The sequence below is a fragment of the Nothoprocta perdicaria genome, unplaced genomic scaffold (assembly GCF_003342845.1).
Source record: "Nothoprocta perdicaria isolate Ctin4 unplaced genomic scaffold, notPer1 scaffold_0, whole genome shotgun sequence".
NCBI classification, from domain to species: domain Eukaryota; kingdom Metazoa; phylum Chordata; class Aves; order Tinamiformes; family Tinamidae; genus Nothoprocta; species Nothoprocta perdicaria.
Genome location: NW_020454092.1, coordinates 19,294,799 through 19,438,977, shown reverse-complemented (window position 1 = coordinate 19,438,977; position 144,179 = coordinate 19,294,799). Strand labels below are relative to the sequence as shown.

The 144,179-nt window shown below is 41.1% G+C and overlaps 4 protein-coding genes and 2 long non-coding RNA genes across 9 annotated transcripts; 4 read left to right on the top strand and 2 right to left on the bottom strand.

Moving 5' to 3' along the window:
• Positions 1-8,453: 8,453 nt before the first annotated feature.
• On the bottom strand, positions 8,454-40,697 carry LOC112943576. Its single transcript, XR_003248621.1, has 4 exons — positions 40,646-40,697; positions 32,462-32,568; positions 15,450-15,597; positions 8,454-10,467 (listed from the first exon to the last, which is right to left on the bottom strand). It is a non-coding gene; the product is annotated as an uncharacterized LOC112943576 (long non-coding RNA).
• On the bottom strand, positions 40,698-53,574 carry LOC112943568. Its single transcript, XR_003248620.1, has 2 exons — positions 53,381-53,574; positions 40,698-40,818 (listed from the first exon to the last, which is right to left on the bottom strand). It is a non-coding gene; the product is annotated as an uncharacterized LOC112943568 (long non-coding RNA).
• Positions 46,397-48,005, top strand: JUN (Jun proto-oncogene, AP-1 transcription factor subunit). Its single transcript, XM_026034772.1, has one exon. It carries the CDS (start codon positions 46,467-46,469, stop codon positions 47,409-47,411), a length of 945 nt encoding a protein of 314 aa, XP_025890557.1. The 5' UTR covers positions 46,397-46,466; the 3' UTR covers positions 47,412-48,005.
• Positions 53,575-71,656: 18,082 nt separating the features above from the next.
• Positions 71,657-88,921, top strand: MYSM1 (Myb like, SWIRM and MPN domains 1). Its single transcript, XM_026034760.1, has 20 exons — positions 71,657-71,730; positions 73,150-73,225; positions 73,412-73,482; positions 74,876-74,953; positions 75,092-75,118; positions 75,628-75,706; positions 76,415-76,513; positions 77,238-78,010; positions 79,183-79,313; positions 80,489-80,592; positions 81,534-81,611; positions 83,252-83,337; positions 83,656-83,710; positions 83,799-83,849; positions 84,519-84,593; positions 84,874-85,062; positions 85,328-85,460; positions 86,442-86,547; positions 86,674-86,731; positions 87,596-88,921. Exons 1-20 carry the CDS (start codon positions 71,657-71,659, stop codon positions 87,758-87,760), a joined length of 2,508 nt encoding a protein of 835 aa, XP_025890545.1. The 3' UTR covers positions 87,761-88,921.
• Positions 88,922-94,622: 5,701 nt separating this feature from the next.
• On the top strand, positions 94,623-95,652 carry TACSTD2 (tumor associated calcium signal transducer 2). Its single transcript, XM_026034557.1, has one exon. It carries the CDS (start codon positions 94,714-94,716, stop codon positions 95,647-95,649), a length of 936 nt encoding a protein of 311 aa, XP_025890342.1. The 5' UTR covers positions 94,623-94,713; the 3' UTR covers positions 95,650-95,652.
• A 6,853-nt stretch (positions 95,653-102,505) lies between these two features.
• OMA1 (OMA1 zinc metallopeptidase) lies at positions 102,506-117,545 on the top strand. 4 transcript variants are annotated; one of them, XM_026034696.1, is made up of 9 exons: positions 102,506-102,570; positions 103,148-103,677; positions 104,529-104,757; positions 105,887-106,060; positions 106,159-106,266; positions 106,482-106,610; positions 110,112-110,186; positions 111,204-111,353; positions 116,861-117,545. In XM_026034696.1, the coding sequence occupies exons 2-9, from the start codon at positions 103,169-103,171 to the stop codon at positions 117,080-117,082; spliced, it is 1,596 nt and encodes a 531-aa protein (XP_025890481.1). In that variant the 5' UTR covers positions 102,506-102,570; positions 103,148-103,168; the 3' UTR covers positions 117,083-117,545. The 4 variants fall into 4 exon arrangements, with proteins under 4 accessions (XP_025890481.1, XP_025890489.1, XP_025890473.1 ...); XM_026034704.1 differs by lacking the exon at positions 102,506-102,570 and adding an exon at positions 102,799-102,818; XM_026034688.1 differs by lacking the exon at positions 102,506-102,570 and adding an exon at positions 102,800-102,851.
• The last annotated feature ends 26,634 nt before the right edge of the window (positions 117,546-144,179 follow it).

Sequence of the window (144,179 nt, the reverse complement as noted above, 5' to 3'; positions counted from 1 at the left end):
GAGACCTCCAACACGAGCTGCCTCCAATCCCTACCGGATTTGATCTACCAAAATAATTAAATAAGGAATGAGGCAGACACCGGCTGCCACGGGGGGCTCATCCATCTGCAAGATCCAAGGCTGACTCTTCCCTCRTGTACTGGATTCACTCGAATTCACCAGGAAGCCACTGGGAAGGTTCCTGTTCGCTTCAGATCTCGATGTGGAAACTCAACAGCTAAAAGCAGCAGCAGAAATGAGAGATCTCATTGCACCGTGGCAGCAAACAGCCAAATGATGGGGAAAACCTGCCCTGAGTTCAACATTGCTCCRAGCAGGAAGAACTTTGGCTTTGCTTGCCATGCCCGTAGTGAAATGGTTAAAGCCAGCACCCCTGAGAAGCCAAGCCTGAAGGAATGTGTTATTTTGTGTCTGAGATATATTTAGATTAACACTGTTTACTATTAATCTTCTCTGCAAAGCTCTTTCTCTCTCAACAGAGGAAAAGTGACCAGTATCACGCCACCCTTTATATCACATGTTCGTTGGGAGATGACCTTTTCCCTGGCCCATCAGACAACAGGCACTGTAATTAAGGTGCTTATAATACAATCTAGTAAAAGCAGGAGCTGGGGCACAGTAGCATTTATGGCTGTGATTGAAAGCCTTAAAGGTTATGTGGAATTTACCAAGTAGTAATTTTATCTGTTTGGAGCTGGCAAAAAAAAAAAAGGATCTTTGTGCTCGTTTGAGAAGTCGGTCTGCCACTAATGAAGCTGAAATAAATAGAGTTGCTCTCCTGCTTCTCATGAATGCAGGCAATGAAGTAGTACCCCAGGCAGGTGTTTGCTCTTAAAAGAAAACACATATAAAGATTTAATTTTTTTTCCTTTGGCTTTTTTTTTTCCTATCTGAAATATGCCTAAAATAAACTCATGGGTTCACGTACCTCAGGGAGCTTTTGCTGGTGACTTCTGCTACCTCTAACGTGGCCCACATTAAATCCCAGCTGAGAGCATGGTGACCCTCATGTAGAGCACTCAGTCAGATTCATGCCAATGGATGATGGCTCGTACTTCCAAAGGAAAGTACTAGCACTGAGGTGCCTAAATAAAAATGCATTTCTTTCCTTACTGAGGCCACTTCATTGCACCTTTCTGCAACTCCTCCTGAGCTTCTGCAGCGAGGAAGGATTATTCTCTGAAATAGGACTGCACAAGCAGAACAAAATTGAGACATCTGGAGTTGTAGAGACATCCTCGGTATCAAGTCAGTCATATGAAATGTGTTGAGTTTACAAGTCAGAGGAGAATAAATTTAACAGCAAACCTCGGATCTGGAAGTCAGCCTGCATGTTGTCTGTTTTTTAACTACACCAGTATTGCAGACATTCAAGTACTCAGCCTATAGCTAAAGCAGCAAAGTGTAGCTGGTTCTGAACAGTTCTGTCTTTTCCCTCTCAACTGTCCAAAAGAAGGATAAGGAGGAAAAAATAYAGGCTTTTTTCCCTAGTATTCTTCTGTGAAGCCTCTTGATGGAAGATGTACTTTTAGGCGAGTTTAAATAAACAATTTCTTCTTGATAAATGTACCAAGAATTAACAACAAAAATCCTTGAATGTATTCTACTTTTTGAATTTCATTTACATTTTTAGATTAACACCTAAGTTAGAATACACAATTTAACAAAGTTTTTATTCCATATTCCTCAAGGAGAATCTTCACAACAGGAAGCTGATAATTGTTGAAGCAGTGTTGAACGCCACTGAGTTAAGGGTGAAGTTATTAAATTCTTGGACATAATTTTATATTAGCATCAATTCCTGTGGTGATTATTTAATATGGACGTTGCTCCATCTCCAATTCCCTTGGTCTCACAGCTACGMATTGTTRAAGCTGAAGTATATCATCCATAAATGAAGTGCATGGGGTCTCCAGCCTGCAGTGGYACCATCAGAAGAGTTTCTAAGCCCWGAGAGATATGGAGCACTGCTGCAAAGAAGGATAAACTTGCTCCTGGAAAACCCACTTACTGTTTCCTTATCRTTCATTTGGAAACCCAGGTTGTGTTGCTCAGCAGCAGTTTTCCCATTACAAACAGCAACTCAATTCCACGCTACAGCAGCTTATTCCGAGCACTGGGAGTGGGTGCACGAGGAAGGACAGATGGAGGCTGTGCCACCACCAACGTTCCCTCGGGCGTCTGTCCTCACCCCCTCCTCTGCCTTCTCATTCCTCCCGGGCTGTGCTGGGACCCCGGACACTTTCTTCCATGCTGTCTCCTTAGTTGTTTTTCAAGAGCTTTCTCGCTGCCCACATGTGTACCCTCCTCCTCTTGGACGCCGTGTTTTCTGCAGAAGCAACAGATTGCTGTGATGTTGTCCTTTTGCTCTAATGAGAAAAACTCCTACCACAATCGTGTGCACGTGTTTCTCTGCGTGCTCTTCAGCTGTGGAGCTGGGGAGCAGCTCCATGGCTTGCTTGGGACCCCGCTTTTCCTGGAGGTCCTATCCTCATTGCCACTGTCTCTTCAGTTTATTTTCTCCCCTGCCACCCTACACCCACGTGTGTTTCCTTTGGCTCTTGGTGTGCAGCCATCCAAGCCTACACACTTCACCTGCCCTCCTGCTGCTCCTGTTTTCCAAGGTGAAACCTCTCACACAGCAAGCGTAGAAGTGACCTTGGTCTCACTATTGATAACCTGATGTTTAGGGCTTACTAAGTTCTTCACCAGAGCACATTCATCCATGGCCTGAGCCTCACAAAGGGCTCTTTGAAGTGGCTCAGAAAAGCCTAGCCGACTTCAGAAGGAGCAGACGAGGTCCAAGGTCACTGCCAAAACATAGTACAACACTTGTCCCTTTTTTGTGCTATCCCACCTCTCATAATAGCTCACAGAGACAACAGGATCTCTTCATGGTCCGATTTACATGCAGATCAAGTTTCTTTCTCATTTTTGCTTGTGGTCGTTTCATGCCTCAAACATGGACCCAAAGAAGTATTTTGATACTGCTGATGCTCACTCCTACTGCTACAGCCTGCTAAGRTCTCAGGAAACTGTATTCATACACAAATAAACTCAGCATTTTTAATCATCCTGGAAAGATAAAAAATAACTGCTTATGTGTTCCTAARGACAGCGAGATAGTAACAGATCAGCCAGAAGACAAACCTGAGTATGTACGGGAAGAGAACCCTGCTCTGGAATTTGCTCCTGATCTAAATCACCTGGAGCCTCAGCTAACAAATCACCTGAACGTCTCTGGGCCATGGTTAATCTCAGGGTGAAAGGCAGCCCTGCTTGGCACAAAAGCTAATCCTCACTAGCTGGAGGGAAGGCTAAAATACATTTTCTTAGCAACTTTAATACTAGATATCTGTCCAAGGGAGCTTATCACAATGTGCAATACCCATTCCTTGTCTCTCATTTCCTTCAATAACGTAAGACATCTTGGGGTCTTTTTGTTTCTTTTTTTTTACAGAAAATACACTTTCAAACTTCCCATCTACTTTCTGATCATATTACTGGATAGCTTAGTATTTCTTTGGAAACTCCACTTCCCTCTTGAAGCTCCCAATTTCCTCCTCCAAGAAGAYTGAGGGCTCTCTCAGCACAGACCCCCTTTGCACTCCCTGAGATGCTTCAAGGTGGCTTTCGAGGAGCTGCTAGGTGTTAATTCCCTAAGGTTCCCCACAGACATGATGTTTAATGTACATTAGCACTGTGGCCCTCACTGGGCAGTTCAGGAGCAGAGGATCTGCCCTGAAAACATAAACATTTGAACTAACTGCACTGACTGTATGGCCCAGAGCAAAGAAAAAAAGAAAAAGAGCAAAGAAAAAAGAAGGAGCAAAGCATTTTTTTTTTGGCCCCTGTAGCTTGAATAAAGGCAAGCAAAACTGGGAGGACTTAGATGCACTGCACAAAACAAGTCTCACATGTATATCCACCTGTATTGTCAGGGTTTCCCTATTTCTTCTTGCATTAAGAGATCTTTTTGGTCATGACAAAGCAGGACTGTGAGCACCTATTCTAAATATACTACCTGAGAGCCCAAGCATGGATTAAAGCTGCTCCCATGCACTTCGTTAAAGTGGAAAGAACAAAGAGCAATGCTCCTGGAGCTCAGTTGGGTCAAATAAGGGGTTTCAATTGCCCATTTGCTTCATTTTGCCATCATCTGGAAGGCAAAAATAGGGAGTGAGAAGGCACCCGGAGAGAAAAGCTCAATAAATCATTCACTGTACTAGCAGGAGGCTAGATCGGCAAGCCTGGCTCATTTAGCTACCTTAAACCCCATCCAACCTGCTTATCCCCCAGCCGCAGGAGTAACAGACCACTTGAAAGGTAATATTTTTGCTATTAGTGAAGAAAGGAAAAAATGTGATCTTTGCTGTAGCTTGGGAATAATTTTTCCAGAGCTACACAGAATGAGCCTGAGTGAATACTGCTATTTTTGGCAGTAGCTCYCCTGCTTAGCTCACATCAATAATTTTAATGCTTTATTTGTGGTTTGGGCTGTAAGCAATGGTGAAAGCCTGGACAGAAAAAAAAAGTGGCAAAATTTGCTAAATAATTTTGGGTTCATGACATTCATAAAAATACACGAAAGTTTTCAGAATTCGTAGAGTCCATACATGCTCATAAAGCTGAGCTATGAAAGCTTTTTATTTTACATATGCAAACACCACTGAATTACTTTTTACGAGGCTTTAATTGGACCTTTAAGGTTTCAGTGGTTTCAATGATAGACTGTCAATCACGTTCCTGGGTTCCTGTTTCTTGTGATGCCACTAATGCAGAGGGAGCTCACGTTTGGTGCTCCCAGTGTTTTGCTCCGAAGTTTCTACTTTTTAGAAGGGAGCAGCACCCAGAAGTGCCAGTCAGAGASAGGGCTCCGGTGCTGTACAAAGACCTGAAGCCTCAAAAGCCCTTAAYGTCTGAGGAGCAGGTATCTCAGTACAGAGATCACGGCTTACGCTGTATCTTCTTCTTGGTAACTGCAGGGCGGTTTTGATCCCTCTGCAGGTGTGCGGCTTTCCAGAGTTCCCGGAACTCCCTCTGAAAATCCCATCTCCTCCTACACACCAGCACTTTTCCCCAGCCTGCACTTTGGAGACAATGCAGCACCACCAGATTACAGTCAGAATAAGATACACCATACATGGAGACCTGTCCAACCAAAGAAATTGTTGTCTCCCAAGCTCGCTATTTATTTAAGCAGAACAGGCTCGTTTCTGAGCTGGTGCAACTCAGCAAAGCTCACTGCATCTTTGCTCATTAACCTTGAACAGAGAGTTGGCTCCAGTCACGGCAATATCCACTGAGCACAACCATTTGACCAGAAGCATCACAGAAAACCAAAGAAAAACTGTAGGCACATCTGAAAACATAGAACTTAAAAGGAAAGGGCTGTTGCTCCTAAAAAATCTTCCCTTGTTCATGGAACATATCAAAAATATCTTTGATTTGTAAATAAATCAATAAAATAGAAAAAAAAATATATATAATTGACCATCTCAGTAGATATTGCATTCATGTATAAACATGAGTTTATCACAATAGCATCCACAAAAGCATAAAGATATTTCCAAGTTCTTTAATGGGCAAAAACAACACACAAGCATCAGTTTGGGCTGAGTAGATACAATCTGGGACTAGGACTGTTGCTAAGTGAGTAACTCAGGCTGGAGGAGAAATAATCTTTTTTACTACTCCATGGCAACTCTGGCTTTTCCTAAAAACAACATGGTTGAGTTTTGAGAATTCTGTAGCCAACGACAAGTTCAAAATCAAGACGTTAACCAAAGAAAAAGAGGATAAATTCCAGTGCCTGCCTCACTTGACAAATACACATTGGTTACGTCAGGCTGAGACTCACAAACACAGGGGTAAGTGACCAATGACTTTTTTTGCCTAAGCTGGACACTAACGGGGCAGTGAGGCATCTGCAGCAAGTTCACCGCACCGCGTACGGCTGCAATTAGCAGCTGTGGATTTGATCGTTAGTTCGCTGGTTTAAACACAAATGCATTGGCTGAGACACAGTCCTGCTGGGTTTAATAAAGCAATTGCAGAGCGCGTTATTTTGGTTCGTATTAATCCCATGAAGACTTGGGGGAAAACTGCTTGGCAGACAAATCCATCTTTTAAAGCCAGTCGAGCAAACAACCAACATGTCGGCTCCTTGCCCCTGAATAAAAACGTACCCAGAAAGGGCATCTAGAGCAGCCTCCCAAGCAGGCAGTCTGGGATCCTCTGCACTACAGCCCCAGTACCCCTCCTAGTTGAACCCCAGCCCAAAATGTAGTGATTAAGACAATTCCTGGGAGCATGGAAGGGAAAAGGGGACTAGAATTCAGTTCTCCTATGGCCTACACAAACATGCTCACTGTTAGACTTGCTATTTTTTAATTCTATAAATCTAATTACTGGCATTTGATAAATATGTTATGTGGTCAGCACAGAAGAAAGTTCTGTCCGCTGCTGGACATGCTCAAGTGGGAACTAACTGCGCTTCCGTATAAAAACTGGCCTTTCATATAAAAATACAGTTCTCCAGAAAAATAAGCAATAATGGAAAATCTAAACACAAAACCATCTGCTAAACCAAGGGAGCCTCCCCTTATACTCAAACCCAGCAGCTCTGCAATTCCATGAGACTTCTCAACTGGGAGAATTTCTGACTTTTTGCACCATCTCCGTTAAAGACAATGGGTTTTCTTCCACCATGCTGCAAAACATCCTGAACGCATCGATTATTTTTGACACAGGAAAACGAGCCTTTCAGGCCTCTCTTTAAAACTAAACGAGACATTTTGAAGTACTGTAGCTCTGCTGCATAACCTTCCAGCCTGAGCCAGCGCCTCAGGCACGTTTACTGTGAATCATTACATAGAAAAATATTACTCAGCGTAAGGCAACAAAAATACGTTAGAAAGAATATCAGTATATGGGTACTTAGAGCCTGACACACTGCACAGGCGCTCCAGTATAACCTGATGAGAATGAATGGATTTCCAATAGCATAAAGCTGGAATAACAGTGGTTGAAAGGAGCTAAATAGGAATCAGCCTCAACCTGATTAGGGACCGTAAAGGAACATGTGGCCTCAATCACGACAGTGCTGGGGCTCGAGAACAAAAGCTACTTCTCCCTTTCATAGTGACACTTCTTGAATTACCTCCTCCTTTGAGACTGCGACACGCAGACAACCACCAGCCCAGGCCACAGCTTTCCTTCTGCTCTGCGCTATGATGATTATCTTAAGCAGGATTTTAGAAATAAAAAGCACTATGTCCCAGTCCCTCATTGAAGTGCATTCTGCCAGTGAGGATATATTCCAGGGGCTGTGAGCCTCGCGCCAGATCTGCCCTCTGCCTTGGGTTCAACTAACATATGGCCGAGGGGTTCCGAGTTGTTATTTGATAATAGGGAAAGGTTTTGCAGTGTGTGGTCCCCCAAAGGCATTGCCCTTCAGCAAAGGAAGGTTTTCCCATGCTGGTATATTCAAGCCTGCCTATAATTTGAAAAGGATGATTTTTAGAGCTGGTTACAATTTAAACCTTACAACTCTGAGCAGCTTTTGGACTATAAYGTCAACGTACATTAGGGAGGGAAATATGAGAGAACTTACATTAGAATTTAGACAATTTTAGGCAACTGTGCTTGTTTTATCCCACCTCTGGGGGGGCTCAGCATCTCTGTGCRAGTGCTATCACACAAAGTAGATGCAACGGAATAAATTGTACCTCAAGCATGAATTGCACAACTTTATACGGAGGATCCAAGGTGTCACATCTCCTCACATGTCAGAAATTTATGTTTTAGCCTAATGTGCAAAAGCATTTTGTAAACGTATCTGTCCCCCCGCCCCGCCCTAATAACTTTTGAAGCCACTATCTGATTTCAAACAAATGGCACAGARCAAAAGAGACTTCTAGAATATTGAATTTCTAGGAATTGTATGAGAAGAGGTAGGGGGGTACCCCAGCAAAAGGTGATCAGTGCTGCCAGCAAGCGAAAGGCTGTTAGATGGGCTTGCCCTTAACTGGACATCACAGATTCTTTTCCACACTAGGACTGAAATCTATGAGGTTTTTCACACTGGTGAGATACTTCCTTGGAGTTTTGACCTTATGTTCACTGAAAAATCCAACATAGAAAAGCACAGTCCACGTATTACAGTATGTGTTCAGCCAAAACTTGTTTGGAAAACATGGGAATCAGGCAATTTTCTGGCAGCTAAATGGTTAAAATGTAGTGGTTGCTCTGCAGGTGAAAGTGAGTGTGCAGACAAGGAGAAGACAATAGCACCATTTTAATTAAAAAAAAAAAAAAAAAAGAAGGCGGGTGGGCAAAGCACCTGCTCCGTTTGATCAGATTTCCTCCCCTCAACCAGAACTGCAAATCTAAACAGATGGGGTGCCTCAGGTAAGAGATATCTGGCAGCACAGAAAAAAAAAAAAAAGAAAAAGAAAAAAATCTCTTCCCACTGGTAATGGAGAGATGGATCATATTATCTTAGTAAGGTAAATATATTTTTTGGCCAAAATATCCCTTTTAGTTCAGGCTTTTTTCTTCCATCTCTGAAGAGATCATGCTGGGTTCAAGGTGAAATCACTTGGCAAGTTGCTAGAGTAGATCTGTAGAAAATTATGGATAAAAACAAAATAAAACCCTCAACACCAAAYGACCCAATGCCACTGCTGTCACAAATGTGATTTGGGACATTCTTGAAGACTCAAACTTAGCATCTGCACCATGGAAAGGCCTCTTAAGGTAATTAATTCCTTTTAAAGAATTGTAAAGACAAGCAACGTTTACGAAGTTGAGCRTAGAGTTTCACCTTGTAGCCTGTGCAGGAGGGAGTCCAAGGCAGGACACAAAGGCTTCATTGAGGAAGCAGGAGGGCTCTCCTTGACAGGAACACTTTCCAAAAGAGCCGTAGCTGGATTTCTGGTGGAAGGTGTTGCACAGCTCTAAATATTTGTTTCTTTGCTTCCATGGGAACAACAGCACAGCAGTTTAATAATGAAACAACATCGATCCTTGGTGTTTGCGAGAGTCCCTTGATTTCCATCTTGAGCTAAAGATTTATTTTTCCTGTTGAGTTAAACATTCATTTTTCCATGGGTGTCTCCAGGGCCCCTCTTCCCAGCCACCATCAGGCTGTATAATTGAGTGCCCTTAATGCTTGGGCATTGGGAGGATCCAGAGTATTAAAGCTAATCCTTGTAAAACTCATACTGTTCTACTGCATATTATGAACTAAGTAAACATCCTCTGAGATGTCTGTATGTCTAAGGCTTCAGTTATTTCGTTTCAGATCCTTAACAGAGACAATTGTTCAATCACCTTCTCTCTGCATGATGAAAATTCAAGATAATGTTGTTAGAGGGTAGGGTATAGGGGCATAAAATATAAAATGCCACACATTTAAACTTCTATTCTAATGTAATCCAGGTCTTCTATACAGTCTGTAGGAAAAGGCAAACCCTTCCAGAAGGTTATTCAGAACACAAGTTTACTGGAAAGACTTCTGCAAAAGGGAACTCAGAGTCACCTCTCTCCTTTTACTATCCTGGGAGGCTAGAGACAGTGCCCTCTTATGTCAGGTAGCTAAATTAGTGCTTTAAGTCAGGCACAGTGGATATTCCTGAGGCACAGCAAGTGAGTTTGGCCAAGTTATTGTATCTAAAAGTCGTCGGCCTATTATCTAGAAACTGGAAATAGAATTACAACATTCACCTCATCAGTGGTTTTGAGACCGAAGGAATGATTTCCTAATGTGACAGCAATGTACGCACAAGCTATATTTCCAAACCCGATGTATGTATTTGCATAAGTACAATTCATATTAAAATAGTTGAGGCTCTTAAGTCATCAGCTGACAGTGGAGATTCTCAAAACACGTGGAGGATGTTCTCCTTGCCTCTCAGGGAGACGTGCAGACACCTTTGCTTCTGCTAATCATTAGTAGCACTAACAGAATAATAAACATGGGAGTTGTGGCCTCGGCAGCCTCTCTGCTAGAAGTGAGTCCTCTACGACAGAGCATGGGAGAGTATAAGGAGGCTCTCCCCACACTAGTAAATACTAGCCATGCCACTGACAAATTATTGCTGATGTAATCCCTGGGAGAGCGTCTAGACGAAGGGAGTTAAACCTACTGTCCGTAGGCTGAAGCTGGCTCCCTGGAGTCTTTCCACCAGCCTACAGCCTCTTGTGCAATATTCACTGCAATCCAACGACAGGCACCTGCTTGYTCGCAGGTCGACAGGCCAGAGAGGCTGGGGGGGATCCTGCTCCCMACAACTTCCTCGTCTCTCACTGCTGCTCCACCAGCCCCAAAATGTCCTTTTCTCTGCATCCCTTTGCCAGACAGGGCATCCYTTGCTGCAGAGCGTGTCTGGTTCTCGTGGCCTCCCCGGGTGCTTACGGGTTTCCAAGTGGYTGCTTTTCCACAGAGAGCCTCCCTTTTGTCTCCTGCCAAGGGAAAAGAGAGCAAAGACGCAAGGGATTTTTTTTTGTAAGTGGAGATGAAGAGAAGGGTACTGGAAGAAACCCAAGAGAGGGTCAGAAATGACTAACGTGGAGAGAAAGGCCCAGAACAATCAGGAACTGGAAAAAAAGCTGGAACAGAGATTCTTTGGGGAAGCAACTACCAAGAAGCTTAAGAAGTAAAGCAACACACAAAGAAATATTTCACCAAGGCCTTTTTCTTGTTTAGGCAAAAAAAAAAAAAAAAAAAAAAAAGCATTTTTTACTTCAAATGAAACCCATAACATTCAAAAATAAATAAATCTTTCAGCAGCGCGACAGGAGTGCAAAGTGTGTCTCTTCACTCATCACCCGCAGACTTGAACTGAAACGGTAATCTGGCCCTTGCCAAGGTGTACAAGCACTTAAATAGCTGGGCTGTAAATCAAAAGGTCTCCACAGTCGCCACACAGGCAAGAGTTTGAAGGTCACTAAGCATGATGCAACAGCCAGGCATGAAATATCTCTAAGCAGACCCAGTGCTTGCACCTTTATCATTAATACAGGAAAAAGAAAGAGTGTTCTACTACCCACCTGCGCTCCTTCACCTCTGTCAGGATGGGGCCAGCTAAGGCAAGGGGAAGCTAACACACTGCTGCAGCGTGCAGGCAGATACAGCCATCCTGCTACAACATACCAAAACCAGGCTCCATCAAGCACAGTGGAAATTTAACTTCTGTGAGATCTGGCAGATCAAAGAGCTGTGGGCAGTTTTGACATCTCCCTAGCATTTAAATCTCTCATCAGGCAGGTGACTTCACTCTTTACTCCAAATAAACACCTGACACTCGCTCACAGTAAGGAGCTTTTTCCTACTCATCTCTGCCACCRTTACCAACATCAAAAAGACAAAGAAACCTCCTCCCCATTCCCACCTCTGGCAACCAGCGCAGTGGTGGTAASTGACCCACCTCCCATTAGAGTTAATGGCTGTGAAGAGGACCAAGGCCCTAAGATCCAGTGCAAGTTCAGATGATTCAAAGCACCCCGAGGGAAACAAGTAATGCTGCACAAGGACAGGATGATGGATGGGCCAGGTCACCTCTGAAGGGCAGAACATGTCTTGCTCTCCTATCTTCTCAAAGGCAATCAGATCCTCTTATGCTTTGCCTCATATTTATGAAGAGCATGTGAGTTATTGTGTGGCCATCAGCCTGTGCCCACTGCTTTTTGGAGAGGTTCCACAGCAGAAACCCTGAGCTCACACGCGTGGGCTGCTAGACACAAGTCCCCAGCAGAAGCTGCCCAGCTCCGTGTRGCTGCTCGTGGCCGGGATGGGTGGCCATGTACTCTGCTGCGAGGGGACAAATGGCAGGCAAACAACTATCACTGCCAGTTTGATTAAATTACAGTTGCTTTAGAAGGCTTAAGCAAATTACCCAAACGAGCAGAGCAATCAAACTATCAAACACAAGACATCATTAGTCCTCCTTCAGCTCAGGAGGGAAGAGGCTCTGTGGTTAGTGTTAGGAGAAATGTGCTCAGCTACTAGAGAGAACTCAGATAGACCCAGTTCCCTTAGGGAAACGCAGGTCTAATTCTTAATGCTCCTTTTCAGTCAGTCTGGAGTTAAGTTCTRTAAGCACTTCACAACCTTTGTCTGAATCCCACCACCTATGTGCTATTTTCCCAGAAGAGGAAAAAACAGCTGCTGTTCCAAGGCCTCCAAAACCCCATGCAATATGTGACACCAGGGTAGGTAAGGCTGCAAAGCACGCGGGGAGCTCTCCTGACTCTTGGTGACATTACAATAAATCTGCAAAAACACTACAACATTTCTGCTATTCTTCAGTACAGTGCTTGTACTTGTAACAGTACTTGTGCTTTCCTTTAGTTGCTTCCATCTCTATGTTACTGAAGACTGAGACCAAGGAGAAAAATAAAGTACAGAAAGGGGAGAAAAATAACTCTGTCAAAATACAATTCCCCATGCCAGAACTACCCATTAGCAAGCTGCTCACTGAAAGCCAGTTCAAAGCCCTGTTTAAGGGGAAAAAGGCCAGTAAGGACCTTGTTCAACTCTTCCTCAGCCTTTGGGGACTGCTGCCTTCCTCTGGGGTGACTGTCCTCTCTGTAAAGGAAACCCCACCACATCCATTGAGGGCATCTTAAATAGACTTGTTCCTCCAACTTTAAGTAGAAGCCGTGAAGCTCCAACTTTTTGCTTTGAGATCTCCAGATGAAAGGGAATATTYAAGTGCCAAACACCACAGATTTCGAGTGGTCTCCAATATCCTGAAAATATGTTATTTTTAGTATGCGGTTGGCAGAGAAAGGAAATGTTAAATCTTGGACCGACATGAAATCCGACTGAAAATTAGCAGCTAGAAACATCCTCTTTGATTATTTATTCAACTCTGCCATATCCGAATAGCCCCAGGGGAACAGCCGTGATGACAGTCACCAGGAAAATACCTGATGACAGCCGGACACTGCCCGGCATYGGTCCTGCTTGCCACATGAAAGCCCCTCTGAGTGCCTTTCCTTGTGGCTTTCTGGCACAACGAGGCTGCTTGGTAGAAAAAGGTCCCGTGTTTAGTGGCAGCTCCTCCATTTAAACACTTGTGGAAGGGCAGGAGGAGACAGCCCTGACAATCCCCTTTCAGCTCCAGTGGTGGTGATGGGCTGGCCCAGTTCCTGGTGTGTCCAGATGCCAGTTGATATCAAATCACAACTCATGCCCCTTGAATGCAGTGCAAACAAAGCCTAGAAAGGGCCATTCCATCAGGACACAGCCCATGTCTTACCTCATGTATGCAACGCCAACCAGAACCCAGTTGCGAGCACCAGTGCTCCCTCACTGCGCAGCTCTGACCCTGCTCCCTGCTGCGTCCTGGTGCCGCGGGACGGCCTCGCTCCTGCACCCCCCAGGTCCCAGCTGGTCACAGTGTCGCGCTGTGGCTGCTCTGCACCGCTCCCCTGAACACAGGGGCTGAGGCCTGGCCGCGACCCAGGACTMGGCTGTCTCTGGAGCAGGGAGTCATGGAGCAGGAGAGCACCCGCAGCCCTGCCATGCAGCCAGCCTAGGCGTTTGCTCCCAACGTGCAGAATAGACAATAACATCCTTTTAAAGAGTTGTTTTCTTAACGGTAACCAGTGCAAAGCTACCAGGAAGCTTTTCCCCCAGAAAGTGCTGAGGCTCGGCCGCCATCTCCCCTCCATGACAGGATCAGCCGTGCTCGAACCAGCACCCTGCTTCAGGCAGCAGAGCTTGGCCTTCTCACTCGGATTTTGGTGGCCTTACTAAAGCAGAGATGAAGACGTGGCTCCAGCGAGCCTAGATCTGCCAYCAGCCTCCACTGCCCCACACAGCAGCACCGAAACCCTGATCCTCGTCCCCCCAGCACCTGCCTTGACCCTAGAGTGTCCTCRCGGGTCTCAAAGGGCGCATGTGTCCAGGAGGGCACCTCCGGCCATGGAGGACACAGAAGCCACCACGCGGCTTTCSACCCAAGGCAGGACATGGGCAGCTATAAAACGGGTGGCCAGCCTGCAGTGCCACTAGCTAATAAGGTCACTRCAAACCCCATCAGCTCCTTCAGGTCAGGAGGAATGACAAGCAGGACATGCCACAGAAGGCTGCACAGAGYCTTCACAGATGGACAGGCAATCTCAATTAAACTGTCCTCCCCTCCCCTTCTCCTCTGAATTACTGCTCTAAAACCCCTTAATTATCTAAACTCAATTAGTCTTAGAATATTTGAAGCTTCCTGTTCAGACTAATTTCTCTTTCTTTCCTCATTTGGAGTGTTTGACTTGCATTAAAGAACACTTACTGCCTGTGGTAAGGAGAACTTTGCAAAGGCAGGTCAGGACTTAGAAGGATAGAGGGGACATTGCGAGTGCCTCAAACATCCAACACTTTCACACACCCAGTCTCTGCTTATATCCATCCAGACAAAATTTCTGAGTGTCTGACACATGCTTTTTTTTTTTTTTTTTTAAATACCTTAAGCCAAACATTTTCATTGCTACTAGCAACTATCACCCATTGCAGCTATTCTCACTCCTAAAGATTTCCATATGCACTTTCCAAAACGATTGGCAAAGGAGTTATTTTCTATTACTGCTATTATTATTCCTGGGAACAAAAACYATGGTGTTAATTTCCACAAAAAGGAACACCAGTGACAGAGCAGACAGTAAGACAAGACAATTRGAGGAAGCAGCCAGGATTCCCTCTTTCAATGATGTGGCTTCTTTTGCAGACTCAACTTGAACGTTTTCACTCAAAGGGCTACAAAACAACACTGATTTTTGAAGCCTCCTACCTGATTAGCCTCTGCAATTATGAAAATGCTGAAGTATCTCTATTTCCTTCACTTTCTATTACATTCTTGTTAAAAAACCTCAATTATAAGGCTTCATGCTTTTCCTGACGTCTGCGTCTGACTTCCAAACTGATACAGAGTTTTTGGAGAAGTGGATCTCCATAGATAAAGGCTCCCACTAATGGAATTGTTGCTACAGCCACAACTCTGGGATTGCCTTTGCAGGGGCAAGGATCATTTCTGTCCCTCCAGACAAAGTTGAGAGAAACATCTTTTCCAGATTCAAAAACCACATACTCATAGACCCTTCAACTTCACTGTCTTGACTTGATCACATCTTTAGCTACACCTGCACTGAACACCGTAAATTGACCATTATCTGCTTTAGGTTAATTTAAAGCCTTTTCTAAATAGCTTAAGCTATTAAAATGATTCACTTGCTTAACAGGTTGTACTAAACTAATATCACATCTTAAAGCAGTTTGCTGATGGCTCATGCAGACAAACTCTCAGGATAGGAAGCTGAAGCACAGAGAGATTAAATAAATTGCCCGAGATTAAGTATGAAATCTTTGGACAAGCCAGAACTGGACCTAGGCTGAGTCCCGATTCAGCACAAATCACAGAGCTGTCTGCATTAGTGTTCTTATTACTTACATGACGGTTGCTGCTTCCCAGAGCTCTGCGGGGGAGCCAGACATCTCCTCCGAGGTGCAGCTGCAGGTTTTGCACTTTTCCTGTTTAAGARGAAACTTCTCTTTCCAGCATCCTCTGCAAATATATGTCTGTTCTGGTCTAGCACTGGCTGGAAAACAAGAATGCCATTTTACAAAGATTTTTGAGGTTTTGGTATTTAGTTTTATGCTTGTAGTGGGATAAAAACCTCAAGTTGAAAAATGGGACAGGAGAAAAAAAGAATATCACAAACGCCAAAGACAGAAATCAGGCAAAACTCAAKGCAGAGACCTGAATCTCTCACACATGCATAAGTGCCCTTACCGGGAATACCACTCATCTCCTGTGCTATCAGATCCTCATTTCCTGTCCTCTTTTTCCTCCAGAAGTTTTATCTCAAAATGAGGAAAGTTGCCAAGAGACCAGCTTCTTTTAAACTAATAAATTTCCTTTGAAAGTTCTGCTATTAGCAAGGCAAGAGMAAAAAAGTAGGAAAGAATATGCAACTCTTTCTTCATTATTACCTATGCTACTCAGTTCCTATTGGAGTAAAATTTCCTTTAGGTATGTAGCTCAKATGAGGCCTGGGTCTCAAAGATGCAGGTTATGGTATAGAGATTACAGTCTGCAGCTCACACTGGACTTGAGGCACGCTATTATAGAACGGCCCATTTATATTTTCAGGTACCTTCCTTTCTTTCCTTGCAGGTGTTGATACATAGAGAAACGGTTAAGCTTTTAAAGTTCTATAATATGTAGGCTGCAATGTAAAATGCACCCTTCATATAAACACGGCAATAGCATGACTTTCAGGGAAACATCAATTCACTGTTGTGCCTGGTTCACATTTCAAGAGGAATTTTTCAACAGACCTTGGAAGTGTGTAACTGGTTCATAGCACAAGGATGTCCTCACCTTCAAATACGCCTTTTGAGTTTCCATTGCTGCTGCTGAAAATGCCAGCTTATCATTTTATCACAGTAATTTCTTAGTGTTGAATGTGCAGAAAGTTAATACCTGGCTATACAGGTTCGAGAAACATTGACATTAACTAAAATGCTGTTATTCACACAAATGATAACAACCTCTGAAGAGTGATGATTTTAGCACCCAGAGATGGAAAGGTCTTTTAGCTTCTACTTGGATACATGTCTACTTCTTTTCCATGAATAAAGCCTTCTTGAAAAGACTAAAGTGAAACCAAAATTATTTAAAAACTAAGTTATTCTAATAGCTTGTAAAGACACATGAGAATCATTATATTATTTATACACATGAGAGTACTGGACTAGACCAGGATTAGGTGATTTACCCAAGATCAAACAGTGAGTCAGTGACAGTCTTTTGCTGTCCAGTGAAAACACAGATGTACAATAAGCTGAAAAGAATTCATTTTTTCCCCTATCAAAAGGATAAAGGAGAAAGTGTCCTTTTTATTATCTGAGCTAGTGGTTCCAATAARTGCTGATAGAACTGAACTTGGCAAGCAGGAAATTAGCTGCACTAGTCACATATGCAAAGCATTTGCTAAAAGCAGAAAACTTGAGTTACTCAATGAACAACAGTTTCACTTGCTAAAGTCACAGRTCCATCTAAAACAGTGGCCACTTACTTGCTGTTTTCTGGAGAAGTTTAAAGGACACAACCGACCCGGTGTCCAAGGCACAACACAATCAGTTGGGCTGTTGTGCAACACCGAGTGCTGCCTCATGCCTGAGTTAAATAGCACCAACCAAGTTACTTGGTTTCAGTCAAAACTAACTTAGACGCTGGGATTTTGCATTGCTCCTGGATCAGATTTTAGCGGGCTGATAGGATCAACACGAAGAAGGAACAATTCAGTTGAAGGCTCCTCACTCCTCAGAACACACTGAAGTGGGCCATATCCTGCCATAAATATTTGCACAAAAATCCTGCTGACCTCAGTGGTGGTTCTCAGTACAAAATGATGGCAGGATGTGGTCAGAGGGATCCTTCTAATAATAGGTTTTCCATTGAGATCAATGGACATTGGGCCTCATTCCTTTGCCAAAGCTGGGTTCTCAGCTCTAAAGAGAGACATTGTTTTCCTGCAGCAGGGAGCATACAACTGCCAAATTTACTTCTGGCAAACACGGGGTTTTATTTTTAACACTGGAAAACACCAAAAGTGTCTGATATTAATTAGGAGAGTGTCTTCCTTCTATATATCTCAAAAAAAATCTTCTAATGCTGCCGTTGGAAAGAAACACAGAACACATGAATATATCCACATTTGAAGTTGGATATAAAATAAGYCCTTTCCTGTTACCTGAACTTTACTTTTGAAGGTGCCTGCTTTCTACCAGAGGAATTATCAGGTGCTCAGCCCTTCTGAAAAGTCACCTCAGTTAACTGCAAGTGCTGAAGACCCCAACCACCACATAAGCTCCTCACAGGTGCCTTGCACGGTGTGTGGGCAGCACCTTCATGCCAYTCATCCCCAGCCAGTCCCTCCCTGGGTATTCATGGCAGCTTTGATGCCTGCATGTAGAAATTCCTGTCTCTAGGATGCTAAGGATGACTAAATGAGTTTTAAGTGCTTTACTCTTGTTCTCAGCTCAACTTTAACTGTGTTTTAATCTCGTGATGCTGCTGTAAAGATAAGAAACGTCTTGCTGGCGAAATAAGCACTTCACAGGTTAACAGCAGGACTTTCGAAAGAGGAAATAGGTTTGTTTTCTGCCTTATTTTCTGGAAAACGTTAAAACAATAAAACGAATGAGAAGCAGCGGAGTACAAGTTGTAAAGGAGCTAATTTCCTGCTCCCAGCGGCTCTGATAAATCTCAACGTGGGATGACAGGGGCTGCGGAGCGAGCGGGGAGGGGCCGCGCTCTTCCTGGAAAGCCAGACAGCAGAGGATTGATCCGAGACATCTTCATGGCCAGAGCAGCCGGGCTGGCTAATCGTCAGCAAACAGAGGCTGGACCCTACAGGAAACGGAGAGCGAGGAAAGCAGCTGAATCAAAGCGGCAGCTTCCAAGTGTACAAACGAACCAAATAATAAAAACACCACCCTCCTCGCGCACAAGCCTTCCTGGAGACCCACACATGCCAACGGAAGTGCCAGTGCCCTGACTAACAAAAGAATCCTGAAGCGCTGTGGGCGCCCGTGCCAGCGGTGGCGGAGCCGGCACCCAGCTACAAGTGGGTGGCTGCCTGACACGGCGGCTGCCGGATGGAGCGGCCAGCTCAGCATGAGTCACGGGGCAAAGGATTCCTCCAGTCTGGGACGAATTGGTACAATGCGAGGCTGCTTTTTTCTTCCTTAATTCCTGACTTTGCGAGGCGGCCGCTTCCTTCCTGGGGCGCCCCGTGGGCGGGCGGATGACTACGTGCTGGTGGCACCGGCTGCGCGAGGGAGGACGTGCGGCCACGTTCCCGGGATCGGAGGTCTCCCCGGGAGCCCCGCAGCCCCACAGCACAGCCCCATCCCTGCCCTCGCGAAGGGACGAGCGAAGCCAACAGCAGATTCCAGCCTTTGGGAATTTTTCCCTGGAAGCACAAAGCTCCGCATGTCCCTTGCCACAAGCCCGGACGCAGAGCAGGGGGAACARCTGCTTTCACCCCGGCAAAAGGCTACAGGTGCTCCCAAATTTGGTGTGCAGATAAAGCCGGCTTTGGCTTTAGCAGTTTCTCTTGCCACGGAACGGAGAAGGGAAACGCTGGTCTGAGCCTGCTGCGCTATCTTCCTTCTAATACACTCAGGAACTGCTTGAATTAAGTAGGGCTTAGTAGGGAACCATTTGAGCCAAATTTCTCCTGATGCTTATCCAGGCTTTGGTATCTACACAGCCCACACCACCAATTTGGCATGGAAAGGTTCATCCAGCAACAACCATCATCCTTATACGCTTTGAAACACAAAGCACAGATCCCACTACCCAAATGTGAGACCAGCAGTGGAAACTGCTAAATCCAGAGACGCACATTTGAGCTCTATTCCCAGCTATTATCTCTTGACACATTCTCGCAAGATACATTTTCATTTGTGTTTTTCATATCGTATCTCTCCCAAATGCATTAGAGCAAGCGAGTGAAAACACAGCCAAGGGAAAAGTGATCTCTAATCAGATATAACCTGATCCAATATACTGACATCAGCTAGAGTCTTTGCATGTGTTTTCAGTGGACTCAATATCTGCTCCATCGCCAAATGGCAGGTTGTGCTGAGAAGCAACTGCATCAAAAAGTAGTTTCTCATCTCCTTTGTACAAGGGCACAGAACTGCTGCTCCCCAAATACTTTTTTCCCCTTTTTTTTTTTTTTTTAATTGATCCTTCTTATAGTTTCCAGACTGGCAATGCATAACATGATCTTACTATTCTCCAGTAAGACTCCACTTTTACATCATGGAAACAAATGGCTATCTCCTTTTCCCTTTAGCTTCTCCAGTGATCCGCAAATCAACCCTGTCTTGTGTTCACTCATATTCTTTTCTTTTGTTCCTGTTTTTATTTTCCTTTCCTTATTGTGTTGTGCACATTTAAATTTCTACTAACTGAAAAGAGACCAAATCTATTTTTTCCTCCAGTTTTGCCCGCTCTAGTACTGCCCACTCTGTTTCCTCCATCTCCTACCTCTTCATTTCTAGGATCCCTGGGAACTGCTTGCAAGATCTGGAGTTCTCCTCCTCCAGGCTCACTGGAGACACTGTTGAATCTATTCCTGCTTCCTTCCTCCACTGAAATGGCTCTTGACAGGTTCAGACGGCATGTGCCAAAGCTTCAACCCAGCACTCTCATCTGTGCGTGGTCAGCCAACTTCAGCACTTCTAATCCAGCTCTTCTGGAAGTCTTCTCATCCCCTGGTTAGGAGAGTTCCTTCCTCTAAGGGTTCCCCTCATCTCCCTCCAAGGACTCTGCTCTAGGCAGGATCAGCTGTTGGTCTTCCAGGAGCTTTGCAGGTCCCTTCTCCTCTCTGCAGGCAGGGGATGCAGCGGAGAAATCTCACTCACAGCCACAAAAAGACTCAGCATCTCCATGCACGGAGACATCCTGCTCCACGACAGCCCTTTTCCCCTCTTTGTTCAAAATGAATATATAAAGGAAAGCACTAGAAAGGCATTACTTCAGGACAGCTTCAAGTTCCCTCAGATACAATCAAACAGCACCAGCAAGTTASAATTTGTCTTCAAAGGAATGGGAACAGGATGTTTAAAGGAGACAGCATATCACCAACTTGGAACCAGCTACGAACGTGCCCAGTGTTCAATCTGCAGCAGTTGAGATTCTACCTCTATAATTTTATAACTGAAATACTAATAGATGTAGTTTATGATGGTGACATAGGTGGACCCCATACAAATCATCTACCAAGCACTGTTACTGTAAATTACCAGCCTCAATAGAAATAAGCTGTCCCTGGCATCCAAGGGTGGCAGCAGGGGCCATTAMTGCCTGTCTCTACCCTCACTCTCGCCTTACTCCATCCCCTTAAGGAAACAGCTGACAAGTCACCCTGCTCTTTGTACTCGGGTTTATCATGACAATCAAGCMCTGCGACAGCAGCAAGTTAATATATTTACTTTGGGAAAGGCTGAAGGAACAAGGTCTGCTTATAGACTCCCACACGTGGTCAGGATCCTGCTCGTCTAATGAACTGTGACTACTGCTGAGCTTCCTGGTCTGGCCTCGTCACCCCTGTGCTGCTACGGCCCCCAGATCGATTCCATGGGGGTCGGCTGTGGGCAGGGAAACGTTCTTGGCAACTTGCTCTGGGTTAGCAGAAAAATAACTTGCAAATGAGTTGCTTTAATCCCAGAGAAGTGCGTCTCCAGTGCCTACAGTCTTTAATGGCTCTATTGTACTATGTTAACAGGTGTTTTGTTTCCACTTAGTAGCTTTGATTTTGTGGACAGTGGAATATGCTGTATCTTTTTGCAGCAACAATCTACTGTTATTTCCACCTACATTATTGCTTCTTCTGCCTAAATTATAAAAACATACTGATTGACTAAGATGCCATCAGTCACTTATCTATGAGAAAATCCTGATCTGGTAGGTTAAATGTGACCAACTAATCAAAGCAAATAGTTTTCTTTCATCTGTATTTCCATTGCATCCAAAAATGCACCAATTTTGACCTGTCTCCAGAGATAAGTCCTCATATAACAATATCACATAAACAATCTCAGCCTGTGTCTGCAACAGTATAGTACTCATATCCATGGAAGTATCACTTAATTTTATCTCTACAGCCTAAAAATATTCAGTCTTTGTGAAGATGGAAAAAAAAAAAAAGTAAAAAAGTTTTGATCTGGGCTCATGTGACATTTCCAAATTTCAGAGAAGAGTAGAAATAGAGTATTGGCATTTACAACAAAACCACAGGGCGGTGGTGGTTCCATATTCCCCTCCTCTGGCTACTCGCTCCCACTGGCCTTCAACAGACCACCACTTCCAACCTTAATCTTGCTTAAATTGGCTTACCAATTTGTTCCTCCTATCATGTGACAAGGTTTTGAAGCTCACGTGTAAGGACATTTGCTGCTGGTATGAAAAGAAAAGGGAAAAAAAGAAACATTTTAAGCAAGTAGAACATGAGGTTCTAATTGTCTGAAAAACAGAAACATCTGTTGGAGTCATGAGCAGTTGATTAGTGGAGTTCATTTCTAGGGTACGGTTTTTGGTAGATCAGCTCTTCTATCTCAGGATATATTTGCAGTCACTGGAAGCATTACAAAGAGTTACAAAAAATAGGCAGGAGAGATAGGAACAATTTGTCAGGGTGCTGGTATCCCTAAAAGCTGACAATAATGCTGTGGTCTGCTGAACTTAYTCACTGCTTTACATGATAGCAGCATGTGAAATTAATAGCTGTATTTAAACCTTGCTGTTATCCACAACAGCTAAACATCTGCCAGATTCGCAGTTAAAAACCTATACTACTTTTGCAGCTTATAACTAGAGACTGTAAAAATTCTTTCTAAAGATAAAACAGGATGTACAAGATGTCAGACGGAACACATTTCTTACACACAAAATACTCAAAGTAAGGTTCAACCTGCCAGTCGAGAGAATCACAAAAAAAAACATTCCTTGCTTCTTTAACATGCTGCTTGGATTTTAACCCAAAGCTTTTTCTGCTCATTACACTAACACAAGGATTAACACCTTGGAACATTTGTGCAAAAAGCAGAGGTTATTCAGAAATGCTAATTCAGCCCATGTGCACTGCATAGTTTTCAGTGGCATTAAGGGAATGCCCGTGTTGTATATATTATTTCCATTAAAGCTACTATTACAGAATTATGTTCACACCAGCACATGCCCTGGCATCTGGGACTATTAGGAGCCACCTTGGGGATGTCTTTAAAGTTAAGCCTTTCTTGCATAAGCTTGAAAATCTAGTCCAAGGTTGGCTAGGAATCTTAGACCTCGTTCTTAAACCAACAGGCTGACCTAACCTCAGAGCCTCCCGGTGCTCCGTCTGAATCCACCCATCGCCTCATGCTGATTCCTCCTATGTAAGTAAATAAATAAACCCTAGAACTTGGTAGCAAACAATTTCATTCCTGACTTTATCACTTTATCAACTGCTTTTTTAATAACAGAAATATAAAAAATAATTTGCAACATCAATGGTTTTTTTTTGTTTGGGTACATGGTTTGATTCATCATACTGTGCTACACAAGCMCCATTTGGGGAGGATTGTTTCATTACACAGAAACTGAAAGGCAGGCACCTCTCCTATCACAAAGGAGAAACTTTKAACGTGTTACAGTTACCTAAGAAAATGGCAGTTACTGAGGGATTTCCAGTCTGTTGAGCTGCTCCGAGTCTTCCTTAAGCAGAGGAACTTCTTCACACTTTTAAAAATCAAAACTGGATTTCCCTGTGGAATGTCACCAGGTCCCTTTTTCCATCCTTCAGAAGATACTCTTCACTCAGTTGCTGAACTCCTTTCCATAGCTTCCCATTCCACATCAAGCCTCCTCTTTGAAAATGCCTTCCACTAAAGACTATTGGCCTGTTTTCTCTTCTTTAAGCTCACAGACAGATGGGGAAATCACTGCTCTGTAGCTACTAGTGAAAGGGGAGATGACAATTGGCTCTAAACAGCAGATCTGATCATGCTTCCATAACTGGACATTTAATGGCCCGCCTGAATCTCTGTGACACAATGTGTGGCAGCCCCCGCATCATGAGCAAAATCCAAGCATCACCAGAAAGCATGTGAGCCTCTTTCCAGTGTGCCTTCCTGAGAAGGAAGGGTCCAACCGTCTGATCCACAGCCCCTCTGGTGACCTTGAGGTGTGCTCTGCATCTCACACACATCCTTCCCTGTAACCTCACCTGTAGCTCTGTTCACTGTTTCATCCTGGTGAAGCACATGAGAGAGAACATGCAAAAAGCAGAGGGACATCGGCTCCATGCATTTGTGAAAACCTGCTCTTAAAAAGCTAAAAATAAACTTTGTACAGAATACCCCATCTCAGCTTCCTTACAGCTCCAGCAGATTCTCGCTGCTGCATTAAGCCCTCCATGATGGTGCAGGATCCTGGCAGGTTCAAAGACATTCTACTGAACCAAACAGTTCTTTCATGCCAGCTTAGGCCCCATGAATTACACCAGGCCTTGGCCTAAAACAGACCTTTATGGTCAATATAAACTCATTTTGTCTCCCTTCTCATTGTGGTCTGAAACTTTCTACAAGACTTTTCCCCCTTTTGTCTCTTCCATAAGTCCTTTCATAAGGCTACAGACGCACTGTGTCCTTACAAACTAAACCAAGTTCAATGGACGAAAATTTTTTGGAACAAAAATAAATTAAAACCAAAACTAAAAAAAATCCTCAAAACTTCTATGCCCAAAAAGCTGATTGTTGACATAACGAAGTGAGACCCTTAGCAGGGGTTACTGGTTCAGGCAGAGAGCTACTTTGCACAAACACTTAAGGTCTGTAAGCTGCCTTGAAGAGCAAGTAGACAAAACCAAAGTCTGGCCACGAAAGAGCAAGTTCTCGTGCCCCAGGTCACTCCTGGAGAGCTTTGATATCTTGATTCCCTTGTGAACTTTCCTAGATAGCTACAACCTTTTGTCCAAAACTACATGCACTTCTGTGAATTGCCATTAAGATTTAACGATAGTTTGATGCTGCAAAGACATACAAAAATGTCATTGCATCACCTTCCTAATATCACAAAGTTAACTCAAATTTACATCAAGGACAGGACCCAAGATCCCCAAATTATTGCTGCTGCTACAAGAAAGAAGAAATAAGGCCTAGGAAGAAACAAGGCCTTGGATTAAAGATCTTTGGTGAGCCACAACATGACCAGAAACTTAGGGAACTCAGATGTTAGATTTCTCTGTGCCGTGATTTATGAGTAATCTAAACCTCTACACGATCCCATCTCCAGCCACCGAACTGTGATACAGCTCTGTTCACCTTTGCATCACAGATGGAAGAGGATGCACTTAATCAGTGGGCGAAGACACTGAAGTGGGAGGGAAACCACTGCCCCTTCTTCACACGATCCGCTGTGCACATTCACTGCCTTTCAAACAGCAAAATTCACACTACTAACACAGAGCCATTGCTAACACTGTTACAGAAATCCTGCGCAAGCCCAGGATGAATAGTAGGTTTGAGGATTTAATTTGAGTAGGCACAGAAARGGTTCCATCTTCCCCCGAGACATCATGGAAGCAGCTCCCATAGAGCAAGAGCCACTAAATAGCAATGAAGTGAAAGGGGTTATGTTCCTTGCTGCGCAGGAGCAGCTCCCAGGAGCCCAAGGCACAGAGAGCCCCGCTTGGGTATTTTGTCTCCGTTAGGACTGAGTCAGCAGTGCCCTGCTGAGAGGCCTGGAGAACGTGGGGTGCGGCAGCTCTTGAGCACACAGCCTACACAGCAGGTTTCCTCTGGGATGGGCAGGGACATGAGCAATGGCAGGAGGCTCCTGTGCCACCAAGACTGGCTCCAGCCTCTGCCAGAGCCGGGTGACTCACAAAAATAGAGGGGGAGGGGAAAAAAAGGGCAAGATTTGGCAATCCAGACAGTCTTGCACAGTAGAAGGTTTTGTTCTCCACAGGAGAGCCCAAGCCCGCGTGACACGTGGTCAAGTTCTTCAGTAAAGCACTGCAATCCATGTCACTCTGCTCATCTTCTCAGGATCAAGGGACCGCATTGCCCAACTCGCAGAGCTCAGAGCCATGACAGGCCCTGCAGCGTCCACGGAAGAGCAATGCAGATGGAACTGAGAGACTCCCACTTGTCCCCTCTCCAGGAGCTAGACCTGCCTGGCCCCACAGGCTGCCAGTATCCACCTGGGAGGGGACGCCACTCCCAGCCGGCCCGGAGAAGCCAGCACTGTGATTCATGAGCGGAACCACTTCCCTTGGGAGAGCCGGAATGGCTCCCATTTCCTGCTCTCTACCCTACCCAGTTTTTAAGGTTGCCCTGCTCACCGCAGGGATCAAGGAGCTTGTGCAACAGCTGCTGAACTGCTGCACTTGATGCCCTGGCACAGCGAGGTGAATGAGCACCGACGGCTGGTTAGTACCTCTAAGAGCTGGGCTGCAAATCGCAGTGGGGACAACTGAAGTTGAGACAACAGCAAGYTGCACCCACTTGTGCTCAGAGCACTCGAAAATACCATTTTCTTTTCAGTAAACTCAATGAGTATCAACCTCTGCTGCTCTTAGGGCCCATGAAAAAGCCCACATCCCCAATGTCCTTTGTAGTTACTAGGGTACCAATAATCGACTGAAAACATTTTGCAGAAACTGGCTGTGAATACAGAGGGACATTCTCCTTTCACGAGGCGTATTAAGCACCCTGACACTGTTTCAGCACTTCACTTTCTGCTGTGCAAATGGCACAAACTGTACAACCTGGAGAACTCGGTTCTTATGTCTGGAGCTGATATATTCTGCTGCCCTTCCCTGTCCTAGCAAATCCTGAAGCCACAACATTTTAAATGGGCCTAATAATACATAGTGATGAGATTTTGGTTGCTGAAATCAAGCGTCCCTACTGAGGCCTTTTTTAGAGGTGTATGACATGTATGTGGTCTAATTCCCACAACCTGCTGAGCACCCTGACCCACAGCCACAACGACCTGGTGTGCAGAAGGGCACACTTGGCCGAGTATCCCCTTTTCAAAGGGTGACACGACACCCGCTCACCGTTTCAGATCAGCGGGACCAACCACGGGATTGGAGTAGCAGCAGGAGACAGTGCTCAGCAAGCATTGTCTGAAAAGCAACCACCTCTACGGTATTCAGTGTAGGATATTCATAAAAAAGATACTAAAAGAATAAAAAATAAGTAAAAACCAAAAACACATATACAGAGGATTACAGAAAAATTCTGTTCATGCTAAAAAGGGCCCCAGAAGGTCATCTAGTCCAGTCTCCTGCTCAAAACAGGGTCAGCTGTCAGGTTAGACTAGGCTACAAAGGGTTTATCTACTTCATTTGCCTTTTGGGATAACTATTACCAGGAGTGTTTAAAAAAAAAATATATATATATATATAGTATATATAAAAAGGTGTATATATATATGTGTATACATAAAAAAGTATATATATGTATTAAAACAAAAGGATCTTGACTTAATGAAATGAATTAAAATGAATTAAAAGAAATTAAAATGAATTAAAAGAAATTGCAACTACTTTGAAAATATCAGCCAACACTATCCATGTGTTCCCAGAAGTCAATTAACAATAAATGTTTTCCCAGTACTAACTCCTGCTCTGATATTGTACATAATGTGTTAAAACAAATCAACTGAAGTGTGAGGGTTGATTCCGGATTGTATAAATTTCAGTTTCACAAGTGGCAATGAGACTGACAGCCTGGAATATATGGGCAGGTTCTGTTTACGTCCAAGCACTGATCAAATATACTAATGCTAAAATGTTAGTTTTATATAAACTACATACAAAGMCCATCCCTAGAAGTAATAAGCTATCAATTAAAGATTCCTTAGATTTTTTAGTGCCATTTCCTGATAAAAATCCCATTTATAAGSACAGATTACAAGTTAAATATGCATGGTTTTACCAACATTAGCTCGCTAAARCCATTTGTTCTAAAGTCTGCTTTATCCTGTGTTATCAGAACTGGAGCCAAATTCCTCCTRTGGTGAAAGGGCAAATTCAGATACCTTTAGTCACCTTGTTCCACAGCAAGTCTCACTGAATCAATTGGAGATTGATGAATAGGGAAAGAACAAAGAGCTGGGACTGTACACAGGGCTAAAGGGAGGGTGGGTTACTGTTAAGACATGGATCCTCAGAGCATCTGCACCACTGAAAGCACCCCAGGATTTCTAAATTTCACAGTCACAGTACTCAAACCTATTACTGTTTTAACAGTGTGGTTAAAGTAGCAAAAACTCCCAGAGTAAGGGGCCTTACATGGCCTGGAACATGCTTCCACACTGCTACTTAATTCACATACGGGAAGGGAAATAACTCCTAAGTATTATTATAATTATGCTAAAATTACGTTATCTGAAGGAAAAAAAAGGAGSAGAAACACCCCACACAACATCTTAATACTACTGAAAGTGATAGATTTACTTTGCTACAAATTTGCATATGAAAAAGCACTAGCGGAGTCCCCTTCAGAGCTGCTGTATTTTGGACTAAGGAAAACAACACAGCTACAAGTCAAGAATGGCATCGCCAAGAATGGATAGGGGGTGTTAATTCAGATTGCCTGCATTTAAATGTTTTGTGTATAGAAAAATTCTCTAAAATTAAATATAAATACATGCTTAAATTTCTATAAAATTTCTAGAACTTGGTAGTTTAGTCTGCCTGAATTACAGAAGACAGGTAATGCTGCTATGCAGTAAAGGTGCTTTTCACCTTAAATTTACACCGTGGGAACATTACTCAGCTTTGACTGCTCCACACCTTGATTGGCAAAGGCAGAAGCAACCACTTCCATCAGGATTTTGTGAAACAGCACTCTGCTATATTTAGTGCCCCAAACCTACGGCCATAAATCTTTGGTTTTCCCAAATTATCAAATTCCACAGCCACTAGTCAGACAGGACATCCCCAGCCTCATCTAACCAGGGCTGTTAACAATCACCTTCTTCCTTATTGTCCCAGGAACATTTCTCTCTAATCACCCTCTTCCTTCTTGTCCAATCCCTGTTTCTCTCTAAATACCTCATGTTAGCACCATTCAAACATGCAACATGACTTTTGATATGGTTTACGTGAAGGGCATACTTCAAGTACCAGCAGCTATAAAAACAATCCCAGTAAATATAATATACGCCGGATCTCACAGAACAATGTGCATTAAGTGAGGGCCTGGCATTCTCATTGCTTTTATCCTAACCCCACCTAGCTGATCCACAGGCACGAACCCAGCACTGGTACAAAAGCCTGTACAAATAGAAATGCGAGCTAGAAAACACCTTATGATCTCAGAAAAAGATGAGGATGCTCTGGCAGACCCACGAGAAGAGCYGTGTTTCATCTTTGGCTCTGGAAGCCACTTTTGTAATAACAGTTGTTTGTGCTGCTGACTTCCTTTCACACCTGTGACCCTGCTTGTCACRGCCTCCTGCCTGCTGGAAACTTGGCAGGAGACAAGAGAAGAGATATTAGGGAACCAATGCTACATCCTGAGAGAGGCCATAAAGTCCAAAGGTTGAACAGAATTGCCAGGAGCAGCCTGATAAACGAAGGAAGTACGTGGCTCCGACAAGACATGCCGCTGTGCTCGAGTACATTATGTTCAGGCCCCGAGAGCTGCACCCCAACGTCTCGCACGCAATACGGGCGGCGCTACCCGGGCGCCTCCTTTACCAGCCTTTCCCAAATAACCCCCTTGGAAAAGAATTATTTTAATGTTTGAAATCATTCTGCCACTGTTCTCTGTGCTGCAAGTGCCTGAATTTCACAGATCTTAAAACCCCCACTCATYATTATTTGTTCAAATTACGCTAAGAGGGCTTGTTAATTTAATTAAAAGAAAAAAAAAATCCAGAGTCAAATCCCTTCTGAATTAACATATTCAAGTCTTTCTAAAATCTGGCTCCTGTAAAGGATTTGTCCTTAAAAATCTATCAGACTGTAACTAAGCCTGAAACTTGGCATRAGAATAAATAAATCAATAGCCAGATCCTTCAAAAGCACTCAAACCATTAAAAATAGCTAGTAAAATATTCCTTCAGGAGGAGAGTAGCACAGCAAAGGTTTCCCATTAGGAAGAACAAGGGACATGATTAATTTCAAGTATTTCTGCCAGTCTCTATCCCAGGCTGTGGCCTGACACCGGCTCTGTACAACTAGCCCACGTTTTGGGAAGCTGCGCTCTAAAAGAGAGCAGAAAAATCTTTTGGGTTTCGGAAGAAATTCAACCAAAGTAAAAACACAGCGTGGCCTGATGCAGAACTAAGCAAACGTGAGCAGAGCGGCAGCTGAGGAGAGAAGAAAGAGGACACGAACTGCTTTGAGCTCCTGTTGCTGTGACCGCTTTGGGGCTTTCAACGCGGCAGCCCTGGGCGGGGGTTCACAGGGCTCGAGCCCAGCGCAGAGGCGCACGGGTGCGCAGAGGCTCGAGGCTCGGCCGCTGCTCCCGCCGAGCGCGTTCCCCACGGGGAGGAGAGGCCGGCAGGGCCGCCAAGCCGCTGGCTGCCCCGCGAAGCGGCATGGAGGCGGCCGGCAGCGCTGCCCTCCCTGGGGAGCGCGGCGGCGGGAAGCGCGAGCGGGGAACTGCCTTTTTAGGAGCGCGGCCGAGGCRAGCCGGGAAGCGCTGCCGCGGCGGCCACGCTCCGCAGGGACCTCGGAGGCCCTATAAGGAGAAAGGCAGGAATTTCCGGGCCCAGCAGGAGCAACACCAGCTGAGCGGCGAGGTGGAAGCCCAGGGCGGCCCCTCGGCCACCACAGCCCTCCCTGCGGCCTCCAGTCCGGCCTCGCCGGCCCCGAGCATCTCGACRGGGCCTTATTAGGAAGCCGAGAGGCTTAATTAATTACAAGATCCTTTTCAGATCTGCAAAGCCAGATGGTTTGTGGGTGAACCACACTTGATTTTCATGTGACGTTTTCAGGCAGTCAAGGCAACGTTTTGGAGAGCAAGTCTCTGATGTCAGGCATCATTTTAGCTACCCAAGTATAGGGGGACAGATATTTAGGAGTTTAGGACAGATATTTAGGAGTTTAGGACAGATATTTAGGGGAGGAACTGCCGCCCCAACGGCTTCAGCAGGCCTGGCAGGACACTCAGACACAGGTACAGGGGAAATGGGCCTGAGCAAGCTCCATATGATTAACCTACCTCCCCAGCTGCCCCCAAAACAGAGCCACTTGACAGGGGAACAAGAAGATTTCAGTTTCTTCCAGTTTGAATTAAATCCCTTTCAATGTATGTGTTCTTTTTGCTGGGGAACAAAACAAACTAATTCACTTGCAGTAAGACCTGTCTATATAGGATGAACATGTAAACACGTCCCATATTGTTGCTCTCTCTACTTTCCTGACTCTAGTTTTCACTTGGATGGAAGGAGGAGGTGAATAATAATAAAAAAAACTTTGGAAATTTGGGAGTTAAAAAAAATCCTCATGAATAAATAATTCTTAATTTGATTTTAAATCCTTATCTGAGAAAAAGTGACAGTAAAAATGGAGAAATCTTGAATACTTTTCTTTGGAGGGAAAAAAAACTCTTCACAACTTAACATCTCTTAACTCTTCATGACATCAGTATCAGACACTATCTTTCCATGAGTAAAGCAGCATTCCTGGTCTTTATATAAAGTGGTATATCTGTATTCAAGGAATTACCCAAACATTTTGCCATCTTGCTTTCTCAATGTTAATCCTTAAGCACTGCCTGCCCTGAGATGCTGTATAGTGCAGTCACAGAAGTCGTAAGTTTTAACCTGAAGATACAAGAATGGCTCGACAGGGGCAATTTGCATCTATTTTAAGCAGAGAGATGACAAAAGCCTGCTCCACATCACAGACCAGTGCCACCATTAGTGCCTTCAGGCAATAACTCCAGCAGGGGAGACCAGAACTTTGATTAATCTTCCCGCATCCCACTTGCAACACATTGGCAGGACAACATGGGCAAAGAACTAATTACCTATGGATAATCACAGGGAACCAAGTTTCCAGGAGGCCTATCATGAGAAAGCGGAACACAACCACCACAGACGGTTACATTAAACAGCTGAAAAATACCTAGGTGCACAATAAACTCACTCTGTGTGTGCTGAGATGTTGTGTAGGCCTTGCTCCAACTGTTGATTGAGCTGGGATTACATTTCTGCAGCTCCAAAGGAGCACCAGGGAAAGGCTACTTTCATAAAAGGAATAGAAGTTTGGACACCAGGTTTCATACTGTAAATTTCACCTTTAAAATAACTTGCTTGCCAAAGCGGTTCGGCTGCCAGAGGGAGAAAAGCAGGCAAAATGTTCCCCTAATAAGCTATGATTGTGCGATGCTGCTCAGGTACAGGAGTCATCACTCCAGAACTGGGGTATATTGGTTCATTAGGAGCAATTAAAAAAAAAAAAAAATCAGAAAAAAAAAGAAAAAGAAAACAACTTCCAAAAACAAAACACACCTATATGCCACATGCATTTGTTTATGCAGCTGCAATGAGTGATGAAATCCATTTATGAGCTGAAGTCACAAGATTCGAAGCAGGTCTTTGTTTAATCTCAGTAAGTCATGACATTTCCCTACTACTTATAATAATATCATTTGGATCAACCTTTTCCAACTTATGCACCTGGTTTTTAACAGCACTGACCAAATGCAGTTCTCATTTGCTTCACTGGAGCCTGAGCACAGTCTATTTCTGAACTGTTCCTTTGCCTAAGCATCCTAAACACAAATAAAGGAATCTTGTTTTGATTTAAAAGATGTACAAAGTTTTTGAATTTAGGAAATACTCTGCAACCCTTACTCAAGCTAAGGCTCTATCCAACCTTCAAAGTGTGTAAGTAAAAAACTGATGAGACCATTAATGGAATGAACACTTACCAAAGCAGCCCTCCTACCACCAAAAAGTCTTTCCAGATAGAGGCCTTTAGAAGACTTAAAAAGGTTTTCTGGAGACAATAGCTCTCCTTCCAGCATGATTCTGTGACCTGGGGAAATAAAATGAAGTAGAGAAACGCAGCATGAATACACCGAGTAACAAAAGAAAGACAGGGTATTTGCAGGAAAACAGATTAAACACAAGTAACTATCAAGACGTATTTATTTTGTGTGTTTATACAGTSCAGTAGGTTCTAGATGTATTATTGTAACTAAAATGGTCAGGAATCAGTAATACTGCATATAAGTCAACAACACATTTTTAGCTTTGATTTTAGGAAAAAACAGTATTTGCCACTATTGCTCATGCCATCGCACCACTTGTAGCTTCACAGGCACATCTGTTGTTTTTGTGAGGATCAGATCAAAACTAAATGAATCTAGGATCACTCTTAATATAGTGAGTGATTTTTTTAAACTGTTACTAGAACAAGAGGGTTTTAAAATAAATACCTAAAACATAAAGATAAAGACTTCTAACCAGAAGAAAAAGTGAATCTAACAGGACATCCTAGACAGGAAGCTGCTGCTTAACCTTAGCCACATCTGAATAAAGGTGTTGCTCTCTGCACACATTTCTCTGTTCTGTTTCCAATGTTCGGCTTATCCATCTGTTGCTCCTCAAAGTCCCAAAAAGGCAGGAATAGAGGTGGATTTTACAGCATGTCCTCAAAATAATCAAGTCAAGGTGGCAGGAGGAAAATGCAAAGATCTTTCACCTGGAACACTCTGCTCCAAGTTCTCTCTTGCTTATGCTGGAAAAGATCTGTTAGCTCAAACACATCAAGGTGTAGGACTCACTGCAGYACAGGACAACTTGGTCCAGCGGCAGCTCGGACCCAACCTCTAAAACGGCAAAAGCCAAAAACTTCATGCAGAATAATATAATGCATGATAATTACACTAAGGCAATTATCACCCAACTGGCACAAATAAGAGTATATTCCTCTACCCAGCATCTTTTATAATCTGCTTTCGTAGTAAAATAAGACACAGTCATCCTCCCCAATGTAAAAAAAAAAAAAAAAAAAAAAATCCTGAAATGAAGACAAACATGAGCCAGTCTGGGAAGCAATGACACTGCTGAGAGGGAAAGAAGCACTTTTTCTGTTGTTTTCAGATACATGCACATATTGGGCCTGTGCTTAGCTTAGGTACATGAGCATTACACTGACTTGTGAAGAGAGAGCACGTTCTCAGTAGGACTGCAGAAAGGCCTAATTGCCTTCCATTTTCTTAGGAAGGCTGCATCACCCAAATAAAAGTCCCACAAGGTCATAACAAATATCTATAATCTTACTATCACTTCAAATTACATAAAGCAGATATTCCCATGGAAAAATAAATTTAGATGCAACCTTCCTATCTAAATTCTAAGTGTCTGCTGGAGTTTATATCTCTCATTCTTCCAGCTCCAACATCCTGTCCACTTTCCTTTAGTTTCTTGGCATCTACTGTACCAGCATGTCAGAAAGAAACTGCAACTATCCAAGTCAAAGTAACAGCTGAAAACCATGTATCAGTAGAAGACATTATTTAAAATGCTAGTCCAGATGACCTAAAWCCAGCTGAAAAACAGCAGAAAGGGCACATTTAAAAAAATAACTGTGAGATTGTTAAGTAAACAGCTCCCTTACTGGATTTGCTAAAATCAACCAAAACCTTTTTCCCCTTTCCACATTAAAGGAGAGTCCTAAAACCACATTTTGCATATTTTATTAGTTCAAACTTTTTCTACCATGGTTCCCAGGACAGACCAAGACTAACAAACTTACAAACATAATTCTGACATTGTTCTGAAATAACACTATCAAAAATTGCTGGAGTGCCAACTCCCAGGACTATCAGTAACTGTCCTTATTGCCAGATCTTTTATGGAAACCTAAACAACTTTTAGCCTGTAGGAGTTACAATTTACTGAAGTTGAACTAGTCAAAGATTTAATAATCAATATTACCCATTTCATGCTAGTCCTTGACTAGTTTCATTCCAAAGAGTTACAGATTTGGAGAAAGAAAAATATTTTTGTGACTGTTAGGAAAGAAAAATGTAGCTGAAAGTTTCTTGAAAGGTCAGAAAATTAGGAGCTATCCTGTTAGAAACAGATTAGCAGCTAGAGAAAAGGCAAGGTGGTCAGAGGTGTGAGAAGCATAATCTATCAGATTGATGGCACCACTGTGTATATGGTACAATTATATCTTATCTTCCCAGCCCTGCAACCAAAATAAACCACAGCCAAGTCTTGGAGGCTGATGCTGTTGTCTTTAAGCACACACCCCTTGGGGTGGTGACCTAGGACACACCACACATCTTTTATTTCATGTAAGACAAAATCACAACAAATATAATCAGTGTTTTTCCTTTTAGGACTCTCACTGGGACTCTTTGATGTGTTTTCCCTATCTTCCCCCCCCCCCCCCCTTTTCAAACATCACACTCGGGGGTTTCTCTGAGATTATCATGTCCCGGTTTTAATGTAACCTCTTCCATGCAGGCGCATTCCCAAGCTCCCAACACGGCAACTGTTGTAACAGTACACAGCAACCCTACACCAAAGCATACCTTGTCCAAATGAAACCAAAAGGGAAATTTAGATGAGTACATTCTGCTTAGGTTGGAATTTTGGCTCAGGCACAAGAGTTAACACTCCTCGTCTTGCAAAAAAGAGCCTTGCAGGAGATACTGAAAATGAAAGCATCTCTAACTCAAATCTGTGACAATCTGGTCGCTTATATAGCATGTTCACACACCCTGGGAAATTTTACCCATACAGACCCACTCATGAASGGGAAATTCTTAGTTCTACTGGAGTTAACAAGGGTCTTGCCATTTACTGAGCATACCCAAGATTGCACTGGTATGATTTAGCCCCCTGGTGTAAAACTAATTAACTTTCTAATTTCTATCTGGCTGCTTACCAGTTTTCCTTTGTTTCAGGAGCAATTATTTACATTTACATTTTATCTCAGTTCTCTTTAGTAACATCCCTATTGACGCAGGGAATCCTTAAACAGATTACCACATCCTTTTCTAAATGTTACTTAAGAGATGCATTAGGGCACTATAGTCCTTAACTTTTTCAGACACACTAATAATAAAATGCCTAAACTTGAAATAGGCAATAAGCAAAACTTGTTTAACTGGAACGCCTATAAAATACCATGCAAACAGCTGCCCTACATTTATGTCGCCAGTAGATTCACAAGGTTCTAGAGTTTCCATTTATCAACTACGATTTGACAGCACCGGTATTTATTTCTGTTCTTCTCAGCTACCCTCCATCAAGTCACTTTGCACAGGGGAAGGCGGAGGTAGGAGGTAAGACAAGACCTGGAAACATCATCACATGGGAAGGTGTCACAGGAAGAAATTGCTTACTGAGCCTGACAGTGGCCATATAAACAGCATTAGAGGGAGTGCACACACATGTACCCTCCATACGGGGGAGGACAAGGTGGGTGAAAGTCAAAGCTATTATAAGACAAATACAAATATAAAACACYGTTTTTAATCTCCAGGATCCCAAAATATTTTTGAGAACTCCCAGTGTTCAGGGAAGCAGGGAGGGAGAGAAAGGGCGGGAAGAGGCTGTAAGTTCTGCTGAAGTGTTTCTTATGGTTTCTATCCTCTTTGGAGGAGGGAAAAAAAAGAAAATCTACTACAAGCAACAAAGGATTTTGAAACCTACAGAAAAAGTGCTTGCTTGACAAAAAAAATAAAAAAAGAGTTTGTCTTTTGCTAAACCTTCTATTACCCTTCAAAAGGCATACCCTGGAAATGCACATTTCATTTTGCAAATGAAATGCTGTTTGATTTAAAACTTGTGCATTTTTACCAGGATGGCTATTCCTGTCAGTTAACCCTTGACTACAGATCTGTGAAAAAACCAAAAAAGTCCAGGTTACATGGAAGATATAGGTGTAATTATTAAAGTTCACGGAATTTTCTACATTCCCCTCCTTACTCTGAAACCTTAACCCTTTTGTGAACATTGCCGTATGTACCCTCCTTTGTCTGGCTGCCTGGTGGGCCACCTGGAAAGCATCAGCCTTCCACGAAGGAAACTCCTCTATGCTAATGGAGCATTGCCTTAAAACAAAGCCTTGCCTTCCACTGTCAGTTCCCAGAAAGGTTTATTGTTCTATCAGCACCCCTATCGAGTTCGAGCGCGGAGAGAGAAGTGTTTACAGTACGTGCGGCAGCGCAGCGAGGCCGGGCTGTTGCAATCCGGCTGCAATCCCYGCCAAAGGGGAACGTTAGCCCTGGCACGCGGCTCCCACGCCCTCCCCTTCGCACAGGCTTTACATTAACTCCGTGACACCCTGCTAGGCACAAGGGTTATTTACACAACACACAGTCTTGAGACTAGCCTTTGTTTGACTGCTATGTTGACAGGCTTACCGAGCATTAGTGACTATAGTAAAGGTGTATTGGGAATCCACTGCAGCCCACATATGAATGAAATGTTTTGAAACTACTTTGATTGAGTTTCCAGCTGCAGCCTAATTCTCTTTTAGCCAGAAGCTGCTGGAACAAACAAAGCCCCTAACTGTAATGGAGACCATTGAATCCCACTAACATATGAATCCCACGTGAACTTCAACTCGGGATGTGTTGGTGATGCACTAAAAAGCAGCAAACATCTCCTCCCGCAGGTATTTTCGCAGGTATTTTTCCTGGGACAGATTTGAACTGGATGTATTTCCCAACACAGTTCACCTCATGGTTGTGTCAGCACAAGGGAGGGGACAGTGTGGGAGCAGGAAGAGGGCAGGACTGCCTCTTTGTCAGCAGTGCTGGCCGAAAGTACTTGTGGAACTACATTGCGCTGATCTACATCTGTAGAAAACCACTCCTTGGTTTTCTTAAAAGTTACTGTCATATACACAWATGTTTAAAAATATACATGCTTAGGAGCAGCTTTACTGACTGGAGGTGGCCAGGGGGGCTTCACTTTCCCCACAACTATCAACCTCTGGTCATATGAGGAAGGAGCTGCTGCTGGACACGTCCTCTTCCCCACAGGGTGTATAATGCAGAAAAGTTCCTCTGTTGCACATGACATTTTGTTGTCCAAGTATTGGACAAGCATTAGCGCTATCTCCTAGATTCCAAGGAGCACGGCATGCAATTCTAGAAAGGCTTCAACCTCAGTGCCTCCGCTTCCCCTCCTGTCAAAGGGCCATGTAATCCTTCCTACCACGTGATATTTTTGATACTAACAACTGCAAATCACCTGAATGCAAAGAAAAGTACCCTCAAAATAGAGCTGACCTAGAACAACAGGAAGATATCTAGTCAGAATGTCAGAGAGTGACCCGAGAGCGAAAACAGCATAAATCCACGTGCCAGGATATGTTCTGCCCAGCCTGGGTCGGTTTCAGCCTGCGTTAAAAGACTGATGAACCAAGAAAAATGTCAATGGTTGATATCTGAAAAGCAAAGCAGGAGGACAGTAATACATATTTTATACTAATAAGAACTTAGGTAAGCCAAGATCTTCTTCCCAATGAAGTTCCAATCCTGTTCTACACCTTTTTCTTAAAGCTTTTTTTTTTTTAAAAAAAAAAAAAAAAAAAAACTAGAATTAGTTCATCGCATGGGTAAAGCATCATTTTTCCATTGAACTTCGTACTTCACTAGGACTTCACTCTCATTATGACCATTTTACAGACAGGGAAACTGAGGAACAGAGAGGCATAAGTGACTTAAGGTCATTCAACAGAAAGGCAAGAGCAGAAAAACAAGGGTCTAGCCCATTTCAGTTTATTTTCTTCCCCCACACACACTTTTTTCCCCCCTAGGTGTAAAAGGAATAAGATTATTTCTCATTAAACTCATTAGGTGACATTAAAGAGGCGAACAAATTTTTCTTTGACTTTGCAAATTTTCTTGGCCGGAAGACTAGATAACCCCCCACCACCATCACCACCACTACGGGCTTAGGCAAATGCTTTCCAGGGCAATAAACATGAAACAAACCACTGTTCTTATAAATATTTATAGAATCATCGAGGACTGGAATTGGCTATCATTGGACTGACCTCAGATCTTTGACAWAAATGCCTATCTGAAGCACCTAGCAATAGGCTGTAAGCATCCACACCCAAAACATCTTTGTCTGGGCTTGCAGCCTTGCCAGCCACACACCTTTTCCTACCCTGACTGCAAGGAACGCAGTAACTGGAAAACATCAGCACAAAACATGCCTATATAGAGCAAGCCTACGTTACACTAGGAGCTCTTACAACACACGTGCTGAACCTCTCACATGACTTAACTGAGTCCACAGACTGTTCCTAGCTGAACAGAAGCCTCAGCAAATACATTCATGTGACAGCAGGTACCCACACCTCTAAGTACAGAAAAGCCATTTAAGGAATGTCTTTCTATTTGCGCCCGCTGAAAGAGAGGGTTGAATATCAACTAGCAGGTATCTCTGCCCTTAGACCTTTGCTTATTGTCCTTTTATCCCCTTTTATATCCTCTAGCTCTCACCAATGTCATCCTAATATAATCCAGCCTCATACCTTTTTATGCCTTGCACAGTCTCAACAGGCTGTGTAATTGGTCCTGCAGCTGACTGGTGTGTCTGCTCAACACACGTGCTGCGGGGAGCTTCAAGCAGTGTGTCCTGCTGCCTCCAGTGTATGTGAAYGGTGCTCCTGAACCTACGGTGCAAAACAAGGTCTCGGGGAGGGATCAGTACTGATTTTGGATAGAATCTTCCACCTCCGTCTCCTTTCTGGCACATACAGACACCACAGCGTCTGCAACTACCAACAGTAGTTGCACTACCAACACTGCAGAAGAAAGGAAGAAACAGMAGCAATTTTTAAAGTTTCAGGGAGTTTGGCTCCTCTCCTGTTCAAGTTCTATGGGGCCGCCCTGGATGAGGGCAGGATACCCCCACCTTGTGAGGGGACAGGGTTGGCTCCYGCGGCGAGGAGCAGCTACGCTGCTGGGCTGGCGCATCAGCTGTGTTAATTTGTTACTAACCTCCTCGGAGCAAGAAAGGGGAGCAGTTTAGAAGCATCTTGTTCAAAACTGAAGTGTCTAGCTGGGGTTGTGCTTTTAGGTAGGCGCTTACCGAGGCCATGCCCTTTCCTCCCAACGGTGCCTTCCTTAGTTATTTGGCAACCCTCRCTGCTCCCACACCATGACTCCAACACAAATGACTATCACGCAGAGTGAATGGTGCCATTTGAATTACATGAGCAGGCACTCCAAACCTCCCCACAGGCTCTGCCACTATAATCCCTGGGAAGGAGCAATCTGCAGGACCTACTTTCACTGTTCAAGGCTTTCTCTGGATACTCCTGGCAGTACCAAAGCCATTAGTCAAATTCAGATAGGTGCCCTTACATCCGTCAACCATCAACCACTAGTGATATCCAGTAACAGAAACTCCCTGTCCACATCTAAGCCTGAAGTTATAAAATAAAAAATAATAAATAAAAATAAAATAAAATAAAATCTGGAAGGAAAGCTTGATTTCTCATCAGAATGCTCTAAATTCCATGGTGCTTCACACGAGCATATTTGGTCTCATGCAGACTYATTTCCCTTGCTTCTCTGGTCAGGCACTGTTTTACTCCATGTTGCCAGGAACCTACTGTTCCAACAGCTGCTAAGAGAGTGAGGTGTCAACTTTGATAAGATGCCAGATTATTAGTTAAAAAATCAAAACAGAAACAACCAAAAAAACAAGCATTGTGCACCCATTCTAAGATCATAATCAAAACTCAGTTTTTTTTTTTTTTTTTTTTTTTTTTTTTAAATCAAGGGCCCTCGACAGTTAAATAGCTTATCTAAGGCTTATGGTCATGATCAGCAATCATAAACCAATGTATTTGGTTGCCATTGCATACATTAATGTGCATTTATGGCAATGTCAGAAAGCGAACTTCAGCTCCCCCCAGGGAACCTGCATTTCAGCAGTATCTCGATCCTTGTCTCAAACAAAAGATCTTTCATCAAAGCTCTTTACCTGTCTCCCCAGTGCTCAGAATTTGCATGTTTCTGTTTGCATGTCACAATTTTTTCGTGCTGTCGGTTCCCAAGGCTGGACACATCCCTCTGCTTCCCATGCGCCACATGTCCTCCAGTGCCTCCTTCAGAGCTTACCTCTGAGCCCGCTCCGCTCACTGCGCTCCGACCACAGATCAGGGGCTGTTCTGCCAGGATTTTTCAGCCAGGATCAGGGGCTGTTCTGCCTGTATGTACAGGATTTTTCCAAGTGGAAGCTCCACAGGGTGGAAACTTCACCCAACTCTGCGATTCTTAGAGCACTGGGTATGCTACAGTATAAAAATAATGAACAGAGACACATTAGCAGTGTGACATTTAGATTTCTAATAATCTAAAAAGCATGGGAAAGGGATCTTAGGGTCCCTTTCAGACTCATCTCTAAGCAATATGTTTAACTTCTATTCATTTTTTTAATCAGATATATGCAATATATATAGTTTTTCAACACCAAAGATATAGGTCACTAATCATTTGAAAAATACATTTCTCAGCACCAGTAGTGACCATCAAAATCCCCTATAAAGCTAGCTGGGAATAGGAAAAATTGACAGTGAGTAATTTCTTCTTGGTTTTCAATTACATAAGCAGCATTCGGGGGGGTAGGTATATTTTTAGTAGTTCCCTCCTGACTTCTGCACTTTCTGTTTACAGCCAGCGTTAGTGTCCTGCCCCTGAGGTAACCCAACAGGTCTTGCGAAGCCTCCTAACTTGGCCCCACCTCCATCATTCACAATCTTGTCTCTCTAACCTACTCATTTTCCTCCATTCCACAAAGTAGTAGTTTCAAAGAAATTCAGAGATTAATTAAAATGATTGGTGGGATGAGTAGGTGAGGGGGACAGGCTAAAGGGCTTGACAAGAAGAAAGATGAAAAGGACTGGCTGCGTAGAGCTTGGTTATGCGATGACTAATGGAGGGTGGAGGAGATGGACACGATACTCATTTACAAGAGCCCGTGGTTCTGAAGAGCCTTTTAGAGCCTTTTTCATGTGCAGACTGAAGACTAGCTCAGGACTAGTGTTCAATCTTGTTTTATAGATCTGGTTTCAGTGTCCTTCACCTCCAGTTCAGAGTCAGTTCTCTTCCCTTGGCCTATACATTCTCACCCCTCCTCTTGTATCCGCAAATATTTTTTTTTATTTCAGCTCAGCTTTCAGCCAGATCCAGTCCTTGGATCTCTACCTGGCCACATGAGTCCTAGCAGGAGCAAAAAGCAAGGCCATGGAAACCTGAAGCTGCTGCAGAGGATGTGGCACCTCTTTTAGCAGTGATGAAGACTTGGATGGATTTGGCCAGACCATGAAAACAGAGTGAGGAGATGGCAAGGACTTGGGAGCAGAAGCAACAGATGCCCTGCAAGTTATTTTCCTTCCCCTCACCCCAAGGAAACTGCTATTTTTGCTCTCTCACTCCCAGCTTCATTTAGTGTGTTCTAATGCAAGGTAAAAAAGAAACAGGCTTGTTCTTTCCCTCCCTTCAAACTGCTCCATCTCTTAGTTTGGGGAACCTGTTCTTAGAAATTCCTCAAACAAGTGAAAAGCAGCACCAAAGATCCACTCCGTTCCCAGGCTTGCTCGCTCCAGACAGTAGTGAAACAGGGGAGCACATTTGAAGGCAAGAATGAGAGAATTAAAAAGAAAAGTCTAGAGTAATAAATATATTATAGAAATATCTCCRGCAAGAGAAAAAGCAAGATGATGCAAGAGCACTGCATGAAAACAGCTTTTTCCCTTCTGTTAGCACTTTTTTCTATGTATGAAGAATAGAAACTACCATTCACCTTTTTACAAGTGGCCTGGAATATAAGGCCACAAGTGCCCAAAGCACTTGTGTTCTGACACTGAGACAAAACAAACAATCCATTTACTCCAGAACACCAAATATAATTTAGGCGGATGCGGTACGTACAAGAAATTTTAATTTGCCCCTGAAAAGCCATTTAATTATTCAGATTATCTGATTGCCTCAGTCAGTCTTGTATTGATTGATAGGAGAACTTTATAAATCAAAATCTGCATTACTGCTGTTCAGAGCATCTGCGTCTCACATGCACAGAGATATATAGTTAATTCCCAGTCCCTACCCACACGTTAGTTTATGGAGACATGCAAATGGCTATGGTTTATAAATGGGTCAGTAAGTGTTCTTTCATTCTGCTAAAGGTATATTTACTTAAGCACACCAGGAAAGGGGGAAAAGGCCCTCAAGTAATAGCTGTTTAATAAATCAGGAGCCTAGTCACCAAAATTCCCAGCTCCTTGGCTGATGGCCGCGGCAGGATCGCTGGCTTCACGGGTCCTGCTTTTGTTTTGTGACCTGTGAATCTTGGTGAGACTCAAATGGTAAATTTGGCACTGAGCTGAAATCTAAAGCGAGGCTTCTGTGTTCAGCCAAGCACCTCATCACAGATCACTCCACGTTAGAGTCCAAAAGGCAGAAACCGCCCCCAGAGCGAGCAGCAGCTTCACTCTGTCTTTCATTGTGAGTCTTCCTGCTACGCACAACCTTTATGACCAGCTTGGCAGCCTGTTGCCMGACTGGACCAAGTAACCCCTAAGTGAGCAGCAATTAACCTAATGAGTGGCCTGATGGGTGTCCCCTATAGCTACAGGCCTCAGCAGCCACACGTCCCTCGCAAACTGGAATGTCTAGTCCTGGAACTCCACCTCTGTATAAGAAAGGAAGTTAAGAACTAAAGCGGGGGCAAGAAAGAAAAAGAAATTAAATGGTTTAAGCAAGTACATCCATGCCAGGTCAACYGAAGCTAATGAAAATCTTGCATTGACATCAGTAGGGCTGATCTGGACCAACCATAAGGGAGGAGTGTTTCCAGCTTACACAAGAAGTTACTATCATAGAGCAGGTAAAGCTGTACCAGCCCTATTCCTGATCTGTAGCCTGGACTTGGCTTTCCAGGACAAAACAGACTTGAAGGAAAACATAAACCAAAAAAGACAGAACGCTGGAAATATATTAAGAAATTGTTGGGGTGAATTTAATTAGTAATATTTGTCTATACAGAAAATACAGCAAATGATTTGCAGAGATTAAAAGAGGGGGAGGGAAAGGAAGAAGAAACAAAAACCTCTTTGACTTAAGTTAAAAGCCATTCTCATTCCATAACAGTAAAACCTCCACAGAACAAACTGCTTAAAATTCCTATCTTACCTTTCTCCATATTTTCCTCCTTATACAGACAAGCTGTTTATAGACATCATAATCGTGCACTAACAGAGCAGAGAGGGAACATTTACAGTGTATTGGGGCGGTGGGGGGAAGCTTTAAGACAACACAAATGTGAGGAGAGCCCCCTCAGGCCCAATTAGATACCCTATCTCTGACAGCAGCCAGCCGCGGATACCTCCAGGCGCGTGTGGAAACCCGGGCGAGCACAGGGCAGCTTTGCCTCAGGATGCTCCCACAGCCATGAGACATCTGCAGCTTTGGGGTTTCCAGAACCAGGGATGYATTCAAAAGCCCTTGAGGGATTTTTCTTCTGTGAATTCACCTAATCACTTTTAAATCCGGGAACCCTTTGGTGCGTCAAGGGGCTCCAGAACCKAACAAGGTTTGGTTTTTTTGTTTTGTTTTTTTTTTCCCTCTGGTAAAATTTTGCAGGCGTGCTCTGAACCTGCCACTTTTGTTTGATGCCCTCTGACTCCTGCATGAAAAGAGGCAGCGACTGGTCTCCATTTATCTTGCACGCAAAGATTAAAATGGAGCTAAATAACTGCTCCCAACAGTCACTRCATTCTGAAATCTAAGAGATATTCTTAGGCATACACAAGAATTCACGTTGTTTTCCCAAACAGTAGGCAGCTGAAACCACACAAGTAGTTTCAAGTAACCTGCAACACAGACGCGTGTTGCCTACGTGAAGGCAGCGCGTGTACCAACAGCAGATGGAAGGCCACCAATACATGGGCAAACTTTGTACTTCATGTTATGGATTGTTAACACAAGTGTACCAAGAACTGCAACTGTTGCTTGCRTAACACCTGTGAGCTTAAAAAGTCAAGTGGCTATAGGGACTGAAACCAGGTAGGCACATCGAGGGAAAACAGAAAAAAAGGAAAAACAATGTAGTAATGTAGGCACTGTGGAGTTACTTATACTTTACTTTGATTTCACAGCTGCTTTTGTTTCTGTTTCATTCCATACTTTAACTGCTAGTTATGTCACTACATCTAGGGGAAAAAAACAGGACAAAAGAAGTTGAAAGTTTATTTTCAAACCTAGACATAAGCATGTTGGCCTCACGATTCACCAAAAGCGATTCACTGCCGCAGCGCCCCTGCTGCAGGGGAGCAAAGGGCCGGAGCGCTCCCCGAGCGGGGGCTTTCGCGGCGGCGGCGCCTCCCCGCGTCCCGGAGCCTGGGGCCGGCGGGCGCTGCACACTCCCGGCTCCGCTGGAGAGGAGGGTGCGCGGCGGGACGAGGCGAGGAGCGCGGAGGCGGCCGCGGCAACCGAGGCAGCGGCGCGGCCCGTTTCGGGGCATGCACTGAGCCCGGGCTGCGGCAGGCAAGGGGCCGCACACGAGGGCCCCGCCGCCTGCCGCTGCGGGAGGCGCAGCACAGCGCGCGCCTGGCTCCCCCGCTCGGGCCCTTCCAACGCTTCCCCCTCCCCGACCTGCGCTTCCCGGGCAGGACTCGGGCACTCCAAGATGAGGCTGGGGCTGCCCCTGCCCTGGAGGCCCGGGTTCGAAGAAGCCCCTCTGCAACTGGTCCTTTCCCGGACCCCCTTCCGGCGGGCGCTCGGCTGGACGGGCGCAGACCCTCCGGCGAGGATGACGGCGACGGCGCCCTTAGCCGCGCGCCGGGCGGGGGCGGCCCCGCGGCGTTCGCTGCCCGGAAGGCGCCTGCGCRCGGGGACGGCGCGGAGCGGGGGAAATCACGTGAGGGCTCCCCCGCCTCCCCCCCGCCCCGCGAACACGCTCCCGCGCAGCCCCGCCTTGCGGGCCGTACCACTCCGCGCGAGAAGTCGGGGGGGAGAGAGGCGCGGGACCAGGCTGGCACCGGCGCACAGCGGCCCGTCCCCACCTTCCGCCCGAATGCGCCAACAAAACCTCACACGGGCACCCACAAAAAAAGGAAAAGAAAATAACAGACAGCCRTGGTTTACCGCCAGCGCCCAGCGCGGACAGGCGCCCGCCGCCGCCACCCCCCCTCCGCTGGTGGCACTTGGTAGGTGCCGGTTGGGGAGGCGCCCCCCGCGCCGCCGTCCAACCCGGCGCGAGCGCTGCGAGCGGGTAACGAGCTCTTCAAAACAATACGTCAGCCCACAATGCCCCGGGCGGCGCCAGCATTACCTCATCCCACAAGGCGCCGCGCGGCCGCTCCGAAGCTTCGCGGGGCGGGGCGGCCCGGGCGAGCGGGGCCGCGCGGGAGGCCGCGCCCCCCCCCGGCGCGGGCGGCCGCGGCCAATGGGGCGCGCGCGGGGTGACATCATGCGCTATTTTTAGCGGGGTCCCGGCGGCTGATAAGTGAAGGCTCCACGGCGGGACGGGGCTCAGAGCGCGCGGGGCGGGCGGCGGCGCCGGGCACGGCCAGGGACGGGACGGGACGGAGCAGCGCGGCCGGCGGCGGCTCCGCCGAGGGGAGCGCGAGCAGCGAGGGACTCCCGCGGCCGGGAAAGTACTTGGGACAACTTGCGGCGCGTCCCGCGCGCTCCGCGGCGCTACCCACCGGCCTGCGCAGCCCCGCGGGGCCAGGCGGGACCCCCTGCGCGGCGGCGGCGAGAGGAGGAGGCAGCAGCAGCCCGAGTCCCGGGGACGAGCCGGGCCGCGAGCGGCCGCTCCCCGGGCCGCGGAGCCCGCGGCGGCGGCGCCAGCAGCGGCTGCGTGTGAGCGGGGCGCGAGCGGCGGCCGCGAGCGGCGCGTCCCCCCGGCCGCCCGCCGCGACTCGGCGCGCTCTGTTCTATGAGTGCAAAGATGGAACCTACTTTCTACGAGGATGCCCTCAACGCCACCTTCGCGCCGCCGGAAAGCGGCGGCTATGGATATAATAACCCCAAAGTGCTGAAGCAGAACATGACGCTCAACCTGTCCGACCCCTCCAGCAACCTCAAGCCGCACCTGAGGAACAAGAACGCGGATCTCCTCACCTCGCCCGACGTGGGGCTGCTCAAGCTGGCGTCGCCTGAGCTCGAGCGGCTCATCATCCAGTCCAGCAACGGCCTGATCACCACCACCCCGACCCCCACGCAGTTCCTCTGCCCCAAAAACGTGACCGACGAGCAAGAGGGCTTCGCCGAAGGCTTTGTGAGAGCCCTGGCYGAACTGCACAACCAGAACACCTTGCCCAGCGTCACCTCTGCCGCTCAGCCTGTTAACAGTGGCATGGCACCTGTGTCCTCCATGGCTGGTAATAACAGTTTCAATACTAACTTGCACAGCGAGCCCCCGGTCTATGCCAATCTCAGCAACTTCAACCCCAACGCACTCAACTCCGCGCCTAACTACAATGCAAACAGCATGGGCTACGCACCCCAGCATCACATCACCCCCCAGATGCCAGTGCAGCATCCGCGRCTTCAGGCTTTGAAAGAAGAACCTCAGACTGTACCTGAAATGCCAGGGGAAACACCTCCCCTGTCCCCTATTGATATGGAGTCACAGGAGAGGATCAAAGCAGAGAGAAAACGCATGAGAAACAGAATTGCGGCGTCCAAATGCCGGAAAAGGAAGTTGGAAAGGATTGCCAGGTTGGAAGAAAAAGTGAAAACTTTGAAAGCCCAGAACTCAGAGCTGGCATCCACTGCCAACATGCTCAGAGAACAGGTTGCACAGCTAAAGCAGAAGGTCATGAACCATGTGAACAGCGGGTGCCAGCTAATGCTCACACAACAGTTGCAAACTTTTTGAAGAGACTGCCTTGAATGAGAACTGTGAGGCCGTGGTAGAACTAAACAGAAAACCCAAAGTGGCAGAAACGTAAAGCTAAGGGGAAAGCTGAAAGGTCGAGTCCTGCCTGTGCTCCGCAAAGCGCATGTGTGGAAAGACTGGTGAGCCTTCAGCTCGAGGCGGGAGAGAGGCAGCCAGCACCCCTCCAGAAGTGCTGTCCCTGCTCACACGAGACGTCAGATCTTCGTTTAACATTGACCAAGACCTGCATGGACCTAACATTCGATGATCATTCAGTATTAAAGGTTAAACTGCGATAGAAACTGTAGATTGCTTTCTGTAGTATTCCTTAAGAAAAACAAAACAAAAAAACAAGCGTGGGAGGGAGGTTTGTGGGAGGCTGATCAACAACAACGAACTATTCTGCCTGCCTTCAAGTAAATTGTGTATGTACATATCTTTTTTTATTTTATTTTATGAAAGTTGATTAATGTCAATAAACTACTTCATGACTTTGTAAGTTATTTTTATGTTGTTTATTTGGGCACTGCCCAGTATTGTTTGTAAATAAGAGGCTTTTTTTCTTCCTTTTTTTAGCATTCTAAGTTTACTGTTTGTAATAAAGTATAATTTTTTTCAATGTTTCTGTTTCTGGAAAAAATCTAGAAAGTTCTATTATATTTAAGAAAATAAAATAATTAAAATGTATTTCCCCCTCACACTTTTTTTTTTTTGCTAGTACCTGAGTCAGGAAAATACCCTTTACTCTGAACTCAGAAGGGCAGGCATTATGTTAAACTTRCTCCCTAACTAAGGCAGGTCCTGGAGAATGTGTGAGGAGTAGAGGGAGAAACACTGTCCTGATCCCTAAAGGAATAAACTTCTTCTGTTAGTATCTTCATTATAGTGTAGTTTAGAATCTTAAACTGCTTAGACTGCTTGCCCTAACAGAGGGGGGTGGTTTGGGGAGAGGGCTTAAAGTGCAGTGGGTGGGAGATGGGCTACAGCCACTGCATGAAAATGCTCTAAGAGGCTAAACTGTAACTGGCTGCTCTCCCCCTTTTTTAAAAAAGAAAACACAAAAAAAAAAAAAAAACACCCACACCTAAAGCCCTTAGCACTATATGTAACACACAGCAGGCAAGTTTTTTGTTTGTTTTAAATACCATAGCTTTTAAAAACTTGAGCTATTCAATTTTATCCCTTCATTTTGTGTCTACCTAGGTAAGAACTGATCCTTCTCTGTTAGCATTTAAGATAATAGYGTTGTCACAGTAAAATAATTCCACATTCCCTTCCCTATCTGAAGTTGTTCTCCCTTTCCAAAGTTCCTGTAGGCTCTAAAGGTTTTAATCAGTAGAAGAAAAAAAGAGGCTATAAGTTTACCTAAGTTTGCTAAGGCTAAGTTACCTAATGGCAAATGAAAACAGTTACAGGGACAGCTTTCTGTCACTTCTAATTTAAAAAGAAAAAAAGTCTTATTTTAAGTTTTTAATAAACTGACAACATTACCTTACCACACTAAACTCTTCAGTTGGAAACAATTACATTTCCAAAACTTTGAACACGCTGCTCCCATTTAACATGCACATATTTGAAGGAAGACCAGATCCTTTTCTGCTTGATATTTACAGCCAAGCAGCTAAGAGGAGAAAGATCTGTCTACAGAGAGACAGAAAATACTATTAATTCATTATTATTAATGAAGTCATATTAACTTCTTAGAGTAGGCAGCCTAAAAATTTTCTTTCGCCCACCCTTTAATTAAAGGATAGTTTTAATTGAAGTGACAGTCTTGCTTGAAGTCACTTCACAAGACAACTGTGTGGCTGTATATATTTACATTTACTGTTATCAAAATGATACCCTGAGACTTCCAACCAATGTGAGTCAAGAGATCAGTTCCTTAAAGGATGCATCCGAGTACATTTCCTCCAATGGTTTTTTTTCTTTCTGCCCATAGCACACGGGTTTTATCATACGAGGGGCTACTTTGATGTGTAAAACGTATCGTAATATGGTAATATCCTTCCCCATAGTAATGAGAGCAGTAAGACGGTCACTGTTTCGCTGCCGTCTGCTGCTGTCAGAGGGACTGCAAGCAAAATAACACTAGCCAAACAAAGGGTTACTAGGAGGATTCTGCACTTTGCCAAGAGAACATTTTGCTGATGTCAGCAACCCGGAAGGTAAGTTGATTTTGACCATATGTAGGAATAGACAGTGCAGGGATAATACCCAGCACTGCTGGGTGTGGTTTTACAGGGATTTAGCAAGTGCCAACTAGCAAAATAAGCAGGGCAAGGAGATTAATTACCTGCAAAGGTACAGGTTTAACTCTCAGCAGTGCCGGGTTGGGGAATAGATGTTACTAGCAAGCATTTTGCTTAATCATCTAATTACATAAAAAATAAATACATTATATAAAATACTATGTTAATTAAATACAGCTGAGTGACAGTCTCCACCCTATGCTAATATGCACATGCAGACGTTTCGTACTGCAGTTATGTTTCCTCCAGAAYGACGTTCCAGAGCGCAGGCAAAGAAGTTCCCGAGCAACCGTGCGCCAGATAAAGAGGCCACCGCRCGATGGGCTCGTTCTGCAACGCTTGTCCCAGCCTGGTTCTGACGTTCTGGTGACCACATCGGAAAAACTGACCATCCACCAAGATGCCAGTTGGGGCCGGCTACTCAATCACCCTAGGATGAAATAGCGTGAGCCCCTTCACTTACCCCATATCCCACCTGGGGATCAGGTCTAGGATCGGCAGAGTTCTACTAACTCTACTGCTTTGTAAGCAGCTTGCTGGGCTAGGAATCTGGTATCATGTAGTTTGCTTGAACACCAATTAAAAGCACCCTTAGCATAGGGCAAGATCACTCTGTGATCAATAGGCGTGATTGTAATGAAAGACATGCGTGCACTTATATGTGCTGAAATGCAAAGGTTTAACATGTACTTAACTATTGAGATTAAAATTGCCTAATGCATGATGTGCCTTAATTTTTATGAGGAATAGTCAGTTCTCTGAGATTTAGAGAGAAATTTGCTTTTTGTTGCCCCAGCTGTACTCACAAGGGAATATTTTGCAAATAACAGCATTGTGAACATGTATTTTGTTTGGCTGGGAAGGTTGTCAACGGATTCAGGAAGTGAAGTCAGAAAAAGGCAGGGTTTCAAACAGGGCAGGCTACACAGAAATGCCTAGGCAAAGAGCCTTTAATCAGAACAACATGTCTGGGTTTTAAGAAATATTAATTAGAATTTAGACGTATAGTAAAACCAAACCCCTCACACTTACCCCCTAAATACAAGGGAGCTAAAAATAAGCAGAGTTGGGGAAGTGGGGGGCAGAGTTGACCACAAATACTCACTGGAGGAAGGGGGGAAAGTACTTGTCATTACTGACAGAACAGTAACCATCTAACTTATTCTACAGTGAGGGGGGAAAAAAAGTTAGAAACTAACCATTTTTACTCTCAGAGCACAGTAACTAAGAGTCCTCCATCACTGAATTATTTAAGGCTACTTAAGTCTAGAAAACACTGACTTCAAAACAGCACTGTTAAACACCACTGTAACACTTGCTGAACACTGAGGCCTATTTCTGAAGAGAACCTTTCCAATGTACAGAAAGTGGTCACGAAATACAATCAACAACCCTCTCAACCTATTGTGAGAGGTAGCCTGGTAGTTTTCTTCCATGCAGAAGCCTAAAGAATCTCTTATAATAATCGCTTTCTAAAAATGTAAACAAGCCTTCCAGTATGGATCATCTCTGCATACGTATTAATGAACGAAGCAAGGGATCTACCTTCTACAGGGTGTTGCTGTGGCTTTGTGTGGCAYAGCATGGAGCCTGAGCCAGGGGCAAAACCCAAAGCTGTGGAGCTGTCCCTGCAGCATCTGCCCGAGCGAACAAACRTGGCCAGGCTCTGGGTGCGTTAGCCTGGGCAGCTGCTCTGCAGCACCAGCCTAGGAGCACCCGGCCGGGGCCAGCACGAGCACCTTTAGCTGCACAGGGCACGGTGTGAGGTGCAGCCTCTGCAGAGGCAGCATGAGTCAATTATGGGAAAATAAACAACAAAACCTATCCACAAGCAACTCCACCCAACAACACACCCTTATCTAATTCCAAGACTAGGGTGCTCTTCTCCAGCTTTTCCTCCTTATTCCTAGACTCAGGTATAACTACCTAGGCTTACTCACACGAAGAAACTAAAAGACAGTCTAGTCAAAGTTTACTATACAGAAAGCTTGCAAACACTAYGAGCACACAAAATATATAACAGCCAGATGGAGAGCAAGAAAATAGTATTTAAAATAATAATATACCCAAATTCATTATGGAATAGGCTACATCTTAGTAACACATAGCATTAGCTCTGTGGGAGAGAGTGAAGAAAGTCAGCACTAACCTTCTAAATAAAGGGGGGAAAAAAAATCCAAATGCAGATGAATTGCAGAGAAGGCAATTACTCCATGAGGAAAAGCACTTGCTCTTTGGAATTACAAGCACTGCTCATGTCTGCACCCAAGGACCRATGGCAATGCTAATTCTCCAAGTATATATTACTGTTGACATGAACATTGTAATATAGTCTCTGAAAAGAGCTGGTCCTCTTTACAAAGAAAACTGGTAGAAAGTAATCATATAATTTACCGTGAAAGCCTCAGAAAACTTAAACAATTTTAGAAAGCTTTTGCACAGCAGGGCCCTCYTCTCTCCTTTTGCCTATTATTCGTTCCAGTACTTTTGCTAAGGAACAATGGAACTACAAAAGGCAAGAGTTCATCACAGCCCTTCCATCCTTAAACATTATATATTCTGAAATACTAGGAACAGTTATATACGGTAAAGCAAAGGTTTCTATASTGTTGATTAATTACTGAAAACTGCTAAATTACTTGGTTATAAGATAACAGGAGACGTTAGGGTTAAAGACACTAAACAAAAAACCAGGAAAACAGAGTAATCTATCTTTGAAATCATAAATAGAACAGAACTTGAGTGCTAAGGACCTGACCCAATCATTCCAAACCTATAAAGATACTTACAAAGTACCACTGCAAGCAGAACAAGAGGAAGAACAAATAACTTTTTTCCTTAAACCTGAGGACTATGTGTTTTGAGCTTTGTACTCYCCATGCAATTTTTAGGAGGGTTCCTTAAACCAAAGGACAGCAACCAGTTAAAAATACCTCCAGACTGTGAAAYATATTTGTTGGTCTCCTTTTAATTTAATCCAACTGCCAGTCAAAACTCTCAGCGTAACAAGAAGATGTAGGAAACAGGACAGAGACAGTGCCAGCAGATGGAGCTAAAAAACAGACAGTCCCAGGCACAAACACCCATAGAGGAGCTTTGGGTCACAGAATGGGCCACTCTGAAGAGTTTTGTCTTCAGATGAAATCAATCATCATGCAAATAGAATAATAATAAAAGAAAATCATTTTTAAAAGCTTCACTGCATTCTTAAAGCAGTTAATACAATGTGTAGGAAGATMCTGTAATCCTGTATCATTTTACCCCAGACACACCAGAGCTATTGAAGGGGACACCAGCAGAGGAATGAAAGTTCAAAGCATCCAGGCCAATTTTTTGARTTCTTCTCACTCAGATTGCTGAATTAGTGGGAATGGCTACAGCTATCATGTCTCTGGTTTCTTAAATAAGTTACAAAAACATGCCTCACACARGTACAAAAAACTGCTGCTATTGAAGGCCACAGAACCATTCATAAATGGGGCATACAAGGCAAGTTAGGTTTTTGAATCCCCACTTAAAGATTACTGGTAGTCTTAAAAGCACAGCCTCATATTATCAAAATTGGCACCTACTCATTCCAAAGGATATCATTTTTCAAAGTTGGTGAACTTGTTATGCCCACAAATCAGAGCATCTTAGCATACATAAAGACACCACATCCATTTCTATCTAAAAGTAGTTTTAGAGCTAGTCAAAATGATAAACTTCTGCACCCACCTTGCAAACCAGGTTGCTTTATCTTGAGAACCCAAGTACAGAACATGCCTTTTTAAATGATGCCATAACACTTTCAAGAGACATACCTAGATTTTGTTATTTTAACTCCTGTCACCTAATAAAGGCACCTAAGCTAAGGGACAATATAGGTTCTCTTTACACATCTTCAGAGAGCAGGTCAGGTAAACTAAATTGCTCAGAGCAAGAAGCTCTACCTCTCCCAACTGCTCTTTTAACTTAAGTGCCCTTAGTTAGAGACTGAAGCCAGGCTACAGTGATTACCTGATTAGAAACAGGTGACACTTCCTTTTTATTTAAGACTGCTCCAAACACTTACCATGTGTTAGCAATAAAGAAATTCCCCTATGCAAAGCTGTCCTTTACTGCATCACGTACACGTATCATGCTGCTGTTTATTTACAYAAATGTTAAAGAATCCTCAAGCATTAACTGTTTGAAAGTCTTTTAAGAAGTAATTAAAAGAAGACATATAATGAACTGTCCACTAGTGTCTCTGGGTCAAGATAAGATCCCTTCAGTTACTGACAACTTTCACTTCTGTGCAAAAAGTAGCAACAAAGTTGACAGACATGATTCTTCTTTAAATTACTGCTTGACAGTTGCAGAAAAGTAATACGATTGCTGGACATAAATACCAGTTCTGGAAATAAGGCTATTGAAAAATCCTGGAAAGAAAACTTGCTTAAAAATCTTATTTTGCTTATGCGGGGAAACAGGGAAGGCAGAATGTTCAGTGTACAAATAGAGCAAATGAGGAAGGGCAAAATATTTTCTTTGAGAAGACTTTACTCTGTATCAGGAATCAGAATAGATTCTTTAAAACTGATTATTTTAAATTGGTATAAGCATATGTGTGTTATTTCACTGCTTTTGATTTAACTTGGGGGTCTTGCTGTATGACCTTGAGTAGTTTCAGCTGAGGCATTTTAAGAATCTACCAATAAAGCTGCTTGCATTTATGTACCAGATTGTGGAGTGCAGTAGCTGAGCAGTTGGCCATCCCTGCTTCAACTACTGTGGCTACCAAGCCAGCACTGATAGTCAGAGCAGCCTCCAAGATTTAGGAAGCTCGGCTTTGGTAAGTATGAACGCACAGGCACACACACACACACACACACACACACACATACATACATACATACATATCAGTGTTAGATTAAGTAGACACTCTTTTCCCTTCTCCTTTGCCTCTTCTTTTTCACTCCCTCATTCATGCATGTTTTTTGGAATATTGCAGCAGCACACTGACAGTTTAGAAATAACCTAGCCAAAAAAGTTAAAAAAAACCCCAACCCCACACTTGATTGAATCCACATCACTTCCCTTATCTGGTAAACTACACAGCTCCCCAAACAGCTGAAATGATGGGGGGGCAGGAGAGGAGGTRGAACAGGAGCACTGGCATAAGCAGGAGGGTTGCAGCACCTTCTGAACCACCAGCAATCTTCAGATTCCCAGATATCAAGTCAGGACTCCTAAATCAATTCTTCCCAACTTAAATTACAAAGGCCCAGGCAAATTTTATGCCAATTTTACTAGCATAATTTGAATTTGCACTTTTGGTTAAATATACTTAAATTCCCAAATGGACAAACCCTGTAAAAAGTGGTTTGATTTTCACATTGAACATTTTTCATGCCCCTATTAACTTGAATGAGAACTGTGAGTCCTTCACATACCTGCTAATGAAACTGTTTTTCCTGGAAGACTCACTTKATGTATATATATATTTAAAACTATTTAAGAGGGCAATGAGATTACTGTTCGAGGTCTTATAAATGAAATTCCCTGCACATGCTCCTCACGTTGGCTTCCATATGTGTTTTGCATTTACTTACAAAATACTCGATCACATCCAAAATTAATTCCAAGCCATCTCCTTACCCCCTCTCTTCACTGTCATCATTCTTATGCAYAGAATTGCTTCCATGTTTTTACTTAAGAGAAAATGCCAGACTGGCAATATCAGGAAGGCTTGCTTAACTCATGTTATTTTTGCTTCCAATGCTTATATGCATATTGGTTATATGCATGGTTACATGTGGGTTGAACGTAGYATTTGGTTAATGAAATGCTCCTGCAGTTGCTATCTACAATATTTATTGGCTACTAACAAAGCCAGTTATACTTACAATCACATGCTAAAGTTGACAATGACAATGTGAAATGGCAAAAGAAACAAAGTGTCAGGGAAAGAAAGGACTTAAGTGGCTACTCTGTTAGACACAACTGAATGGGCAAACTGTTGCAAATCAGGAACACMGGCACCTTGGTTTAAGAACAGTGCTTTCTGATTTTCTGTGGCCTTTTCTTCACTGTATTCTCTCCTGAAATTTACTTCTATATGCTTTGACAGGTTCACAGTCAGATCTAAAGAGGAAAAGCTAATGCTATTCCCATTGGTAATACAATGCACAGCACAGCCACACAAGTGCAGACCTGTGAATCTGTGAAAGGCAGAATATCAAGAACCCCATCCCTTCCCTTCCTCTGTGGTGGCAGTAGTGACCTAAAAGCATTAAAAAAAAAAAGTTGACTGCTTTGTCCTGTATAGAGGTAGAAATAATCAAGACCTAAYAATTAACATATAAAAATAAATCTGGACTCTTCAGTGTTTCTAGACTGCTGAAGTCATATCACAAAATATCAGAAGGGGGATGAATTCTAATTCAAATTTCAGCTATAGGTTATCATGAAAAGCTGCCTCATGGTGYTTCACAAAATTTCCTGTAACTGCTGGTGGTGGGAAGCACTGAAAGAAGGCTCTGTGGCGCAGAAAGGAAATAGTGAACTAAATTCTTTTCTAACCAAACAGTTCAGATCTTGGCTTAAAAAACTGTATCTCAGTCTAAATCTTCCCTCTGCTTGGATCTTCATAGTAATATTGATAACAGGAAGAGCTATACTCTGATTTAACTTACTCTATGAGTTTCCCAAATGCCTAGTAGTTCAAAAWGAGAATCTGAAAACATGTAGGGTAGGGTTTTTTTYCCCCTTTTTWWAAAAAAAGTTCCCTTTTAAATATAACAGGAAATTATTATATTACTTATAATGATGAAGCTCCCCAAACATATAAAAGGCTATTTAAATTCATTAGAAGAACCAGAGCTCTCAAATACCAAGAATCTTTATCTTACTATTTCTTTTATTGTATCTGTTAGTATTTGCATGWTTTGAAACCCCTTGTCTATGAACAGTCCTTTATTAAACCACATTTTCATTTAAAACTGGAGTAGGATCCACAGCATTACAAAAGGCTATGATTCTTGAACTTTATTTGCCTACTGTATGCTTGTTATGTCCAAGATCACAACCCTTATCCTAATCTCAAATTTAGATATTAATTGACTCACTTCATGCTCTGGGGTTTCCTTCATTAAATCTGAGAACTTAATTTAAACCAGCTGTTAGATAATATGTAACTCAACATGGGTAGGATTTGCCCACTAGGAAAACTAAGATTTTTTTTTTATAGGAGATTTAACATCTGCTAGGGAATAATTCCTTTTAAATAAAGACAAAGAAATTTCAGCAATTTCAAAGTTGTTTTCACCCTGTAATGTGAAAGWGATTGTGTGCCTTAAGACTGTGTACATTTTACATTTTATCTTTTCCATGTTATGGTTTATTTTATAAGCTCACTGTGTTGCCTTTTCTAGCCTTCCATTTTTACTGAGCTGTAGAGTTCTGCTGAAGCTGATAATTAATAAGTGAATATTAATATATTTGCCTTCTCAACCTCACCCCTTACCCAAGTCTCCTGCCATGTCTCCTGCTGCAGCAGTGGGCAGAGGGGTGGATAAAGAGAAGTGTTACCCAGCATAACTGTACCCAGGAGAGAGAATTTGTACTCTTGTGGACTTCTTTTTTTTATCATATATTTTAAAATACTTGCACTGCATATAATATTTTAATATAATATTTTTCTATGAGAATTCACCCTATACCTCCAAAATATAAAGAAATCATACATCCTGCTCTTAGAAGCACTTGCTTCCTGGAGAGGCAATAGAATATTCTAAGCAATTATTTTTCATTTGAGTAGATGTTCTTCTGAATACTATCTAGGGAAGACTATTGGGCTGTGCGTGTATGTATGCATATGTATCTATAGAATCCTACTGGTATATCATTAGAATATAGAAAAACTTAGTTTTTAAATATAAAGATTTTCAACATCATTTTGAGCACAAGAAAATGAGTTATCCGTAAAAGCACTGTCATTCAAGATACGGTGGCAAGTAAAGGGTTAAAATCAGATGAACTATTTAAGAGTAACAGAATGTTTTTCTGTAAACTCCTTCTATGGCATGATCTAGGGGAAGGTCCAACTTAAGTGCTGGATGTTCATACAGGATTTCCTATGACTAATGCTGTCAGTATGCAAAACTTTTAATTTAAAATGTGGGTGTTAAATACAGATAGGAAATTTACCATTTAAGATTTCTTATTTGAAAATGAAAGAAAAGTATTTGGATTTCCAGATTCATCTGCTATACACAGAATGATAGCACAAAAAAGGGAAATCACTAAGTGGTATATGCTGGGATTGCCTGCCAAGTTTTTACACAAGTCTTTTTTATCTGGATGGGATTCACAGGAAGCTTGTACAGGAAGCCCTTTTCCTTCCTTATTTTTGAAATCTTCGCTAGATGGAAATTATGCCAGTAAGTAAGAGAAGGGGAGGGGGAACAAACTGCCTGGTGCTTTTGGGGTCAAATCATACAAAACTGAAAGTCATACCTAAATAACGGTGCAATTTAAAGAGCGTGAATGACATTTCATAGTTTTTGATACAAAATAAATAAATAAAGCAATAGGGTACAAAAGCAAAACAGTATCAAAGTGCAAATCTGATATCTAATCTAGTAAAATTGACCTAAATTTGCCAATATTTCTAGCAAGTATACCATGACTGTACAAACTCCAGTAAATTTGCTGTTAATTCTTTTGTAAGGTTTGGATGCTTAAGATAAATTTTAAATCTTGGCATTTTATTGAATAAAATATGAAATTAATCACATAAGATGCCACTATAAAATCTCTTGCCTTTTTTTTTTATGTTGCACTAATCCCATTTTCACATATTAGATTGTATGCTTTCCCTGGATCTTGAGATACAAGGGAAAAGCAAGTTGATTGTCTAGCTCTTCTCTTCATTTATTGCAGCTAACTAAGCAAGAACTTGTTCAGAATCCATTTTTCTTTCCTTAACTTGGATCTCCTAAAAACCCTACTGAACATACTACTCTTAAATTTAATGCTATGCTATGTATTGAGCCAAGGTGTTTCATTCACTAGGAGACCCAAGAGCAGAAAATATACCAGGTCTAGATGCCTCTTCAGCAACTAGTCTGTGCCAGGGAATAGAATGCAACCCTGAGAGTCCTGTAAACCCAGAAATGCTATTTAGGCAAGGGAAAAAAACCTTCCTCAATTAAGGAATGCTTCTACTGCATTGCAAAGGATAGAGAAGTTGTAAATGTGTGGTGGTTGTGGTTTTTTTTTTTTTTTTTCCAGAAAGGTTTAAAAAGGCAATAGCCAAAGGAAGAAAGTAGGAGCAGGGACAATGGAAGACATCAAAAGTATTAACCAGAATGGCTGAGTCACCGAGTGGTGGAGGTTGGAAGAGATCTTTGGGAGATTTTCTAGTCCAACCCTCTGCCAAAGCAGGGTCACCTAGAGCAGGGTGCCCAGCCTGGGAGCGCGCAGTTCTTGTAGGCTGCTGCTGGAAGCATGCAAGCCTTTCCAGCTGGATATCCGAGCCAAGCACTCGGAGCACGAACGCTATTATTAGCAAGATAGACGCTGGCATAATGAGTCAAACTTTGCCCTTTGGCCACAGAGTAGCTATGTCACAGGTAACAACCACAGAATCATTTGCTRTGAGAAAAGACATTCCTAGGGAAAGAAAATAACAACAAAAACTTTAAAACCATGCTTAAGCATTTTCACTGCTCTTGTGCCCAAAGCTAGTTAAAAAGTGTATTTATGCTGCAAACATTTCTCTGATCACAATGTGGACTACAGGAATAAGGAATAAAAGAATTRGTTCCAGAAAAGGGAATAGAGAAGTATGAAATAAAAACTCTAGTTTAGATGAGACTGCACATGATTTGCAAAGCAATGGAAACTGAGGGGGCAGCTAGGTCATGCCTTTTCCCTGCTGTATGAATCATTCTTTGAATGGAAATTTGAGTAGGAAGACATAATGGCTTGGGAACAAAGAGAGCTGCTGGAATATCACAGGTGCAGTTGAACAGAGAAGGATGTTTTGGGATGTGCCAAGGAAAGCAAACGCCATGAATCTGGAGGAGTTGTCATGACTTTGATTTAAGGAGCTACCCAAATCACCAAGGCTATTTCTCACGGTGTCAAACTAACAGTCAGGAGAATGGCTGAGGTCCCGATTCAGTGAAGCAATTAATCACTTCCTTAATGCCACTCTGCACAACTCTGAAATCAAATAAATAAATAAATAAAGAAAGAAAGAAAGAAGCTAACATTCTACTGACGTTTCTGGAAACTAAATTCACACTCCATTGGAGCATCTCTTTATACTTTTTACTCTTTAAATACTTTGCTGCATTAGAGCTAGCACAAGTTCCAGGAATCCAGATGCTGATATTCAAGGAGACTTACATATTATAAGGGAAGAACACAGCCATGTGYAACACATCTTGTAATCCAAATCATAGGATTCCTAAAGAAAACAGCAGAAGCTGTCAGTACTGGAGAGAAGGGACAACATGAAAGAGTCAATCCTAACTACCTCAGAAGATCCTCTAGCATTCAGAAAGACTTTGAAACAGAGCGAACACTATTCACCAAATCACAGAATTTTGAACAGCTTAAAAAACTAATGAAAAAGTAACAATTACAGAGCAATAATTATCTATCATCACTACACTAAGAAAGTTAAACCTAAGCTTRTTGTAAAGCAACCATAAACTGAACGCAACTTAAAAGTCAAGCTTATTTTAGCTATTTGACTATGGAGTAAAATGGAATGACAATAATGGCAGAAAGGATAAAAAAAGCTGAAATACTTCTACTTTTTTTTTTTTTTTTGCACAAGAAAAAAGGAAGGGGAAGAAACGCTAATTTTAAGAGAACTAACAAGCCAGTCACACTAGAAAAGTGCTATAGACAGGAAGATTTAGACAGAATAACTGTGAAGATTTAATGATGACAGATAGCTTAGTACTAAGACAAGTAGACTTCAAATGAAGGTGTTGTATTTTAGCCATTTAGCTTGAAATAACTGAAATATAATTATATTTCTTCTATAAAAATGGCATTCTAGACAAAGAAAAACTAATGAAGACAAACTAAGCCTGCGTTATCAGGCAATCCTTWATTCTAAGTTACCTTACTACCCTATATTGCAGTGACAACACTACTGAAAAATAAGAAGCAAAGTAGTAATGTATGAACTACTTTGATTCGAAGATCACAAATAAGGTTACAAGGGATTTGTCTAAATAGTGCTAATTACTAGAAATTTTCTGTAAAATGAAGGCAGTAAAAAATCCTTAAGAACTCACAATGTAACAGACAGCAATCTGAGCTCAGAAAAGATAGAATATAAGAATGATTTCAGAAGTAAACAGAYAGCAAATAAAGCCAGAATATTAAGAAAATATTAAAGCTTATATAGTCCTAAGCTGTCTAAAATGAGGTGTAGAGGAAGCAAGAGAGGTAGAGTCTTATATACATAGACAAAACCATACACAGCCATGTATTACAAGAAGTCTATCCAGATGACCAATTATAGACAGTCAGACCCAGCGGTCTCTACTACCCTCTAACAGGTTTAAAGAAGGAATCAGTTGAGCCCCTATTCTCCCTATAGGGAGAATACTCACTATTTGCTCTCCCACTTAAATGACTAAAGCATCTTTTTTTTCCCTATCAGTAGTGTTACTAAAGCCTAAAACTTGCAAACACTAAGTCAGAAGACAAACTGCATTTTTAACAGAGTAATTATAAAACCGTATTTCCTACTGGAATGAAAAAATGTTAGTGCGGTTTGCTAGATTTAGTTCAGAAAGGTTTAATGTTTCTTCAGGATCAGAAGAAAAAACAGCTGTGGAACTAACAGAAATGGATTTCAAATTCTTCTGCCATAATAAATAAAATTATATATTTTACTGTAAACAGATTTGAAGATTTGAAAGCGGGAGAGACTTTATTAACAAGATGTTGTTTAGGTAAAGCCTGTCTGATGCTTGGCATCTAACTGTATTAATAAATAACAGCAATTATAAATGGTTTATGGTGTGGATTGTTTCCTTTTAAAGTCACATTAGACTCATATGTAAGAAAAACAGCCATAGCATTTTATAATCACTAAGAACAAAACTCTGCCTGCATACTAGTGTAAGTTCAGAGCACTGTCTTTGTTTTTTTTCACAAATTACTCTAWATTTATAAAGCAAATTTGGCCAAAAGGCTTCTGTGGAAAATCTAGTGGCACCACTGTATTCACCTCACGGGAATAAGCGCTGGCAGTAAGTTTAGCCCAAAGAGTATAGAGAACTTCAGGAGGATATTGGTCTTCAACAGTTAAAATAAGGAACTTCTATATTTCCTTCTGTAAGATTTCACTGACAGAGTGTATGTTCCTGACTCAAAACCACAAGGGCTTATTTGGTTTAAGATGGAAAAAAAAATCTGTCCATTTTAAATAAAATCGGCCCTCTCTCCATTTGGTTTTGCTGATCCTTGAAGTTGCCTCAGCATTTAGTAACTTAATACTTTTACATCATTTAAATTTTATGCTAATGATTTGAAGGCAAACATTTCGCTATAAATGCTGTTTTTTAAGATTGGTCTGAAAGGGCACATTTAGACCCCCTAAAGGATAAAAATCCTAACCTCACCACAACTTTAAGTTAATGAGTCGAAAAATGTTTTTTCTTGCAATAGTAAAAATCGGTATTAGTGGCCATATGGGTTTAATAAATAGATTAAGAGGATAATTAGTTCTTAAATTTAAATTAAGGCTTCTGATTGTAAGAATTCATGCAAAATAAATATGAAGAGAAGTACATAACATAATTAGAAATATTATGATCTAATCATCTATTTGATACAAAATTGAAATGATTCTATTTTGTTTTTTGCATTATATAATTTACAGGCAACTAAGTACATATTTAATCATRTCATCACTAACCTTTTGTTTCAGTACAATTTTATTTACAAAATTTTAAAACAAGATTTTTTTTCTTAACTTTGTAAAGCTAAATTAGATTTTTTTTTCTTTTACTTTTGCTATTTAGCGACTCAGCAAAGCACCTGGAAAATAAATTCACCAAAAAAAAAAGAAGTTAAAATACTGAAATATAGTTATTTTTAAAAGCTGAATGGAGAAAAAAAAAAAGAAAAAAGAAAAGAAAACTAGGCTACCTGATTACTTTTTGTAAAACTTTACCACTGTATACTGAAAAATAACCATAATTCTCACTCTGGATAAGTATGTTAAAGCACACACAGATAGACAGCCTGCTCTCTCAGCATTCACAGTTATGAGTGGCTCTTTGCAGATATACAGCCTACCCACAATTACCCCAGGACACAAAGCCCCCAGAAGTACATGCTAACCTTCAAAAAAAAAAGAACATTTTTGCAATGTATGTGTGCAGTGATCACAACATGATTCTAKCTTCCTTTCTTTACCCTTGAGTAAATATAACTGCAGTGTTAGGAAACACTGCTTATGACCTGTATCAGAAATAGAATAAAAAAAAGARGAGTTATATCGACCATTACATTATTGCTTAGTACTTCGAAAGCATCCATGAATACAGGACAAGGCTGGGGAGCTGTGCCTTCAAAGAGATACTATACTCCTTTTAAGTACAGGACCGGTCGTACCTGGTCCTGAGTACTTTGCAGTAGTGGTTAAGTGCTGCCAGTGCATAAGTTACAGGGAAAATAAGCTGGGGGCCCAGGATACAAATCAGAAGTACCAARCATATAACTGGCCAGAGCAGCTTTGCTTCCCTGCAGCAGGCCCCAGCTCAGGCCCCTGAGGATATGCACGTCCCTGGTGCCAGGACCACGCCGATGATGGCACTGCACTGGCAATACCTCCTATTTAAATACCAGCCAGGGCATAGAGCTCTTCGTGCCAGGAAAGCCCCCAGCCTACTCTCTACATAAATACGACTGCATGCAAACAAGATTCCTCGGTGCAAAAGCTCCCCTTTCAACTTCCCTAATTTAGTGCAGTCACTCTTTAGGCAGAACTAAGCACTACATTTTGTCTCTTGCAGACATTCTGACTAGTCAGCTTCTCTTCCAGTGTTATAATAAGTAAAGTACACTCTAATCGGCGTCATGAGCACTTCTAACACTGCAGTTTCTCAGTCTAGTTATACCTATATATAGTTCAACCTCAACCAGCTAGGCCTCAGTTAGATTTCTGGTTATACAAAACAATGCTTTATTCCTCATCCATGTTAATTAATGCRAATGCCTTGATTAACACCCAAGCATATTCCCCCATCCCTCATGATGATCAGATAATGTTGTTTTCATTCTCTCCTATAAACTGGTTATTCTACAGCAAGATATGTTTCCAATAAACAGTTGGCATTACTGCAAACAATTGTCTTGCTAAAATTAAAGCACGCACTGAGAAACATAAAAATACCACGGTGAGTGAAATTGTGTTATTAACGTTTGGCTTTCTATCAATTTTATCAAGAAAATGCCCTAGAGAATATACAAAGTTACTGGAAGTCACTCAGTTCCATTCTGCATCGTTTAAGCAGAAGAGAGTAACCACAGCTGGAGGTTCCAGGCTCACAGCCGGGCCAGGGCTGCTGCTCAAGGCTCTGTGGAGGAATGGTGACCTCTACAGGTCCCTTTCTCCTAAGGCCACATCATCTCCCATGTTGATTTAACAATTTTCAAGGTGTAGTTTTGTTTGCTTTCGTCTCTGAGAAATTAAAATGAAGAAAATTACATGTATATTTGATGATGACACACCAACATAAAATAAACCAGTAGACAGGGGCACGTGTTAATTTAAGAACTAAACGTTCATCTTTGAGAAGCCAGAAAACAATACTTCAAAGGACAAGAACTTCAAAGCTCTCTATAACTTCAAAGCACTGCACCAGCATTAATAAACACTTAGGACATGTCTGTGAGGTAGAAAAAAAAATTTCCTTTTTTAATGTTGGTGTAAACAGGGCACAGAGATTAAGTGATTTGCCCAAGGACACAAGTTAGTAGCAAAACTGCGATTACAGGTAGGAAATAACTAGCTCAAGCCTCTTTTCTCAGACCAGATACAGCTGCCTTAAAGCAATGATCAGAAGCTCCTGATGAGAAAATGCATTCAGCAGATGTCAAAATACAGACTTTTCTGTCAATTAGTGCTTAAATGGCTATTGTCAAGATTCTTAGGATTTCTTCGTCGTGACAATCTGCTCACTATAGACTTTCCAGTACACCTCCAGCATGAAGTTTCTCTGATGAMATTAAGGAAGTCAAACTAGCACAAAATAGATATTTTCCTATATCCTTCCAGAGGAAAACACATTTTTTTCACTATATAGAAGCCAAGCTGCTATATCCCCACACTGCTGAACAGAAACATGCTTAAGTGCTATAATGCAAAAGCAATGGAAAAGAAATCTATCATTTCCTTATCTTTTCAAAATAATCTAAATAAGGAATAGTCCTTAGATAGGTGGAGTTAAAGAAGCCAGGTGACATAAAACAGACCTGTGAAGGACTTAGGAAAAAAAATCATCTTATACCCTTTAGACAGCCAGTAAATATAAATGATAATAAAGAAGGCAAAAGAGTTAGCTTCTCCCTCTCTCAAACTTAGAGGGACAACAAACAAAGTTAGAATGATACAAATAAAAAGCATGCTTGAAATAGCTAATTATGAATTGCTTTTCTTCTCAACTGTTTCGTTTTTGCTCTTTTTGTGAAGTCATTGTTCTAACAAATATTTAATTCTAAGATGAAATAAAATGATCATGAAAAAATAAAGATTTTAAAATATAATTTCTAAAAATTAATCCACACAACAAGTTTCCAAAATTTTGGCAAATGTTTTTGGCAAATTGGCAAATTTGGCAAAATCCTGGCAAATCATTCTTCTTGATGAAGAACAAAATTTCTTCAAAAATCACATATGTTAAATCATAGAATCACAGAATCTTTAAGGTTGGAAGGGCCCTTCAGAGATCATCTAGTCCAACCCGCCTGCATATGCAGGGTCACCGAGAACAWGTGGCACAGGAATGAAGAACCTTTTTAAAAACTAGGTCATTACATTTTGCAGACTGCAACTTACACCTACTAACAAGTAATTTGCTGCATATTATTTTCCCAAAATAAGTTTCACAGCGAGTCTGAAATACATTGCAGACATACATTGTTCAAACGTTCCTCCTTAAGGCCAGTTAGGAGTACTGCACCCTTCGTTTGTACTGTTCAYGAGTAAAATTTCTATATTCAACATATCAGAAAATTATTGCCATACTACTAGACTCTTGAAGAGCATCAGAATTGCTGTTTCCAATGTTTTYAAGGAGTTCCAAAAGCCCTAAAGAAACTCCTTGTGCTTTTTATATTGATACAGCTTAGCATCCAAATAACATTTTCTCTTGTGAGAACTCAAACTTTCTTGCAAGGGTAATCAAATCTCTAATCTAAAATACTACAATCTCTAATATAATATTGGAACAATACTAAAGGAAGGCATAAAGATCCCATTTCAGCAATTTTAAGTAACAACTAAGAATTTGCTGAAGACATGGATACATCTGTTGTACTTTGCTGAGGCAGACCTGAAGACTAAATAACTTGCAGATCACTGAGTCATTAACAGACTTGGGAACACAATTCAGACCTCCTGACTCCTTACAATAAACCATGATTTTCCATATTATGAGTTAGCAATGATTAGCTAAATGACAAAGGTTTTGCTATTCTTGGTATAGTGCTCCTTTTTGCATTTTAGACAAATTGGGCTCTGAAACTGGTTGCCAAATTTACTGACTGGGTAACTGGCTGGTTTTCAAAACATATATTAAAAATCTTGCCTCTCCTGACTATTTCTTCAATAAATCATATTTCAAAAAGCCTAGCTTTTCAATACTACTTTTAAAAATATGCTTAAAGTCAGGCTTTCAACTCATTTTATTTTAGCTCTGTCACTAGCCTTTTATAGGATTCTGTCATGTCAACTTACCTCTCACCTGTTCTCCAATTATTTAAATGATTATTATTGTATTTGCTTTTCCCCATAAGGAATTTTAACACCATTAGGTTAAAGGAATTAATAATAGCTAAATTCAAAGGTTCTGCACCCATACAGAAACTTATACATATTCACAGATTTGAAGCTTTGATTATTTATACCTTAAATATTGCATACGGAATCACACCTTGATCCACACCTTTTGTGGAGGAATCAAGTTTCAGACAGACTGTAGGTTATAGCAGGAATGGCAAGCTAAATGGCCTTAAAGTTAAATATACTTCATAGACTGAAGTTGTAACCCATATTAGTCAGCCTGGATCACTTTTTATCACCAGTTGCTTTATACAGTTTATTTTTATCCAGAGCTTTGTTATTATTTCATTACATTATAGTGCTTTCACCTACGTAGCTGGCAGTGTGTACTTTTTATTTAAGATTATACAAAGTATGCAATCATAGCAACAGTAACTATGCTGTCAAGTTTCTTTTGTCATATTTAATAGATTGGTCACACAGGTACCAACAAAAAAAGATCGGCCCAGAGGAACTTGACAAACCAATACCAGAAGGCACTCAAATATTGGCTTCTCAGAAGTACTTTTTATTCCCTAATTTTCCTATAAATCTGTAAAAATTCTACTGAAATATCTTTCCATATTGCAAAGTTTTATTTTGATATTAAACTTCATTTGTTGCTAAGGGAGAACAAAGAAGGTAAAGGACTTCTAACTGGACTACAAAACTAAAGGTGAGGCAGACGATTTCTTTCTCATTCTTTAAAGATCAGTRAACTACAATGTTTGCTGATTCACAGTTCTGTAAGAAGGATTTTGGGAAATCATCTGATCCCACTTTCCTGTTGCTTATTTTACTTCAAACATCAAACACTAGCTYGGGTCACATTTTGAGGATCAATATGATCATGCATTCCACCAGCCTGTTTACAAATCCATATGCAATTGAAGTCCTAAGAACTAAAAAGGAAGAGCTAGTAGAAGGCATAAATAATCCAGACAATCTTCTGAACTGGCTGATAGACAACGGCATTTTTACACCAGAAAAAAAGATAGTCATGACTTTCTACAGGACACGAAAAGAAAAGAACTCTCGAGTTTTAGATACACTGATTTCTCACGGTGAAAGAGCCTGCAGGCTCTTTTTCTATCCATGTTTAAACCAAGTGGAGCCAAAGCTTTATAACAAAATGAGAAAATATGTCAGTGAAATAAACGAAAGTATCAGAGATGCTAGAAGACAACTGGTAGGGTATTTACTTGAAAAAGATAAGACTTGGCTTGAAAACAGCAGTGAACAGCAGCAAGAAAAAAAAGTGTGTCATAAAAGAAAAAGACAAGAYTGGTCTATTAAGAAGAGAGGTAAAGAAACTGAACTTTTAACAGCAGCAAAACCTAGAAAAGAACATTCTGATATCAGCCTCTTTGATGCAGCTGCTAAAGGCTGTCTTTCTGAGTTAGAGAAAGCATTGGATGATAACGAGATTATTGCACTAAACTCTGCAAATGAAACACTCCTGCACGTGGCAGCTGCTAATGGATGTCTAACAATAATGGAATATTTGATTAGAAAAGGTATTAAGGGAGATGTAAAGGATAAGAAAGGAAGAACACCACTGCATAGGGCTGCTGAGAAAGGCCACGGTGATGCAGTTAAAGTACTTCTCCRGTGCGGTGCCAACATATACAATTTGGACAAAGAAAGCAAGACACCACTGCATTTGGCTGCACAGAATAATCACAGCCACATATTGAAAATACTCCTGAGAAAAGAGGCAAGAAGCTACAGGAATCAGCACAACTTCTTGCACATGGCAGCTCTTAAAGATGAAAGCAGCCTGGCAAAAATGCTTTTAAAGAATGGCGTCCCTGTTGATGGAAAGGATGAAAAAGGACAGACAGCTCTCAGTTGTGCTATTTCTCGGGGGGTTGAAAATACTGATAAAGTACTGCTAGAAGCTGGAGCTAGTGTGGATTCCAAAATGGCTGAAAGAGCCCTCAAAGGCAACCACCCATCCATCTTCAAAGTGCTGCTAGAGTATTGTAAAGATTTGTCATCTAACACAATGGAGTCAGCTCTCTTTAAAGCTGTACAGAAAAATCTGCATAGTATTGTGGCAGCTTTGGTTGACAGAGGCACAGCTATAAATGCCTACAATGAAATGCAGTATACTCCTTTACTCCTAGCATGTGAAACAGGCAAAATCGAATCTGCAGAAGTTCTGATTGAAAAGGGGGCTAACCTCAGAATAAGGACTCCTGATTCAGACACCACATTGCACTTGGCAGTTCAAGCCGGGGCCACTTCTATCACAAACTTGCTTCTACGCAAAGGGATGGAAGCAAACATTACAAACCAGGCAGGAGAAACCCCGCTCCATATTGCTGCCCTTCATAATAAAGGGGCATTCATTTGCATTTTAGTTAATGGTGGAGCRAAAATCAATGCTGTCACTAAAGAGTTACTTACTCCCTTGCATATTGCAAGTGGAGCAGGTAATACTGATGTTGCTCAACAGCTGTTGAACTACCAAGCCAATGTTAATGTTAAGGATAAGCAGTCTAAATCACCTTTACACCTTGCTTCTGAAAGGGGAGATATCACAATGGTGRAGCTGCTTCTGAACGCTAATGCTGACCCCAACGCAAGAGATAGAGAGAAAAGGACTCCTCTGCACATTGCAGCTATGAGGGGACATCTCAGTATCGTTAAAGCTCTGCTAGCCAAAAAAGGCAGATCTGGAGTTAAGGACATGGATGGATGTACTCCAATGCACTATGCAACCATCAAAGGAAATGCAGAGATTGTAAAAATTCTTCTGACATCGGGGAAAATAAGAATATTGACGACAGAAATATTTGGAGAAAGACTGCATTACATATTGCAGCAGAATATGGACATGGTGATTTGATAAACCTATTACTGAGCCAAGGGGCAGCCATTAATGCCTTAGACAGCAGCAAGGACACTCCACTGCACTGTGCCTGCAAAGCTGGTCATTTGAGTGCTGTAAGTTCCCTTGTAAACTGGTCACAAGGAGAGAAGGCAAATTTACAAGCTGCTAACAGTCTCAAAAAGACCCCACTGCAAGTAGCAGAGATTAACAGAACAGAAAATCAGGCTCACATTGTAACACTTTTGAAAAAGTTAATTACTAAATGAATACATAAAGCAAAGAATCCCAGATGCATTTATATGCAAAATCACTTTTAAAAATTATTACTTAATGTAATTTGGATAACGGTGCTGTCTAGTATCAATTCATGGCCAGAATTAAGTWAGTAATCAAAAGGGGCCAAGGAGAAAAGAACCTTAAAAATGCTGTTATTCTAAGTATTGATTCCCTCTTGCATCTCTCACATATCTCGTACTTGGAATCCCTTTGAAGCACCAGTTTTAAACTGTAGGTGACCTATTCCAGTATAAYCTAGATTTCTAATAAAAAGTGATAGAAGTTAATTTTTCATATTTCTGTGAACAGTAGCTTGTATGGATAGTTTAAACACTGTTAAAATCACATTTGTACAAAGCCAACTATTACAAATAAGCATCTAACTGTAMCTAAGAGGACAGAAAGCCCAAAAAGGTTGTTGACACCACTGCAGTTAGTTTCAGACTTAATTGTGGGGTGCTCCCTGAGGGGGTGAATCATGCCCTCCCTCACAATCTCATCACACACGCAGCTCTCCCCTTGCTTTGGCAGCCCTGCTCCAGGTTGGGTGGGTGACATGACTCGCTCCTCCCACAGCTACAAGTGAACAAAGTGCAGCAGGATGGTAGTTAGCAGTCGAGTAGCACTGTCTCTTCGGTTGTYAACAATTAGCTTGGCTTATGCTGATTACAGTATTGCTTTCTGGGCCCGCTRGGGATCAAAAACCATCCACATACACATCCACTAGACCCTCACCCCAGTAAATCCTGCTGTGAGGTTCAATATAAACCAACCAAGAGAGCAACCTGAGTYCACAGTGATGCTAACTCAGTTATGTTTCCTGTGAGTGCTGAAGTCATCTGCTACATGGACATTCAAATTTGGGTTGACTCTTCTTTACATAGCTCTGTTATACACTGTCACATGGCATTTACATGTCCTAGGTCTAAAAAAATCATTCTATCCTTCACTGTACCATTTAGTTACTTTTGCATTTTTTCATGAGGATAATGAAAAACAAAAACTGTTGTATTTACTGTTCACTTTCTAATTAATACCAGGACATAGATGAAATGTTGAGAATGGAAAGGTTGAAACAAAAAAAAAAAAGGTTTATTGGTTGAAAACCAAGTATTTGCATTGTGATCTTTTAAAACAGAACCTCTCGAGGAAAGTCACCGAGTGGTCCTATATTCTTTATAATAATAACCAACCCTCACAGCTTTTTGCTTTTCACCCTTCATCACCACTAGACACAAATTACCATGACRGGCAAAACGATACTCGGGAAATCAAGCATCGGTTGCAAAGAGCATGGGAAGAAAACTAATTTCACAGCCACGTTATGACGCTTTAAAGTCAGCCTGTCGAGGCCTCACCACGGGCACCCTCCCCATGAAAGAGCATGGGCTGTGAGCTCGGAAGCAGACACCGAGAGTGACAAAACAGAAATAAAATCTCCGGAGTCAGCGGGTAACAAACGCTTCCAAAACGGCCGCTTTTATTCGAGGCCGCTCCCACACCGCCAACGGCCGCCAACGGTCACCAACGGTCGCCAATGGCGCGAGCGGGCTCGCTGAGGGSAGGGCGGCGGAGGCGGGAGGAGCGCGAGGCGCCGGCGTCCCGCGGGCCGCCCCTTCCCTCCCCTCGCGCGCCGGCTCCCCCGTGGCCGCGGCCCCACGTCCCGTGGCCCGCCCGCCGCCCGCGCCTCGCCCCGAGCTGCCCCCTCGCGGCTCGCGCGCGCCCCGCCTACCCCGGCGCCATCTCTCCGCCTCCGCGTCTCCTCGGGGCGCGCACGCGCCGCGCATGCCCCGTGGCGCCGCCGCTTCTCGCGAGGCTCGGCGGCGTCATGGCGGCCGCGGAGGAGCCCGAGGTGGACGTCGAGGGCGACCCGGCGGCCGCGCCCGGCGAGGCGGCGACCGGGTGAGTGGGCGAGGGCAGCCCCTGTCCCTCCCCTCGCGGCTCCTCCGCGGGCAGCCCGAGCCTGCCGTGAGGGGGCGGCGGGGGGGAGCGCGGCCTGCGCCCCGCACCCGCGCGACGGGCAGGGGAGGAAGAGGAAGGCGGGGAGGAAGAGGGGGGGAAACAGGAGCGAGCTTTGCGGAACCGCCAAGGAGAGGGGACTGCACGATAAGGCTTTTAAAACAAAAGCAGGTTAGTATTAGCGGTGGTAGCAGGTGCCCCCAGGCGGCTTCAGCGGTAACGGATCCCGGAGAGCAGCCGTGGAAGCGGCGCGTGGCAAAACGCTAACGCTGTCAACGGCGTGAGCCTGGGCGCGGGGAGGGGTGCGGGGAGAGCGTGGGACCCGCAGTGCTGCTCAGGCGGCGCCGACTGTTGCTGCTGCGGAATAAACACGGAGCCGGGTGCGCTGCTCATCGCACTGCTGGTGCCTCTGGAGAAGCAGGGATTCAGGGAGGGTGTTTTGTTTTGTTTTACTGTGGGTTTTGTTTTCATGCTGACCTGTGAAGACACATTTGCACTTCTCAGACCAAGTAGTTCAGAATAGAAGTTAAATTGTTTCTGGTAGCATTGCAGGGGATGTCAGGCTCACTGCCCTTCCAAAAGGCTGAATGATCCAGCAGCAGTAACAGGTAGTTACGTGAAGCGCTAAGGAGTTTTATGCTGCRTTAGGAGAGAGGAAAACCAATCAATGGCATCCATCAGTGAAGGAGTTTTAAAAGTAATATGTGGTTATTTACTGAAAAGATACCAATCCGGATGAAGTCAGTGAGAATACGAATAATCTCAGGTGATGGGGTTCYCTTGATCAGAACCTGTGATACTTACCTGTGTAAGTAACAGCCTTCCTCTGGAGACAGCAGTTCTTTCTCTTTATGGAGCTCCTATGATCTTATAGAGGTGAAAATGCAGAAATGTTAAGCAAAGGTAGCACAAGTCACGGGCATTTTTAAGATTAAAGTGATGCATCTGCTTGTCCATGAAATTCTTCCTGTAAAACACACACAAATGAAAGATGGGTCTTTACAGTGAGGTGCTTTCCTCCACTCTCGCCTCTTGTTTTCATTCTTCCGGAGTTTCTACTATTCAGGGTTTTACTGCTATCTCATACAGTCTGCCGTGAGATAAGCGAGGTGTTGCCACCCAGAGTCCTAATACAGATCACTTACTAGTGATATCTTATGCTCTGTCTCGTAGAATATTATGAAAGAATAAACTATCGTAATAGTTTGCAATATACTACTTTAATTTTAGAGTCTGTCATTGCTTCTGTTAATAGTAACGTTATTTAGCTCCATGATTTAATTTTATTCCTGACAAAACCTACAGTTTCTTCTAATATGTTTGTAATATTTTGAACATTGATTTTTTTTTTTCCTTTTAAAGAGATTATGAAAATTCAGCATCARGCTTGCTGCAGGATCACTACCTTGATTCGTCTTGGAGAAACGATAACAATATCGTAAGTGATTTTTAAATGAATGTTTCTTGTAGCGAGGTGCTTATAGTCTTCAGTCTGTCCATGTTCATATTCTTTCAGATTATTAATTGTGCCTTTCTGCAGACTGTTTTAGACTTGTAGAACCTCTTATATGTAAAATCATGGCAGAACTTCATTACCGAAAAAAAATATTTGTACCATTTGCAGCCATGGACATTGGACAGCAGCATTAGCGAAGAAAACAGGGCTGTTATCGAGAAGATGTTGCTGGAGGAAGAGTATCCTTTGTTTTTTGCTTGTGTGTTTGTCAGTACTGCAGCTTCTTGCGATCCTGATAAGTCTTTAGCTTCTTTGCAGTGTATTGACAATGGCCAGGTATAATCACAGGTACATAGCTTAGGCCTGGAAAACCAAATCATTTTTAGGGAATCGTTGGAGAGATAGAGAAAGAAACATTGAGAGGTAAAGGAATTCTGAAGGGAAGGGACAGGTTAAATTACTGAATTTTGATGTCTGTTGTAGGTAGCGTGAATGCTGCTTTCTACTTTTTGTCCATTTTTATTGCCTGGTCAGGCAGAAGTTGTCAGGTTTTCCTAAGGGTGTTTAAAGTGTGTGTCTATATTCAAAAATTTTATTTTTATTATTTTATAGTGAGAATTTCTTTTTTTCTGTTTTGTGTGATACTATTGCAACTGCATTTACAAATATTACTGTTTTGGTTACTACAACTGCTGTTAGGAATACAGATCGAGCTCTTGATCATTTTTTATCTCTTGTCTTTTTTTCTTGATTTTTAATGTTATTTCTCTTGAGAGAATACTATCTCACAGTATCTGTCTCCTGACAGAGATGATTCTAAACTGTTGTAAAATTCATAGATGATTTTTAAGACTATTTCTGGGAAACGGAAAAGGCAAAGCTTGACATATTTTTGGTGCCAGTCCCAGCTAAAACAACCATGTTCATCCCCACTCTGGCTACTGCTTCTGTGCCACCTCCAGCACTGTGCTGACGCAGCCGGTTACGTAGCTCCCTAGCAAACGTGATCAAAGAGCCCATCTGGCTAAAAATAACTGCTTCTTTTTGCTGCAGTGTGCTTCAGCTGGACTAATTTGCAGCCTGATTCACCCTGGCTATATATGTATTTCTACCAGCACACAGGATAAGATGAGCAGAAAGGAAGAGGAAAGGAAGGAACTTTTTTTTTCAGTAGTGTTGATTTAAATACTCTAAATACTCTTAAATACTTACTGTTAGCAACGTTGCTGATGCTAACTAACCTCAGTAGACTAGTTAGGTGATGGTATTACTAATCATGGACTAATTTATTTTTCTGTTCTTTTTGCAATTGAGAGTAGTAATGCTTGCAGAAACAAGAAAATGAATCATTGGTAGTTTTCCTAGTAGAAAAAATTACTAAGGGTTAAGTTGAAAAACAAGTAATGCAGCAATGTGATGAAAAAATATTTTAGTATAGTTTCTTAAGTTTAAAAAAGGAAAAAGTTGTTGTGGATAGACAGAAACTAGTTTAGCATGTTATTTTTGAAGTCAAATATAATTTCCTTTGTGTTAAACTATTAGCAGTGTGTGAAATATCTCAATTTATGTGATTATTAGAATTCTTATCTGTATGAGTATTTTGATGCTTCAAGATCTTAATTAAAAATTCAGATATTATCTATCTAATAAAGCAATTTCTGAAAAAATATGGCCCAATCAAAAGGAAGCGGAAAAAAGATCTGTGAGAAGGTAAGACCTATTCAATAAGAAATGAACCATGATATTAAAGGAAAGGAAAAGTTCTTCCAAAATTAAGCTTGGGTGCTTTGATATGCAACAATATCACACTTATTAATTTTTGTTTTCATGTTTGTTTTATATTTGCAGTCCACATAAGAAAACTGGGAAAGTCATGTACGTACACTTTAATAATTGAGTTACGTTCTTAAGTACAATTTCTGATTTATGTTAACTTGCAGGATATTTAGGAAAAGGTAGGTTATAGTTCTCTATTTTGTTTGTATAAAACAATGTAGCTTTCAACATGAAAAACATTGTCTTGTTTGATGAGTAGCCTATAGTAAACTGTTATTTTACCTCAGTTGTCCACGTCAAAAAAAAAAAAAAAGTTAATTATTTCTTTCATCTCTGAACATTTATGTTTCCTTGTTCCTTGCTTGAATTTCTGTAGGATTAGTTACTAATAAATGTTGCRTTGCCTCAAATCTGCCTTTGCGATGGGAGACTGGTATGATTCTAGATATCTTATTTATCAGCCCTATTCATTTTCAAGACAGTATCTCAAGTTTTACAGAAGGGGGGTAGTAGTCATCATCCTAGACCTCACCTTTGGTTTCTGTGCTCTGAGAATACATTGTGTTTAAGAAACCACTAACTTCTGTTTTGTTTTGTCTTTTTCACAGGGTGCGTTCACCTACAAAGCCAGCTAACTCCTCTTTGAAGTGGACATCACAAGAAAAAGAACTGTTTGAGCAAGGACTGGTAAGTTTATTTAGGCCTATAACATTCTGAATTTAAGTCATTAGCTCATTGTAAATAAAAATATTTTTATATGTACRTGGCTGCTGCATGTAATGCATTAGAAATATGTGCCATCTATGAAGATAGTAACAAAAGATCAGAGTTGTGCAGGTGAATCCCCTAAAGTGACTTTATTTGTGCACTAGATCCTGCCTGTGGGACTCATTACAACTTGAGATCACAAAATATATCAGACTTCCAGTGTTATGAATTGTTATGGTACAATCATTATGCTGTGGTTAAAAATGTTAACTGTAGAGTCTGCTTAAAGCAAGCTATTAAAGTGAAATCCTGTACTGTCCTAAGTTCTTTGRAGATGTTTTGTTTGGCGCTGTCTGGCCATATATTAAAAGGACTTCAGACTTTTCTGGACCTGCAGAGTTTCTGCTGCCCAGTCCTGCACACAGTTCATTTCACTRGGATTCCTTGAAGCAGCGAGCAGCCCAGTTCACCACATGTCTGAACCAAGTAAAGAAGAGTCTCTATTTAAGAGACAATTTTTACTGTCTGATGTCATTTCTTGGTAGGATGTGACTAGGAAGGTTCTTTACCAAGGGTTTGACAGTATTTCTGTTTGTTGGTAATGGGTATGCAAAGACTTTTCTCAAATAAGAAGCAATGCCTAGAATGTCAGATGTTAGATAATTTAAATGTGTTCTGTTGGACTAGGTGACATTTGGGCGCCGATGGACAAAAATCGCCAAGTTGATCGGAAGTCGAACTGTTCTGCAAGTGAAGAGCTATGCTAGACAATACTTTAAGAACAAGGTACCTATAGGATCATTCTAGTTAGCGAAATAACTATGTGATGAGTATGCTGTTGTACACATCTCTTTACCAGGGTATTGTCATTAAACTACCTCTTTATTCTCTTACTCAGCAAAGAAGTGAAATRCTTGCAGATTTATCTGCAGATTTAGGTATGAAGTCAGATCTGATTTAAAATTCCTACAAGGATTTTTTTTTTTTTAATTCTTGGAATAAATAAATAATGTGTTATATAAATAAATATGTTATATAACAGGATTCCCTCACAGTGTGGATTATCAGACTGAAAATACTTGTCTTCCACTGTAGAGACACTTGAGCTGTGCAGTGTAATTCCATTTTTAGCCCCATTTGAAACTGCTGGGCAATTCAAAAAGGAATTACCTCTGTTCCTTATTAATAATAAACAGGCTTTTTTGTTGAACTGGAATACATGACATTTTACACTTGCACTAAAAGTATGCCTCTAAGGGTCCTGTGTAAAAGCCCATTACAATTTTAGTGTTTTATGAAGTGAAATAAATATGAGGAAGAAATACGTGAGAAAAGTTCTCCTGATTTTTCTGAGATGTTACTATGCATTTTATTATTTACATATTTTATCAGCCTGTCAGATAACTCCTCATGTCTCCTGTTCACGTAAAACGGTTCTGGGTCTTTGCAGGGTAGKTGTGTAGGGGTTATTTGACTTTTTTCTACTGAAATTTTGTTATGCTTTCTTCAGGCRAAAAATGATGAATCTGGAAAAGAAGAGCAAAGTGGATGTGGTAGCAGCCATCTTTCTCTTGAAGATAGAACGAGGGTAGAAGCATTGTCACCTGGAAGCTTGAGAGGCCGTGCAGACCCCAATCTGAATGCAGTGAAAATTGAAAAACTGTCAGATGATGAAGAAGTAGACATAACTGATGACATGGATGATGAACTGCTTTCTCCTGCTTTCCTGCARGAAGCTGGAAAATCTGACCTATCTGTTCTTTCCCAAAGTCCAGTTCAAGAAATGAGAGGGAAGGAATGTGGGTTTTCATCTATTGGACACAATTCTGCAATTTCTTTACCRACAGAAGTTCATCAACGTACCGCGCAAGTATGCACCATGGAAGCATTAGTATTTCCAGATGTTGCAGCAACATGTTCTCAGCATGTGAACGGTGATAGATCTGTAAATATAGATTATCAGCAATGTAACAAATCTATTGAGAAAGCTGAACAGACTGGAASAGTAACATCCTGTGCTACTGGGCAGGTAGCTAATCAGGAGCTCAGTGAAGTACAGAGGGACTTGGCTGGAAATGGATTGCTTTTCAGTTCTCCATGCCAGGTGGATGAAGAGCATCAAGAAGAGGCAGAAGATCTTAAGCCACCTGATCAGGAAGTGGAGATTGATAGAAATATTATTTTAGATGAAGAAAAACAAGCTATTCCTGAATTTTTTGAAGGACGCCAGGCCAAAACACCAGAGCGTTACCTGAAAATTAGAAATTATATTTTGGACCAGTGGTAAGATTGAGTAATTTCGCATGTGTGATAAGTGATGAAGATCACTTGAGCACTGCTTTGTTGTAGCTAAAATATTACCTAGAAACAATAGCTTTCTTACAAAAAYGTTAAAAGGAATTTTATGGTAACATTCTTAAGATTGCAGATGAACAAAGAGCACAAACTAAGAACTTTTATTTTCTTGTGCAATTTAGAAGGCAAGCAATTAAAATACTTTGAAGCATTATGGGAATGAATGTGCTGTGTCAGAACAAATTGCTACCATTTTGCTAGGTTATTTCCTTGCAATTTTTTATCATCCAAAATATGTAAGACAATGTACAACCTTAAGTAGCTCCTCAGAATATCTGATATCAAGTCCAAAGTGATGTCTGTAGTAGTTATGTGTGTCCACTTTTGTCTGGAATAGAATGCCTTTCCAGAGAAGCACCTAGAAAGTATAGCCTGTACTAGAGAATACAACATTGRTCAAAAAATACTTGAAATTAATTTTTGACTGGAATAGTGCTTGTGCATTTTAACATTTTATGTACTATTTGCTAGGAATCAGTTTAAGGAACCTTAAATACATGTGATCACAGCTTAAATATCTATATATTTTGTTCTGTTACAGCTGTGTGTGCTTGTTTGGTGGTTTTGGGGTGTATGTGCATGTGACAGTGAGAAGAATTACTGCATTTAACTGAGTTGTCTTGTAGAGCTTAGTTGCATAGAAACTCTGAAGTGCCATATCAGAGAAGAAATGTTGAACTGAAACAATTGAGTTTCAGCTGCAAGAAGTGCATAGAAAATGGGGAAAAGGGCTCATTTATACTGCCAGGAATGCCTATGCTTACATAAGATATCTAGACTAATTTAATCTAGACTCTTATCAGAGTTTAGCAGAATCATAGTAGTCTTGAGTAATTCACTGCTTCCTGCTCCTGGGCATTTTCAGGAATTTGTTTTCATGCAATGGATATATCCCTTTCACTCTGCAGAACCCAATTATAACTTTCCCAAAAAAACATACAATTTGTATTTTTGCTGTGATTACTTTCTATAGTGTGTGCATGCTATCTGCATTGSGGGGGAAAAAAGCACTTTGGTGTCTCATCTTTTCCTTAGCCTAAGTTGCATGATTTCCCCATGGGCTGTGTTACTGTTTGATCATGTGCTGTGCTTTATTTTAGGGAGAAATGCAAACCCAAGTATCTGAATAAGACTTCAGTACGTCCAGGCCTTAAGAACTGTGGTGACGTTAACTGTATTGGACGGATACACACATACTTGGAATTGATAGGAGCAATTAACTTTGGCTGTGGTAAAACAATATTTTAATTGTAATCAATTCAGTACTTGAAATTCTGAAGGGTACATGCTGTGAACATCTGTTATTGATTGTCAGCTTTTCTGTTGGAATTAATGATTTTAATGGAGGATAGACATGAGGATCTGTAGCTGGCCTTTAAGAAAGTCTGAGTTTCAGTTCATTTTTCAGTGTAGTGTGAATGACTGCCCTTAATCAGCACCAAGTCCCTGTTTGGATAATCTTATAACTTTTCTGTTCTGTTACTCCTGATTGCTTGAATAGTAATTKCTGTTTCATTTAAGTTCTTCAGATGAGAATCTGTGTGCTGCATTATATTTAGTGCAGTCATGTTCCCAACTCAAATGGCTCTAGTCAATTTTGATATTAATGAAAGACTTCTTAATGATGCTCACACAGGAGAATTTCCATTAATCTTTATTAAGAAGTACTTTCTGAGCAGATTGAGTCTRTTATGGCATTTGGGAATCTAGAGGAGTTTGTAACCTCCTGACAGGATTGTGGACTTCTAAATTAATAATAAAGACTTTTTATCCCTTACATATGTGTGACCCTGTATACCAAGTGCCGTTCTTCATTATATGTTCTACGTGCACTCATTTTTTTTTGTTTTCCTGATGCCTGCTGTATTCTGTTTAGAAAAGTTAGAATTCAAATTATTGTTTCCTTTTCCTGTTTTTCCAGGCTGAATTTTAAGTATTTATGCAATAGAATAACACCTGCTTTCTCAGGCTCTTTTGCTTACAAGATTCAAATGCTGAAATCAGATGATATATTAAAATATATGCCTATAGGTTAGTATCATTATCATTCAGTTGTAGAGTCTCTGTAATGGGTTGAGTTTGGTCCAGCACTGAGTGACAGCTGTCTTGGAAAGGAGAAATCTCGCACAGTATATATCAGCTGATAAAGAGGCTTTTAGAAATAAATCAGAAGGAAASAAGTAACTTTACCACAGCATTTTTAAAGCAGGAAATGAGAGGACAGTATAGCCAGTCAGTGGTATGACCATCAAGAGGTGCCTTTTCTTGGGGAGGGTGGAGAGATTTGTGGCTTCCCTAGGGCATTTTTCCGTATTATTTATCATTGTCCTTCTTGGCTCTTTACCAGACATGAGTGGCTTCGCACTTTACTGGAGTTCTAATCTACATTTTCTTGGTATCCCATAGAACAGGCTGTCTATAACAGACCACAGCCAGCTGATAAAACACGCTCCAAGGAAGGCAAGGACACAGTGGAAGCCTACCAGCTTGCTCAGCGTTTGCAGTCCATGGTATGTCCAGGGGCTAAAACACATGCACCATGAAGCTGGGCATTTCAGTTTTCTGCTTTCAAGCCACGACATCTAGAAAATTTTCTTTGTCATTCAATATGTCATTTTCTCAAAAAAATTGTAATTAAAGTGTCAGCGGAAGTGCTGCTTTTGCTTTCTGACAGGTGCATCTGTCCTAGTTTGTGTTACCCTGCATGGCTTATTTATATTCAGGTTCTCAGCTAAGAGTTTTGCAGTGTTTGTGGAGCCCCAACCACTTCTTTCTCRCCTCTTCATAATTTATTAGCCTCATTTAGCCAGAAAATAGTGCAGTGCATTGACAATATGCCATTAAATTGCTTGCATTTTAATCATGAAGTATAGTGTATATCTGATGTAACTTGGAGCTTTATCCACACAATTAAGCACAGTAGTAACTCATTTCTTACTACATAAATTACCAAGGTTTGACTGATGAATTTTTATATTAACAGTTAATGTCAATTTTTTTAGATACTTCATAGCAAAATTGGTTAATGAAAGAAAACTAAATCAGTCTTAATGGAAAGAAAGAATTTTACATGTAAAGAACTGTAGCGTATACTGCCTGTAAACATACTAGTTTATATTTTTCTATGTTGTCTGCACTGTAGTTCATACCTGTTTATTAGTGGCACCGCTGCTSTCAGATGTTGATGATCTATTGAGCGTCATCCTAGATGGATATTTTACAGCCTGGAAAAAAAATTCTACTGGTAAATTCTACTGGTATTTTGTGACAGATTGTGAACTACTAAATTCTGCAGCACTCCAGGGACATTTCCATTTCTGGAAATACATCATAGTTAGTAGTATCCACATGAAAGTAACCCTTTGGGTATTTTTCATGTGGCAGATTAAATTAAATGAATTTAGTGTTTCAGGAGTATGATCCTTGACTTATGTTTATTTGTTTGTTGCAGCGCACGAGAAGACGACGAGTGCGAGACCCTTGGGGAAAYTGGTGTGATGCTAAGGATTTGGAAGGACAGACATTTGAGGTAACTCTTCTGTTTTTTTTAAACTGTACTTACAGAACTAATTCTTGCTAATTGCTAGCAGGTGGTGTAGCATTAAATATTGTAGCAAAATGGTTTTATAATAGGTGCTTAACCTCTCTTTGTGGAAGCAATAATTTGAAAATAATGTAGCATCTGCTACATCTTTATGCTGTTGGTAAAGAATAGACTGTACTTTGTGTGTGTAAAGATGKTCGTGTCATGAACACATATGGCCCTCCCCTGTTTTATGTCTAATAAAACTCTTTGGATTGTTACATAGATTTTATGACCCTTTGTTTTCAGTTACAGAAAAATTGTTTTCATTTTGTGTTAGATAAACCTTTTGAGTGGGGTGGRGTGGCTTAATGCAACATTAAGGTTAAAATATCAATCTATCAAAGGTCAGAAAAAAATGGTTTAAATTCTCCCACCCATTCAATGGTTTGAATTCTTCCCTTTAGCTGTACCTTTAAAAAAAATGGCCTTATCAATTGTGCACTTGGCACAGATTTCAGTTTTATTTAATTCAGTTTTGTTCCAATATATCATTAATCCACCAGAAGAAGAATGAGTTTATCTTTCTTTTTTTTGAGAAGAAAAAGAAAATTTGATTTCTTTTTTTAGAGAATATCTGAAAGCTAAATTAGATTGCTTTCTACTGTTGATGCAAAAATTTTATTTTTATATATGTGTGTGTGTGTGTGTGTATATATATATATATATGAAAAATTCAATTAGGCTTTTAATCTGGATTTGTAGATTCAAAACAGAACAGCCTTTRTAAGTATATACATATATTGGATTAATGAATAAAAGTGCAGGACTTGTGAATCAGATGTTGTCTAGTGCAAAAAGAGTTAGATTATTACTTGTCTTGAGCATGCTCTTTTAATTAGTTTGCTTTAGCCCTACTAAATATTAGGAAATAGGGGAATATATTTTTTTCATTCCTGTAATGTTCCTTTGTGCTTGTAATGCAGATGATTCCTAAAGCAGTTTATGAAGCTCTTAAAAATTTTTTACTAGTTTAAATATTTTATRGAAGGCTTGGCAACAAAAAATCCACATAAGCATGTTCATTCTACACTTTCAAATTAAACCCAAAGCAAAGAACTGTAAGCATCCTATTTGTCCTATGTGAAATATTCACTTATATTTACAGCCCTCAGTAGTAATTATGTGTTAAAAAAAATAAAATAAAWATAATCTTGACTTTAGTGTTATACCTAATTTTTGAATATGTACATGTGGTTAATACGTGTGGTATTCTCTGCAGAATAACTGCCTGTGAATTTTTTAAAAGAACTCCTARCACCCAAAGAGGTGTTATGGAAAAACTGTGGCCACAAATGATAATAAAACAGTTACAAAATTTGTGTTTATGCATGGTTTGAGAGATGACCTGTGATTTTCATTGAATGTGATTGACTTGGAGAAATTTTTAAAATTCTTTTATCAGTGCTCTTGCAAGCTAGATTTCCAATTATTTTTGTTTTCATACTACTTGATTCTTTTATGGCTATTTTCCTGTATCATGAATCCTTCAGTAACCATAAATTGATAATTTATTAAGAGGTKGTTGAGGTCAGTTGGAAGTGCTATTGAAAGAGCACTTAAGATGATTTTTTTTTCTCTTYTAGCACCTTTCTGCTGAAGAATTAGCAAGAAGAGAGGAAGAAAAGCTTAAACCTCCAAAGTCTTCTAAAGGTTCAAGACAAGTAAAAAGGTACTTGATGTACATCRTGCTCAAAATGGATCTGTGGGAAATAAAAACAGCTTGCATAGGGTTGGAACGGAACAGTGCAAAGCCATAATGCATTCTGTGTAGTCCTAAGTCATGTGGAGGCATTTCAGATGCTTCCTACTGAAACTGGTGAGTGCAGGTAGCACTGTTCCTGTATCTGGTGGAAGTTGTCCTAGCGTGGGATGAGAGGATCCTGTAAAGTAAAAGATAMCGTTTTTCCTCTGATGCTGAGACAGTGGGAAACTTGAAAAGTTTCCTAACTGTCCTACATCTTTAGAGAAATTTTCTTTCATTTTATAGTTCCTTTGATCCCTTTCAGCTGATACCATGCTGTTTGTTCACAGAAGAAAAACAGGTATGTACCTGTGAGTGAGTAATCAAGAACAATCATTTATTTGTTCACTTTGATTTTCTTATAGTACTTATTTTATTTATCATTTCAGGAACCTTTTCAGGTGAAAGTATCTTCAGAAGCACTTCTAATAATGGATTTGGTGAGTAATAAGTTTTATCTTTTTAAAATACCATGATACATAATGAGTTTTTATGTGCAATATTGGAAACTGTGAAATACGGGGTTTGAACTGACTTACGGCCATTCAGTCCTAGAAGCTATTATTGAACAAAATCCAAATAGCTTAAAATGCTTTAGTTTTTCTAGATGGCACATACTTGCACTGATTAGAGTGTTAGCATGTATAATCCTCAAGGTCATATGCAGTTACTTGAAACTACGCTCTAATATGTAATGTTGTTTTGAAATCTTCATGTTTCATTTCTAGTCCAGAAATAGATTTTGTGTTTGCAAATCTTTTTTATTATTTTTTTAATGTAGGACAAGTTGTACCAAAATGTTCAGTTGTTTTCTGACACTTCACAGGCTTCAGTTTCTGAAGATAATATTATTTTGTACATAGAGGTGTTCTACTCACATATGTGTATGTACAGTGCCTTTGTATATGTGTATTTATATACATGCACACACACACACACATATATATACACAAGCAAAAAGTAATCTTCTAGGTACTAAGTTTTCCTTCTAAGTTTCAATGGAAGTAACTGAAATGGAGTTACGAAGCAAATGTRTCTTCTTATCTGAAGATCTAAATTAGGAGAAATCATTCCATTTGATCTTTAACTGTTCTTTACTGTAATTTCAGCATTCTCATGTGTCTATGGCAGAAGTAATAGGGTTGCTGGGTGGAAGGTACTCTGAGGATGATAAAGTTGTTGAAGTAAGTGTTTATCTTTTTATGTTTTCTCTGAAATAATATATTAAAACTTATTTCAGGTATGAATAGTTGTAAATATTATTTCTTAAGGAGCAACTACTTCATTTATATTAAAGCTGAAATTAATTACTATAGTCTTAATTTTATTGATGCTTATATTCAAGTTTTGTGGTGTCAGCTCTTTCACGAGGAAGATTTGGTGTAGGAATAAATAAAATTCACTGAAGTTTCAACGGATAAACGCAAGAAGCCTCAATCAGTCTGGAGACTTTGTTTTTAACAGGTTCGTGCAGCAGAACCTTGCAATAGTCTCAGCACAGGATTGCAATGCGAGATGGATCCAGTATCTCAAACTCAGGCCTCGGAAGCGCTGGCAGCCAGAGGATATAGTGTTATTGGATGGTATCATTCCCACCCAGCCTTTGATCCCAACCCCTCAATAAGAGATATTGACACTCAAGCTAAATATCAGGTATTTATGGATCTTACATATCAGGTATTTACGGATCTGTACAAAAACAATAACTCCAAAGACAAGACCTCTTAGCGTTAACAGCCTTGACGTGCATTGTTGCATTAATATATACTAATACCAGTTCATAAATTTATTTGTAGCTTTACAGAGCACTTTTGATTCTTTTCTGAYATACCTGTTCTTTTTTCTTCCAAAGGCTGTTATGAAAAAAAATAGTAGTATTTTCCTAAATACCAAGATTTTTCTTTTTTGTTGTTTTTAGGGTTATTTCTCCAGGGGTGGCGCCATGTTCATTGGAATGATTATAAGTCCTTATAACCGCAATAATCCTCTTCCGTATTCTCAGATTACTTGCCTCGTCATTAGCGATGAGATCAGTTCTGATGGCTCTTACCGTGAGTACTCTGATTTAACTGTTTTCATTCTTCTTTTCCTTTTGGGTATTAAGGCTAAAAATGTTGCCTGCACTTGAAAAATAAGTGTCTGTGTGTGTGTCTGTGTGTGTGTGTGTAAGGAGGATTGGGTATAAAACCAGAATTTTACTTGCACAGTCATCCTGCAAGTGGCCCATGCTGTCATGACCCCATATATATATATATATATGTATGTATATATATATATATATGTATATATAAGCGTAGGAATGGGATTATTCTGACTTAGCACACTGATGTGATAGGATTCCCCACAGGCTATGAAGCATCCCTAATAAAGGGGTTGGGACAAGGGCTGTCATTGGTGTTTACATTTGAAATCCATTAAATAACCGAGAAACTGTTTTACGTTATTGGCTAAACTTTGCTGCTTTGTTAATAGCATTTTGTGAAAACAGTGTTTATTTTTTTATTATTATTCAATAATTTGGGAGTACATGTGGGGAAATGAATATTCTTGAAGCATTAATCAAGTATTCTGCTCATTGCCATAAGTTTGAGATGAATATGAATTCACATATGAATTCAATATGCATGACTAAGCTCCCTACCTCTTTTCTCTCCTCACCCCTCCTGTATAAACCCCAATTTATTTATTTWTTTRTTKATTTAGTATCCAAGCATGAAGTTTTCTAATGTTCTTCGTGAGGCGATAGAGATGGTGTGACATGAGAGTTCCCTTTGTTTTTGTTTTTTTGTTTTTTTTTTTTTTTCATGTGCAAATAGGTGAGGGAAACTGTGTACCCGGAGACTTGCTTCCATAGTCCCAGGGGAAATGGAGTGCTGACCACAGCTGTGCAGTAATTCCTGTTTATTGTACAGATTGTACTATATACTAATGAATTGTGAACAGTTAGCAGGAAGGAAGGGATTGTATCTACAAGTAAAAAGGAATGTCAGATGTTACAGAAACACTGAAGAATCATTTTAAATTAATTACAGGCCTGCCCTACAAGTTTGAAGTACAGCAGATGTTGGAAGAACCTCAGTGGGAATTAGTATTTGAAAAAACAAGATGGATAATTGAAAAGTACAGATTCTCTCCTAGGTATGTGTCTGCTTGTGATATGCCTGCTTTAAGATAGTCAGTTTAGAAGCTTTGCATATTTATTATCATCTTTTCAATTAGCATGTACGTCTGCTTTCATCAGGACTTTCTTATTATTTTCAACAGCAATGTCCCCATGGATAAAATTTTTCATCGGGATTCTGACTTGACATGTTTGCAGAAAGTAAGTGTTTCTCAATTTTAGTTTTTAAAATTCTCTCTTTTTYTCCTGTTTTTGCTTGCTTGTTTATTTTAGTATTAGTCTATTTGATAAATCAGGAGTGACCAGAAGTTGCAGCTTTAGGAATCACAAATACAGACTAATCACAATAAATGACTTACGATGTGGCTAGTTTACTTACTAACACAGTGAAAACAAGGACGGTCTCACTTGAGAGAACTAGGAACAACAGCTAAGGASAGATGCTAAGTTTTAACCTCAGTTTGGAGAAGAAAGAATGGGAAATCATAACGTGTCACCTCAGCATGTTGTCTGTTTTCAACATCAAGGAGAGCTGCCTGCATGTTGAGAGAAGATTTAGACTTCAGAGTCTGTTCTACCAGCAAAGTGGTTGCTGTGCCATGTCTGTTGTGCCTAAATGGGAATTTGAATTTTATATTCTGTGCAGTCTTTGCTCTGAAGTTCTAAATAACTGAAGTTGCAACATTAATTGCACAAACAAGGCAGAAAATCTGCTCAAAGCAAATGACATAAACAGAAAACACATAGGCAATAATTATCCAGATCTGAATTTTTCCTCCCAACATGACTTTTCTTATGAACATCCTAAATATTGTTAGACTCAGGTGATAAAATACTCTTTTGAGTTTAGTTGTGTAATTTGCTTTAAGGAACTTAATCTGTAGAATAGCATGCACCCATGTTGCAGAAGTGACTATTTTAATTCTGCATTACATAACCAATTCTTAGGCACTAACAATCTGCAAAGAAAGATCAGCAAGTATTTATTAGCTGAAAGGACAAAGAATCGTGTTAAAAAGAAAAAAAGAATCTATTTTTTCCTAATTTTCCTTTTCTTTTACCTAGCTTTTGGAATGCATGAGGAAGACTTTGGGCAAGGTAACAAACTGCTTCATTGCTGAAGAGTTCTTGACACAAATAGAAAACTTGTTCCTTTCCACCTACCAAAGTGAGAGAAAGAGTAATGCTGAAGAAAATGAGAATGAATGCTCAAATGAATTGCCAGTGTGACGACTTTAACTACAATGRCAAAAAGAGACTATGAAATCCTGAATCTGTAGTCCCTCCTTCCTCCTCCCTTATGTCAACTCCTTCAGTATCCTTGTTTAAAATAACAGTTGCAGCATCTGGTGTATTTGTATTGTTATAGGTAGAAGATGTTTAAAAAAATTGTGTCTTCTGACTCCGTGAGGGGCTTTAATGTTCTGTAAAAATGGGAATGTCAGAGACAAGGTTTTAATTGACCAGCAGTTTATGATATGGGGAAAAAGGACAAATGGTGAAGAACACGGTTTCCATCCCAAATGAGCATTTGTTCTCCCTCAAGTTTGTTGGTTTGGGAATTTTTTCCTATTTTTTTATCTACAGATGCAGACTAGATAAATACCAGCTATATGTACACAAAAAGAATGAATATATTCTGTAATGCTTTAGGGACTGTAAATTTGAATCAATTCACAAAAGAGAAACCACTTTACTGAAACACAGATTTTGTAATTCATTGCTTTTAAATTTCCCTGCTATCTGATCTGAAGTTTTCTTCTTTGGTTTCATACATTGTCTAGTTTGGTTTTCTTTGACCCCAGAGGTAAGTAGCTTTGGGGCACGGTCTCAGCCATCTTTTTATATACGTGCATGAAAGGCCGGTGGTCTTTCACGATTCCTTATTTTGCGTTGTTCTTRTTTCCAGTGGAAATGATGACCTCTTTCTTACAGGTAGTGTTGTGTCTGATCTTCCCGTTTGCAGGGAGATGCCTTGTTCTGTCACGTCGTTGTGATTTGTAGCTTCTAATTGCCACTGTTTCCTGTGGAAACAAGAGCTCCTGACTTGATTTCATATGGCAGACTAAGTGCCATTTTGCAGCAAGCAGAGAAGTATTTGTATTAAAAAGTTTGCAATATAGGATTTTCTATTCAGACCGTCTCTCCACAATGTGCAATTTAACAAGAGAATATATTATTTTATATCAGTTCTTCAGTTAGAATTTCATACAAATATGTATTTCGACAAATTAGTCATAAACAGCATTGACCCTGATGGAGGTTTTCTTGATTGCAACTTGCATCTCATGAGTTTATATCACTGTGAATTTTTATAGAAAAATGTACTTTACATTTTGCTTTATCCATYGTGAAGCTTACTATATACACAATTAACTTTGACAGTGTTTCARGCAAGAGTTTGAGTTTATACCTAGACTGGTGATGGTTGACTTGATTGTAATTTAAACAATGTACGTATAAGTATCTAGTTCTATGTAACTATAAATGGAATTTTAAGATTTTTACATGTCCACATCTTTAACTTCATCTGTTCGTTTGTGTAGAGATCAACAGAGTTTGAAAGGCTTTATCATTATAAAGTTGCATCCTAAGGAGAGACTTCCCTGCAGGAAGTTAAAATTACTTTTTTTTTTTTTTTTTTTAAATCATGCTTTCATGACCTGTTGGTCTCTTCTTATTTCTAAGTAGAAGATGCAGAACCTGGTCACATAGAAGCGTGAGCACGTCTCACATGATGATCCTCCCCATGCAGATTCAAGAGCTATGGACTTAATACGGGGCAATGTTCTCTGTCCATATCTGCTGGCAAAGAGCTTCAAATCCACTGCTATGTATAATTTGCAAACTCAGTGCGTCAGTGTGTGTATATAAGGCATGTCGAGTCGGTCTGCATATGTTCTAAAATGTCATCTCTGGGATGTCTGACTTAAAAATCTTGCATGTCTCTCCGTGTTTCTGGTTTAGACCAGCTCTTGCTGACAAAGCCCCCTTCTCTAGGTAGTTTTGGAGTGTTCTGCACTATAAATTATTCTGTTGTGGTTTTGCATAGACTATAGAAAAAAATCACATAGTATAAATGTACATACTAAAAGTTGTAATTAGTTCTGATTTGTAGAAAAAGAAACTTGAAGCTGAAATGTAACAGCAATATARAGTAGATATTTTTTTGTCCAGATATGTTATATTTCCAGGCATTTATGAATGGATGTCAGTATCACCAAAGTAGTGGTAATAATGTGCTGGCTGCTTCCATTTAATGATTAAAGTGAGTGAAAATAATACAGTTGTAGTAATTGGATTGAACAGAGTCACTTTAGGTAAGAGAAGTTTGGAGCAGGAAAACACGCTTTTGAATCAATTAAAGGTTCTCGAGAAGGCGCCGTTGAGCAGCGTTGAGCCTTTGCACTTGCAGACTTCCCGTTTCCCAGGAATGACCCTTACACATACGGCTGCCTTTTAAACGGAATGTCTAAGCACAGGTAGGYTTTATTACTGATGGGGGTGAGAGGWATCTGGCTGCTGCCGTAATCCAGTCTTATCATAGGATACTTTATGTGAATCAAGAAGAAATATGACAGTTGTGTTGCAGTTTGTATTGGCAGAAACGTTGGGAAGAATGTAACTAGCCTGGTTTTCCTCGTTTATTTTGTCTGTATTGTTAAAGAGCTGGAAAGGAGCATGCTTTTAAGAAGATAAGTCTGTTTTACTAATCCTGCCAATTCTGCTACTAAGCATGTATTAAGCATTAAATCACTGAGAAGCTGATGTTTCCTTTCAACCAGGCATTCGTCTTATGCTGGGTCCATTTTAATACAGCTATTCAAGAGCAATAATATTCTGTTTCTTTATGTAAGACCCGTTATGCCTAGCCAAGATCCTCAGGAAGGAAGGTTGAGTAGCAAGTGGTAGGTTATAACTAAAACTAAGCAGTTGAAAAGAAATTGCGTAAAATAAAGGATGTAGCCAAAAGTAGCATATAAGCATATAATCCACAGGGATTTCGGCCTTGTGCTTATGGGTATTTTGTCTTTTTTAATCTTTCCTAGGATGGTTTTGTTGCAAAAAAAAGTCACATTTATGAAGCAATTTTCCCATTTTGCTCACTTTAGTTTTCAGTACTGATGGTATCCAAGAAACTTGTAATGAAAAGTGTGTTCAATAGCCATCTTCTGTATTTCTAATAGCTTTTTGTCTCTTGAAGCTAAGAACTGACAATTTAATTGTTCCAGCTTCATAGTAATAAAAAAGTGATTCAACTAAACTTAATACCACTAGAGGGGGCTTTCTTACAGCTGATAACAAAAAGTAAATGAAATGAACACAGAGACTATGATTGTGGTTTTGAACTAAGACCTAAAACTGTGCTAACCAGTGCCTATAGACTTTTAGCTGGCGAGTAATTTTTATGGGCAAGCTGTGCACGCTGGTGTAAGTGTCCTTGGTGGTGGTGGTTTTTGCTTGTTCTCCCAACCCCTCTGCTTTGGTCTCCTTTAGGAAGTTCTCCAGCGATGCTTCCCGGGGATGCTGCAAGGTTAGCTCAGGTTTCCACGCTGCTTTCACCGAGGTAGTTCTGGCTGTAAGGAACAGGATATGTGCATTCCCATGTCTCGTTCCAGTGAGGTCTGAAAGCAGCCATCAAATTAACTTCYGAACAGCCGTATCCATTACCCACTTTTGATTCGAGTACGGCATTTCTGGATCTATTTCTGCCAGCAGCACAAGCCGGATTAACCTTATTCCTGCTGTGCTAACAGAAAACAGGTTTCCCCCTGGAGAGGCTGGGGAGGTGGAAAGAGGGCAGCACCACGTGTGGCTCACGGGGCACCCCGAGCCCCAGGCAAGGCACCCGCGGTGCCACAAAAGGCACCCCGGGAGCCCTCGGCTGCCCCGCTCRTCCAGCACCCTGGAAGGAGCTGGCTCGGAGCAGCCCAGGGAGCAGAGCACTGGTATTTGATACCAAACAAGAGTATTTAATGGCCTAGATAAAAGCACTCCGCTTGTTTAATTGGAAGTGTCTCGCTGTTTTACATAGACCTAGTGCCCTATTTTTATGAGAGTTAGAATTATGCAGAGAAATTGTTTCCATGGAAGCAGAGATCAGCAAAGAAATAACGCACTCCGCTCTTGCTACGCGATTCCTTTAGCAGCCTGCTGTTCTGAATAATTAACTCTTGTAATGCCATTAAAATTTAATAGGGATTAAAGGAACTAATACTTTTTTTTTTAGTGCCTTCAGGATTTTTAAGTGACTTTTTTTTTCCCCTTCTAAATGTGTTCTCCTTATTTACAAAGGTAACATCTACAAGTGCAAAGAAGTAAGTGTGAACGTACACTTCTGTTTTGGAAAGTTTGCAATTCTGACACAAAATAATATTAATAACTTAATAATTTAAAAGTATTCCCTCTTGCTGCTTCTCTTGCAACTGTTTTGCATTTCTTGCTTGGTGGTGGCGTGAAGTGAATGCACTTTATAATTAATGGCAACAGTAGTGAGTGACAGAAGTGACTCACCCAACAGCAGGGAAAACGGACCATCTTTTTTCATTAACTGTTTTTTTTGTATATTACTTTTCAACAAACTTTTTTTTTTCTTCTGTGTTTCACTGTAGTTGTCATAAAATGTGGAATTTCTACTGAGGAGAGAAGGTCAAGTTTAAATCCCTGTAAACACCATAGAGGCCAACTACTATTAAAAAAAAAAAAAAAAAGAAAAGAAAAAATCTATTACTTTCCATTCGTTATGGTGCTTTCTGGGTGCAAGGCAGCTCAATTCCCAGATGTGTATGAAGTGCCCGGGCTCCATTCAACTTGGTTGTGAGCTATAGCAGTCTGTAGTCACTGAGGATTAGTTCTTTAGTAAAATGTGTTGCAGAGAGGAAAAAAAAATCGAGCTTCTCTACTCATAAAGTTCATAATATGGAATAAAGGCAAGATATAAACATGTAGTTGATAATAATGGATTTTGACTGTGAAGGAGGGATATGCAATTAAATTCTTGCTTGTATTAAAAAGAGGTAATGAATGATTTAGTTCTCCCATATTTTTTAAGACATACTAAACTCTTACTGAGGAGTATGAAATTTGAAACTACTGAAAATATTTTTAATATTTTTAGCTGTAGATGTCAGCTATTTTCTATGATATCCAGCTACACTCCAGATTATGCCCTTCTCTAATGGCAGAGGATATTTACATCCAAAGGTTTAATTTAAATATATGCAATGTTGTAAGTACTCGTTGATAGGGAGTTTAACTCCCTATTATTTGCATAGACATAAGTCATAATGTACAAGTAGGTGATTTAAAGCAGGGCAGGCCCTTGGAGGGAAGCCAGTATAGATAGAATGAACGGAGTGCAGAGGAGGAGCTTGTGTGGATGAGAGGATGGCATTTGGAGCACTCTGTGGTCAATACTSGTCCCCAAACAATAATTTGCAAAGTGCCTGACAGTGTTTGCCAAAATGGATTTTTTTTCTTAGTGCAAATTCAGAAATCTTTCATTTGCTGCCAGAGCATGGAAATAGCGATTCATGATCATGAGGATGCTTGGAAGCTACTGGGATCTCCTGTGAAAACCATTACACGTGCTGAGTGTTCAGATTGAAAGACTTCTTCAGAAACCTTTGACAGCTCCATAGCAGTAATACAAGCATGAAAACTGTTACTCATAGTATTGTTTTGGGATCAATACGTCAAAGGAAATGCCAAGACTTTCCCTGTTGAAAGATGAGCTTTGCATTTCTGGGCTCTGTTAAGTAGGAGGGTAGTCAGCAAACTGAGGAACAGTCACTCCACCCGGGACCAAAATTGGCAGCGACTGCAGCATTTGGTAAGAGTAAGAGCATATGTTAAAAAAMCAGGTTTTATATTATAAAAATTATGTATGAAGATCACCAAGAGATGGTCTGTAAGGAATAAGAAAGAGCGTGGAGTGGCACAGGAAGTGTGTGGTGGTAGATACAAGGATGATAGAAGGTGCAGGAGTGGAAACGTGTCRGCTAAGGAGTGGGATTTGGACAAGAGAAATGGAACTGGCCTTAGTCACCAGTCACCCTCTGGAGCCACCTCTTCAGAGATTGCTCGCAGTCCCTGAGGAGCTTGGTAACCTCAGGTTGGGCAGACTCCATCCTCATCTGCAAGCAGATATTGGAGATGAGAAACTGAGCGGTGTCTGCCAGTCCCGGAGAGGGCACAAGGAAGTGCCACCACACACTGATAGTAGCGAGTCCTTCATCCCACTCTGCCTCCTTCTGACCCTGTGACTGGAAGGTCAGAGAGGCTTTCAGGAGAAGCCCTCAGGTCTRTCTCTGCCTGCCTTTTGCTTTCTTCTTCCTTTTGCTTGGCCTGGAACATCTGCCTGTGGGGAAAGGCTGAGAGCTGGGTTCAGCCTGGAGAAGAGAAGGCTGAGAGGGGACCTGAGCAGTGTATACAAAAACCTCAAGGGAGGCAGTGAGGAGGATGGGGCGGCCTCTTTTCAGTGGTGGCCACTGATAGAACTAGAGGAAATGGCCACAAACTGGAGCTCTGTAAGTTCCACGGGAACCAAAGGGAAACATTTCTTGGCATTGAGGGTGCRAGAGCCCTGGAACAGGCTGCCCAGAGAGGCTGTGGTGTCTCCTTCTCTGGAGATCTTCAAATCCCGCTTGGACACAGCCTGTGCCACATGCTCTGGGTGACCCTGTGTGTGCAGGGGGTTGGACTAGATATCTCTAGAGGTTCCTTCCAACCTTAGGCATCCATGATTCCTCTCGTGATCTGTCCTCTGAACACCTATATGCAAATGTACTCTCCTCACAGATACACCTGTATGTGTGCACTGTAAGCCTAAAGAAGGAAACTACGTAGGGGAGGATTTGTGCTGCAATCCATAGGGAAAGTCTAAGGTAGGAACTACACTTTGTGTGGGACTTCCTTGCAGTTTCCTCATAAGTAGGTGGGAAGGCAGGCATCTGGGGAATCAGTGCCGCTCCCTGAAAAGTAGTTGATGAAGGTGCAACTTCTTTGGGATTCGTATGTTATGAGGGGCCAGCTGTTTAGGAGGGAGAACCTGTCTGTCAGGTTTGATTTGAATTTTGAAAAAGGGAGCAGCACATCAGCATGTAAAACCAGCAGCCTCCGTGGGTTTAAGCTTCAGACGGTGCTGGCTCTCCCTGCGCACGTCTGCACTTTCTGCCCGTAACATGGAATCGCAGCTGGCAGTTCTGCTGCTTCTGGCCTTGGTGGTGGCTTCGTGGGGACAGGAGAGCTGCAGCTGCGCGATGAATAAGTGGACGCTGTGCACGCAGGACGAGTCCGGGACGTGCACCTGCACCCTGGTAGGTTCCGATCGCAGGGTAAACTGCTCGACGCTGACTTCAAAGTGCTTGTTGATGAAGGCAGAAATGACCCGGCGCAAGGGCAAGCGCTTCCACAGCCCTCACGGTCATTCTGTAGGGAACRAGGGCACTTACAGCCCCGACTGCGAGGACAGCGGCGTCTTCAAAGCCAGGCAGTGCGATGAAAGCGACRCGTGCTGGTGCGTCGACAGTGCCGGGTTCATAAGAACCGAGCAGGGGGACCAAAGCCTCCACTGCAGGGAACTGATCAGGACGAGCTGGATCTACCTGGAACTGAAACACAGGAGAATACCCTGCACCTTTGGAGATCGCCAAGTGGCAAAGGCCCTGGAGCACCTCTTTCTGAGCCGATACAAACTGCACCCCAAGTACATCGCGGGTGTCAAGTATGATGCCCCTTTCATCCAGATCCGCTTAAATCAGAATGACTTTCAGAAATCTGACAGTGATGTAGATATTGCTGATGTAGCTTATTACTTTGAGAAGGATATAAAAAACAACTCCGTATTTCACGCTAACAATAAATTAAATGTCTCTGTCGATGGAAAAGCTCTGGATTTTGAAAACATACTGATTTACTATATTGATGAAAAGCCACCCCAGTTTTCCGCGAAACGTATGATTTCTGGCATCACCGCTGTGGTGACAGCGGTGACACTGACCTTTGGGGTTACTCTGATGCTCATCCTGAGTTGGCRGTGGATAAGACACTATCCAAGATTTGAGATTTTAAGAAATAGGTCAAGTGAAAAGAGCAACTTTACAGTTGCCTCAGTCTGAGAAAAAAGGAATGGGACTTCAGCAGTAACAAATGCAGTAAGAGTTAAAATTGCAAATGGATTCAGTGTGCGGTGGGTTTATAGAGACTTCCCTTCTACTGGGGTTCTCAAGAACTTCTAGTGTTCGTTTTGAAGGATCTTAGTTTAAGAATGACTAACTCTTTGGGTATCCATTTATTTAGAAGTCAGTTAAGAAAACCTTTGGAATAAATTAATCCCAGTTCAGAAGAAAACTGTTATAATTATTCTGTATTATGTTCAATAGACAATTTCACTGATTCTATGGATCTGGTTCAGCTTCCTTGATTGCTTTGAGTCCTTTGGTATGTATGGTAACTACTGAAACTTAAATGCTTCCAGTACGACCAAAATAAACTAGGGCAGGTTTTCTGCATTTAGAAGTTTTTGAAGAAGTCTTTTCTAAAGTTACACGAGCTTTTTAATAAACAGCACATTTCATAAATATTGCTAAATAACCMAGTGGGAGGCGCTCAGTTCCTGACTTTGTATTCACAGCGCACCCGACTGACACTTGTCGCTGGCCAAGATCCTGTAATCCCGATGCAAGGGCAAGAACGTTACCTGTTGGGCCCAAATTCAAGTTTGAGAGATTGTTTTCTGTGTACCTTGCAACTTCCATGGGAGGAGATCTTTTCCTGGATTTAACAGCTTTGCAGGAATGCTGMACAGTGCTCCAGGACCAGTTGAGGGGACAGCTGGGTTCTGTTAAACCTGCAGAGGGATTTAAGCAGAATGTTGTTGCTGAAGTTGGAATTTGGCCAAGATGCTGAAGCTGGGCTTCATCACTACCTGCTCATTGGCTTAATTCTTGGGTAGCTGATAGGCACAAAGAGGGACGTTTCGGGAAGAAATGATATTATTAAAAACTGAAATATTGGGAGTTGTGTTCTCCACGCTGTGTATGCATGTCTGAATTCTCATCAGCCTAAACTAGTTTTCACTTAAAAATCCACTAATTACATTCAAAACCATTACACCTAGGCAGTCCAGAAGAGTCAAGTGTTCAGTTAATTTATTTTTTTAATTGAGATTATTATGCAACTTCTTGAGCAAACTGCTCATAAAATGCATGTCTCATTCTATGGTAGTATGCAAAAATGCACCAAAAGATGTTTCCTTTCCTCCCTCCCTCCCCCTCCAAATACTTGGACATGTTAATAGGATGTTGGGAAAAGAATGAAAAATGAGTGTTCTATTTGTATCTCTGTTTATAACAGAAAATAGTAATTTATCCTTCTTAGCATTGTGACTGGAATGCAAGCTTCTGGATTTCATCTAATGTGGCCCACGTGTTTGCTTTTAACAGTCTTCTGGCCACTTTTCTTATTTGTCTCATGAAAATAATTTGTTTTCTTAACATGCAAAGGAAGATTTTATATTAAAACAGTCTATAAACACATGAAGGAGAAAGTAATATGAATATATTGGCATAATTCTCATGAGTTGAGGCCTAAATTACTAAACTGGTTTGAAAATACAAATCTTAACAGATAGGTAATAGATTCACAAACTATCTCGTGCTTTTATCTTTAGAAACTGATATTGAGAGGAGATTGGGATTAAGTTATGGAGCTGTTCATACTTTAAWTAATCATTAAAAGACTGTTCAATGTAATAGATGTCTTTTGGTCTGTGCATGCTGCTTTTGGGCTGGAAAAGCACCAGGGACAGTTAATGGCAATAGTAAGGTTTGTGTCTGCAATTAATCAAAAGAAAAGAAAGATCAATTGCAGTTCAGAGCATGGAGACCATCTCTTTAGATTATGTTATTTACTTGAACAAAGCTCTGTAAAACTGTAAGGTCTCGACATTTAATAAACTCAATATACTCTCTCATTGCTCCTGCTAAGTATTCATTTCTCTCCTGCTGTTGCAGTCATCACCTCTCGGGCTATACATTAATATCTTTCACATATGGCAGATCAAGTATTTCCCTGTAACGATCCCTGATGTTCGGCCGCTCTGCCGTTCTGTCCACCACTGTGTTCTCACTCGAAGCAATTTCCAAGGATAAAATGAACTCCCTGTCAGTTTTAAATTCTGCAAAATAAACATGCATTTTTTTCATTCTCATTTCAGAAATCTAACTCTTCATCAACAAAAGGATGAACAGAAATTTATGTCATCCTGTTTTGACCATGTTTTTGTTTATTAGATTTAAGGCTTTTTGAAAGGGGCTGGGTGGGTTTGGCCGACGCTGTGACCACGCTGGGGGCTTGCTGCTCAAGGTGGCACTTTCTCCATAAACATATATGTATATTTCTGTATCTCCAAGTAGGTACAGGAATAAAGGCATGGTGAATATGATGGAGGACCTCCGAGCTACTACCTTCATGTATTATATAACAGATTTATGGCACGCTCTTTTCAGTGAAGGCAGGGCTGTCTGGCAGCTCGTCTGTATTTTGCAATTCCAACTAGTGAAMGCTGTTCTAGTCAGAGACCAACATAACTGCTGGCGGAGAAGGAAATCTTGGCTCTGTGCTAGGGCCCGGAGGAGCTGCCCTTTCCATAGGGCACTCACAGCTACCTTTGTGCAGGTCCATAAAGAAGCCTTTAGCCTTGTCTCCTGTCTTGCTTGAACTTCTAGGTTTAAGAAAGGGGGAAAAAAAAGGATGTTTTTTAGCTGCCCAGGATGTGAGGCCAGTGCCAGAAGCAATGCCAATGCTACAGCAAGGAAATGAGAGRTAAGGACACAGGGAGGGATTAAATTCCTCTTACACTCCCTTCCCTCTGTTCCCTGGTGAAATCCCTGCGTGTTTACGCACGAGCCTACGTTGCCACACGTGTCAACACGCAGTTCTTGTGTGTGTTTGCAAATGACGGGGCGGGCAAGGCGCACACGCGCCCGTTCCTGCAGCTGTGCCAGCTGTGCCGTGGGAGCCGGCCGGATCCCACCCCGAGGGCTGCCCGACATCCCTGCAGCGGGGTAACACACGCCACCCTTTGCTCATCCCACTCCTCCGGACTGGGATTATCGCCCTTGGGGCTGTTGAGGCTTGCGTTACACCCAGGTTAGGTCAATACATGAAGCAGAAAAATCGCAGCGCGTTACTGCACCCAACGGCCTTCGTGTTTAGCTGGTAAAATAGGAGCGGGTCTGGGACAGAGAACTAGATAGATGCAGGGTCCCCTGAACARTCCTTGAAGTGTTTAAAGCCTCAGGAAGCTGCCTTAGACAAAACTAACTCCTACTGCTTAGGTCCTGAAAACGCTTCTTCAGAGAATAGTTAAGGAATTAACTAGGGGCCCTTCCTCCATCTCTCCTTAATTGGACTGGTTAATGCTATTAAACAGATAATTATACCTGCATGGGGAAGACTGTCCTTTTCAAAGTGTTTCTACTGATTTGCCTCAGGGTTTTTTATCTAAGTACTGCAATTATTTCTCTATTTATGCTAAAATTAATCTTGAGCTGCTACAATTGCTATGAGAGCAGGAAAAAAGCAACTTCCATAACTTCTACAATTATTATGGGCAGCACCAGCAGAATTCTTTGTACCGAGATTTATGTAGTTAAAATATTGTATGTGCCTGGCATCCTGACAAGATTCCCATCTCATTTTCACGACAATCCTTACTCCCCACGGGCAGCACTCCTGCAGCCCCGCTCCAGGACACATCAAGCACCCCAGAAATAATTACAGAGACTTTGCGTTATCTAAGCAAAGGGCTGAATGAGAAAGTATTTGTAATTTTCCGCTGAGATTTTCCATGTGGGCCCAGCAGAAATGGTGGCATATGCACCAAATATCTTCTCAGCTAAGGTTTATTTGAAGTAAACGTCTGTCCTCAATCAGGCTTGAAATGAGAAATCACAGCATTTCTGCTCGTCTGTTTGCACCCAGAAGAGCTAAGCAGAGCAACCAAAAACTAATTGGATGAGGCCACCCTGTAGACACTGTTCCTGCATGTGTCCTCTTTTCCTCACCTCATGTTTCTGCCCACATGGAATTTAGCACATGGGGCTTCTCTGTGGATTCTTACAAGCTGCCAGAGCAACAAGAAGGGTTTTTCCTTAATGCACAAGAACTGGGGCAGGCAGCTGATCTGAGACTAGCAGTAGGTGCGAGTGGGAAGGCAGTGATGCCTGGGAAGGCGGAATTGGAAGAGCAGCTGACCAGGCCATGAGAGCTGGGGGAGCTGGGGGAGGCTCTGGGGTGTGAGAAGGGCTGAGGACGGAGTCCACGCGCAGGGAGGACTGCGAGCGGTTTCAGATGGACCCAACCCTGGGATTGCTGAGTGGAAATGGACTGAGCAGAACCGCCTGGAAGGACTTGGGCTGAGGAGAGGAAAAGCTCTGGGATGCAAACAATTCYGGTGGCAGCAGGGATGGGATGGTGGCTCCAGACCCTCACAGGCATCTCTRGCAGCTGGTGGTTTGGAGACAGCTCTATTCTCCACATTCWGGGGTCTATTTGGTTCTCATTTCTCCTCCCCATCTCCATGTACTTTCTTTCTTTGTCACTGGAAATATGTTAGCTATGCAACTGCCTCTCCAAATGAATTTTGTATTTTTGATGCCCCGATTTTGACACTGGACAAGCTCCTCTGTTAACTGTGCTAAGACTTAGTGTAGAGCAGAGAGTGTATATGGAGAGCAAAAGCCCTGAGACACTTATACTTAGTCAATTAAGGCATTTCAATCCAAGGTGGTTTCCTCCATCCTGCCTCATAGCAGGGAATGGGAATAGGTAGCGATGAGCAGCTCCGGTGAGTTCTGCCCTACCACATAGAGTTCATAAGTATGCAGAATTTTATCCCTTTTAAAAAAAATGACAGTGTGGAAATGGTTCGTGATGTGTTAATAACCTTTAATCTATGGATCAATGAACAACGATGAAATTCAGTGTCACCTGAAAAGCTGTAGACCACTCTAAATAGGTCTTAGCCCTGTAARGGCATGAATGAGACTTTGCCTTCTGGTCTTAAAATACCAACTGCACTGGTTTTTCTGAAGGGGCAAAGCTGGTGAACAAAACCTCAGTCTGCACAAGCAGTAAATCTTACCTATCTAAAGCTCTATAATTTCATCAGAAAAAAAAAAGTGCTATACATATACATCCATTAAAATTCAACAGTATGTTCATGGTATGAAATGGCTAGTCTGAATGTTGTTTTGAACTCACAGTCTGTGTTGAGAAAAACACGACTTTATAACAAGCCAAGTGATCAACTATTTATCAGGTTTTCACTCAGAAAACATTTAGAGCTGGTATCTGATAGAGATATCCTATAATTATCTATGCTGTATGTGCTGCTTGGCTGCTTTTAAATTTTAATTATGAGCAATACCACTTTTGGAGATCTTAGAAGTGCAGAATGCAGCATACAATTATTTAGCTCCATCTTGTATTCCTTGCACACTCGAAAACATCCACTGAGTTTAGTAAGAATTTAAGTGAGCCAGGAATGCAGAAATAGCTCCTATATTGTCTATGCGCACAGAGTTCAGGAACACAATGGGAGAAACAGAAAATAGAAGAAAGAAATATGCAAAGAAATAAACCCATTTTCAGCTTTGAGATTTGAAGGAAAACAGAGGCTCAGTGAGGTGGAAGAATGAAATTTGTTCCACAGAGCAGATGGCAGAAAGCTTTCATGCCCTGCTTAGGAATGGAGAACGCTAGATGGAGAGGACAAGAAAAGCAGACGACTACAAAAGCTAAGAAATAAGGACATAAGCATTGGGAGACAGTCACAAATGAGAGTTTGCCCCTCAGTCCTTTATTTTTTTGACAGCTGAGACGCACACGGGCCTTAGGGTTAGACAGAGCGCCTTTTGGCTGCTGCAGCTCAGCTGTTTTTGTGGCCGGAGCTCATGGTCACCAAATTAATGCCTTGCTAACTCACTGATGGGTTTAATCCTTTGTGTCTCTTATGTTAACAAAGGCAAAGCAGCTCTTAAAAGGGAACTGTGACATCTGCAGAGTTTTTACCTATCACTACCTAAGTTTTCCGGGCTCCAAAGTATGGTTACTCTGCGTCTCCCAGACTGCTCCATTTCCTATGGAAAGACCTGTCTCGATGTCTACACCAAAAAGAAAGGCATTAAGGAGGAGGTCAGCAAACAGTGAACAGGACTTGATGCAGCGTGTACGTCACTTCAAAAGGCAAAGGCCTGTGTTTCCTCACTTTTCCCACTAAGACCAGCGTTTCCCCATTCTTCCCAACCAAGGGACCTTTGTTTACAGGAGAAGGCCTCTGGTTTCAGCCAAGCGTGGRCCGCCCTGCCATTACCACACACCCCTCCGTGCTGCACCCTCTCATCAAACACCCTATCGCCATCCTGTCACCCAGCGGCCTATCTATTAGCTCACTCGCTTCATCAGCACCCAGGCAGGGGTGCAGCAGTTAGAACACGTGGGCTCGCCATGAGTTACGTGCTTGATTTGCAACTGGCGCCGGGGGCCAGGGAGAAGCCCAATGCTCCGTCCCACCTTCRCCCCCGTGGTCCCACCCACGGCTCCCAGTATCAGTGAGTGCTGTGAGGTTACAGTGGCAGCCCAGGGCAGCAGAGAGAACGGCTGGCAGAAGGAGCCTACAGCCACAGCACATATATGGGGATAGAACCGCGGATGAGGGATCGGACATCGCCCAAGCGCACGGCTGGGCTACGGGAAGCGCCGCCTCAGCGTCCCCTCAGGAGAGCCCGCGCGCGCGACCGCCACAAAATGGCGGCGCCGGCCGCCTCGCTCCGTGTCCCTCCCCTCCACGGCCGCGGCGGGAAGGAAGGAAGGAGGGCGGGGAACGCGAGGCGGCCGTGAAGGGCGGGCCGGGAGCGGCGCCGCTCCCGCCCTCCGCCGCGGCGAGTAGTGGAGCTCGGCGGAGGCCGCTCCTCCCGCCTTTCCCCTCGTGTCCCGCCCCGCGTCCAGCCCTGTCGTGATAATCGCACCCACAGGTGCGTGGGTGCTGGGGGTGGGAGTGCGGCCTGCCCGGGCGTTGGGGCCGCCCCGCCCGTGCGGAGGGAGAGGGAAGGCGGCCCTGGGCGRAGCCGTCGCGGCGCTGCCGCTTCCTGAGGGCAGCGGCGCGGGGCCCGTGGCGGACACGGCTGCGGGGCCCCGCGGCGCTTCATGGCGCACACGCGGCCCGAGCGCGGGCGAGACGTTAGCGGAGCGCTCAGGAACGTCCCGCTGCACCTGGGAGCGTGTGAGGAGCTGCTGCCCTAGCGAGGCGAGCGCGGTGCGGCCCCTGCCCTATGGGCCTCCTCCTGCTTTTCTGCTATCTTGGTTAAAGGCGAAAAAAAGGGGGAAAAGAGCACTTTAATTTGTTTTCAGTTGCAAAATGTATAATATATATATATATTTTTTCCTGCCTTAAATCTGCTGCAGGATGCAGTTATAATTGTGACTTTTTATTTTTTTACCCAATCCTGGTTGAAYGGACACATGTTATCTGTTCAGATGTAACGATGTTTCATGGTTTCCCCTTCGGGTGGTTTTCCTTAATATGTCTTTGCTATTTTTGTTTCATTTCAGGGTAACTCAACACAAGGGGGTATGAATTTCATCCGTGGTCTCAGGTTTCCTGACAGGAACTGTGTTTTCTTTCACTTGACTTCTTTGACTAAATGGGGCAAGTGCAGTAATTTCTGTGGGTCTTATGCAAGACATTACCGAAGTGAAGTCAGTTGTAAATTAGATACATGCCAAAGACTAAATTTGAGTAGAAATACTGGGAACTGGAAGTTAACTGGAAGTCCTAACTACTACGGAAAGTCAACTGTTAAAGGACAGAAGTGTCTTCTGGACATTGTAAATACGGACATATGCAAGACAGCACACCATGGTTCTGCACGATCTTGCTTCCTGTCTTCCCAAACGCTTCTGGAGAAGATCCCATCCCTCCAGATCAGTTCCCTTGGGCAACTCCCAAATCGTTTTTCTGCTTGGAACATTCCAGTCACCAGGTTTTTCCACGTATCCCCATCATTTCGTGCTGCTCCAGTTCCTCTTTTCTGGATTATCATTAAACCAGCTCAGAAGTTATTTGCCATCATTCTTGGCAGGTAAAATACTGTCCTACATCCGTTCAGACGTTGTACAGAGTCTTGTGCGTGTGCTTGTTGTTGGTAGAGCATATGTGCGCGTAAAGTGGCTTAGTTTGAGTTTTAGTATAAGTCTTTGCAGGGCAAGAGGCTTAACTTGTACAGTTCATTTTATTCCAAAGGAACCAGCCTTTACCAATCTCTAGCTAAAACTGGTGTGAGCTTATGGGGACTACCTCTGATAGTTTTCTTTATCCTTGAGAAAGAGCTTAAAATTTGAGCTGAAAAGTTTGAAAATTAGCTTGGAATTTCAGGAATTCTGCATTCTCAGCAGCACAGCAGTATCCTGTGGGGTACCAACCAGACATAGCTGCTTACAAAAGTATCCGGTTAGTGTTGCTGCTTCCCAACATAGAAGGGCTGCTCTGGGTTGGATATCCTTGCTCTCTTCCAACTCCCTACTATGTGGACAGTGCTTTGGAAGTGGAGCAATTCACAAATCTGATTCCAGTTGTAATGGCAACATCTTTAAAGCAATTTTTTTTTTTCCAGAGTTAAACTCAACTGCAGTCCTGAAAACTTAGAATTTAGAGAAATTTAAAAAATACTTTCCTAAAAGTGATTTCTTTACAAGTGAATGGAAATGACAGTTTTCTCAACAGTGTTAAGGAAGTTATTTCTATTATCAGAAGTTAGATCTATATTTTTGCACTTGTCATTTTCACAAGTGATAAAAAGTGATAGAGCAAGGTACTGAAGGGCTTTGCTTTGTTTACTCTCACATGAGGTGCAAATGTAGAGAATAGAGCAAGGGCAGACAATAACAAACACCTGTTTAACTACAGCCTAGCTTGACTGTTTTTATCTTACAGGAGCATAAGGAAGTGGTGGAAGTCACTTCCTCCTAACAAACGGGAACTCTTCAAGGAAAGTGCAAGGAAAAATAAATGGAAGATACTCCTGAGTGTCAGTAGCTTAGGAGTTTTATTTATTGTGTTTTATTTTACTCACTTGGAAGAGACACCCATCACTGGACGGGCTCGACTGTTGGTTTTTGGAAAAGAACATTTTAGGGAACTGTCACAGATGGAGTATGAGATGGTAAGATTTTAAAGTAAATTCAAAATTCTCTAAAACTGCTTTGCTGCTTTTTTAGTGATGATATAGTCCAGGTATGGAAATGGGCAAACAAGCCTAGTGGTGTCCTTAAAAAGTCTTGAGTTTGGAAGTAAAGACTCTAGCACACTTTTTGGCAGTTAGATTCTCGTTTACCTGTCAATGGAAACAACAACTTTGCTGTATTTTGCTGCATTTACCACTTGGAGCCAAGAACATTCCACTTATTTACCTAAATTCTTTCTCAGAATTCAGGAACACATGAAGATTAAAGAACACATTAAATGAAACAAGTAAACATTTCAAACATGTTTTTTGTCACATAATGAGAAGTGCAACTATCAGATAGAAGCATTGAAAGCATAGCTAATAAGTACATGTTCACACCTGCCTCATTTTCCTTGCTCATTTGAGCACTCTTTGGGTCCCATTTAAGATCCTCTTGTTTTCAGCTGTTACARTCTCCACCTTTAAGAATGTCTTCTGTTCTACTCCTTTTGTTTGTTAGATCAGCTAATCTCTGTTCAGTTGCTTTCTTCCAGGCTACACTTTGATTCAATTTCTGTAACTTGGTTTTAATGTCAGTAAGACTTTATCATGCAGCCATATGCAGGCATCATTACATTACAGAGAATGTGAGATAAGTAAATAGAGTGATTTGTAAGGATGTAAGTAGATTCTCTTATATAAAATTTTCCACTTCATACATTACAAAATTACAAAATAAATATAGAAATACTAAATATGTTTTCAGAAGGAGTATATACAAAAGTCCCACAAATTGCAGTGTTCTGCCTAACTATACATTAGGAATGCTTCAGAGGAAGGAAGATATAAGGCTAGGTCTTATTCTTGATGTGTGCTCTGTTTATTTCATTTTGAGGTTTAATCCTTAACTTGTGGTTATGAATTTTGTGATTCCTTTGTGGMAGAAGGGATGAGAACTGCATTATCACACATGTGAAATATGTTTACTATTAATTTAGATCTTTACTAAATTGTATGTAGTTACCAAACTACTTTAACTGTTAGTCACTCTCAGTATGTTTATTTTGCATGGCAACAAATTTAATTTTTGTTTCACTAAGCATTCGTTAATGATCTTTTTTTTCAGTGGATGTCAGAATTTGAAAATAAAATGTTACCTGAAACAGATGCACGCTATCAGGTTGTGGAAAGAGTGGTTGGTCACTTATCTGAAAGCAATAAGGACGTCCCACAGGTCTCTGAGCAGAAGTGGGTTGTCCATGTGGTTGAAGAACCAGGTATAAATGCCTTTGTACTTCCGGTAAGTTAAGCACCAATGCAAAAATTATTAGCAGTATTGAAATAACATTTTATTTATTTACGTTCTAAATAAAATGGTACTTTTTTTTTTTTTTCCAGAATGGACAAGTATTTGTCTTCACAGGGTTGCTAGATGCAGTTTCTGATATTCACCAGTTGTCTTTCATTTTGGGACATGAAATAGCTCATGCTGTGCTGGAACATGCAGTAAGTATTCATTTAAAGAAAWTTTTCTAAAATTAATTACTTGCATTTACTTTTTCTAATTAAGACTTCTCCTATTGCTGGCAAGCAGAGTTTCTGTTTGACTGCTCTTCAAAGAGCAATTTTACTGAGTTTCTGAATTATATATTAAAAAAAAAAAAAAGGAAAAAGAAACTTAGAGTGAAAACTGGACCCTTTTGTTTTTTGTTTGTTTTCAGGCGGAGAAGGCCAGTCTGGTTCACTTCTTGGATTTCCTGTCACTCATCGTTCTCACCATGATTTGGGCCATCTGCCCTCGTGATAGTTTGGCAATTGTTGGTCAGTGGATTCAGAGCAAGTTGCAGGAGGTAAGGCTGACAATGGAATAGTTCGTACAAAGTGCTTGAATGCATTGACTTGCATAAACATTTTATGTTTGCATTACTGTTGTGTTTAAATATTTCTTAATATTCTCAATACGCTCAGCATTCTTAATATTGTCAATATTCTCAACACCACTAAGTGTGTTTTGGCAGAAAGATAAGAGAGATTACAAGCAAACATAACTTTTTTTTTTTTTTCCCTGAGGGGAAACCATTTTTGTAAGTACATTTCTGCTTTAGTTATGTGTTGTCATTTATCTTTTTGAATTGGAGAATTTTGAACCTTCTAAAATAAGGACTGTGTTTTGGACTGCACGTGTCCTTCATTTTTGATTCTAAGTCAAGTTTGATGATTGTCATCTTAAAATGTAGTTCACTTTCTAAAGATCTAAATGTTGATGTGACAGGCATGTATTTTGAATAGCTGTTAAATTATTTCTAACTAAAATATATGGAATGAGTATCTCAAGTACGTTGTTAGTAGTAGTAAAACATTTCCAAGATTAAAAAGTTGAGCATCTAAATGAGCTTTTAAAGTAYAAACTACACTATAATAAAACTTACTGAAATATAATCCTTCAAAAAGCATAAATTCCAATAAAATTTAGAGCTTTTTATGGTGCCATCTTTCTTCTGCTGTCTAGTTTACTGTCTGATTCTGGACAGATTTTAATCTATTTCTTGCATTTTTTAAAGAAATTTTTCTTACATCATAAAACTTGCATCTGCATTGTAATTAAACTCCTTAGTTTCTTTGACTTTTTATGATTTTTTTTTTTCCTGGATTTGCAACATAAATTATCTCTAAAGAGTTGGTTGTTTGTCCAAGTAGCTAAATAAGCAAGGCATTTGAATATGCTGGCTGGTATTTTGAAGAGCTGAATTTGGGGGAAAAAGAGCAAAGTGAATCAATTCTGACACTAKTCATAATCTAGACAACCAGTTTTAGCTCCCTGTCAGCATCTTTACTTTAAAGCTTTTTTCCTCTTGTAGTTTAACTGCTGCTGATATTTTAGTAAATGGTGTCGTAGTTTGGAATTGTGCTTTAAACTGCAAATGGAATCTGGATTTAAGCTCATGGTCTTGTGCTATCACAAAGATCTGTGATCTCTTGTATGGTAATTCCCTGTTTTAAAACTCTTATCAGGCTGGTCTTCAATAAAATTAAATGTTTCAACATGTAATACTGGCTAAAGTGCTAAGAAGGCCATCTGAAGGCACTGAGCAGAGAGTTTTGTTTCTGTTGCTTACCTATGAATGCGAGACATTGTTTCTGCCATTCAACATCTGGCTATCATGCCTACATGAAAAATGTTTCTTTCTGCAGGCTTTCTCAGAACTTTTTTTTTTCTTTTTAATTTCTTCTCTAACTGTATCTTCTGTTTCTAATGTTCTGGCATCCCAGTTTGCCCTAAATATCCATGGTAGTGCCATGTACCCCTCCTTGAATTATTTAAGCCACTTTGCAGAACTTGCTTCTGTTTCAATCTCTATTCTTCTTTTATGTCCTCAGAGGCTGCTTTTTTTCCTTAAAGACTATTCTTGATTTGTAGTTATTCACTGTAAGCAACTTCTAGTAACTCCTGGTAGGGCTTTTGGCATGTTTACTTCATTCCTACTTTTCTCTCCAAAATAGTGTTTTTATTCTTGCCTTGGGAAATTTTTAAGTTCTCTTGTGGTGTCTCATGGTAGTGGATGTGTTTTAGTCATATTATTTTGAACTGAAACCCACCGACTTTGTTTTTGCAGCAGAAGTTTTGTAGGAAAATGAAATCGTGTCAGCCTAGGAACTGTTCTTGGAATGGCCCAACGTGTGACTGAGTTTCACTTACATACTCCACACTAGTGTGTGCAAAATTCTGTAATTCATATTTCTTCTGTCCTCCAGCTAATGCCATCAGATTTGCATTTCAAAGGGAAACGGATGATTCTTGGTTGTACTTTACCTGGAACTTCCTTTAACATAATAATGAAGAAAGATGTGATTTTCAAGTCACTGGCTAGAACTGCATATTACATCTAATTTTTAACAGGAATTTTTAGGTCATTTCAGAATGTAATTTTTCATTCCAACACATTCACAAATGTTTTCGAAAAATTTTATTTCTTGGTGCAACTTATGTCAAGGCTTTATTGCCTAGAAAGGCATTGTGAAAGAGAGCCCAAATTTTGCCAGGTCATTCAAATTTCCACACAGATTTCAACTTGGATCTGAAGAAGAAACATATAGGTGTCTTACAAGTTACAGACCTGGCATTTAAGTCTGTCTTGTGTGTTAATTGTATGTTGATAATAATCACAACCCAACAAATCTGAAACGCTACATTCTAGCTGCTGTATGGAGTCACATCACAGCCTGTTTAASCTAGTATTTGGTCTGCAACTGGCCACTAGCAGTTACAGATATATTTGTGTACTCAAGGGTTTGGACTCTGCTTGAGTGCTTTGCATTTCTAGCTTTTTTTGTTCTTTTTTCTTACCCCGGAATACATAAGAATGCCATGATTTTCTGCCCAGGTAGAGTTGGTAAAAGCTTTTCCTTTACATTACACTTGCATACTCACACTCATCAGCTGTTTTTTGCCTAACCAAAGCCCAAACCACAATGTTGTGACATAATCCCTATAGTCTCTGCTGGAGTTTACACCTTGGAGCAAGCTGTTTTAGCAAGTCCTAATTAGACTAGGGCAGGGCTGTTGAAAACTATGTGAATTATATGTGCCAAAGGATACTGGATTACATAAGTAATTATTTATCTGATAAAACTGTCCGTGTCCTTTAGTGCCTATTAATACAATAATCATCCACCAGGAAAAAAAAAAGGAATGGAAGTTGGTCAGATTAATATCTTCTACATGGATTTCTCAAGGGTAGTTTACAACTTGTGTTGGGGATACAATCATGAAAGAGGGGTCATCTCTGCGTGGAAATATGCATGGTTATGTTTGATAGGGGGGACTCTTTGCCATGCATCTGAAAGTCATAAGAAGTTTAAAGAAACTCATCATGAAGAAACTCATCATAAAATCACAGAAGAAGCCATTAGGCTTTTTATAGAATTGCTACAATTAAAATTTAAAACAATGACAGCAAGAGTGAAGTGAAATTTTCCTGTTTTGTGCAAGATGAAATGATTTCTTCTAACTATGAAGCTTCCATACAATTCTGATCAATAACATATGTCTACTGTTAATGTTTTAAATGAACTGATTTCAAGTTGGCATTTTCTCTTTAAATGCTGTGAAACTTGTTGGTGATAGAGGCTGTTAAAATATAGTTTTAATTCATTTTCACTGAATACAGACTCAGTGAATTGTGGGTAATGAATTAAAGATTGGATTAAGAACAATTAATACTGACCAATTGCAATATTAATATGAGAGATAAATGCTGTTTTTTATAAGACGACCAGAAAAATAGCTACAAGGCTACTTGCTTTATATATGCCACAAACCAAGAAATATTGTTTTCATGTGTTCCTTTCAGTTTATTTTTGATAGGCCCTACAGCAGGACGTTGGAAGCTGAAGCTGATAAAGTGGGACTTCAGTTTGCAGCAAAGGTAATTACAGATGCTTTGTTTTAGCAGGAACTTACAGACATTTTTCAGTTTCCATTGTAATTCAAATGAGTTTCACACTTCATGCAGAGGATAGATCATTCATTTTAGGATCTCCCAAATCTTTAAGAAATGTAGGTTTAGGAAATGTCAGGAAAATAGGGAAAGGATCATAGGGAAAGATGAAGGCATTCTGGCTAAACTGTATGTAACAAAATTGAAATTTGTAAATGGAGCATTATTAACCGGAAAGGATACTTTCTTACATGTTGTATTACTATTAGGGGAAAAAAGTTACAAAGCATATGTCTATTTTTCTGGCATTTTAATTAAAATACAGCATGTAAATAATATGACTTCCTTAAAGTAAAAGTAAAATCTGGTCTGAAACCACTTGGTACTTTTTTCCTAATTCATATATTGGTCACCATGAGAATTTTAATTCGATTGAAAATAGAACAAATCTATCAGGCCTAGCTAAGTGCAGTACAGCTAGAAAAAATGTTAGATAACTATGAGAGCAGCACCCTCTAGTGTTAATATTTCATAAGAAAGATTGTATTAATAGAATTATTAATATTTTGTCAAGTTAGAAGGTGTTTTTTAAATGAAATCCTTTCTGATTCTGAAATTGCACTTGCTGTTTGCAATTATGGGAATAGTTTCCCATACACAATCCATGGGAAAGCATAATTAGTTTCTTTTTAGATAGCAGATGATATTTCTGCCATGAATACTAGAAATTGYGGAGCTGGTTGTTTTTTTCCTCTTATTTCATGTATAAAACTTGAAGATCAGTGGAATTAAATAGGTATTAGAAGGGAGTATTCCGGTGTCCATGTGGAAGAGTTTTTACTTTATTGCAGTATTTTAGAATAGCCTTTATCCATCCTATACAAGGTCAACTATCTGAAGAGCTTTTGCAGATGTACAATTTGAGATATCTGTTGTGATTCATTAGCGCATGTATTTTAGTGCCTTAAAAACATAATGCTGCATAGGTTGCATCTCTGCTTTCAGGCCTGTGTGGATGTCAGGGCCAGCAGCGTGTTCTGGCAGCAGATGGAACTAGCAGAAACCATCCAAGGGCAGCCCAAGATGCCAGAGTGGCTCTCGACGCACCCCTCACATGAAAACAGAGCTGAGCACCTAGACCGGCTTATCCCAGAGGTGAGCAGGGCCCAGAGGCCGTGGCTCTGGGTGTGGAAGCAGCTGCCAGAGCCAGTTTGATGTTTGCTCACAAGCTACTTTTTCACAGAAATTTTCTGTTAGAAAACTCCTAACTTCTCTAATTTTTGTTTAATGAGGAAAAATAAGGCAAGATAAGTAAAATGTAGTTATATTCTAGGGTATTTTTCTGATTTCTGATCCAAGTGTAGTACTTYTGCTGTTTAACTGTTTTCTCATACAGATATGATGGTGACTTAAGACACATCCATCCTTTTCCCTCACTTTAGAAGCCAGTGTTTAAGCTGGATCCTTAAACTGTCTTCTCTTTTCTTGCTTTGGTAGCTAGCCCTAGGTTATCAGAGAGAATGCTCTGACAATTCCTGTCCGTCTCATTGATGTGGGGTTGAATATACCTTGAATAAGTGTCTCAGAAGAATGTCAGATCCCCAGTAGAAGGTTTCTTAATAGCCTTAGTTATGACAAGTCTCTGTAGGTTTTGCAGCCTCCACCCTCCCCCCCCACCCCATCCCCCAATCATTGCATTAGGGAGCAAATTTTACCCCACTCTAAGGAAATGGAGCTAATTCATGCAATTGCCCATCAATCTGCAGTCTGTTCTTCCTTTCAGATTTCCTCTCAGTGGAATGCCAAGTGCATAACTGCTTGGGGATTTGTTACTTGGTGGAAGCAAATGCAAAACTCTGCTGTTAGCCRAATGTTAGTTTTGTAGTTGAAACCTGTGTCAAGCTTAGTACTCTTTATTTGTTCACTTTTTTTTAAGAAAAAAATCTGTTTAAAAACGGGGATTGTTAGAGTTAACAACAAAGTCTTGTTTTCAAATATGATCTGGATGATCTATATTTTGAATTTTCCTTCTCTCTTGAAATCACTTGGCAATTTCCTTTTTTAAGATACTTTAATGATTTCAGAGTGGAGAAATTTTTGTGAATCCTATGGGAGTTAATACAGTAAATAGTCTAAATGATGGCATAAGTCAAATAGAGATTAAGAGTTTGAAATTGGAGACTACCTAGGATGACTAATTTACACAAATACTGTACTTTGCAGAAATGTATTTCTGATACTTAATAAGATTGTGAGGAAAATTTTATGCATTTTATAACATGTATATTAGAGCAACTGACTTAGGAAATAATAGCCTTGAAAAACCTCAATTATAGTGAGATCGACCATAAAAGTTTCAGTACCTTTATTTTTATACAGTTGCYGACTGGCTTATAAAGCAGCAATGAAATAATTTCCATCTTATACTTTAACTCAGGTCTGAGAAAATACATACCTGGCAATCATATTCTTTCTGTCTTATCTTTTGTAGTTTGCACAAGTTCACAAAACCCAGTGATCTTATAAAACAAAGATATTTCTTCAGGTGATGTAATTGCATGCCTTAATGAGGTGACRTAATGATTAAGGCTTGTCAGTGTGAAGACTGACTATTAAATGGGAAAATAAGAAGTAAAAAAAATCTGACCCATTTTTCTATCCAGTTCATAAAGTTCCTGCTCATAAATACTGTGAGCAGTATTTATGCTTTCCTTTTCTGTGTCAACTGAAGCAGTAAAAGATTTGAAATATTAGTATTACATATAGTTTTTATCCATCATGTGGTAGAGCTATCCATTCTTCTGTGTTTTTTTTTTTAAACTGGTGTTTTACTTAACCTGTTGCTTTCTTTAGCTCCTGCTAATTGTAATTCATTTTGCAACTTGTTTGTGTGTTTTTTTTTTTTGTTTGTTGTTGTTAGTGGTTTCTTAAAAGTTTTTTTTTTTTGTTTGTTGTTGTTAGTGGTTTCTTAAAACCTACATCCTTGTGCTTTTCCCTTGTTTTTTGTCAGAATTGGAAGCTCGGAGCATAAGGCAGCCCTGCTGAGGGAATTGCAGTTAATGAACAAGAGGTTATAACCCTTGGCTTGGTGTGGGGACAGGAGAATCCTGTGACTTTTGGGGGACAAGAGAATGCTGAGAAAAGTGGCAGCCTTGGAAGTTAAGATGCACTCAGAAAGACTGGAAGGGTTTGGGTTGTAGTTAGCATGGATCTGTGACAGTGTTGAAGGAGAAATAAGGAAAGCTCAAGATTTCCAGTTTTTGTCTATACTGGTAGTTTTATATGAAAGCTATAGGATGAAGCGGAGCTCTCTGGTTTTTACCTGTCCCCACTTCCAGCACATTGCAGGGGGTGATGGCAATCGTCTTGATAAGGAACTGCTTCACCTTTTTTCACATTTTATAATTGGAGATCTTTTGAACCTGTAAGCTGGCAGGTGGTCTTTATGCTCAAAAGCAGTACTTTCGTGTTAACAATAACTTGAGAATCAACAGCATTAAACAGGTGCATCTGTGTTCTCACTCTAGCTAGTTAACCTTGTCTCCATTCTGTCCATCATCTTTATTTCTGACATTCCTCGGCATACACAGTCAGTGATATGTTCTTACTTAAAACATTGATGTGCATGTGTTCCATTAAGAATGTTTTTACTTGTCCTTTTGCCCAAACTGTCAAGGCTGCCCAAACTGACGACCAAATTGCTCAAGTAATATTAAATTACTCAACTGAAGTTGCTAGTGRATTTGAAAGTGCCATATGGCTGACCACGTCAGGCTGTTTTATCTTTCAGCAGGAATATGTTGCGAGTTCYTCAGTCAGTTACTGTCATCTTAATGATAGGACAGTGGTGTTGGCATGAAATGAAATGACAGTAGCCAGCTGAGCTAATGAAGAACACCATCTAAATAGCGCTGACCCTTTCATACCCTTCACAAACATACATGCACAGGCTACTTGATTACAGTGTGTAGTCATATTTGTCTTTACCAGTGAGATGTCGTGATAATGGAACTTTGCCTTCTGAGACTCTTGTCTTTTTAATGGCATRGAAGTTGATATGTTGAATTGGAATCTTTTCCTTTCTTGGACAGCTTTGTAGCAAGAAAGCAGAGACATCACAGGGTAGAAGTGTTAACTGTGAAGTATTGTTTCAGCCTTTTGGTTTTGTGATTTCAGTATTTTAGATAAGTGAAAAGGTGGAAATAAGCTGCTATGCGGCCAAAGAAATCAGCGATTTAAAATAGCTAAATTAGTTTAAAAGAGGGTTACATTGCACTTTCATTCAGCCTAAATCTTTATATTTCCCTTTGTTTAGAATACTGCTGCTGGATGTTAAGCAGTCTTTGCAGCAACTTGTCGTGGAAGAGAATAAGGGAAAATTTGATCTGTCACAAATGTTTGTTTAGAAAGTATTTGGTCACTGAAGCAGAAGAGCGTTGAGAAGTATAGTTCATATTTGGTGACTACAGGGACAATCACCATATAAAAATAAAAAAGAAGGCTTTATTCTTAAAGCTAGACAATTGCAGAGTCCAGACTTGTGTATCCAAGTAGTTTAAAYATTATATTTCATCAATAAGCAGATAAGAAAACCTTTATTAGATTTCTGGAATGTATTTTTTTTTCCTTTTTGCTTTTTTCTTAAAAAGGAAAAAAAAAGAGTTGTTGCTTTTGAATTCTGTTAGTTTCTAGGCATTTACAGGAAATTCTTCTCCATATACGAAGAGCTTAGTTAAGATGTACTGTTCTACTGTTCTTCCATTTTAAAACCCGTTTCAGTAACTACTCACACTGTGGTGAAAGGGTACCAAATACCTTCGAAATGATGGGTAAAGACCTCTGCAAAGAGGTACTGGATAGGTGGCACTCCTGCCATATAGAGAGTCAGAAGCAAGCAACTGTGTCTGCATAGACTCTACTTAATAAGTGTAGCCAAATCTGATATATTTAAAGCAAATTAAAATTATTATGTTTTATTTTAAACACACACTATGAAAACTCTGTTACCTTCCTCCTCCTCTTGAAACCATCTAGAGCACATAAACAGTCTCTAGTACTTTTCAACAACAGTCGACTGTCCAGCAGGCATCTATCTACAACTTAGGATTAACGTCACTGTAACTGTTCAAGAACACAGAGGAAGAAAAAAGGAGTGAAATAGGTATGCAAGCTTCCTCTCCCATGAAAAATGAAGCTGGATGTTCATCTACCTACAGATGTATATTTTTAACTGAGGCTACAATAYAGTTAACATTACACAAAAGTGACCATGATGTTGATTAGTATTTAAATACCAGACTATTTTAGACTACTTTTGCACTGTTTCATTAACCCAGTGGTTTTGGTATTTCATCTTACAAGTCTTGACAACATAATTCTCAGTGGAAATGTAGAGCCCTCCAAAATYCTGCAAATAATAATTTCCTGTGGAATATGGAGAAACCTTCTTCTCTTTGGTAGCTTATATGGATTTTGTAGGAGAATTCCTGGTCATTGCTAAGTCTGGGGACAACTGCTGATTGGAAAGCAGTACATCAAACTGAGTTCTCTGGTAACTGTTTCTAGCTCTAAAGCATGCTGCCTGTTTGTGTATGTAAGAGTATGTTTAAATTCATTAAAATGAACACCAACTTTGAACAGTCACTTGTTTTGAAGGACATTGTTTTATATCAGTTTCTTCATGTTTTTGAGAGGTGAGATTCATCTGTTTTCATGCATTTCTCAGATTGCCTGCAAGGCAGGATGATCTGTGAACCAGAATACAAAGCTGGAAGAACTGCAAGAAAAATGTGTTCAGGGATTTTGATACTGTGAGAAATTTGTTAACTCCTCTGCAGCTCCACTTCCTAAGCTGTGAAATGGAAGTACTGATGATTTAATTCTTTAGTAAGCGGAAGTAATTAAAWTTTGATTTCCTAGTGCTAATCTCTTAATCTAGGTACTTTTTAATATTCTAGGAACATTGTTTTCTGAGAACACTTGGGAGCTGCGTACTCAAATGCTTCTTGAAGATAAGATCACTTGTGCAGCTGAACCTTTACCCTATTGATTAACCCTCTGTATTTCTGTGAAGAGTTAAATGTCCATTATGTTACTGATGATTTTTCCCTCCTCCTTTGAGGGGGGAAATGTACACAGTTATTTCAGCAGTGAAATCTATCTGAAGAAGTAAGATACTTGCAATCCGTTTTTCTTGATGGGATGGTTTCTTGTTCTTAATTTACTTGTGGATATGGGAGAAAGGTGCTGCTGTGAATAAATGTCCCATGAAATAGTTCAAAAACATCCAACTTAGCTATGTGGGGCCTCTTAGAATATTCACTCTTCAGGAGATCATCTGAGAAAACATTTTGTCATTCATCATCATTCATTCTTCAGGTCTTTCATTCTTTTCATTCTTTTAACACATTAAATGTGTTTTAAATGTGTTTTTAGATTTTATTTAAATTTAATTTAAATTTTCTTCCCCAAAAGTCTTGATTTCTCTGGAAAAATTGTTAGGGGTAGCAACTGTTGAAGGTAACAGCTCCATTGACTTTAATAWTATTAAAGTCACTCACTAAATTTTATTTTGTAAATGCAGATCRTACTAGGAAACCAAACAGGTGACCGAAAATTTGTTTTTTTAAGTGAGCTTGATTTATTTTCCTATGTATTCACAGGCTCTTAAAATAAGAGAGAGCTGCAATTGTCCATCTCTTTCTGGACCAGATCCTCGCCTCATTTTCAAACTTAACATGCAACATCTGCTGGAATCATCCAAAGATCAACAAAGCCCAAACTCTACAAAGCAAGATCTTACAAAACCCACACTGGATTTGCCTCACGCTCAAAAAGTGGAAGATAGACCAGTAACTTTTGCAGTTAAACCTACAAATTCTTGATAACATTCAATTTTTATGAAACTCATTGTCCTGATGGTCTTTCTTTTCAGGCAAATTTGTCTTTGAACCATAAAGAACATCTAGCCATTCATCTTCTATGTTTCTTTCTTGTGATCTCCCACTCAAAGCAATAAGAAGCTCTGCCCACACAAGAGGAGTATCTTGRAAGTTTCTTATTATTCATCAAGGGTTACTAAAAATAAGTCCTTTCTCAGGGGAAAGATAATCTCATACAATTCACTCATGCAGTCTAATTTTCAGCTTTATCAGGCTCACCTTGATCACGGGACAGATGAGCCAGAGCCTAAAGCTAAAGAGAGGAAAGCCATTTTCATCACTTAAGTTGTCTGGTTTATCTTACTATAATTTGGTTTAGATATATTCAAATTCATTTGAAAAAATAATGGTGAAAACGTATTGTCTATTCCACATATAGAATGCTTGAAAATATGAAGGAAAATGGCCAGTGTTCTGAATGCACCCCACTTAATGTGGATTTACTGCTGTTTTTTTCTTTTTTATCTCACTAAAGCATTTTAGAATATAGATTAATTAAAAATTCCATTTCTTTCATCTGTTCAGATTTTCATTTTTTTGTTAATTTGTTTTAAAGTTTACATATGGGGAGAAAAATCTTCATGTACGGTAAGAGAACATGCACAARGTTTAACAGTGTATGGTATTTTGAATGTTTTTATATATGTATACATWYATATATGGGRAGGGGCAGACCTTGTTATATTTCTTCAATTTAATCAGAATGCAGGATTTTAAAAGGCGAGGGGAGGCTGAGTTTTCAGTGCTGCCTGGGTGTCTGTATTTTTGAAAAACAGTTTGTAAAACCAGTAATGTTACTGACTTCTGTCAAAGAACCAGGATCTTCGGAGAAATGTTAGCAACTATCCAACTTGTCTCTGCTTGGAGGTAAGTCTATATATTTGTGGGGTTGACTGTGTTGATGGTCCTAGGCCTGATCATATAGGTCTAGATCGGCTTCGTATTGCTTGCAAGCTGTTTTAAAATCTCTCCTTGATGCTTCTGGCGAGAGGCAGAKGTCCAGCCTGGCCATTATTCATCCATCCACTTTTATTCTTAGTGACAGGGGTTTTTGTAACAGACGTTCAGTGATGTGTTAAAGCATTTGGACATTGTCACCTGAAGGTAAACAGAAAAATACACCATTTAGATTTCCCTGTGGACTTGATTCTGCAACCCCAAGACTGCAGTACTGCTGCCGCTGCCTCTTTCGCGGCGGTGTCAGAGCTTATTTTGTTATCTGGCCTTCCTGGCTGACACACGACTTGATGTTTGTGTCGGTTAAGGCTAGTGAGAGTGTAGAAGAGTGTTTGTAGCGTTCAAGATTGAGTGAAGCTGCACAAAATTYGTATTTCTACTATCTATTTTAAGTGGCTCAAGTATTAGAATGGAATATTGGAGATGCTAATTTTATGTTCAACAGAGAAGACTTGTTTTAATTTGCAGGAAAGTGCTCTCGTAGTCAGGATGTTCTAGTGACGTAAGAGACATGAGAGAAGTAATAGCTTATGTTAGACGAAAGAACTTATGTTTTTCCCCACTACTTTGATTTATTAAGTTTCGTCTCTTCTAATAAACATTATGCACATGTGTATGTCTGTGTATATGTATGTGTGTATATTTGTGTGTGTGTATATATCTATATATAAAGAGCAAGAGAAAATGCAGAAACAATATAATTTACAGTCTGTAATGGGATATTGAAAAATCTATTTTTTGCTTTGCATCTTGAATTATCTCTAGTACTTTGTCAAATGCTTTAGAGAAGTGTTCTCTTCTCTCAGCTTCTTTTGACTGTCCAACACAGAAAACATGCCATGTGCTCCTCTGCCTCTCGGTAGGCTGTTGTGCCTTCTGTTTACTAAATTCTTACTAAATAGCATACTTTGCATTTGCCTACATTGTTGAGGTATTTTTAAATACTTCATTGAACTCATTAAAATTAACAAACATATTTTTTTCCAGAGATTTAAGAAACCTCAGTAAAAGCTGCACTATTTTAATCAAATAAAATAAAGTCTATCCATATAAAATATTTTAAATTCATTCTGAATTATATCCCTTAGGAAAACATTGTAGTTGCAAGCTGCTAACAAACCACAGAAACTCTGCATTGCAGGGAAAGAGAGCTTAAAATCTAGTTGAAGGAATTCAGTACTTGAAAAATGCATAACATATGAAGAGGGAAACTAGTGGGGAAGGGGAATAAGGTAAGATGAATTGGTTAAAATGTTTCTACGTTTCTGCTGCCAGCACTGCATGCTGTGCTTCACAGCTTCTTATAGAAAGATAAAGTGTATAGTACAGGTTGCGCTAAATCTCTCCTATGCATTTACTGTACTGGGAGTGTAAGGAGATTTGACAAGCAGGGCAGGTGCATACAAGGCATTTCTGTAATAAAAATGGCTGCCTATAACTTTTGGCCTTTCATGTTTGCGTATTTTGTGTTTTTTGAAATAATGCTCTTTCTGAGGTATTTGATTTGAAATACATAAGTGCCAAGAAAGCAAAGTAAAGAGCTGTTAGAATGCTCTTTGTTTTTGAATTCTGTTTGTAGTCATTTAAAAAAAAAAAAAAACAAACTTTGCAGGCTTGCAAAAAAAAAAAAAATGCAGGCTTGATGCCTTTTCATGTATTATCTGAGCTGCTGCCGTTTTTTCTATGTGTAGTATTGGTATTTCAATATCTGAGGTTCAAACGTGTTTCCAGTATAATACTCTGTTGTAAGCTATTTTCCTGCCACTGAAATTCATTCTGCTAAAATTCCTTGTGCTTTTTTTTTTTTTTTTTTTTTTTAAAGCTTTTGGAGTTTTTGAAACGTAAATGGGATGACAAGGATGTGGTTGGTAATAGAGGTACTACGTAAAAGTTTTCTGTCAGCGAGACAGTGCGACTTCTTTAACAATCTCATCCAGAGTGCAGGGAAGGGGTGTAGCCACCTTCACTAAGGACTAGGAGCAATAACTTGTATTTATAGATAACTTGAAGCACCTCATAAATACTAGTTAATTTTTCCATGATACCTGCATGATACCTTTTGTTTGTTTGTTTTGGAAATGCTGAAGTGAAGACAGTGACTTTACCAAAGCTTCACAGAAGATCATTGGAAAAGCTGGGGCTAGAACGCTGAATCATAGCCTTGTTCACTGTATTACATTGTGTGAAATTTTTAGACAGAGCAACTCAGTTTCCTAATAGGAAATTAAAGTACTAGGCTTTAGAAAAATCTGTTATGCAGTGTGCTATTGTCTTGTACCTATCTACAGAGGTATCTGAAATGCCTTTTTAGTCATATTTAAGTAAGATACAGTTGGTTGTTTTTGCCTGAGCAGTTTCACGACTACTTTGTATCTTGTGCGTAACCTTAAGAGTTGTTTGTTTACTTCCATCATAAGCTTGGAACTGATTCTTAAATCTCTTGCTATGGTAGTAATTGTAGTGATTTAATCTAAAAAAGTAGAGACTTTCCAATTCAGGATTCCTCCCCAAGTAYAGGTTTGCTGTATAGTTACTCTCACATCAGCTGCAGGGTGACCTGCGTAAAAGTTCACGGCAATTATTCCCCTTCCATCTTTTTCTGGTGCTTTTGCAGATGCCTCTGCTAGAAGCAGCAAGAACTGCAGGATCAAAATTGGGATAAGCAGAGCATTTGCAGAGGTTAAATAAAAGAGACTGAGCTGCCTGTTCTGCCTATGGGAACTTTATTATTGGGGTTGGCAATTATTCGCAGATGACTAGAAGGTGAGAAGATGAGTTGATCCTCAAGCAACTGATGGAGACCTTCTAGTCTTCCCTTGCTGCCTAGACCCATTGCACTACACGTGTTCTCTGATCTCATGGAGAGCAGACACAGACCTCGTGTCATATTCCTGGCTGTGCTGGTTAAGGCTGCTCTTCTKGGTTCTTACCCTGATTTATGAATGGAGGCAGAGAATTGTTATCTCCAGCACATAAATTCCTTATAGCTATTAAATGGAGCTGATACTGAACCTGTTGACCTGGAAGTGAACGACTCCATAGCCTTTGATTAATCCTTTGAGATGTTTAATTTCTGGTAATTTGATATTTCAGACATGATCTTCCATACAGATATAATGGCTTAATTAGTATACATTACATGATATCTCTTCACACTACAGTGTGTACAGTATTTATCCACTAGAAAAGTAATTATAATAGTCAATTACAATACATTGACTAGAGCATAAATGTTGAAAAGAATATGTGCAACATGTATTATATGTTAAGCATAAGCATTTTTCAGTCAGTACTTTAGCATCTGCTGGTGTCTATCACCTTCTGAAAATGTGTTTCTAAATCTTTTGTCATAGCTTATTAAAACTTTTAAATTTGAAAAGAGATTCTGACAATGCTGGAGTAATTAACAAATCATAACCAACAAAGTGTTTGGGTAGGAAAAGTTGATAAAACCTAACGTGTAATGTAGTCACCTGTAAAATATTCTCAGTGAAGTTTYTTTTTATTGTCATAGATGAGCAATATAGATGTGAAAATATATGTTGGAAAAGTAAGTTTCTCTTTGGTATGGTCTCTCTCTGTATTTGAATTTGCTCGTACTGACTGGCAGTAATTTTTGGTGGGAGGCCCTCAAATCTGTGCTAAACACAAATGTATTTTGTGGTGCTCAGCTCACAAGCCCTTTAGCTGAAGCCACCTGCTTGGAGCCCTCAAGAGCTCTGCATGTCTGATCCAGCAGACCCAGGAGGAACCATGGAGAGCTGGTGAAGAGAGAGGCCCTGGTGCTTCTGCCCCATGGGAAAGCCCACGGACACACAGGTACTAAGAATCTGGTGTCACATCCTGAAAATAGCTCACTTAACTGGGGGAAGAAGTCAAAATTTTTGTGGGTGACATGTGCTTTGTGATCTGACTTGCCTACTTTTTCCTTAAGCTTCCATTGTTGACATGCATCTTTCCTTTGAAAGCTTGTATTTGCTATATCTGTGTTTGTATATATCTATATGTCTATTCTTTCTAAAGAAAGACAGACCATTTTTCAAGGTGAGCTCTCTAAAATTTATGAAAGTTTTTTTCTACTCCTGTTGATGAGACATTTTTTGCCAAGGCCACCTTAATTTCTTCCAGATTCTTATTGTTCCAACCTTTTGCTATATAATCTAATGTGGAACATTCACTAGGTGCCACAGAAGTAGGGTGAGCAAGGCGATGTTCCTGCACCTTCAAATCAATGTTAAAAAAGGGTGTAAAATGCATTTATTAGCAACAGAAGCTTCTGGAAATGCTGCACGGGCTGAAAACTTTGATAAACTTCTAGGAAGTTCCAAATCTTGTGAATTCCACTGCAGATGCTTCATAGCTTCAACTACCACTTGTGATCTGGTTACAAATGGTTTTTAAGGTGAACCCAAGGAACACATGAATCTACTGGAGAAGTGGTATTTTGTAATTTCCCTTGTTGACTAGATCCTAGAATTGCATAGAGGAATGGGCATTTGACCTAATTGTCAAATGAAATATCATTTTCAAACTGCAAGAAATTATTTGTTGTGTCTGTATTGACGTTGGTCTCCTTTGTCAGGTCAGCTTGTACAGAATAGTACTAGAATTTAGATGACCCCTGCCCCAGCCCAGATGCTTTCCCTCCCACCAACCTCTGCAATCCAAGGCTTGAGGTAATTAAATCTATCTCTTTTTCCCCTSTAGCAACATTGATCTGTATTGTATATTTGGGCTCCAGAGAATCAAAGCTCTTTATTCTTGCCTGGGATATGTTGTCTTCAGTTTTATTCCCTACGTGAATGGAATAAATAACRAAGGAGCGAATGATGGAGTGAAGGAGTGAGGTGGCAGCAATGGGATCCGTCAGCCACGAGGTGGCAGCTGGGCTGCTTGAGCTCTTTGGAGCTGGATGCCGCGCAACACCTTCACTTTTAGTCTGGCCTCAGCAAATTATCCAGGTGGATTTTCCTTTTGGTCTTAACTGCAGTGACTCTTCCCTGGAGGAAACTTGAACCATCGTCCCTGTGAGTTAGTGAATCCTGCGTGGCTCTGCCCAAGGCTTCCAGCCCTTCTTTACCTGGGTGCTAGGTATCTTTATGGGGAGCTGCTGCCGGGCAAGCTCCTCTTTCCTTTATTAGAGACGATCAGAAAGGAGGGACTGATGGGGTGAAAAATCGTACACGAGAAAATTAAGTATATGCCATTGGATTTACATTATAATAGCCTGGCTTGAGCCCTATTGCTCATCCCGCCTGCTTTCTCCCTGTTGTATGGTAACAAATGAAGGGAGAACATCGAATTTTGGTGCTGACTGTGCTTGTCTCTGCCTAAAGATTAAAGCAGGATCTGTGCTCCGAGGAGATAAGAGATGTGTTTCTACTTGTGTTCCTGATGTCCCAGGGTTTTGTTTTTTTCTACTCATACAGTCATGAGGGAGCCGTGAGTAATGCTGCCCTCCGAGGGAAGTCAGGCTGGGATGTAGTCCCCTCGCACGGCACCCAGGCAGAGCAGAAAGTCAATGACAGTCRAGGGTCCCACTGACAATCCTGTGACCACCAGGCTGATCCGTGGGGACGGGTGAAGTCCAAGGCCAGGCCGGGAAGCCCGTCTGGCCCGTCGGGATCAGCAGGGCTGGGTATGGGGCTCCCTCCCGTCCAGCCCTGCGAGGACGTCCTGGAGCTGAACACGCTGCCTGGGAGCCCAGGGCTGCAGGTGCCCAGGAGGCCCTGGTGTGGCTGGTCAGGACAGCTAAAGGCTGAGGAGCCTCTTGAATATCAAATGTAAAAATGGCCTCRTGGTGGATGTCCTGGCGGAGGAATCGGAGCTTCAGATTGTAATTTCCTTTATGGTCTTGCAGGGTTTGTTAAGCTTCGTAGTGTCCAAGTCTCTCTCCTGTAGGACAGGGATGAGGGAGAACAAATTCAGTCGTGGCTATGAGATGTCTAAAGTTTATTTGGATATATCTGGGACACTTATCTAGTGTCCCAGGTTTACAGTATGAAGGAAAAGTGGGAGAGGAGAATGGGTGAGAGGTTCTGTGAAACCAGCCCAATCTACTTCTCAGAACAGGGTCATATGAGAGTCTTTCAGTTTTGTTCTGTCATCTTTTGGTTGGTTTGTTTTAATTCCACATGATGCAACCAAAATGGTAAAGGAGAAGAATTAATTTCCATACTTGGAGGAGCTGAACGTAGGTTAGCTGGATTTTACAGGCTGCCAGGGAGAAGACTGACTTCAAGTTGTGAGCCTGGAGAAGGTTTCTTCATTTTTAAGCACTTTAACAAAGTTGCAAGTATTTCTTAAAGCAATCAGAAGCAYTATTAGAAGGTTGGTTGATGTTTTACTTTGCCATGTATCAGCCTCCCCTGACTTTGCTAATACAAATGAGGCTACACTGGTCTGTGTTTAACCAGTGTTTCAGCCAATGAGCTAGAAAGAGACAATATCCTTGAGAAGCAACAGGGTCCAATTTTCACCCTCAACAATGAGGCCTCTGTTCTGTTCACATTGAAGTCTTTGGCAAAAGTCCCAGTAGTTRGATCTGGATTTCTCCCTCCTTAAAACAATATTCTTCCTTTTGTGCCTTATCCTCTGCTTGTCAGAATCAGCTGATTATGAGCTCCTGCACAGATGACATTTTAGCTTTAGTAAGCAGGAAGGAGGCATGAATTAGGGCTTAGAAAAATGTGCAGTAATTAGCCATGGAGGAAGGAAAACATCCAAAAAAAGTACACTGAAGAAATTGACTTCATTTGACYGGGCTGGAAAGTTCAGCTGTAATGATAGTGGTTATATTAATTATGATTATTTGCTGAGAAGAAAGCTTGCTTGTCCCCAATTGCTGACCATTATTTTTTAACCCAAATGAAGCATCTTTGCCCATCGCTGCTGCTGCATGGCAGCCTCATGGAAATGGAGTGGTCCCTAAGACCTGCATACTGCCCATTCYTCCAAGCTGTGGTGCAGGATGGCATGGTGTGATCAGATTGTGGCCMGGGTTCAGACGAGTCTATGGCAAGTTTTAGTGCTCAGATGCTGCCCTGGAGTCAGGGGCAGTAAGTCCCAGGGCTGTGCTGAGGTGCCACCCTTTCCAGCAGCATTTGTGGGCATAGCTACTGTAACATACATACTATGCMTGTTTCTGTATGGTAGGTGCTATATCTAGATGTGCCTCTGCTCAGGTCCTCTCAGCTGTTTTGTCTCTCTTATTGGAAAAAAAAATATATGAATTGAGTTTTGCCATGGTGACCTCTCCCTCCTTTTGTCCTTATGCTTTCTTGTATTGCAAGAGAGAGGATCCACTGAAGTGGTTCCTCTGTATGACTGTAAAAGCAACTCAGACCTGTGGACATCTTGATTTTCCCTGTGAGCAGGTCCAATTCTATGAGRCTGTCCTTGTCTCTTGGCTTTGGACTTCCAGCTTGGGAGGTTTAGTGCTCTGAAGTTCCTGTGGGAGATGCATGTTGAGAGGCAACACTTCAAGAATGTTTCTTAATGGCCATCATGAGCCAGGATGTGTAGGGCTTTAAAAATAAGAAGGATAACTTGAATTTAATGGGAATACTTAGGGCAGCTAATAAAATAAGCCTAGTATTAGCAAAGAGAATCATTCAGAAAATACTCATCCGCTGATATTTATGACCAATTTCCTAAGCAGTAGCAGATTTTGTGTTTGTTTTAAATGACTTTCAGGACTACTGAGACTCTAAGTTCAGACTCTAAGTTACTGCCAGTGTCTTCCAGCATATTTGTCACGCATGGAAGTGAAGGGATATGGCTGCTAATAGTCAGAATGGTCACAGCAAGATCCCCAGAGAGGCATAGTTATTTTATTTTAGAAAAACAGTATACCAGGATGCCTTGTTCTACCTTGGGGGACTGTTTAGGTATACTAATAAAAATCTTTCCCACATACAACTTTGTCTGCATATGAGCACTTTGCCGTTATAGTTCACAAGTTTCTCCATATACATAAAATAGTTTGGACTTGGAGTCATTTGTATAAATTGTATACGCAGTTCTGCTCCGTGGAGCAACGGGAACAAATCGGACGCCTGCAAGCTGCTTTTGCAGAAGCCATAAGCAAAACCCTCCCACTCTAATGCTAGATTTGTGGTTTCTGCCTTCCTCCAAGAGTTCACAAAAGCCTCTTCCTTCTAACCTAAGCTTTGACAGCTAAGAGCCTTGGTGAGATGAAGTGGCTTAACCTGCGCAGCCCKGCTGCAGGTGCTGCATGGGGTCTTGAACCCTTCCTATAGAGACTTTGACCCGAGGTGTTGATACATCAATGGCTTTTAATGTGCAATCTATTAGCATGTTGCTCTCTAGCAGGCTAATGAGCTGCAGTAATCCAGCCTGGAGGTCAGAGATGAAAGGCTTGGCTAGTGAAGCTGCYTATTGAACTTGATCCCCCATCCTTAGCAGGTCAGGAAACTCATCCACCCAGAGAATGACCTTTGCCAGGTCATGGAGACTAGTTGGATAGTGCAAATCTGCATTTTCAAACCAGTCTTGGGAGCAGATAGGAAGGGTGTTAAATTTCCAATAAGATAAGACTCCTCTGCATCTTTTTTTATTTTTCAAATGCCAATATAAAAAACTCTTTATCTTATAAAAACTGAATATAAAATAGAATATTTTCAGATTACTATGCTGCCAATGCTACTGTATGTCATTGGACTCAATKAGATCATGTTTTTATACATCTATTTCCTTTAAGACTGACCTACCAGAAAAGGATTACAAAATCCATCACAAAGAAGCTTTTGACACACAGAAGGTTTTAGACTTTAGGTGCTGAGGTACCTTATCATGATGTATATGATTTGTAGACAGGAAAGAATTTAGAAATTCTTCTGTATCCCATCACAGGTAGGTTTTGAAAATATCCCAAAATATTCACYTAGGAATATTTTCTCATCTCATAGATGTCAGGCAGTGGATTCTTTCCTTTGAATTCCTTTGATCTACACCATCCATGTAGRGAAATCAAAGCCTGTTCTTTATTTTTTTGCAGTTAGAAGGGGCATGCCGTGGACTTAATTCAGGGCATGGATTCAATCCTTCCCAGAAGCAGCGCATGGTATTTGTCATTTGCAAGCACTTGGGAGCCCAGTGCTACAGATTTCCTCTAAACAAGGAATAAATTCTAGGAAATTTTTGGATTACGTGTGTAGCTGGAATACATTGGAATCAGAGTAGCACAAAGCAAGATGAATCTATCCATCATAGGCATTTAGTGTAAAGCCTATATTTGCTTTTCTTTACTATCCACATAGATTCGATCAACATAGCAGTTCTGTCATTTGCTAAATACATGGGCTCTGCTCTGCAGGACACCAGCTCATCAGTTACCAAGTGAGCAGCCTGTCATAGGGCCTGCACACATCATTTGTAACTGTCACGGCCCCAGAGATCAGAATCTTCCTCAGGTCCCATCCTACGAGGGCTTGGAAATAGGCCGGCTCTACCTGATACCAGGCCTTGCTGAGCGGAAGGGAGGAAGCTGGACGCAWGACCCAGGCACTGGGCAGGAAATTTGGACCTCTTAAGTTGGGTGCCAGCCTGCAACGCGATTGCCTTGAGTGTTCCTGTTGCATTCGTCTCGGAGAACACAGGTGATCAACCCTGCAGTTCTGAAGTTGGCTCTCTCGAGTCAGGGCCTGCTGTGTTCCTCTGAGGAATGCAAGGAAGGCCTGGAAATAGGTTACAGAACATGGCTGAAGGGTTGATTTAAAAAAAAAAAAATCTAGGTGCAAAAACAAATGCTAAGGAAGCTACTCTACATAACCYGCCCCAACACTCTAGAGTGTTTTATCAAACTCTTTTAGATTTTCGGGTGCAAAACATCTGTGCAAGCTTTACATTCCTTTTTTTTTTTTTCTTTTTTTCCTCTCCTTTTTCTTTTCCTGMTTTCTGATGTTCTGTTCTCTCAGCCTACAGGGATCCCTGTATAGATCCCTTTACCATTTATGTTTTTTCTTTTTGATTTCCAAAGACTTTGTCACTCGCTCTCTGYGACTGTGCTAGAATAGTTGTGAGTGTGTGACTATCACTGAGCTCTTCAGAAACAGTGCCCACCTAGGGCTGAAACACCAGACTTCCCTTCCCATGTCTTTGCTTTTCACCGCTTAGGTCAAACCTCGCCTGAATGCTAACGTACTTTCCTGCATGTTAATTTTAGTTAATAGCTATTGAGTAAAACAACGTACCCAGCTCAAGATGTATGGCACAAATTAAGCTCAATGCCCAAACAAATCCAGCAACAGGCCCTGGCCTCGGTGGGCTCTTTAAGTCCAGCGTAACATGCATTTACATTGCTTTATTTCTCCCTCACACTGTAACTGGCTCCCTGGGGGGTTACGTTGAGTTAGTTTCATTTTCACATTGTACTAGTGCCACTGTAGTCTTGCATTTAAATAGTCTCATTTCATTCTGATATCGCGACGTCACCTCCGTGGCCGTGCATTGAGGCTGTGTGGAGAATTTGGTGCTAAAGCCAAGGCAAAGCCTGGCAGCGCTTTCCAAGCCAGGCAGCTGGCACATAGCTGAGCTCTCCGTATGCTCAGCCTTAATTCTGAGCCCAGTCTCATTCTGTAGACTGATAATACAATGTATTTTAATATCCATTGATGTCCTAGTTCACTCTGTTGCTGGTGGAAATCGTATGTGTTGAGAGATCGTTGGGAAAGCTGATAGCGCTGGGCTTGTGCTGGGCAGTAGCAGCTGGGCAAGGGGCATGGAGAGGGCTGCTTCTCTGACAATGTTCTCCCAAGGCTACAGTTTCCTCRTCACCCAGGGATAGTCAAAGCTGCCCACTGGAAAACCCCATAGTCGGGCAAGAAAGGGTGAGTCCGTGTGGGATATGGATTACTGTGAGCTACCAAGTGGCTGCTCTGGAGCCAGAAACAACGGGCTATGAATGAGCAGATTCCCGTGGAGCCCCCTGACCAACGTGTCCACGCAGCTACCGCAGCGCCCGAGTCCCTTGGGCACCATGGCAAGGCCGAGCCCTTCCCAACAGTAAATGTCAGCCTCTTCATGGCAATCTGGGCACATCTGTCTGCAGCCTGCTCGTCCCAAACAACTCGCCGGTTGTGTCCCCGTGCCCGAGGGTTGTGGCAAACCTCCCTGCCCCTGCTCAGCAGGAGCCACTTGGGGAGGGAGGGATCTGAGCCGCAGGACGGACGTCTCCCAGGCCGGTTTTCCTTACAGAGTGACCATTAAATCGGTCTAACCTAGTCATGCAGTACTTATGGTAAGATTAGATATGCTACTGTATCCAAAGAAAGTAGAGATTCCTACTTTTTTGGTGGAACGTTCCCTTTAAAGGGAAACTTTAGTTTTRGTGTCTGTTTTTGCCCCTACTGCTATAAAATTTCTGGGGACAAATCCAGCCAGGCTGTTTGAAGATGAGATCTTGGTGGTTAGTGTTTTAATTATTTTGTTTAACAATGAATGAGCTCTGAAGCTCTGCTTGAGGGTTGGTGGGTTTTTTCCTTTTTTTTCTTTTTTTTTTTTAATTCTTCTGCTCCCTTGAAGCAGCGAGACTACTTTGTGCAAACGTACAAAAGCAATTTTGTGAAGCTGTTGGTTTTAGGCATTTCTAGAGCGATGCAGGAATAAAACCATTTGTTAAAGCTTCCTCTGGGATCCTGTGTCTATATACATTTGTCAAAGGACACAATATTGGATGCTGCATTTTCCAAACACTAGACGAAGATGAATTATATCTGGATGCTGAGCCTTCCTTTTATAAATCAGTGGCATTATCAATAACAGGGTTCATCTTCCCCCTGAAGTTTTACAGTACATATGGTAGCCTCCATATGGGAAATGATAGGTTTAGTTTCACAGACTGTTGTCAGCAGGGCCTGCTTTTCAATCTAGTCGATAGACTAATGGGAAAGTAAGTGAAATAAGGACACAAACTGAAGGGCTTTGGGACGATGCTTTGGAGCAAGTCTTTATGACTGATAAACTGGGAAGGACGTTGAGAAGCCCTTGCAGAACTGATGTCAGTTCTTCAAGGTGATGGGCAAGGAAAGGAAAACTGTTTTATAGCTCAGTTGGGACTGAACTGGGTGGAGAAGGAAGGCATAGGACATATGGAATTGAGTGTATATTGCACTCATTGCACTTAGAGGCCTGGGACCAAATCTCCTCCTAAGTCTTAAGAAACCATTAGTTTTTTTTCTATCTTTTTTTTTTTTTTTTTCACGTGTGGCACAAGTGCAGTCCTGAAATTTATTTGTTATGATTGGCATTTTATACTGATTTTAAAGTTATTTTTCTCATTTATGAGGCCTTCAAAAATGCATTTATGGGCTACCTTTCAAGGCTGAATTTTCACTTAGGCTTTCCAAAGAGAATCCACCAATTTACTGTGATTTTTCTCATCTGTTGCAACCTGGAAGTAGTTAGGAGTTGAGTATTATGTCCTAATACCCTGACTGTGAAACTTTCATCCTTCTTGAAGACAGTATACAAAGACAGTAGCAGAAATAGTGTGAAATAAGGGCTTCAGCCATCTCAGATGCCTTCAGTGCAAAGAAAAGGTCTCATCCCCTGGGGGGAAATGATGAAAAAGAGGAAAGAGGAGACAAGAGGGAGCATCATAGAAGGCAGAGAAGTGAGAAAAGGCACTACTGGAGAAACAAGCACACGGAAACCTAAAAGAAATGGAGAGTTTGAATGGAGATGAAAAACGTGACGAATGAAGATGTGTGCTGCAGTGGATAAGCGCTCTGTAACGGCAAGGAATGAGCAAGTGCCTAATGAATGTACGTACTGGTTCCCTTCTGTCCTTCAGCAGAGCCGCTATCAGAGAAAAAGACCCACTTCCCTGTCTTGAACCAGGACTGTGCTGCTTGATTGTGCTCAGCAATGCTCCTGTCCAGCGCTTGGGGAATGGACACGCAGCTTCCCAGCTTGGAGGAGCTCGAGGAAGATACAAACGTGACAGACTCCAGAGCTGACTGATGTGGGCCAAGACACATCAGCGTATTTACTGATCTGATACTAGTCCCTTGCTGGTTGCTTTCAACTTTTTGTTCTTGTTGATCAGAACATGAAAAGGAGGTAGGAAAATTTTGGCAGGAAGATGCTAAGATATTTCCTAAGTAAATATTGTAACTGCCACTACAGGGACCTCATTTCTCAAATCAGACCTAGAAGACTTTCTTCATCAGTCCCATGCAAATATTCATAGTTTAGACCTACTGATTTCTAAAGGCTGTGTTTCACTGTAGGTTAATATTTTACCTGTGCCTCTCTGTCATATAATGTGAATTAATGATAGCTCTCATACTGGCTCTGTTAATATTCTCCAGGGTTTAGTGACTTGAGGGATTATAGAGTAAAAAGCAATTAAGAAATAAAGAAAAGGAGAGTAAGACATCAGCAAAACACTTTTACTGATACTGAGAAATGCTTAGATAGTGATATATTTCTACTTGTCTTCTCTGGTAAACATTGTTTTATTCATGATTATATTATAATATCATTTCCTAGGTAATAATTCATACAATACACAGTGCCTTCTTTCTCTTTTGTTTTTAATTATATTTGCTTATATTATTATTTGTTTACTGATTGCAAATACTCTCATAGATGAAAGAAGATGAAAGGAATAGATGAATCAATCGTATGTGATAGGAAAAATGCATATTAGCTGGGATCTGCTGTTTTTGAAAAATTGGGGCAAGCAAGAACTTGTAATGTTTCCTGGCTACATTTACCACTGTTACCATACAAGGATATAATTAGCAAACAGAACTTATCTTTGTCACCCAAACTTTTTTGTAGATAATAGATTAGAGAGACGTTATTAATTTAATCTAAAGGAGGTCAGTCTGGGAAAGGAAAGGCTGTATTGCCCTCTACAGAAGAATCACTTACAGTAAAAAACAGTCTAATACCAGGGTGGTCAAATATTCTTGGCTTGAGTGGTCCATACAGGCAATAGCAGTGACTTCCTAAGGTATGTAGTGAGGTATGTAGTGTATGAGGAGTGTGAGGTATGTAGTGTTTACATTAAAAAAAAAAAAGTTAATTTTCTTTTGCAGTTTTTGAAAGTCTTGCAGTTCTGCAGTTTCTCTTTAATACATTGACCTATTAATCTAATATGTTAACGTGGAAATGTTACCGAGGGTTCAGAGTCGCAGCATGTGCTTTTCTTTGTGTTATCCTCAAGTCCTTAGTAGTGATCTCTGTTGTGTTTTCACAGGTAAGTGTTTTCTTTGCAGCTGCAAAGACTAAACACCTGTCTTGTTTTTATGGAATGGTAAATTGGGGCAAAATTAATTGTGTGAGTAATGAATTGTTGTCACAGATCATTAGCAATTACTCCAGATATTTTAAAGAGTTGCAGCCAAAAAATAAATAAATAAATAAATAAATAAATAAAAAAGAAAACAGTAGTGGAAATGCCCATGAGATGATATCTGTGTGGGTTGATTCACCAGTCACATGTGGCCGCCAAAGGGGCCAGATAGAGCGTTTGTTTAATCAGATAAAGTGTGCTATGGTTATAAAACAACGTAGAGAAGCTAGTGGGTGAAAAATACATCCAGAATATTCACTGTGAAGATAACTAGTTCATACCACGTATGCTGTGGTATTATTAACCATCTTTTACTATTTTGTTGTTGAGGTTCCTATAGTCAGTGCCCAGCAGACCCGTGTTCCCAGACAGGACACATTAGTTAGTCTTTGATTTCTCCTTYCCCCCAGTGTTAATGTTATTGATTGGTCCTTACTGGTGAATAATGACTTTCTTAGAGTAGAAACAGATTATAAAGTCAAATCCAAGAGCATTCTGGGCAAATTCTGCTTTCATTGACACCAGTATAAATCCAGGGACACTCAAATGGACTGCAGATTTACACTGGTGTAACTGAAAGCAAAATTTTGCCCTTAGTCTTTAACAACTCATTAGGGATAAATAGCCTTTTAGCTAATGAAAATGTTGCATTTTTGTTAACAGCTTCATAATGATATACATCAAGTGCTGCATAGCCATGATAATTGGAAAATTTACTTGGCTTTCTCCTTTGGTAAAACATGGACACTATTGTATTTGTTCCATAGTAAAATAATTAATTGAGCCATAAATTCCAGATGCTTGTAGCATTTGAAGGTAAAGAAAATGCAAATGTAAGCAACTAAACCATGCTCAAAGCTGTCTTAAAAAGTAAATGTGAAAAGTATAYGGTAGTGTCATGTACCTCAGTGATGAGATGTGCTTTGGCATGTGGGAGTTTTCAAGAACACTGTCTCCCACCTGGAAATTTTTGTTCTCAGTTTCAGAAAGTAGATAGTGGATCTTGAAAAAGATCCACTGAAAGAGCCACCAGGGCAAGATCCAACGAATAACCATGCCAAGCACACGAATGTCTTGTTGGATCCTGTTTGGAAGGTTTTGGCTTTGTTTGGTTTTACTGGTTAGTTAATTTAGTTTCCAGGCCTCTCATCTCTTCCAAGCAGTGAGACTGGGAGTGGAACCCTCCCTAGGAAATGTTAGTGTTGCTCGTGGACCAGGTGAGCAATGGSTTGGTTGCCCAGCTGCTCAAACACACGCAGAATGGGTGACCCATCCTTGGGACCTCTGCCACCAGTGGAGCAAAGCAGAACAAACCCATCTCCTCGTGCTCCTCAGCTCACATCCCTGCAACAGCAAAGTGTTAAGATCTMCTGGAGCTGCTGCTAGTCCAGAAGAGTGACCAAGTTCCCAAAGTGGRCTGGGAATAAGGAAAAAGAATTTCCAGGGGGAGAGGTGAGCCAGAGSGAGAGCAATGGGAGCGAGCGAGGCTTCAGGTCAGTGTCTAGGGGACAGTAGAGGGTTTGCGGTGCCCTATTAAAGTGCCCTATTAAAGTGAGGGAGTTAATGAGAAAGGATGAGGACCAGCATGAGAACTACAGAACTATTAAAATCACTTCCTAAATCGATATGGCAACATTAACTGTCTCATACAGAAGTATAGGTTGCAAATCTGCAAGTTTTGCTACCAATCTGCAGTGTTCTTTTAGCTTAGTTCTAGGATTTGGGGGCTGCCCATATTCCTTCTGCAGCCTTTTGCTTTTGTTTTTAATCCTGCCGTCTCTTTTTGCTCCTGATCAGTTTGCTTTGGCCTTGACATGTTTCATAGCAGAACAACATCTTTTCCCTTGCCACATATGTTAGGAAGCTTTTCAGCTGTGGCCTCCAACACCACCTATTTGCCTCAGTGATTCTCTTTGAACACCTACGAGATTTGAAAATGGTAATGCCAGCAGTGGGGGGTTGTGGTGGTATTTTGTTTGTTTGCTTGGATGCGTTTGAAATTTTGCATTTTCAAAGTTCCTCTCACCCATAATGTTGTAACAAAACCCATGTTTCTTAGCTTCAGCCAACCTGTTGTCAGAATACATTTCTGCTTAAATATAACCAATCATTAATATCTCATACCTGCTCTGATAGATATATGATAAGGTCTCTACATTATCTGGATTCCACCAGCAAATGCTAAGTCTGTGCATTGTGGCATACTATGGTTCAGTAAATTTGCAGTAGTTTTAAACTGTCAGATATTCAGAAGTTGTACTTTGATCCCCAGGTTGTCGTAAGTGGAGCACAGAAGTGGCATGCGGATCTTCTGCTTCTAGGGCAAAACACGTCACCTTACCTGTAGCTTTGATTCCCTCTCTTGACAGCCTTTCAGCTTAKTTCTTTAGCTCAGGGGCTCATTCTCCCTGTGTATTTGGAGCGCTTAATCCAAAATCTTACCCAGAAATGCTACATGTTTTGGTACTATAAGTCATAATTTGATAGCACTTCAGAGAAAACTTGACAAATATGTTTCTGTAGGGGAAAAGGAGAGATTCTGTTGCTTTATTCTGATTAACTTATTCTCTATATTTATATTTGAGTAATTGAGCTATAGGATTCACASTGGACTTTAATGTGAATTTGGCCTTTAGACCCTTTACAATTCTCAGATACACTGCTGTGGAACTTTCTTCCGACTATTTAAGGAACATATCAAATGAAATACGTATGTCTGTGTGTATGTCTGTATGATTAGATGAGCCTCTCTTACGTTACCTACCTTAAGACAATTTTTAAACAAACGTTGAATACTCATCTATAGCATTAGAACTGCTGCTATGACATTGAGTGCACTTTGCTTATCTTTCCATGAGTTCCAGTCTTTGTGAGTTTTGCTTTGYGTTTGTTGCTGTATCACTGAGTATGGAGGCACATAATTCGAAAAGAAAACGGTGACTTTGTCCATTTCTCAAAATCTGCTTATTAGTTTAAAGTGTGCTCTCTATGTATTTACAAAAGCAGAAGTAATAAATGTTGACAATGCTAAACAGCCTCTGGAAGCGGAAGCTTAGAATTGCTGTGCAAATGTGCTTTAAAAATTACCTACAGACAATATTGCTGTATTAAAATAATAATCCAAATGAGAGCACTTGCTTCAATACCGCTTGTTTTGCTTCCTATACATCAAGGAATAATGATGGATCATCTGCTAGTTTTGAATGAAAATATCAATTGGGAGTGGATTTACATAATAAAATGAATAGAGCATGGAAAGCTTTCAGCATTACTTTCTGATTTTCCTCTGCATGTCACGGAAGTTTATTTAAAAAGCAGATGATTGTAAGTTTGTTTTAGGAAAACAAGTGCTCTAGGCTGATTTGTCTGAGATCTTTGCATACGACAGCTAGCCCAGCTCACAAAGCACTCAGATTCCTGCTTTTCTCCTCTTGAAAAGGAACCCTATTAATGTGCAGAGTGCCACTTATATGGCAAAAAGTCATAATTTGCCCACTTTTCCATATTCACTAGCTTTGTTCTCTCCATGTGGGGAAGCTTGTCTGAGTTGCACTCTCTGGAGTGCACCCACCGAAGAGGAAATGGGCCCAGCCAGCTGGTACCCTGCACAACATAATTTAAAGTCCTTGCACTCACAAAGGGAAGATTTTTGCAGGTACATAAATTACCATCAGCCCTGATTAATCATCTCATTGTGTCTGGCCTTCCACTCACTGTTAAACCTAGCAGTTTCAGCTGTGCCTGCCAAGGGATCTTCCAGAGTCTGATAGGAAARAGGCTAATGCCAGAGGTGGAGGATTCATGTCTGGAAATCCTGCTCTCTCCTTGATTATTTGGGTTAATATCACTAAGCTCTAGATCCAAATTCTCTTGGAGTTGCAACCGTCCATCCTTACAGTTAGGAATAATGGCTGATGTGTTTTACTAGCTTTGAAAGTTTTCAGGTGCAGAAGGCTCTTGGTCTCCATTACACGGCAGGGAGGTCTGTTTGGTGGGGCAGCCAGCAGAACAGGAACTGCCCAAGGCTCAGAAGAGACGGGCCAGGAGGAGTGGAGGGGAGAGGCTTTGGCGTCAAGGGTTTGGCATCAAGGTTTGTTACGCACAGACCCCTTTCACTCATCCCTTCGGCACAATCCTCTGGAGGGAGCAGTAAAAACAGTGTCTGCTCCAGGAGCCCAAATCTCTTTTGCTTTCCTTCCTGATTCCTGGTTTACCCTCTTATTTGTGCACTTTGGAGTGGAGCCCCTCTACTCAGCAGACCTTTCTGTTTTCTGCTTATAAATCCTGACTTGAAGCTTCTGAGAGCTCAGTTGCAGCTGAGAGTGAAGTTTACTGACCCTGGGGAAGGGACACAAGTTTGCAACTAACTACTAGCTGAAGTGGAACTTTATGGTTCCTTGTGAGTAATAAATTGAGGAAGATTTAAACTAGAAAAAAATAGTTTGGGGGTCTGTGATAGAGTGAAAATAAAAGTGGGGTTTYTTTTAGATTCCACTGTCTTTCATGACAAAGCAGACAGGCAGTTTCTGGTTGGCCTCTGTTGTTTCCAGTCGTCTCAATAAACACCTACTTAATACTCAAATCTAACTGTTATGTTATTTTTACATATAAATTCCATTTCATAACAACAGTAATACTTCCCAAGCATCTCATTTGAGGACGATTACTCTGCTTCACAGGTAGTAAAACTCGCTTGGTTTCATTATGCAATTCAAGGCGTGTGAAGCAGACAATTGCCTATAAGCTTACTGCCTGATGTGTGTTAATGCTTCGTTATATTTACACTTCCCTTTTCATGGCTTCAGGTAACACGACAAACTTTCCCCAGCATGTGATTTCGAAAATCCTTCCCAGTTCTTGGCAGAGTTTTCTTCTTAGTCTGCCAGTTGGTGGGCCCCAGATATCTCTAGAAAACTGAAGAGAATATTCTCACCTTCACACTTTGGCTGGAAGTTTCACAGAGCAGAAATAATAGACTTGTGTTTTGTTGTGTGTGTGAGAGGGAGTAGCTTCATGGAGATGCAGAATTTGTGCCAAAGTGTTTTTTAACTTGCATACTTAAATTGAACACCTAATTCCGTTTAATTTCCCAAATAATGTTCCAGTTTACATTAGCACTTAAGCGTGTGCTGAAATGTTTTCTTAARAAGAGCATCTCTTTTGCAATTGTTCATAAATGAGGTGATTACCAGGGTTCCTGAGCAGAAGAGCCCCTTAGGAGCCTGAGTTACTTAACTAAAAAAGCATCCCCTGCTCATCTGGCTGCATTTAAATTTAGATGCCTAGATTAAGACATCCACAGCTCAGTGTTTTGGCCACAGTGTTTTCTGTGCTTGCCAGTGACAGTTCTAATTATAATAATTATTAATACAGAAAATGAATGCTTGACTGCTTCCTCGCCATGCAATCCTTATCGAGAGGTTCACTCTGTCTCCACGTACTTGGCAACAGGAAGATTGGCCTAGGGCACAAAGATCACAAACCTCACGGACATTACTCCTGTCTGGAGGATCCATCCCGTCCCGTCTTGCCCTTAGTACACAAGGAATCAGAACCCCAGGATTGCATGGCAAATGTGCTGGCCTCCTGCCACAGAGAAGACTTACTTTGCTTGAATCCTGTTGTATGAGAAGTTCATATAATCACAGATACCTGGTGACTTTAACGCTTTGGGTCCTGGTGTCCCACGCCTGCCCAGGGCGCGTGTACTGTCACAMGCACCGCTGTGCCACTCCTAGATAYCTGTGTTACATTTTGCAGGTAGAAATCCTCTGAGAAAATCCCGAGGCTTTTCTCTCACTGATTGAATGATAGGAATATGGTGACTAGTTCTCATGGAGTGTCCTRTTCCTTGGGGAAACAGAACTAGGAGAGATTTCTTGAGTCTGAGTGCTACCTGTCACTAGCTTTGGCAAACACTTGCTACAATCCCATTCATAAATAGTCGGGTTGTTTTGCCTCCAGTGGAAACCTTCTAAACTCTGGCAGCTCTCAGGGGTAGAAACCTTCTAACTAGCTGCTTAATTTTGTTGGTGACTGATTTATACCAGTTGTTTGAGGGCAGATAATGCCCTTTCGATTCATCTTGCTGGTAGAGCCCCTTAGTTTCATGCTGGCTCCTTGATGTGTTCCATCTTCCTGAGGCATTTAGAACAAAGCTTTGACTATTTTGATAAAGCTCTTTTGGATCTATCCCACTAGTAGATCTATCCAAGTTTCCTGCCTTTTTTCCTCAGCTACAATGTGTAGTCACCTGAGCCACCCCTACCCYTTCTTTTCATCTGCTCCCTTCTGGCAGAACTTTTTTGGAGGAGGATCATATAATCTAAGCCTCATCTGGTCACTTTCTACTGGAGCTTAAATAATTGAAATGTCAATAACATACCATTTAAAATCTCTTCTCCTTAATCTCCCAGAGTGGTGTGCTGGCAGATTGTGAATGTCAGGCTACTGATGAGCAAAGGACTTGGATATCTATGAGCTCCTAATCAAGGAATTCATCTAAAATTATATATCTGCATAAGAAATGCTGGCACAGAAGGGTGAAGTACTCACTAAAAGCTGTGGAGGCTAAAGTGATTACTAAAGCAATTCAAGGCATCAGGGAACGTAGGTCCTGCAGTGATTCAGCCCTCGTAACTCTTGCTCCCCTTTCCCCACTGCAGCTCTCCCTGAGAGGCAGTGCTGCAGCCTTGTCCTCCTGTGCCCTGCAAGGGCCTCGACTTGGAGAGCAGCAAAGAGAGCCCAGACTTAGGCCAGAGCCCAGATTGTCCCTCTGGACTGGGCTCAGGTGCTGCTCTCGTGCTCTCCCACGTGCATCCTCATCCCCTTGATGAACCCCTCAAGTAGCAAGTCTTGAAGCTGTGCGTGTGCTGACACACCTCAGAATTACTGTCTCGAGGGCAAATTCAGGTGGTCACCCCTGTATCAGTTGCATCTAGAATATATTTTTAGGTTTTTATATTCATTTGGAAAAGATATTTGACTCTAGCTAGACACTCAGTAATATTATACTAGTTTTAACAGTTTATTCTAGAGATTTGTATAGTGATTAATATATAGTGATTATTCTAGCCATTTGAACTGCTCATCAGCAGAGTAACTAAGGAGATATTAACATGCTTAGAGCTTATCCATTGCATTTCAAAGAGGCATGCAAACAGTATGTAGTTTATAGTCTGATGCCACTGATCTGTCTATAAACGTCAGTTCCTGTCATGCCCCTTACCTCTTGCAAAGTGCATTTGTGATGGCTAAGATCTAGGGCACAGCTTTGCAGATCTCAGGTGTTTCTGGATAAACAAAAACCCCTCAAAACCCAGCATGGGACAGGCAATTTGCATCCAGTAGCTGAGAGTGCAAACGTTTCAAGACCTGGGTTCTAACCCTTTCCTCTCTCTTGCAGCACCCTTAAAGTGCCTGAGAAAGAGCCTGTTGGTTCTTGTGCAGCAGGACTTGCTCAGGACACATGTGCCTGACACAGAGCCAAGCCYTGAGCAGCCCCTTGCTCCTGCCCAGGGCTGGACTAGCGTCAATCAGACCTGCTGAAAGGTACTTGTGTGTTGGGGGTGGCAGGAGGCAGCCTGCCACACATGGATGGAGACAGAAAGGATGGAAAGGTGACCTCGTATTCCTGCAGTCGGAATCTTCCAGGATTTATCAGTAAGAAGGGAATAGGCTCAGTCAAATGTGAACGAGAGATCTCTCCTGATGCATTTCTGTTACTGGCATCAGTAGTTTGCTCTGAAGAGATTCAGGCCCAGTCTTTTACAGCAGATTATTTCCSCAGTTGTTTCCAGAACCACCCAGCAGTGCCTCTCTCAAGCTTGCTGGGGACCTCGTCTCCTAARTGTGAGTGTCACCTGGTCTGTCCTCCCTTAAAAACTACTTCAGTAGTTTTTATTCCTGACCTCTTGAATATATACACTAGGGAATTAATTTTCATACGCCCTGTAGAGTCGTGTAGTATAAATATTCATGTTTTAAGATAAGCCAAGTGATCCGCCAAAGGTCACACAGGAAAACTATAGCACAGACAGGAATGGTAACCTGGAGTCCTATTACCCTATTTTTTTGCTTAGCAGCAAGATTAACTTTATTCCTCTAATTATTATGAATCAGTAAACCAAATCAACTTACTTGCTATTAAAAAAAAAGAGCATTCTAAATCACAGGTCAAATCTGTAGTTTGGAGACACCTTTGACTAGCATAAGTGGGATGAAAAACATCTCTTTTGAAAATGGTAGGAAATAGCTTTGCGCGCTTGATTTCTTAAGTGCAGAAGGAAATGTCATTCTTGCAGGCTCATGCTTTTTCATCTGATTATTGCTAATGCAAATTGCCAGTAGGGAATGCATAAATCTGCACTGCAGTTTCTGAAAATGATGCAAACACTAGTTTTTTGGKTTTTTTTTTCTTTTTTTTTTTTGCAAATACATCTATCCATTTCAGTCCCCTTAATGCAGGATTCTACTTTTGTACTGAAAGCCCTGGTAGATAACGAGTTGTCACAGATTGAAGGTCAAAATACTATTTCTTAAACCTTGGGCAACAATTTTTCATTTTGCTGGCTTCTCCCTGAGTATATAGGGAAACAGAATTTAACCTCTGGAGTTGGTTTGGAAGAAGGAAGTTGTATTTGGGGAGAAGCTTCAATCCTGATCAAAGAGAATAAAGACAAAGTGCTCAGCAAAGAACGTTTAATAATGAATTGTCTTGCACCTCCGTTGTAGCAGGAGACAATTAGAAGAGAACATATAGTGGAGGAAAGGAAAACAACACTATAGAATTATTGAGCTGAACAACAATATCCTCGCCTGCGTTTCAGAGGAAGGATTGGAGAGAAGTTGACATTTTAATATTTTCTAAATTACTCTGCAACATGTTTTCTGATGAATTTAATCTGGCGCCTCTTCCAAATTGATATTTCATCCAAGAATGTTTGGGCAAATATGTTATTAAACTGGTAATTTAGATTTAGCAAGTTTTATATTTCAGTTCATTAAAAAAAAAAAAAAAAAAAAAGACAGCCTAATTTCCAGAGTTAAAGGAATAGGGCTCATTATTTCCCATGCATAGTGTTAAATTGTTTTACTAGCAAAACTCTATAGCGATTTGCACCTTGCATCTCAATATTGAATGTTGTTTACACTAAAAAATGCAAGAGAAAGGGAGTGTAGGTGCCCAAAAGGCAGCAGAACAAGCAAGGAGCTTTGACTAGAAATGACTCATAGCTTTTTGTGGTGACCATTTGAAAGCCAATAACAAAATAAATAAAATGTTTGTCTCAACTATTGGTACTTCTCAGAAAATAATGAAACCACCAACTCTTCAGGTTTGATCTGGAGACTTTGTTTCAGCATATGAACATTATTTTCTGGTCTGCTTTGAGCAAACTCCTGGTTGAACAAGAAAATTACATAAATCTTTCCTCTGCCTGGACTTCAGATGACTTTGCTGAAAAACAAATCTTGCCTCAAAATTAACTCAAGTATCATTCAGTGTTGATTCGTTCAGTCATTCTTTGCAATGAGGTCCCAGGTGACCTTCAACAAATGGTCCAGGAGTGTTTTTCCCAATTTCTGCTAGTGGCAACATGTTTTGTAATCTTGAGGAGCCTATTGCGACCTGTGAGCAATCTTTGTAAGGCTGCCGAAAAGTAGAAGGAAATGGGTAATTACTTCTGTTCTTGCTGCTAATTTTGAAGTGTTGATGAGTACGACTTCATGCCGTAATGAATGCTGCAGTTTGTTGCTTCTGATTGAAATTTAGAATAAACTGTGTCTGCCTTCCTTGTTTGTAAGTTGTAAGTTTAATGTTCATTTCTAAACATCCCTCTGCATATGCTAAGAAAATTTGCTTCTAACAACAGATACGATTCATCACCATTATAATCTCATCAGCTTTATTTAAATTTRTGTTTTAAATGTAAGCTTCTAACTTGTTCAAACGTCTCTACAGAAACCTTCTTGGCCTGTGCTACTTAAGCAAGCAAACCTCGCTGCCTCTCAAGTGTTGACACTGATGCAAGGCAGTTCAGATCTTCTTTCCTTTGTCTGGCGACACGTTCTGTTATTTGGCACTTGACTAACTCCTGTGATTTGATTCTTCGGGACAGCTACTGAAGCGGTCAGGTCAGAGGGGAGGTRGGCATTGCATGTTGGATACATAGAGGTGTTTTTCTCATATTAGAACTTGGTAGCTGAATCTAAGACTCTGAAAGGGTAGCTTGTGTGATACCTGATCTAGAGTTATCAATATGCTGYCTCTGCAGAGCCTTTCATGGCATTTGCTCATCAAAGAGGATTTGAAACTCATCAGCTGACAGGAAGGAAAACATAATAAAAAATGCTGAAAGACTTAAAATCAATCTTCTTTGCACCAACTGAGCTTGTTGATAGAAGAGCTGTCCTTGTTTGGTTACAGAGCAAGCTAAATTTTTCAAAGACCCATTCAGTGTTCACTTGACTTGTCTACATTTGATGGAATAAAAGTAGGAATTTATTAGGCACTGGCAATGGAGAGAGCTGTGGGATTTGCACTTAACAGCGGACTGCGCTCAGCACCATGTAACATCAGGTTTTGTGTATCCTAAGTCAAATACATTTACTGTTACAAAGCAATCAGTCATTTAATTACAGAGAAACAAAACAGAAGGCTCTTAGATGTATCCAGAGCATATTAATCTTTTCTTCTCTCTGCTCACTCTTTTGTCTTTGAGCCAGACACACTGTACGTCGTCTTTGTCTAGCGCATACCCTTTATTTATATTGTAGCCCTAACACTGTTAATCTGTTCAATAATTTATAAGACAGCTGACCTCAACATTAGGTGAGCTATTGAACAAACATCAGGGAGTGTTAAATTCAGTTTAGGCACTGTAGACTGAAAACCCCCTCGGAGTCCATAGACCCACAAAATGCACAAAAGACACGGAGCAAGTGAGCAGCCCTGGGCTTCTGCACAGACATCCCTGTCTTTGGTGATAAATATTTAAATCACAGGCCTAGGTAGGTGGGCCACTTTTTGTCCTATTGTCTCCTCTTGCTCTTCTGTAGCTAAAGGTATAATCTTGGCACACAGACCCTGTTTAAGTACTCTGTTACTAAGGAAACAAACTTGTCAAGCATGGACCATGTGGGAATAATGGTGATTTATTTAGAAAAGGAAAGGTTTGTCATTTTAAGCTCACTACTACAAAATTGCTTTTTGATTACCTTCAAGCTTATTGCATTGTCTTGTCATAATAAACTATGAGAACAAGTGGAAAGGTTAATAATTGTGGGCTTTGTTCTTGTCGGTTATTCTGCAAAAGATCATAYGAGAGACCTGCACCTTTAGCTCAACAGGAACCAATTTCAGCAGAATTGGAGCAGGATCCTCGACTACTTTTTCCCACTGTTATTATCTATTTATTTCCTCGCTGCCTCCAAAGGCAGCATCGTTGAGATGGGAAGATTTGCAGGCTGGCTCCAAGGGTGGGCTCAGTGATACRCTGCTAAGGGTGGGAGAGCTTGCTTAGGTGTATTTTTCATATTGGCAGAAGAAAAAGGATGCTAAAGATGACAGGAGAAGGACCAGCAGATTTGAAAGTGCTTCTTATAGCCTAAACTGCAATAAATTTTCTGAGCCCCATCACTGAAGGCTCCTTGGTTTCTTGGAAAAGAGCAGTTGGCATGTGTTTGTTCAGGAAGTCCATGCAGATCTTCATAAACTCAGGTAGAAAAGAACTCTTTAATTAACATCAGTGTGCTTTC

Coding starts and splice junctions, on each gene's coding strand:
- OMA1 (XM_026034696.1), top strand. CDS start 103,169: ATGAATTTCATCCGTGGTCTCAGGTTTCCTGACAGGAACTGTGTTTTC. Junction 106,611..110,111: donor TTCAGAGCAAGTTGCAGGAG/GTAAGGCTGACA, acceptor TGTTCCTTTCAG/TTTATTTTTGATAGGCCCTA. Junction 110,187..111,203: donor GACTTCAGTTTGCAGCAAAG/GTAATTACAGAT, acceptor CTCTGCTTTCAG/GCCTGTGTGGATGTCAGGGC.